General features: G+C 54.4%; 3 protein-coding genes across 10 annotated transcripts; 2 read left to right on the plus strand and 1 right to left on the minus strand.

Moving 5' to 3' along the window:
- Positions 1 to 21,632: 21,632 nt before the first annotated feature.
- On the plus strand, positions 21,633 to 78,606 carry WHRN (whirlin). 3 transcript variants are annotated; one of them, XM_074923504.1, is made up of 13 exons: positions 21,633 to 22,294; positions 40,123 to 40,338; positions 51,787 to 51,912; positions 63,447 to 63,649; positions 64,043 to 64,079; positions 65,369 to 65,581; positions 65,903 to 66,115; positions 67,959 to 67,991; positions 73,036 to 73,107; positions 73,514 to 74,111; positions 76,179 to 76,357; positions 77,000 to 77,122; positions 77,859 to 78,606. In XM_074923504.1, the coding sequence occupies exons 1-13, from the start codon at positions 21,695 to 21,697 to the stop codon at positions 78,039 to 78,041; spliced, it is 2,796 nt and encodes a 931-aa protein (XP_074779605.1). In that variant the 5' UTR covers positions 21,633 to 21,694; the 3' UTR covers positions 78,042 to 78,606. The 3 variants fall into 3 exon arrangements, with proteins under 3 accessions (XP_074779605.1, XP_074779606.1, XP_074779607.1); XM_074923505.1 differs by lacking the exon at positions 67,959 to 67,991 and having other exon boundaries at positions 63,447 to 63,681; positions 64,048 to 64,079; XM_074923506.1 differs by lacking the exon at positions 67,959 to 67,991.
- Positions 78,607 to 78,865: 259 nt separating this feature from the next.
- AKNA (AT-hook transcription factor) lies at positions 78,866 to 95,343 on the plus strand. 5 transcript variants are annotated; one of them, XM_074923970.1, is made up of 22 exons: positions 78,866 to 78,941; positions 84,347 to 84,607; positions 84,749 to 85,716; positions 86,218 to 86,292; positions 86,847 to 86,988; positions 87,155 to 87,312; positions 87,401 to 87,460; positions 87,575 to 87,675; positions 87,791 to 87,953; positions 88,071 to 88,189; positions 88,281 to 88,454; positions 88,650 to 88,857; positions 88,956 to 89,062; positions 89,280 to 89,512; positions 89,750 to 89,936; positions 90,335 to 90,511; positions 90,667 to 90,770; positions 90,980 to 91,084; positions 91,168 to 91,269; positions 92,457 to 92,582; positions 92,864 to 93,023; positions 93,346 to 95,343. In XM_074923970.1, the coding sequence occupies exons 2-22, from the start codon at positions 84,454 to 84,456 to the stop codon at positions 93,626 to 93,628; spliced, it is 3,906 nt and encodes a 1,301-aa protein (XP_074780071.1). In that variant the 5' UTR covers positions 78,866 to 78,941; positions 84,347 to 84,453; the 3' UTR covers positions 93,629 to 95,343. The 5 variants fall into 5 exon arrangements, with proteins under 5 accessions (XP_074780071.1, XP_074780072.1, XP_074780073.1 ...); XM_074923971.1 differs by lacking the exon at positions 78,866 to 78,941 and adding an exon at positions 79,168 to 79,346; XM_074923968.1 differs by lacking the exon at positions 78,866 to 78,941 and adding an exon at positions 83,443 to 83,529.
- Positions 95,344 to 96,796: 1,453 nt separating this feature from the next.
- LOC141968821 (syntaxin-binding protein 1) lies at positions 96,797 to 120,421 on the minus strand. Of its 2 annotated transcripts, XM_074923973.1 has the most exons (20): positions 120,218 to 120,421; positions 108,363 to 108,412; positions 108,114 to 108,195; positions 107,529 to 107,605; positions 107,202 to 107,280; positions 106,764 to 106,867; positions 105,783 to 105,931; positions 105,357 to 105,441; positions 105,028 to 105,158; positions 104,518 to 104,625; positions 104,345 to 104,405; positions 103,654 to 103,719; positions 103,389 to 103,469; positions 102,525 to 102,663; positions 102,204 to 102,313; positions 101,924 to 102,025; positions 100,373 to 100,458; positions 99,528 to 99,682; positions 98,426 to 98,549; positions 96,797 to 97,145 (listed from the first exon to the last, which is right to left on the minus strand). In XM_074923973.1, the coding sequence occupies exons 1-19, from the start codon at positions 120,252 to 120,254 to the stop codon at positions 98,440 to 98,442; spliced, it is 1,812 nt and encodes a 603-aa protein (XP_074780074.1). In that variant the 5' UTR covers positions 120,255 to 120,421; the 3' UTR covers positions 96,797 to 97,145; positions 98,426 to 98,439. The 2 variants fall into 2 exon arrangements, with proteins under 2 accessions (XP_074780074.1, XP_074780075.1); XM_074923974.1 differs by lacking the exon at positions 98,426 to 98,549 and having other exon boundaries at positions 120,218 to 120,420.
- Between the last annotated feature and the right edge of the window lie 1,475 nt (positions 120,422 to 121,896).

Here is a 121,896-nt window from a genome sequence, read left to right on the forward strand (position 1 = left end):
CTTTGAGAGATGTTTGAATAAATGATATGCTGCCGTATAAGACTCATTATCAATATTGCTTGGAAATATCAAAAAAGTCTGAGGACTCAGTTTAATTTTCATTCTTATCATAGGCTCTAGAGAAATGGAAAAAAATATGATAATAACAAAACAATGCAGCAGTGATGCCAACCAGCTTCAAGCAGTGGTGGAGAGCTGGTGTATTGCTAGGCCATGAGGGAAGATGATGTGAGTGATGGGGTATCCTTCCCAAACACTCGTTCAAACAAAAGTGATGCTGGAAAGCATCCAAGTGACACCATCCGGGGCTCTAGCAAATACCCTGCTTGCCTCTGGGGCTCAATGAGATGTATAACAAGAGTTGCTGATGTGCAGGTTCCTCACAGGACTGCTCACATCAGGCAGCTACAGGACTCCTGCCTGCTAAATGAAGCAGATTTTCTCCATAAAGAGTCAGTGGAGCGGTAGACCCTTTGCTGCAGAAGTTCAACCAAATGCTCCAAATTCCTCCAGGGTGGGGAACTGTCCTCACTCCCAGCTCAGCAGAGTTTGGAGCCTGAAGACAGACAACAAATAGCTCCTCAAGTAGGGTTTTTCAGAGGTATAAGCACCTATGCATGCAGATAGCTACCTAGTGGAACTAATTTGTTTACAACATTCATGGAAAAATCTTAATAACCAATTTCTATATTTAGTCTAAATGCCTTTGAAAATCTGAGCTCTATACCCCGGTGCTTACTGGACCCATCCACTCGTGTGGGGCTATGGGAAAAGGCCAGAAATAAACTGACAGCCATCACACCTTCCTGTGGTCCTGATGTTTCTGCCAAACAAGACCCAAAGGCTGCTGGTCTGCTTTGCCAGTACTGTATACCCATTTTTGACTCTCAATTATCAAAGGCACAGTTCACTGCAGAATCAAGTCTACCCTGTTTACCTGAATTACCCCCTTGTTCTCTTACTGCTCTTCCCTCCCCAGATCAAAACCCTGCGCCATCCCACTTTTTTTTCCATTGCAATTTGCCAGACAGCTCTTAGCTGCAGGGAAAAATAAAATCAATCTCTTTTTCCAGCACCTCATCCATCAGCTTCATGCTTCGCCCAACATCAAGCCTTCTGTTGCCAAGATGAGTTCTCCAGCAGCTGGCCACCACCGAACAAGCCCAAGGCCATTTGGTTTGCTGTGTTACAGAGCTGCTAGTGCAGAGGCTGCAGTCATCTGCCTGACTGCGCTATGGGCAGAGGCATGAGAGCCACGTTCAGCAGGTTTCAGGACATTAATAGAGTGATTAACCTGAAACAACCACGGTAACAAATTGATGATCAAGAACAATAAATTCTTACACATAAGGGTAGCCTGGGGTGGGGTTTTTTTGCATTAGAAAGCCGTGAGGCTGTCTACAGGACCATAACAACCTTCAGCACAGAGCAATGCCCAGGAAAAGGCCAAACAGCTCTTGATGAAGCTATTTTGGGAATGCAGAAGACAAAGGAGGAGAAGGCTTCTGGCTTTTACATCGTTTAAGATTTGGACACAATGTGACAGCTTTCATCCTCATTTCCTGCGCCTCCCGACCCCCATCTACTGGCCAGTCCTTTTCAGAAGACTTTAGAACTGACTTTACAGGGCCTGGAGCCAGAATATGCGGCTGCTCTGGGCACAAAGGACGTGGACAGGATTGTGGCTACTCCAGCACTGAGCAACCCAGAGCCTGCACGGAGCACCCGAGTGATGGGCTGGGACCCCAATGCATCCCAAAGCCCTGAGCTCGTTCATGTGGTTTTCCATACACAACCCATTGAATGCAGACTGTGGGCTATTGCTAAAGGCTCAACCCAGCAGGATCCAGCTGCTTTCCCACACGCAGTAACAGGGGTCCAGCAAGGCTCACTGTGCTGCAGTGTTTGGAGAACCTTAAAACATCAGATACCTAAATTCATTCAGTGTAAGCCACAGCTGGGAACTGAACTCTCATTTCCTTTGAGGCACAAGTGAATAACTCTTGCACATGGAACATAAGTCATCTGCTCACATCTCCTGATCCAGAAAGGAAACACTGAGTGAGCCCTGAGAAGGGCCCTGCTCACACACAGGAAGGATGAGTTATTGTCTTGCCTTGGTGATTGCACCTTTTGTCCAGAGAGGTTCATTAACCATCTGCTGTTGTATTGCAGTGCACATAGCCACATCCAAGGAGCTGGAGATGAGCGTGGCTAAGAGGGAGCAAGTATGTGCCTCTCAGCCTCTGTTGCAGGCTATTTATAACATCAGAGAACATTTCAGGTGACAATTTGCAAATGCTATCCACAGGCACAGAAAGAGCAGCAGAGAAATAGCTGTTCAGCTTGGGGTTAGCACCCAGAGTCCTCTGCAGCACCCAGTCACCATCTGCACGCAGGGAGGCATCAGCAGGGTTTACATTACACAAGTCCCAGGGCAGACCAGGGCTTGTTTCACTTCCATGTGTCTCCTGGGTGCACTCAAGTGTACTTCAACTGTAGCACCTCTGTAGGAGGGTGCTCAGGTATGGCTGTGGCTCAGAACCCCCTGTCTATGTCCCTTCTATCAACTCTGATCTGCACTCAGAAATCCAGATAACAGACCTCCCTTTGTAGCCCTTCTGCCCTGGCAGGCCCTGCGGTGCGTAAGGAGTTACACAGCTGCTCTGTGCTCCCTGTACCGAGGCTAAGAGTTGAGCAGGAGTCTTCATACAGACAGATGGGACAAGAAGTGCCGACTGCTGCTGTTAATAAGTCAAAGCAAGTTCAGCCATGCAATTCAAATTGCTGGGCCACAGCTCACTGCTTTAATTTGAGAATAATTTATAGCCAGTGACAAAAATTAGATCCAAGACAAGGAGATCACTAAGACATCCAGGGATTGAGCCAGAGTAAGTTGGTACCATGCTGTCTGTTGACCTGTGTTAATATTGGCACCAGAGGAAAGACAGCCTGTAACCTCTTTGGGATTTGAGACCCATTTGGAACTGCAGCAAGGCTCCCCTGCACCCTGTTCACTACCTCCTTCTTCCCAGAAGGAGACTTTTAGAGACGTTTCTGGGCCAGGAGGAATCCAGAAAGAGATTGGCAGACTGGGTATCTCAAAGCCTGTCACACACTGCAGTGGTGGTGGAGGCAGGACATGGAAAGACTGAGATGGTGAGTGGGAGGACTTGCCCTCTTCCAGCCTTGGCAGCAATGCTCCCAGAGAGGTGAAGCTCACCTCTGGAAGACGGACCAGTCACTTCTTCCCATAACATCTTCTAGCAGAATAGCTTCCAGCTCCTTAATGATTTGGCTCTGCTGCCATCCCCAGAACCACTGCAGCACTCTTCTCCTATTGAGGAACTTGCGGGTTAAATGGACAAAATGTCTTGCTGCTTGTTGGACATCTGTGATGTAAAGGCCATGGCCTTGGACCCAGTTTCCCCATCCCTTCCCGACAGACAGGGCTCCCTGCAGCCTCACTTACCTGCCAGGCACTGAGGATGGAGGTGGAGGAAGGAGTGATCCGTCATTTTGGTCTGCCAGTGATGAGACATGGGATCCCGAGAGAGACATTACAAATTCATCTTGCAGATAATAACATGATATATGAACACAGGTAATTACTTACAGAAGGATGCAATCTGTTAGAGCAACGCTGGGCCATTGACACGACAAGCAGAATCCTTGTAGCTGCGATGTAGCTCTGTATTCACCCTCAACCTGATCCAAGCCCTGACAGCATAGATCAACAAAACCTATTGATTTTGGGGGGTTTCATGGCAATCCTAGTGCCTGAGGCAGAACAATGCTCCTGTAAAGACTTATCTGCTTACCTAGGGCTTTAAACGCATCACCTGGGTTTTGCCAGTATGCGTGAGCTTGCTCTTTCCCCATGTAAGGCTCTTCTCTTGGACTGATTTTCTACTTCTTTTGCAATCAATACATCTAGGCTGAGAAAGAAGGTAGTGATGGAACTCAGTGGCTGGCTCTGATGGCAGTGCTGGGGTACTGCTCTTTAGTTTGTGAATGAGCACAGCCCAAGGGTTTGCATGGGTGGGAGTTTAAATGGCTTTAAGAGGGTCTCCCACTCAGCCAAAGGGATTCAGTAGTATTAGATGCGTTTGGTAATCCCACATTATCTTCACAAATAGATGCTGAAATATTCAAACAATGCAAGACCGGGCTTTTAAAAGCATTTGTGCATCTACAGGTGACGCTAAGTGTCACTTATTGAGCATCCCACTTCTGGGACTCTCAATAAATTTCCTAACTTCCAATCACAGACAAAAAGGTGAGAGCCTAAACCCCTTAGGCCTTGCCCATACACCAGAGCTGCTCAGACTTAACTGTGCCTAAATCAACACCCACTCTTACTGGTACAAATACGGCTGAGATTGCTCATTCTGCTCTAGATACTGCCACAGAGAAGGGAATCTCTAACAGTGGGGGCATCTTTATACAAGTAAAATTGCATTCACTCAGGAGTGGTACCTTCTATCAGCATCGCTAACCGGTCAGGACTATCCTCAGGTGATGGACACGGGAAATGAAGCCCGAGGTGCAGAACTGGAGCAATGCGCATCCCAGCAGCTGCCTACAAATCAGGAGGTTGTGCCTGGGCATCCAGAGGCAGGCATTAGCAAAAAAAAAAAAACCAACCCACCAAACAAACAGAAAACAAAACAAGGAAGTTCAGTTGATTCATCCAGGAATAAATTTGCCATCCCTGGTGTACAGATCCATCATTTTTAGACTTGCACTACACCTGCCCACCTATCTGCAGCGTTTTGAAATGGTGACAGCTTAGTTTGCCATGTGTTAATCCATGGTCTGAGTGACATCTGTATATGAGCAAAGCCCGAAACACCTACATTTTGTACCTTGCCAAAAATCAGCCTTTGCAGCCTTTTTACTTCTGTGCTTAGTAACCTCTGTGCCCCAGACACAGTACTGGTGCATTCCCAGTGTATTATTTATATTATTAGGCAAGGATAGATGGTTGAGTAATCCACAGCTGTTTTAGTGGGAGCTTCTAGCTGGTTTATGTAGCAAAACAGCACAATCAAGTCTAGGTCAAACACACATAAAAATAAAAATTCTTCCCAGATTGTTGCCATCTTAATTGCTTACATGAAGCATTAAATAAGACCCAATCCCCCACTAGGACCTTAGGGTGCTGCCAGAATTTTAACAACGTTATTTACTTCTGATACTTTGCTGCAACTTTTACATATTAATTCTCACAAGACTTCCATGGAATTATTTCTGTGTAGAAAGAAAATGCTTATTAGCATCTAGCACTGCTAGAATTGACACCCTTCTAGGTTTAACTCTGTGCAGACTGCACACGCTGCTTCCCTTCTGATTCCTGCAATGCACTACACATTCAGCTGTTCTACACAGCTGCCATCCTTCAATCCACTCTCATTTCTGGGGAGCAGCAGACATTAGACAACAGCAGACAAACCCCTGCTTTCTCAGGCCACACACTTTGTAATTCAGCAATTCAGCCTGGGTTCCTCACTGCCAGTTCTTCCTGGCAGAGCCATACCCCAGACCGAGGTCCAAGCAAGCCTTGAGTGGTGTAGGAGCCTTGAATTCCCTCCTAGTGATAAACAGAGGCAGAACCTATCAGTAGCCTGTGCTATACATCCTCTGCCTTCTTCATACCCAAATCACATTGATTTCATGACCCATCTTTTCATGTAGCCCAAAGTAGTCCCTCTGCAGCAGTATATATCAAGCCTACCTGGCACCGGCAGCACAGCTCCTGCTGTGCTACTTGCTAGGTTGGTTGTTCTGTCCAACATAAAACACAGTAAAGTGAATTTGGAATAAAAAAGAACAACATGAGGAGTTTCTCTTTGCAGTCTTATTCTGCTTGTGGGTAGGACTTCGGCAGAGTCCAAACTCCAGCTCCATTTCAGACAGCCCAGCAAGGGGGATTAGATCAAAGTTTTGTTTGTTCCTACCAGACACCCTGACCATAGCTCTAGGAAACATGGTCTTGCTACTGTTTAGTACTGAAAAATACATTTGCTGTGGGTAAAATCACCCCTTCAGTTCTGGCCCAAGGTTATTGGTATAGGAGGCCTAAATCCTGGGATTTTGCTCTAGAGAAATGCAGTTTGTCTGTCTACAGTGCTCCAGCAGATTCAAAGTGAGAGGTGTACACCTATCTGCTACCTCCACACCAGGATTTTTGTTTGATTAAACAAAACATTTGGACATACTGAACAACTTAAACTCCTCGGTGGCCCTCATTTCAGGTGGAGGCGATGTGCTGGCATTGAATGGGGGTTAGCTCCAATTGTGTTTGTTTTCTGTGTGATTTCCACCATTTTTAATAAATGCTTGTTATCAAACTCAAACATTTCATATATACATAGAATGTGTATATACACATACATTCCTTTCTTACTCTCCCTCTAATTTAGAGAGCATGTGTAATCTGGGCCTGACACTGAATGATTTTCATCTAGCTAAGCAAGGTAACTTATGCAGTCAGCTACTTAGTTCATTACAAAATGCTGAGACTTTCTTGTTTAAATTCCTTTCCCATGAATGATAACTGATATTTAAACAAGCACATAGTATTTTCTAAAGCATTTTATCCACTTTAATTAAAAACCAATATTTATAGAGCAAGGCAGATGTGTTATACACCAAAAGAAAATAACAGTCCCCCCTTCTGTATTGCTAGTGACTTTCTGCAGTAACTAGCATAAACCCACTGTTAAACCGGAATAAGTACTATTGATTGTTGTCTCTAACAGAGGATATTATTTTAAAGAACTTGCAGCACTGGACTGTTCAAGCTCACTGTATTTATTGATTGAGACGATGAAGACTGTAATCACATGTAAAAACACAAGGTTATTCATCATACCTTGGCTATTCAAGGGGACCATCCAACGCTGCCGAAATGAAATGTAAAAAGCACAGCTGCTGCTGTGGAAGGACTTTGTCACCATCCCATGACTGTGGACTGGAGTGGTGAAGAGCCCACATGCTGCTCCAGACATTAGCCACCAGCCAGCCACCTTCTGACCTCTTCTAGGAAAACAGGTCAGCAAAAGTGAAACCCCCTGCCTCACACAAAACACCCTGCCATGGAAACTGGAGGGGAGACAGCATCTGTCTTCCCCTGCCCGTAGAGACATGCAACGAAGCAACAGTCTCAGCTAACAGGTTGCTGGGTAACATTTTATCCAGTGTCAAAGACCCAGAGTTTCTTCTTCACAACTGAATCTGGCTGAGAATATGGACTTCACATATGGGAGCTATGTGTTCATTGTGAAGATAAGGAAGTTGTGGACCAACACCTCATTTTCTTAATGCTCTCTCTTATCTTGCCTCTTCTTGTAGTTACTACTGTTCCTCTGTCCAGCCTCCAGAGTCTTCCTCATGACAACACAGTTTATTGGTAATTACTCATTACCTTTTTTACCATATCATATTGCAGACATGACCACAGAAACTGGCTAAGAGCATCACAGCTGCTCAGAGTGTGAGGTTGCTGCTGTAGCTTTGGTAGCAGCTGCCAGGGGACAGCAAAAGGGGACTGTTGTGCAAGGGAAGGGGAACAGGGACCAAAGGGCAGCATTAGCTTGGCTAGCAATCCATTGATCTCCAGACAAGTCCATAGCCAAATGGTCAAGAAACCAAGGCACAAACCCATGCACACCATACATACAACTTGAGTAAAGGGCTGAGCTTAAATCCATCTCCTGAACCAACAGGTGAAAGATGGTGGGTGGAGACCCCAGATGGGGCTGCCCAGGGAAATCAGATCCAGAAAGATTCCCAGAGAGAGGGAGGACACTTCAGCTGCAGAGTCCTACCCTTTTGCTAGAGTAATTAAGGAGTTATTAAGCAAAATTAAAGGAACTCTATCCCTGTGCTCCTTGCAATCAGGAGTGTCAGTGATCTCTGGTCAGTGACTGTTACCATCTCTTCTCTCACCAGATCCTCTCTCTGTTTTCCTCCTTGTCTCTGTTTTCTTCAACTTCACTAAAAATTTTCCACCACAGTCTCATTACAGATGCTTTTACCAAAGAGCACCTACATGATTTAATGCCTTCCTAGTGCCTATTAAATCAAGCATCCTACTTGAAGAAGTACTAAATTAGCCTTTCATGTTCCTTGTCAGATCATTAGCCGTGTTGACTTTTGTGCTATTTTCCACTTAAATCTGGGCTTTAAGTGTTTTCTCTCTCAAATTTGTTCTAAAGCATTGTATGCTATATATCAAATAAAAGGTGTTCTTTGCTGTTCTTGTGCTACAGTCCCATGGTGCTAGGGATTTCCTCCTGCACTGTCCTGAAGTGAAAATTTAAGAGGTGAGAATCTGCTGTGGATTCCTGATTATAGCAACAGCAAGCACTCAGCCTATTGCAATTTTGGGCTTCCTGTCTGTGAGAAATAGGTATCTTTCTATCTTCCTATCAGGATAAAGAGGTGGTAAAAGTCTGGTGCTTGGGGGAAATGGAGGATCTATGGTACAGGAGGTTGGTAGTTAAGTGTGCAACACTACAGACAGTCCTTATTTTGGAGGAGGTGTCCCTGATACATATGACCTACATCAGGGAAATTATTTGGTTCTTGGAAGGCCAGAGGAAATTCAACAGTGTTTGCAATGATGGTTTTGACAAAAATAGTCCTCTACAACTTGCTGCTGGCTTGGAAGGGCATAGTCACCATGTTAGAACAAGACGCAGACAACTCTGACAATGTGAAAGATTTCATTTTGCCTTTATGTTTCTAGCATTTCTTCTTGTAATCTTCGCAAGGTCCCCTGTCTGCAGCGAAATAAATGGTAATTCAGAACTTCCAAGGTTAACAGTGCTAAAAGCCTCCTGGCCTACATATCTGCATTTTTATACTTATCCCAAATGGATCTAATTTACCACTTAAATGCTCTGGTTTGTACCAGGAAATAAAAGAAATGCTGCCTAGCTCAAACAGTAGGAAGTCTCTCCTAACACACAGGGCTCAAATGCTGTGGGACGGGGCTCATTCTGCAGGGGGCACAGGTCCTGGCACTGCAGGGTGCTGCATTACCCAGCCTGCGCGGGGGTACCAAAGCTGCAGCCTCAGCGACAGCACTGACCGCTCTCAGAGACAAATTGATTTAAACGGTAACTGCTTGTGCCAAAACTCAGCAACCTTTCTGTCACCGGGAAGCTTGTTGTTTGAAACTAATGCAGGGAAGCATATAGTGTCCCTTCCCCAAGGAAAGAAGGGCATGTCCTGCGCCAGCAAGGCCACGGACACTACAAGAATCAAGCAGGGTGGGTGGGAAGCCAGGGTGGCGTTGGGCACTCTACTTCTGTGTCCTTAACGGCACAGAAAGAGGCTCGCAAGCTGCAGATGGGAACCACCCTACCCGAGATGCCTCTGCAGCTCTGAGAGCTGCTTCTGAGCTAAATGAGCAAAGGGAACAGGAACTGTTGCCACGTCTAGCACAGGCCATGCAGCAATGGAGCAGCGGCCATCCAGCTTCACCAACAGCTCATTTACATGGAATATTTTGTTCAAAGAGTCAATAGCCCTCAAGACACAGCATCTCCCACAGTTATCCTATGAGGGAAAGCAAGAAGGAGCACAGGTAGTAGAAGACTTCAAACCCTGATGAGTGTTTGTTGGTAGAAGGAGAGCAGCTGGGAAAGACAAACTGGAGGTTTTAAGAGGGGAGGGCAGTAGGCAGCTACTCCTGGCAGAAGAGTAGGAGCTGCCTTGGCTTTTGTTGGCTGGAAGAGTTAGAGTTTTGTAGAGTAGTATCTTTTCAAAGTAGTGAGAAAATGTGGCTAGTGAAAATGCACTGTTACATTCTTAACTTTGCTGTTTTCTTGTCTGTACTGGCTTGTGCACAAGGTGTTGGAGTTGGGAAAAAGCAAACTCCTGAGTGACTGCAGAGCCTGAGGAGGTGAGCTGGGACTTGGGGCAGGCACCCCAAAGTCAGGCTGGAGAGAGCAGGAGCTAAGTGTTAATGTTGACTCTCTTGGGGCTGTGGGAAGCTTAAGGGAATGTGAATTCAGTTCACAAGGGCTGCTGGAGCCCCGGTGCAGCAGTGTGGTTGCTTTTACAACCCTCCTGCTTGTGCTCAATTGAAAGGAGGGTGTCAAGCGCTGTCTGTCTGTCTCCCTGCCTGTCAGTTGGCAGCTCTCCTCCTTTATCATCCTTGCAAGTTTTATTGCCAAGTTTTTATGCAAAATAGAAAAGCCTCATTAAGTGATGCTGAAAGTACTCTTCTGTTGATGTTAAAATGTGACAACCGTGTAAGTGAGCAAAATGTTCTGGCTGGGTTAACACTTTGTACAGGTACAAAAGGACTCGGTAAGGTGCAGAGTGAGGAGAAATCAGGCCTGGAAAGGAAGGTGATCTGACTGAGTTTTTGAACTGTGTCAGTCTCTAAGGTGGGAAGCAAGCCCAGCCATCCTCATTGTAAGTTTAATATCCAGCTACACATGCCAGATGTCCTGTGACTTGTCTTACAGAGCTCCAGAGAGCAAATCCAGAAGGACAGTTGTCCCCTCTGGTTTGCTGTGCTACATCAGCATTTTTTGCAGTCCATGGACACGTAGAACTTGGTTTCATGAGGCCTTTGGAGTTGCACTGTTGCCATCCTTTGGGGTCTGGTCTTCAGGCCAGATCATCAGCTGGTGTAAATCAGGCAGCTCTGTTGCAGCCAAAGGTTCTGTTGTGATTTATACCAGGTGAAAGTGCCCTACACTTCCTCATGGCTACAAGTCCCTTTGTCCATCATCTCCAGGAGCATCTGACCCATAAAACATCAGCTCAGGGTAAATCCTTGTGAAAGAGAGCTAGGAGTTATGTTCAGACATGGCTAACAACTGGAGCCACGCTAACTGTGGGCTGGGTACCCAGGTGATCTGAAGAGACCAAGGCACCTCTGGAAGGGATCTAAAGGGTCAGGGTGCTAAGGGCCTTTGCCTTAGAGCTGCTAAAGAAAACATTGAATGGAGACCACTCTTTGTGTGCCAGCTGCTGCCTCTCTATGGACTTCAGGACAGAGCTGGGATCCAGAGCAGGGGTTTAAGTTCGGGTGTTTTGATTTCTTTTCCAGAAGCAGTGCTCTGCTGATAGCGTGGTGGAAGCAGAGAGCTGAGGCAGCACGTGTGCACCTCTGGGGAGTTCTCTGCAACTGCTCTAGAGAGCAAGAGCATCACGAACAACTAGCAGCTTCTGTGGGGCAAGAATTTGCAAATTCTGATTTTTCAGGTCCAGATATTAAAAAAAAAAAAAAAAAAAAGCACTGAGATGGGGAATTACAAATTAAAGCCACATATGGCTCTGGGGCTTGCTTTTTTGGGGGGGAGGATGACCCGGAGCAGGGGTTGTAACCCCACTGTGCACAGAGAGCTCTGCATTCTGCTGCTGAGAGTCAGGACCCCTTCTGCTGCTTTGCCTGGGAGAATCTTCTCCTGGGCTGGTGCCTGAATGAATTCCCAGCGCCTCAGAGCAGCTGCTGCCCCAAAAAAGGGGTTGGACAAAGATTATATCTTCACTTTTTTGTAACAGAAATGGCACCTCTGCAGTTGAGTCATGCACTGGGAGCAAGGATTTGATTGCTTCGCTTCTACTTATACCATGTAAAAGTTGTTTTCATCTGCCTGCTGATGGGCTGCGGTGGAAAGCAGAGCACAGGATGTATAACTGCAGCATTTGTCAGATAAACCAGTGCTTCAAAATATTCCTCCTCACTGCATCCCATTACATCTTGTCTCCCTGTTGCTTGTCTTATTGGGATACTATTAACCCAAATGCTGCATCTCTGCTTAAAGCACAGCATTAAGTCAAAATAGAGCAACAGTTGCTTGAGATACAGCAAAATTCATCTTCACTTTCCACTCGCTGGAGGACATGGTCCCACACCAGGAATAAGGTAAAAAAGCATTTCATATAGGAAAGCTGGAAAATTAAATCTATTGTAACAAAGAGAAGGATTTAGGACACATGAGAATCTGTTTACTCCTGCAGTCCCTGCTGTCATTCCTGATTTCCAGCAAGGACAGGACGATGGGGGAGATGGTTTGGAGGAGGCATCCTTCATTCAACTGCCCAGGTGAGCAGCTATTCAAAACTTAGTATGAATTCAGTTATCTTAATATAGCTTAGTCTGAATGAAGATATTTTTATTCCAGGCTAAATGAGATGTTTTTAATGTCAGCTACTAAATTATCTCGTGTAATCTAGTTGCTGCCTCCTGCTGAAGCAATGACTGTCTGCGCTTGGGAGAGACAGAATAATTTCCCCTATGAATGTTTTCAGAGCAGCATGATAGTGACCTTACTCTGAGACTTGCTGCAGAGGTGCCACATAGCTAGCAGGAGCAGAAGTCTCTTCCCCAGCCCAAGATAGACTCCAAGAAGCAGAACAGCCCAGGTGAGGTACTGGGATGTTGGCCTGAGATCTGTTGCTGGCTCTGCTACTGAGCTGTGGAAGGATCATGTCCTCACTCACCCACTTTGCTTTTGTTTAGCTCTTACCAGCTCTTATTTAGATGGGAATCTCAATAATAGTATTTAGGGGCAGAAACTGAGCTCTAGCTCAGGTTTAGGCTGGTAATGCAGGAAATGGTCACTAACTGTGCTTCCACCTTCAGTGCGTTTGACTCTTGGCGGCAGAGGGAGTGACGGTGCTGTATTAGGAGCAAGCCTGAGGCTGAGCCTCCTTCTCTCCCCTTCCTGGAGGGCAGCATTTCCCTCAGAGCAAGTCACGGAGTCGTTCCCTGTGCAGTGTGGAACAGTGACTCCTGCAAGCCCTCCATCAACACGTGCCTCTGTGGGGCAAGTCCTCAGAATGGTCGTGCATCAGTGCTGCAAAAACCGTGGCTGCTTTTTTGTGCCTTCAGCTCCTATCACAGGGCTGTCCGTGTCCTCACAGAAAGCGGCTGGGATAAGGGGCTTGAGCTTGCCGTTGGGTTTGGCACATCTCCACCACACCTTGGGCTCTGCGGTGGAGCTGAAGTGTCCTGGCATGCCTGAGTGGCTGGTGCAGTAGGGCTGTGTTCAGGGTGGGTGGTTTATATCTGATGGATTCACCTTGTTAGGACCCTGTAGCAGCTTTGCTGCCTGTTAACACCACGTTAAATCGGGGAGGGACAGAGCCCATCTGACTCCCTTTGCTTCTACAGGGTAAGGTTGTCCTTCAGGTTAGACAAAGTCTGGCTGGCAAGTTGCTGATAAAACATGCTTTAGCCTTTGGAAGTGGCTATTGGAAAGTGGCTTGGGCCGAGCAAACCCAGGTACTCCAGCATCTCCAAAGAGATTCAGGCTGGAGTTATGCAAAGGGTGTTTAACATTCACAGCAGCGTGCTGGCTGCTGGGCTCGCTGCGCTTCGCGCGTTACTGCTGTTGGGAGCTCAGGCAGGGCCACAAAGCCAGCTCTTAGTAAAAGAATAACATCATTTGGTATAATAATCCTGGTGGCTTTACTCTTTGCATCTGAAATGATGCGATCGGGTGCCTTCTAGTGTAAACCCATTCTCTTAATGCAGATGTGACTCTATCCAGGTTTCTATTATTTCTTCCTTTCCCCACTTTGATATGCAAGATCTAGAATCCACAACTGCTGTAACAAAAGCAATTCAGCCCTTCCCCTGGGAGATCCTGCAGTAAAAGCCTCACCAAGCGCCTGCTGGTGCTGCCGGCAGTGCTAAAGTGAGGACAGCAGAAGTGCAGAGGTCTCAGACCTACCACACCACCTACTCCGCAGCCCAGCTGGGGAAACAAAGCAGGAGTGGGACTGGATGGATGTGCTGTGGGGTTGAATCTGCGGCTGGGGGCTAGTGGGCTACCTCTCGTGCTCCTTGCCAGGTCTCCTCCCTCTTTAGCTTCTGCAGAAGGGTTGTGGAAATAGCTGGCTCCTAGGGAGAGTAAACAGGCCCGATCCAGCCTGCATGGATCTCAGTAGGAGACATTCCCTCCCCTTGGAGAGGAGCCTGTGTCTAGTGCTGTAGTGCAGCATCTGCCCCAGGGTTTCAAAGCATGAAGACTTATTTCACATCCCTCCTCTCCCCTGCTGCTCTCTCAGGGGACATTGCTGCTGAGTAGCCACAGGGTCCTGGCTGGGCAGAGTTCCTGGGGTGTTATAACCCCTCCAACCTCCCTGTCAATAGGCTGTGAGTGCAGGAGGCTGAAACCACCCTCTGGGAACAAGGAGGGTTGGTATAAATACAGCTGGTACTGACTGGTGAAGGATGTGTCCATAAATATTTATTCTTTTCACTCCTGCTAGTTGGCTTACAAGAAAAATTGGCTTCTTGTGCCTGTGAAAGTGTTTTATGCTGTACTGGAGTGTGACTGTTCATACATCGAGGTGAACAGCCACATACTTGCATGTCCACTAGTGTGGTTCTCCCTCCTCATGCAAAGGTGACTAGAAAATATTCAGTTTAACTCTAGTCTGAGATGTAAAGTCATGTTGAAAATGAGGGAGGGATGAGCTGATGCCTTGAAAGCTTGTACCAGGGGAACTCTGCTTTCCTTAGGACGTGGGGAAGGGGAGGCCTGGGGATCAGTTCATCGCAGCCGTGTGGGGGAGCTTTGCTTGGAGCAGATCTGCTGGGTTCAGAGCTTCCAGGGCAAGCTCCTCAGGGGAGGAGAATAAATATTTAAAAACGTAATCAGAGGCACTGGGGAAATGTGACAGGATTTAAATGATGACATAACATGCTTGTCTTGTCTCTGTTGCCTGTGCTAATGAGCATGAATTGAGAGCATTAGAGATCTATCCACCGGCATTAGTGTGTGTGAGTCAGGGGATCACAGCCTTAATTAGTCTCATCCTCTACTGGCAGCCAAGCCACTTGCCTGTCCGGTGCAGTCAGAAACACCCTCGGAGGCTCTGGAGTTGCACAGCTTTGCCATAGTGCTGTGCTGCTGTCCATCACATCTCGAGGCTGGACCAGGCCGGTTTTAGGGGGTTCCTCTCATCTTTGTCTCCTTAAGAGGAATCTGAGCACTTCTTCCTCTCTTCTGGGGAGTTTCAGAAATGCGATGACAGCTCTGAGACTTTTTTTGGATCTGTTTTCTATTGGCTATTTTTCACTTTAGGAGAACTTTCAGCATTCAGAACAGTTTTTGTTTTTGCTAAAACCAATATTTGTTTGCCCAAATGCATACATTCTACAAGAAAATGGCTTTTGGGGGTGGAGGCAAACAAGTAAAATCCTGCAGAAGATTCAAGCTTGTCCTGGCTTCCCCTCCTATCCCTCTGTGCTCCTAATTTCTCACTGTGGCCTTTTCATTGAAACCTCATGGAGTCCCATCAGCAAGATTGGGCACAGTAGTGGTGTGGGTACTGATCTGTGGTGGGTGATGGGAGGGAATTCAGGCTGCAGCCATGCTCCTTGGGCTAGAGACTGGTCCTCTGGCATCTCTCAGCATTTCCCTGGTGGTATGAAATTAATTTTGAAAAAAATCAAATGGCTGATGTGATTGATTAGGTACCTTTGCCCTGCTACATTTAATTGATGTCAGTGGGTATTTATTGCATTATATATTACAAATCAATAGTGATTAGTACCTCATGAACCTTTTTTTTTTTTCTTTTTATTATCTTCTTGCAGCGTTGTAATAACAGAACACAGAGCATCCCTCTCCAGCCTGGCAGAGGGTTTGTAGGCTGGAGAAGATGAGGGCTGATGCTTTTCATGAGGAGTGTGACCCTGCAGCCCTGTTACTTCTCTGAGTAAGTGGAGGAAACACAGTGTAAATCAGCCTCACCAGGAGAGAGATGCTCATGGGAAGGTTCGCTCGCCTCTGCGCTCCCACGGCATAAGCTGGCAAACATCTCAACCCCGTAACTCTGTGGCAGTGGTTGAACAGGGAGCAAAATTCTCAGCAGTGCAAAACCTCTGGTGTGGTGAATATGCCTGAGGAAGAGAGAACTGCCTGGGGTGCCGTGGGCATTTTGGGGGTTGTCACAGCAGGAGTGAGCTGCTCCTCCATGACTTGTGTTGTACTTGCCCCTAGAACATAGGACAGTGTCTGCTGTGATAGATGCACAGAAAAGCAGAGAGCCTCAGTGGGCAGCTGTAAGGAGTAACCTCTCTTTTTTCCCAGATATATTTGTTCCTCCCCATCTGTTGAGTCAGACCTTGAAGCTGAGTTCTCCTGCTTGCTGGGCTGAGTTGTGCTCCTGATGCGAAGCTGTGTGGATAGTGTGTACCACTGCAGTCAGTCAGCTGGATTTCCACCACCGCTGAAAATGTGGTCAGGAGGTCGACTCGTAAATCCTGCAAGACTGACAGGCTTCCACAAATTGTAGACTTAGATAAATTTATTTGAATTGGGTAAATGTCTTCAAATTAGATAAATATCTTCAAATAAGATTAGCTCTGTGTGAGTTTGTCAATTCTCAGTGTGAGTGAAACCCCTGAATTTCCCACCTGCCAGGAGGCTGAACTTGTGCAAATGAGCTTTGCAATGCTTGGGCCTATTCTGAAATTGTTGGATTTATTAAGAGAGCTCTTCAGAAAGGGACTGTACTTCCCTGAAATTCATTCGGTACTCTCCAGCCACAGTGACTGCTCTAAGTAAGCATCACAGCTCGTGTGTGCAATGTGCTGCACGGGCTTGGGTGCCTCAACTGTAGCTCCTAGAGAAGTCAAGGCTCTGGTGTCCTTCAGTCCTTGCCTGAAGAGTGGAGAATATGAGGCCACTGGGCTGGGGAAGTGATGTACCCAGCAGGAGGAGAATTCAGGGTTGGAGGCGTAAATTTGTATCATGGCACCCACCATGTGCAAGGTAAACCCCAGGTTGTGCATAAAGGCAACACTGAGGGTAAGGAGTCTGTGCTCTCCCCTCTGTCAAAGCATCCTGCAACTTCTCATGCAAATCCACCTATCCTCCTCTGCCAAGCAGCTCATCTACGTGAGAATATTGGACTTGCTTGACAATTTCCACTGTTAATTAAATAAGCCCAGCGCTGGGGAGTGAGTTACTTGCACCCCTAAGGCTAGGTCCTTCTGCATGTGTTGCCCATGCCACCACACTGGGGACTTCACCTCTCACACCTAAGGACAGTCAGCCCTCGGGAGCAGGCTCCATGTCTTTTATACACCAGGAAGTTTAACAGCCAAAGTGCCCAAAGCAGAGACCAGGCAACGATAAAGACTGATCCTCAGCAAGTGTCTGCTTTGCCTGTCTGTGACATCCAGGTCCACCTTGTGACTTACAGATGATTTGTGCTCGGCGTTAAAAAAAAGCCGGTGACACAAGTGGCTTTTTCTTTCAGGCATTTCAAAAAGGACTGGAGAGAGCTTAAGTGCAAGAAATTGCTGGAGAGAGGAGGAGGATTGCAGCTTTAAAATCGCCTGACACTGTGATGCAGGGTTACGCTCAGCGGTGCTGGCACAGTGGAGAGATTACTGCAGGCAGATCTGGGTGAAACTTCTTTTAGTTGGGTTTTTTCACCAGAAAACATAGTTTTATCTAAAGCAAATGCTTCCCCAAAACCTGGCTTTGTTTTAATTTGAATTGCTTTACCTTTGTTTTTTAATAAGTCTCAAGGCACTGCAATGGCATTAAACCAAAATATTTCTGGTAATATAGGTGAAACTATTGCTCTCTGATTTGATTAAATTTTTAATCCAGGCAGTGTCTAAATGACTGATAACCTGTGATCCTGTGGTGTTCACCCTATGGTGTTCACCCTATGGAAACAGCACGTCTCAGTGGTTTGGAGCTAAAATTCTCCTCTTTGATCTTCTCTTGCACATGGGAAACAATGAATTCCCACCCAGTTGAACCTGTTTCAGGCTGGCTTTGCTCACTAACAGTCTCAGTGTGATACTGAGCAATATGAGCATAAAAAGATTTGTAGATATGCAGATACAGAAAGATTTAAGAAGTGTGAGTTCCCCACCTCCTCTTCCTGCCTGAGCCTTGCTCTTAAGCATCTACCCCTGACTGTTGGCTGGGACATGTCAAATTGAACTTGGTCTGATTAAGCGTGACAGTGCCCATAAATTGGAAACATTCCTGTTGCGAGTGGATTACATTTATGCTCATAAGTCAAAGCTTAGAAAATCCCCCTTGAAATGATGATTTCTCACTCCTCCTAGGGTTTTTCTTTAAATCAGACTTCTGCCCGTTATACCTGGAGTGACGAGATGGAGTGTGCGGCTCCGCTGGTTATGCGGCTCCCAGCACAGTAGGGAACTTATGTCTGAATTGTGCTGGATTCAGCTTTACCACAAGACAAATGGTGGGGTGGAGCTGGAACCCCCAGTACCCAGGACTTCTGTCAGAAAACCCTCCTGATGCTTTTTCCTCTGCATTGGCTATTTCTGTAGACCGTTTAACTGCAGCGCTCAGCTGATTCTCGGCCGTGCTGAGGAAAGCACATGTTCAAGCCGCACAAACGAGTCCAGCCGGCCAGGGACAGAGGATTGGGAGCCAATCTGCTAAACAGGGATTTAGCCAAGAGGCTGCCCTGAGCGCCAGCCACCTCCTAATACTCTCTTAAGGAGCATAGCAGCACAGGCAGCTGCTGCTTCCTCTCTGGCCCTCCTCGCACTTCAGCTCAGTCCTCCAACTCCGCAGCAAGGCATTTCCAACCAGAATTACGTTTCGTTGTCTTCTTGCTACAGTGCCTTTTAATTAGGAGCACAGCTGCTCTGGAAACATGGAGCTCACTTTTCAAAGGGTGCTCTGGAAAGTGATTACAGTGGATTAAAGCGGAAAGGTTAGGCAATTTATTCATCTGGCACTTAGCAAATGCATTGGATTACTTTGTGCTGCAAGGATGATTTAAAAAAGAAAATTAATAACATCTTTTTGGCTCCTACTAGCCTTCAGGCACTCTGCTGTGCAAGCTAGGTGTTGGATCTGCAATGATGTTTGAGAGTTGAGCCTACGCAGTGTCCAACTGCTCCAGCAGCTCCCAGCTGAGTGTGAGGGTGCTGGAGTCTCACTGCCGGTGTCTGTGTAGCCCCTCTGGTTAACCAAGGTCTAGTTCAGCCAGGACTTGCCCCAGCAGTGAATGGACTCACGGCATTCACTAATCTCAGCTCCAAAGGACCACTTACTTCTTGAGTGTTTGCAGAGTAATGCCGTTGGTACCTGGCATTGATTTTCCATCCTGAGCACTTGCTGCCAAGTCCCCAGCAGGCAGAGCTCCCTTTCTGAAAGGACTATTTTGATTTACAGTAGTGAGAATCTGTCCCACTGAGCCAAGCAGCCCTACACAGGTATGGCATGCTGCTGTGAGGCATTTGTTCAGCAGCGTTGCTTGTGTGAGAAAGCTTTGAGAGGTTTTACTCAGGTGTGGGAACTCTCCTGTGCCCAAGAGTTGGATGAACCCCCTCTTTCCCCTCTGGCCCAAGGCTCGCTCTCAGCTGTGTGCCTAAAGCAGTGCTTAAGGCAGTGGGAAGGATAAAGCTCCTAGCAATTAACCAGCTTTACTTCAAAGCTGAGGTTCTATGAGAAGATCTCAAACCCTTTCTTCTCCAAAGAAAAAGCAGTGGGGGTCCCTGGCTGGACAGTATATGATAAAGATCCAACTTGCACAATGTGTGAACAATCTCAATCTGTAAACCGTCAGGGGATTAAAACTTTGTATGTGTTCTGTGAGCAGAAACTGGAAGAGGCATCACATCCAGACATATCAGAGTTATCCCATGGCAAGTAGCAGCTGGATGGGGCAACCCAGGGTTGAACAGCCTTCCCTGGCAGGGCTATAGTAGCAGCAAGAAAACAGAATTATTTCTAAATGCAGCTACTTGTGTGGATGTTGTGCACATTTCTGTCAGGTAGCATTGGATTGATCTTTGTCTTAGGCTCGGGAAATAGGCCTTGTGATAGTTTCCCGCAGAGTGGTCAGAATATCAGGGATACAGCCACCGCTGGGCAGCCTTGGTGGCAGAACAGCCGTGGTGGCTGTGGCTCGGGCGCTGCTGTGCTCTGCTGAGGCAGATGTGCAGCTCCAGTCTGGAGCTAGCGCTGCGCAGGAGCAGCTCTTTCTGCCTCGGCTTGTGTTAACACACTTGGTGTCTTCTTGTAGGATAAAAACAAGTTGGAGATGCTCAGATACTGCGCTTGCAGGAATAGTAGTACTTTAAATAGAGGAGTCTGAGTGGGGTACTAAGCACTAAAATAGTCTTTGAGTGCAATTCAAAGGCATGCAGTACCTTGTTTGCCTTTCTCGTGTTTGGCTAATGTAGGTGTGTTTTTGTTTTTACTCACTTTTCTGTCCTAGATTGTCCCTTTTTTCCAGTAATGTTGACTGCTCCATCTGCTTATTTATCACCCACAGTTAGAAGCCGAATTTCAATTAGCATTCTACTTTGTTTAGTTTTGTTTTAAGCAAGGCATTGAATGCTCCAACAAAGCTTTAATACATAAAACTACTTGTAATGCAGCTGTTAAAGCTCTTCCATCATATACACGAACAAAATGAATTCTATCGCTATCAAGATGGATCTGATAAATTAGGTTTAATCCTCCTCTGCTGCAGCGGATAGAAGGCACTTCAGCAAAGACAGAAAGATTTTGAGTGACTGAGATGGAAAATGGTCTTTGCTCAGTGCTCCAGAGATGTAAAAGAAGCTAAAACCTCATGTAGTAAGAAATAATTCATCCAGCAACCAGAAAAGGAGTCCCTGGATTTCTGCACTGACTTCTAATCCTGATGCTTCACCTCTGGAGCCGAAGACCAAGTTAGAGCTTTGGAAGCAGAAGGGAGGGTGGCTGGGCGTGTGGCAGCATCCCAGGCAATCCTGTGCTGCCCCCAATCCCACCGCTCCAGGCGGCTGCCCGCAGCCCTGCCAGCTTCTCCATCACCAGGATCCCTCCTGGGAAGGGCTTCCCTGGGGCGGCTCCGATTGCTAAACGAAAGGGGATAATCGCAGGGAGTTTGGCTTTGACTCCAAGCCCGACATCAGAAATTGTTTCAGCACCCCGTCAGTAATTCACGTACCTAAATCCCATTGATTTGTGGTTAAAATGAAGCCGGTGCTGAAGTTCTCTACTGAATCATGGCTGGGCGGATGAATTGCCCGTACTACAACTTACCAAGTACAACTACCAGTACTACAACTTACCAGGTATAATTACTAGTACTACAACTTATCAACAGTCTGCCGCCTGGCACACTGGGCAACAGCCAGCCAGTGGCACAGGCCAAGCCGCAGGTGCCGTGTGCCCCGGGCGGGCTGTTCCGGGCTCTAAGCCGAGTCCCCTGCTCGCCACCGCGTCCTTCCGGGGCGGCAGGACCCCGGGGGGCTGCGGGGGGCTCCAGCGGGACAGACGGCCCCGGGGAAAGCGAACTGCCCCGCTCTGCGGGGGGAGGGAGCGCGGAGGGGCCTCACGTCGCCGCTGCCCATCCGTCCGTCCTCCAGCGCCGCGGGTCCCGGCCCGGGCCCGGCTCACCCCTGCGATGAGCTGCGCGCAGGCCTCAGCCCGGGCGGTGCCGGGGGCGGGGCTGACACCGCCCCGTCCAGCCGCTGCCCCCGGCGGCGAGGCGCGGTAATGAGCGGCCGCGCTAATTGCGGGTCCCGCGGGGGCGGGGCGCTGGGGCGGGGCGAGGGGGGTGTGGGGGGGCGCGGTCCCGCCGGCGGGGCCGCTCTGTATAACCCGTCTCCCGGCAACGGCGGGCACGTCACTTCCTGGGGAGCCGCCGCGAGGCGCCGGGCAGCGCGCGGGCAGGTGCCGGTGCCGGTGCCGGTCCCGTCGCGATGAGCGCGGAGCTGGACGGCGTGTCGGTGCACTCCTCCTCCTCCTCCTCGGGCTCCCTGGGCTCGGCGGCGGGGCCGGCGCCGCGGCCGCTGTCGGCCAACGTGCGGCGGCTGCACCAGGCGCTGACGGCGCTGCTGAGCGAGGCGGAACGGGAGCGCTTCATCCTCTGCCTCAACGCCTACCACGGCCGCCGCAACGTCTGCGACCTGGTGCGCTCCCTCCGCGCCCTCCTCGACGGGCCCCGCCGCCGGCAGCTCCTGCCGCTGCTCCGCCTCGTCCTGCCGCGCTCCGACCAGCTCCTCTTCGACCAGTACACGGCCGAGGGGCCCTACCTGCTGCCGCCCGGCCGCCCCCCGCCGGCCCCCGCCCCGCCGCCGGTGGTCCCCGGCGAGCTGCGGCAGGTGACCCTGCGGCGGAGCAAGGCCCACGAGGGCCTGGGCTTCAGCATCCGCGGCGGGGCCGAGCACGGCGTCGGGATCTACGTGTCCCTGGTAGAGCCGGGCTCGCTGGCCGAGCGGGAGGGGCTGCGCGTCGGCGACCAGATCCTGGGTGTCAACGGCAAGTCCTTGGACAGGGTGACGCACGCCGAGGCTGTCAAGGTAAGCCGGCTCCGGACGCTCTGCGCCCCGTGCCGGGCTCCGCTCCGTCCCCGCGGCACGCCCCGTCCCGCTGTGCCGCTCCGGTGCCGGCGGCAGTGCCTGTCCCGGCGCCCCCGCCGCGCTCCCCCCTTCCCCGGGTGTTGTCGCTGTGCGCCCCGTCCAGCCTCGCCTCCTCCGGCTCTGGCCGCTGCTCCGTCCCGCTCCAGCCGGTGGAACGGGAGCCCGCCTCCCCGGGTGCCCCCCGGCCGCGCTCTCCGGGACGCGGCGGTTGGAAGCCCGGTGGCGGAGCGGCTCCGGGATCGCCCCGTGCCGGGCAGAGCGGGCGCGTCCCGCCGGCGGTGCGGGAAGCGGCGCCGGGAAGTTGAGGGTGGAAATAGCGCCGGGGGCTGACAGCGCGGGCGGCGGGGAGCTGCCGGGGCTCCGCCGGGCGGCGGCGACGGCGACGGCTCTTGGTGCGGCAGGTTCGTCCCCTCGGGGCCGAGCGATACTTTTATATCCAAGGACTCTGTAAGGTAGCGGCGCTGCGGGTGCCGTCCGTTCAGCCCGGGAGGCTTGTGGAAGTTGGAAATGTGCTTGAGCCGGGTTTTAAGGCACGCGCTCTAGCCGCTAGACCGTGTTTTCTCCTCCTAAAGGTGGAGAAACTGAGGCACGGAGAAGCAGAACACCACCACCACACCCCCCACCCCCCCAGGACTGCACAGCGCCCAAAGCAGGAGCAGAGCCCGGATCCCTCCCGGCTCTCGCACAACTGAGGTGCCCCCGGCCCCTCCCGCAGCACAGCACGTTCCCCTCCGCCCCGCAGCCCTGTTGTAGTACGGAACAGCAGCGGTGCAATCGATATCAGCTTTCATATAAGGCTGGGGAGGGGGGAGCACCATAAACTGCGGGATTTTCACCTGAAGCTCAGTGTTTTGAGGCAAGCTCCGTGTTTGAGCGCCCCAGACCATTCACCCAGATCATCTTGTGGCCAGTGGGCTCAGCTCGGAGCGTTCCTGTGGCGCAGGAGTGCCAGGCACAAACCCACTGCGCTGGAGAAGCAACTTTTAGGGCAGCAATTATTTGTAGGCAGCGCGTGGAGAGCTGGGATCTGGGGTGACAAGGCTGTCTTGCAGCTGTTTGTGCTTTAATTATTCCATAATAAGCTGAAGTGCTTCTGTTCGCAGCCTGCTTCGTGTGGTGTGTTCCTCTGACAGTGCATTCATCTTGCACAGCTTTAAACAGCGTCTTCACAGCCAACCTCCACGTTCCCTGCCCCATCTTTAAATCTGTACCCCTGGCAAGGGTATGTCTTACAGGCTGGAAATGGAAAATGTGTCCCTGGCCATTTTGAGACCAGAGAAAAGATTTGTAGGAACTGTTTTATTTATTTTTTTTACTCTTAATAATAGGACAATGGTGTAAGCTTTTGGAAGTTAATCTGCAATTTTGCACTCTGAAGATTGAAAAAGAAAAAGTATTTTGAATATGGCGTTGGGATGGGTGGAAGCCAGGTGTCAGGAATGCTATGGTCTGTTGAATGACTTAATCTCTAATTCAATTCACTCTGCTGTGTAATTCACATCGCTTTCTGTTTGTTCTCTAATATAATGTACATGATGTCTTTTAGACACTATTAATATTGAGTGAAACTGAGTGCTTCCTGCACAGAAATAATTCCTGTAGAATACAGTTTGCCAGGGGGTTGCTCTGTGACAAGAGCTGTGTTAATGTGATCCTCATAGGAAAGAGAAGCTTAGAAATTATCTGTTCATGAGTCGAACTTCTTTAAACAACAGTTTCATCACAGACCCAGTTGTGCTGGCATCTTCTAGAGCTCCTGCACTGGTGTTACATCTGGGAAGGGCTTATGACCCATGTAGTGCTGGTAGAAACACTTTCCTTGGAAGAGTCGCAGAGTGATTTACAGTACAGCTGTAATAGTTCCTTTGGAGATTTTAAAACGAAGCAAGTGCTAATTTGTCCTTGCCTGCTGCATTTGGGGGGGGGGGTGGGGGGGGGGAATGAAGAGTAGATTGCATTCAGCGATGCTAAAGGGCAGTCTTGGGAGGATTTCCCTGGGGCTAAGCTATAAATACCTCCGTCTAATGTTTTGGACATCATCCAGGGTGTCAGAGCAGCAGGGACAAGGTGTGGTGATGTACAGGGTGGCTTGACCCCGTGTTCTCTGCTTTCCCTTGAAACCTGGGAACTCGGGCTCAGTCCTGACGTGTTAACAGCTCGGCAAAGGTGTCTGGCTGCGGCCGTCTCCTCGAGCAGAGCAAACCTCACTGATGTCTGTTGGTCTGCTCTGTAGTGGATCAATGGAGAGAGAAGTGTTGGATTAACAGCCTTGTACCACAGCTGGGTTTGGTCCTGGAATTTATGTGTACGCTGTACTTGGGATCAAATAGAGAGGGGAAAAGGTGAGCAGGGAGAGGCTTTCTTAATACAGAACCACAGCTGTGTGGCTCCATCTCCCAAACACTGTATGCCAGCTTTGGAGGAGTAAATGTGGTGAACTCTCTCCGTCAGGAGCTGTCTGCTTAAAGCACAGCTCCCGTTTCTGCCCGTGGAGTGATGGTCTGTCTCTCCATCTGTCTGAGAATAAGCACATTTCTGTGCTGCGCTTCCATCTTGACTGTCCTGCAGCAAGAAACTGTCTGTCTAGGACAGCGTTGTTATTCTTAATATTCAGAATGTGTTGTTATGAGAGATGTTTGTTGTTAAAGCTTGTTCTTGGGGGCACAAGACGATTGCAGAGATCAGGAAGGCTCTTCCACTGCTGGCCTGTCCTGCTCCCAGGCACATCACGCTCTCCGGGGTCTGCATGACAAACTCTCTTATTGAACCAGAAATCAACTTTCTGTCTGTCAGGGTGCTCGGAGATGCCCAGCTGTGATTATGGGCAGTGAGGCAGCCGTTCAGACGAAGCACTGAATAAATACGTAGCCTTAACTTGTTTGTGCAGTCTTGTGAGAGCATTCACACAGTGGTTATTCATTTTACAAGTCGTGATGGCTCAGTTGCCGCCTTCTCATGCATGTCTGGCCATGCAGGTGTACCCCAGCTGTTTCCCACATGCCTCTCTAGGAGAGAGACGTTGACTGTGCAGTAGGAGCAATTTGTGTCTTCTGCTGTGTATTTTCAGGCATTGCTCAGAGCCACGCTGTACCAAAAGAAGAATCACGGCACTGAATGAGAACTGCCACAATGCTGGGCAAAAAACAGCAAGTAATGAGCCATCCTAGCTGAAAAGTGACTGGTGGCCTGTGACCCGTGCACTGGGGTTTGTAGATATTTTAGTGTAAATTAGATAAAAAGCAGAATTCTGACTTAAATGACAAGGTTACCTAAGCACTCCAAATCAATTCACTTAATGACCAGCTTCTTAACCTTTATTTGAGTAGCGAAGTTTTATGCCTTGTCTGCTTCATGCTCGCTGTTTCATCCAAATCAAAATTAAATGACTCCATTACAATTATAGCTCTATCATTCCAGCATTCAAGAGTGCACTTTATCAAAAGATCACCCTACTCTGAATTATGGTGTAAGTGAAGAAGTTTGTATTGTCTGTCATATTTTTAGAGCTGGCTTGGCTGTCATCAGCCTTGCTGTATAGTACACGGTTGATACTGTAGCAGTCGTGCTGAAAGTTTCTATGGATAAGCTGTAATATTTCGTCCAGAGCAGTTAAAAGTTGAGATGCTTTTTAGACCATCAAAATGTTGTACAGAGAGGCATTTCCTCTCTACTCCGGGGCTTGCGTTAAGCTTAAACTCCCTTACTTCTGTTGCTTTGCAGTAGGTTTTTTATGCCCTTTAAATCATTTAGGGAGGAAGGGAATGAGAGAAAGTGTAAAGTATTGTGACTGACAGATCATTCCTGACTGAGGATTTGGCTTAATGAGCTACACCAGCCTCAGAAGAGCTGCACTGATTTCACCATTTGCCCTGCTGTGTCTTTCTAGTCATGCTGACAGCTGGGTAAATCTGGATGAGCTTGATCAAAATGGCCAGAAGTAGACTAATTTGTATGCTTTGGTCTTAGGGAGCGTGATTCTTTAGTCTTGGTGTAAATCTGTAGCAGCTTTGCCAAAGTCAGTGAACTCACATTGCGTTTATTCGGAAGAAACAAGAGTAGTTCAAGTCCACTGTCTTGGATTCTTCAGAGTGGCTCTGGAGAGAAGCTGTGGGTTGTGCTGGGGCCAGGGGAAGGCTTGTGATGGGGCAGGGCTGTTGGGCATGAGGCAGCGGTCTGGGAAGGCAGCACTGTGCTCTGCCAGCCTGCAGCTCTCCCTCCGGCTGCGGGTCGCTCCCTGCTGCAGCCCTGCCATGGGGGGGAATCGCACCCCCAGCCGCTGCTGCTCTCTCCTCAGGCAGAGGTTGTCACTCCATCCCAACCAGCCTCTCTGGCTCCTGCTCTGATAGTGTCAAGTGGGCATTTAAAAATAATTAAAGGAGATTAAAATTCTTTTTATGTTCTGTTCTATTCATTTGGACTTTCATGGTGGCAAACAAGGTGATCTCTCCAGAGACTGTAATACTTCATACGAGGTAGAAAGGGCTTCAGCTGTTTGTGCTCGGGGTGCTGTGGTATTGCTAAAAGACTGCTGAGAAATGATGGAAGAGACATGCTGCCCTGAGCCTTGGAAGCACATTTAGAGCAATTTTACTTTCCAGGCATCTTACAAGAAAGCAGATCTCATTTCATTGTTTCTTGTGATGCCCAATTAATTGGTTATCATTATCTGAGACTGCTTATGTGCTGTAGTCAGTAATCACCACTGTACTGCACAGACATCGTAACAGCTAATAGGAATGAATGCAGCTTGGTTTCTTTGGCTGGTTTTTAACACTTGTGTGTGGTTGTGGGCCGTCACACACAGTCATGGTTGGGATGAACGAAGAGTGAAAGCAATACCTTGATCCCCTGATTCTGTAAAGGTATCAGGCTTGTTCCTTTAAGTGCCTGCTTGCTTTTCTCTGTCTTTGTATTTTTAGAAGTCACTGACTGATCCAGTGGTGAGAAACCTCTCCCCTTCCCAAGGGATCTCAGGTAGCTGGAGCATGGAAAAGAAGGATGTGACTAGCATCTACCTCAATAGTAAAGAGTGGTAACCTATTCTTTGGTCTCTGGGTTTGCTTAGAAACAAAAAACACCAAGAACTGCACACAAAAAAGCACCTAGAGCTTAAAACACAGGTGCTGTGCAATGCCATAGGCTTCTGCTCTGCTTTTCTGTCCTGCAAAGAGTTTCCATTTTATCCCCTGTAGCCAGCTGAGCTCAGAGGGAGAGGGTGGAAAGTGTAAAGTCACCAGGATCTCCCTCTAGGAAAAAGGGGGAGGGGAAAAGGTCACTCTTGAACTTGGAGGCATCTGCATTTTAAATTCGTTTTAGTGCTCCTTAAAGGGAAGGACTCATGGCAGTGACAGCGATAGATCTGGCAAGTGATGCTCTTGGTTTCACAGGCAGATCTGATGACGTGCGGTGGAGCAGCCTCGAGCGCTGGACCTCTGCTGGTCCTGAGGGCCTGACGGCGGGGCGGAGAGGTGATGCTGCACTGTCGCTGTGAGCTAATCTGAGCTGATCAAATTAATATCACACGTAACTTGGGAGTAGGGTGAACTTGCACATACAGAGAGCATCTGGGGGAATGTTGGTTTAGCTGTTGCACTGGAGTTAGGAGTAGGTTATATTCTCTGCTCTGTCACTGATTTCCCTCAGTGGGCAAGTTACTTAGTCATCTGTTTCCCTTCATTACACCAGCAAATCACAATCAGCCCTAATGAAATCAAATGACATTATACTGATGCAAAAGATTAGAATGAGATCCTTAATCTCTCCTCTCCTCATAATGCAAAGATGATGGTACTTGGCATCAGTATAGGCTTGTTCATCAGGGTTTGTATTGTTAAGGGCATCCTTGAGTTCCTGGAACATTAATGTTTAGTGGGCTCCTTGTAAATAAACAGTTTTGCCACAGTGGAGAAATTTATAAGATAACCTGAAGGATAAAAGCTTCTTTCCTTCCAGTGTCCATTAGAAGAAAACAAAAGCGTTAGTGTGCAGCGTAACTGGTGAGTTAAAATATCTTTTACTCAGTTTCTCTGTCCTCAGGGAAGACGATGGATTTTTCCTGACACCTTGCTCAATGCCACGTCTGCTCGGAGAATTATTTGGCTCTAAATCCCCTCGCCTAAACTGACAATGCATCTGCTAAAATGATTTGGCTTTGTTTCCTTTGACTGGATGCTCTGTGAATTCTCCTGTCACGTACCACCAAGTGCTTGGTAAAGACAGGTGAAGCAGAGACCTGGGCAGCCCGGAGGAGCTCTGTTCCTGCCAGCTTCTTGTTGCTGGGCTCAGAACCTGCATCTGAGCCTCTCGGGGTGGGGTGTGCTGGCAGGGAAGGCTGGAGGGGCTTCTGCTTTGTGCAGGCACTCAGTGGGTATCCTTGGTGCTTATAGTAGTGTCTTGTTCATTCCCCCCTCGATTCTTTCCAAGTTAGCTTTTCCACTGATTAACTAACCATATCTAGACAATATAGGCTTGTTAGTGGTTCTCATGATACTTTTCAGCAGTTTGGTGTGGAGCAGAAAGAGAAGACAACAGGAAGCAGGGGGGAGTGCTTTGATCTGGATTTCCTTCATGCAACCCCCACCCCAGAAAGCACCCAAACAGCTTTCCAGGCTTGCATTAGAATAAAGCTTTTTGGAGTTTTCTGCTGTTCTTAAAATTGTGCTGGACTTGCCTGAGGGATACACTGGGCAGTGCCCAGCTTTGAGGGGGTGGCAGGTGACAGAGCTGTTGTCTTGGAGCAGGGATGGGGCGTGGCAGCCCTCAGAGGGGTTAGGGAGAAGGCCTTGGAGCTAAGATTTCATTTGACCTTTCCAGGTGAAAGGGACATGGGCTTCCTGATGCCTTGGGGCTAAATGTGTGCAATCACCATAATTATGCATCAATTTGCATTTATTTGCATAAGTGCCACTACTTGAAAGCCAAACTGCTGTCACCTTTGCCTTGGGAGAGTGGATGATGGGGAGAGGTTGGACTGTGCCTCCTGAAGTTCTCATTTGTCTCCCTGACAGGGAGGCCATTTCGCACCCTCCATCCCCTGTGCTGTCTTACCCACTTATTTTCTCCCTGGTTCCTCTCACTCAGCACTCCATCTGGAGTGCCTCCGCTTCCCTTTATCCCTCCTTCTATCTGTTTCTCTCTCCACCTGCCTCTGTGTCACCTCGTTCTTGTACCAGTTTTCTTCGCTCCTGCCTGCCCCAGCCGCGCGTCCTCCCCACGCAGGGACGAGCTGTTTGCATACGTCAGTGCAGACGAGCCTCCTGGTTCCTCTGCACAGAAACAGTTCCCTGAGCTTTGACAGGCAAGATGGGGAGGGCATACACTTGATCCAAAGCCTTTTATTTATAGCTACAGACCACAGTCTGGGCAGGGAACAATCTCTCCCTATGCATTTGTACAGCACCCAGCAAACTGGACCTTAACCGAGGGGTGTAGTGGGAGCTGTAATAGTCTCGTATTTGCCTTGCCTGCAGAGGATCCTTGGAGCAAGCCTTTGGGGGTAGGCAGGTAGTGTCTCTGCCTGCTGTCTCCTGCTCTGTCCTTTCCACTGGCAGAGGAACCTTTCAGCTGATACGGCTCAGTCAATCTCCCTGTAAAAGGTCTCGCAGTCCTGCCCCTGCAGCCCCCTCCCTGCCATAGAGACACGGGGTGCCTCATCATTCCCGCTGGCACTGAGATGGTTTTGCTCAGTCTAGCTGAGCCCACTAGCTTAAAACTACCTGAGTCCACCTGGGTCCAGCAGGAACACCCCGGGATAGCGCAGGAAATAGCGATTAGACAAACTTCTGCAAATTATTCCCTCCATGGTGCTGGAGCGTGCTGTAAAAGCTCCCTCTGCCTCCCTCCTGTGGTATCTCTGCATTTCTTTCTCCTTTTGCAGCTTTTTTTCAAGTCTTTGCCTTACTTTTTTGGGACTTAGCACAAAATTGCGTGGTGCTTCAATGATTGATAACCTCCCGCACTGACCTTTACAGCTTGCAAATGGAGCGAGTGCTTGGATGTCCATTATCTGAGCGGCCCAAGAAGCCAAACAGCTCTGGCGAGTCTATTACTGCCGGAAGAAAGCAGCTTGCGTCTGTAGCAAGGGGGAGGATGGCTCATAGTTAATGCTTCTTGTATCAAACTGTGATCTACCCACTAACGGAATGAATTGGAATAGATTGCTCATTTCATTAGCGGTGAAGGTAAGTGAGTGGGTTGTATCCGTACGAGACACATATTTTATTCAGGCTGCCAGAATACTGGTGATTAATTGCCATTGATTTTTGACATCTGTGTTCCTACTGGGGGAATATTTGAAGGCCTGGAAGATGCTTTTACACAGCCTTCAACCTTTCAGCGCCCTCGAAGTGGAAAGAATGAGAGTTTTCTGAAGGCAGGAGAGAAAAGCCTTCAGTAGCGCAAGATGTGCTGGGTAGAAGTGGCCTGGCACTGGTGGGTTTCAGGAGGGGTGGCAGCTGCCAGTCTTGATTTCAGGAAAGCACATGCTGCATTGTGTGTTGTTTTGGGTTTTGTTCTTTTTTTCAAGAGGAAATAACCGGCTACATGAGATGTGTGTTTCCTTTTTTTGACTATTTTAAGCAATCTACTTCACTCTCAAAGGACTTGATAGATAATTAGAGTGTTGTCAGGGGATCAGTGGCCTTCTGGAATCAATTTGCCCTTCTTTCTGGCACTTGCTGCTTCTAATAACATTTCTAGGCAATTGGTTACTGTTTCTCTGCTAAATGTTTTGGCGCTGATCCCCAGATTCAACTAAATTATTTCCTTAAGCTTGTCTTCTAGCAGGTGTGCTTGCACGCTGAGGTGCCAGTGTTAAACCTTTCATACCACAGTCTTCAAAAGCATTATAGGTGGGGGACAGTCAAATTTTATCCGAGTCTGGAGCAAAACACAGCAGCACTGAGCAACATGTAGCAAGTCCCTGAAATGGCTTGAGAAAGGAAATGGAGATGCAGTCTGCACTGTCTGATTCTGCAGAGGGGATTAAGGAGGTGGAATTATTTTATTTAATGGTCCACTGCAAATGGATTAGGTTCAGTATGCCCGTCAAATAACATGCTTTCCCAAAGAGCTTGCAGGATGAGTTATGCCATTGCTTTTGTGGTGGTACCTCTGCAGTCATTGGACACAAGACAACTTGCATGTCTGAGGAAGTTCTCCCTTGTAGTATTCCCATCCAGAGCCTATCCCTTCTCTCCATGGGCCCCATGCTTTTTATGTTAGGTGAAAACTCTGGCCTGAAAAGCTTTTCCTTTTGTCCCAAGGAGCTGGGGTGACCTGCTTCATGGGAAGTGTATTGTTCGTGTGGGCAGGTGCTGGCCTTCTCGCTTCTGTTGTTGCTTTATAAATAGGGCTGACAGCAAAATCGAGGTCAGTGGACTTGTGCCAGCTTGCTGGCACCGTGGCACGTCACTGGGAGTAGAGAAAGGCAAAGTGCTAAATGTCTGAGCGGTAGCTAGGCTGCTGGGCACAGGCACCAGCATCTGAAGGGCTACAAGGAAGGAGGGTACAATGGTGGAAACCTGCCATAAACACCCTTTCCACCGAGGGGCCAATGCAGCTGTCCAAAATCCCATGCTCAGGTGGGTGTTGGAAGCCTCTGCAAACACATTCCAGGAGACCAGGGTGGATGCACAGTATGGGAGAAGCCAATGTCATAGGGCTGAAAAATCATTACAGCTGATTGCCTGATGTTCAGGGAGAACAGCTGGAAAATGGCTTCTGCCCTCTGCCATAGATACGGTCCCTGATGGCCAAAGTGCCCTGTGTGGTGACAGGGAAAGATGTATTGAAGAAGCTGCCTGTGTAGTCCCTGATCTGTCAGTAATTAGCATCTCTGGTCCCCAGATTGTCAGTTAGCCCCTTCTCAGTAGCTCTGAGTGTGGTGGGTTGACCCTGGCTGGACGGCAGGTGCCCACCAAAGCAGCTCTATCACTCTCCTCCTCGGCTGGGCAGGGCAGAGAAAATATAACAAAAGGCTCGTGGGTTGAAATAAGGACAGGGAGATCACTCACCAATTACCATCATGGGCAAAACAGACTCCACTTGGGGAAATTAGTTTAATTTATTACCCATCAAATCAGAGTAAGATAATGAGAAATAAACCCAAATCTTAAAACCACCTTCCTTCCCATCCCTCTCTTCTTCCTGGGCTCAACTTCACTCCTGGTGTCTGTACCTTTCCACTCTCAGTGGCACAGGGGGATGGGGAATGGGGGTTGTGGTCAGTTCATCACACGTTGTTTTTTGCTGCTGCTTCCTCCTCAGGGGGAGGACTCTTCACACTCTTCCCCTGCTCCAGCGTGGGCTCCCTCCCACAGGAGACAGTCCTCCACGAACTCCATTGTGAGCCCTTCCCATGGGCTGCAGCTCTCCATGAACTGCTCCAGCATGGATCCCCCCTGGGGTCACCAGTCCTGCCAAGAACCTGCTCCAGCCTGGGCTCCTCTCTCCATGGGGCCACAGGCCCTGCCAGGAGCCTGCTCAGCATGGGCTTCCCACAGGGTCACAGCCTTCTTTGGGCGTCCCCCTGTTCCAGCATGGGGGGCTCCCTGGGCTGCAGGTGGGTCTCTGCTCCCCGGTGGAGCTCCCTGGGTGCCGGGCACAGCTGCCTCACCAGGGGCTGCTCCACGGGCTGCAGGGGAACCTCTGCTCTGGTGCCTGGAGCACCTCCTGCCCCTCCTGCTTCACTGACCTCCGTGTCTGCAGGGTTGTTTCTCTCTCACAGTCTCACTCTTCTCTCCTGCTGCACTTGCTGCTGTGCAGTAACTTTTTCCCCTTCTTAAATATGTTATCTCAGAGGTGCCACCACCATCACTGATAGGCTCAGCCTTGGCCAGTGGTGGCCCTATCTTGGAGCCAGTTGGCATTGGCTCTGTCAGACCCAGACAAAGCTTCTAGCAGCTTCTCACAGAAACCTCCCCTGTAGCCTCCCCCCCCTCCCCCTACTAAAATCTTGCCGTGCAAACACAATACACTGAGAAATTAAATTAAAATGAAACAGAGGAGAGGATATTTCTGCTTGCTGAGACAGCTAGGTAGAGATCAGGAGTCTTAGGGCTGGATCTGCCCTTGGATACTGGTCTGGATCTGCCCATTCAGGACTGGCTACGCCCATGGCCTGGGGCTCCCAGCTGGTTTAGCACCCAGTACCACCTGGGTGAGGGAAGTGAAGCCCATGGCAGTGCCGAGCTCCAGCCAGAGGCTGTATCTGGACCCTGTCCCTCAGCACGAAGTCTTCCTGAGCTGCTGGCTGCTCACAGGGGATGCCAGGACTCCTCTCCACACCCCATCCCTGGAGAACAAAGCTCCTACCGAGCAGGACTAAGATGAGTGGAGCTGGCTCCGGTGAGCAGCAGCGGCTGCTGTTGTGCTCTCTGATGCCCTGTTGTTGGCCACCTCCTCTCCCTGTGGTGAACAGCTTTGGTGCCGCATCCTTGGCTTGAAAACCTTCCATCCTGCTGAGCTGCTGAGTCGCCTGTTTGTAATGCAGTTCCCATCGTCCCGAGCACCTGTGTGTCCTCGGTCTTGCAGAGACACCCGTTGCCTCTCCAGCTCAGTCCATTAGCCTTTGCTCTTCCCTCCTTGGATGGCTATTAATGATTTCCATTTTTGCAGCACCTCTACACCGAAAGCACTTTCTTTTATTAGAGGCAAGACTTCCACCTCCATTCTCATTCTGAAGTTGTTTCCTTGGGTATTCTAGCACCAGCTACAGCTGCATACTGAATTGGAGAGCAGTGGTGCTGTATGAAGCACTCTGGCTTACCCAGGCCTAGCCTTGCCTTGGGTAAGATCCTGGCCCAGTGGTAGTGCAGCAGTAGGCAGCACCTCATTACCTTAGTGGGAGGCATAAATGGCCCCATTAAATCTACTCTGTATCCCACTGCTGTAGCAATAAAAGTTGCCAGGACCAAGATGGTGTTAAGAAATATATGGCAAATGCTCCACTCTGGTGGTCACTTGGATTCCTCATAGGAGTCAGTGTTGGGGCAGGAGCATCCTTCAGAGAGAGGCTTCTCCCAAAGCGCTTCATAATGACCTGAAGAACATCTGGCAGGAGAGGATCATTATCATGTGCTGCTAACTTTCCAAAGGTGTTGGATAATCATGCTCAGTGGATGAGAAAATTACCTGTGAACTTCTCTGGGATGTCAAATCAACCTTGTTTCCTCCAGAAAAAGGAGGAAGCTGAAAGCTGTGGAGAGCCTTGATGGAAATGTGTATTAGCAGAACTGAAGGAATGAAGTGGGGTGGAGCAGTGGAGGAGCAGCTGAGGGCACCTGTCTCGTATGCCACAAGCTTTGTGAGAAAGCTTTCCTGGGTCTGTCTTCTGTGCCTGGGTGGAAAATCCAGGTGAACCATCTTGGAGGGGACTGGCTGTTGGGGTTGCCTCAGGATTCTTTCCAAAAGTGGGTGATTTGTCAGCCTCAGTACAGGGAAACTGAGGCACTGAAAAATGGGAAGCTACTTACTATGACAGGAGTTAGTGGCAGGATCTGTAACGGCTGGAGGTTTTTTGGCTCACTCTCTAAAGGCCCCACCCTGTCAAAGCTCAGGGATGGTAAATAGGAAAGGCCAGTGGAGGCTGTTGGCTCTGCTGTCGTGGCAGCTGTGCTGGGGATGGCACTGGCTGGCTTGCAGGCTTCTGCGAGCCCCACAGATCAGTGTGGGGCTGATTTTGTATATTGGGTGGAACAGGTGAGTCGCAGACTGTGCAATGCAGACAGTCCTTTTCCAGGGGCTGCTGGCCCAGCACGTTGACAGAAGACCACTGCCCCGTTCCCAGGGAACAGCATTCACCCAGCAGGTCCTCTTCCAGATGTTTCTTCTATACCAATGGGACCATCGTTCTTCCTCTCTTTTCCCCAAGGGTAGCAGGCGACTTCTCCCCAGATACCAGGAGGGGCACTTTTACAAACCAGGAGATGAACAGATGCAACAGCCTCAGTAAAGCCAGAAGGAACCGAGGGGGAAGTGCAGTGTTTCTTCCTGTGCTGGGAAATGGATAGTAGCTCTGCTCACTTGGAGCTCACCAAAGCAGCTGATAGTGATTTCTGTCTCTGGACATACGATGGAAGCTTCTCTCATTTGGCTCACCGGATGCCTCATCACTTTGCAGCTCTGCATGCCAAGTGCTTTGTTAAAGTCTAGTTCAGTATGTGGATGTGCAAAGGTTTTATAGGTCTGTGCCAGATCTTGTTCCCATGCCTGCTGTGCTTCATTGTGGAGCACGTGCGGTGCTGTTATCTGAGGGATAACACTGATTCTCTTCTCATCTCCTGTCATAGCCGTGACAGCTTTAGTTTAAATACCTGGTGACTGCCTAATGACAAAAAGCTTCCTGGAAGCTCAAATGTTTGAACAAAACTGACGTTAGTGGTCACCTGGTTGATGAAGTGGTTTGTGCTGACCATCCTGTGATTTTTGGCAAGACTGTGGTGGCCAGAGGGAGGACGCAGTGGTGCTGAGCAAGCTTTGCGCTTCTCAACCCCCAGCTCTTGTGCTAGGCCTCTTCCTCAGACAGGAGCTGTACTTGGTTTACTGGAGCAGACATGCTTTGAGTGGAGGTTAAAAGCAGGGATTCCTCAGGCTGTTTGTGCTTGTGGTTGCAGAAGGATTTACCCTCTGAGCTGACACAAACCTAGGCTTATCCTAAAATTAATAAAAATTAAGAATCTATTCAAATTGATGCAAATTCCCAAGTCAAAACTCTATTCTTATAAATAGATTACAAATAGATTCAGTTTACAAATGGGCTTCACTGACTGAATTTCACATCTGTACTTAGGCATGATCTAGGCAGAAGCTTAAATGTTTGCTCATTTAAGCACATGCTTGAAGGCCATGCTGAATCAGGAGTGTGGGAGACCATCTTCTCTTAAATGGTCCCATAGTGTTGCTGTGTCCTGTTAAACAGCTCCTGCTTTTTACTGGAAGTGCCTGCAGTGTTGTTACACATCTGTGTACAGTACACACATCTGCCTGCCAGTATGTACATCCAAGCTCTGTGTGGTTTGGGGGTGGCCAACGGCCTGTAGCTGTTCTACCAGCTTCTAGTTGGGTGAAGGGTTTACTTGTGTCGTGGGTTATAAAGCTGAGGAAGAGTGAGTTGAACCAGTGAGGATGGCAGCTGTACAGAAGCTGCCTGTGATGGCAGGGGCTGTCTGCTGCGGGCAGGGTGGGAGCTGAGGTGTAGCCTGGCTTGGAGGAGGCAGCGCTGGAAAGCAGGTCAGAGTTGGAGTGGGAGGTGTGGAGACAGTCACATGCAGGGGCTGTGTCACCCAGCAGATGTGACACCATGCCGAGAGAGGGGCTCTCACCTACTTTCTCAGGGGGTTGTGGGTTCAGCTTGGACAAGGCGTCTCCTGCCTTGCCTCTCCCCTTTCTGCATGCTCTTTCTCACCTGTGTTTCTTGAGGCAAGCACTGTCCCTTTGAGTGTGTTTATCACCTAGCACAAGGGCAGGTGACTGGGCTGCCCAGCTGCTGGGGTTGCTATCGGTGGCTTACCCTCATTAAGCTGCATGGATGTCCCACTCTTCCTCACCATGGTAAGTCCTTTGTGGGTGTCACTGTCCTCCCCCACCTGTGGTCACCCAAAAGGTCTCCAAAAGATGCAGGTCACCTGCCAGCGTGGATGGCTAGTAGGCCAGCAGAGCTGTGTCCTGAAGGGCTCCTAAGCATAGGGAAGGCTACTGGGGGGGTACCCTTACAGTCCTGCACTACCTTTTCAATAGGCATTAGCAGTGGGGATGTGTTGGAGGAGAAACACTGTGCTGGGTAGGCAACTTCTTCACTCGGAACATAAGAGGCCTCAGCAGATGTATAAAGGACTACACAGAGTGTCACCAGCCTGCCTGCTGCAGCTCTGCCTTTTGCTGGGAGAGACTGACACCAGCAACATCCCGGTGGGCACCACCAGCTTCCGTTTGCTCCCTCCTCTCGTCTCCTCTAGATCTGATGCTGCCAGGCCCAGCCTGCTCCCTCCAGCCAGACGGCTGCTCCCTCCTCACCTCCTGGCTCTGCTGTCACCTTCATGCATAAAACATCTCCCTGTTGACTGACTTCCCATCTCCTGGTGGCCTTGTCAAGGGAACTGCAGGGAGACATAATGAGTCCCTTGTAAATCTCTGGCCTTTCATCCCTGGAAACTTTATTGTGCTTCCAGAGAGCAGCTCTGCTGCTGTTCCTGGTCTTTCAGGGGATGACATTTAGCCGAGGCAGGACACTAGCAGCCAGCACTCTGCCTGCTGCCAGCCTTCAGCAACCACCACTGCCCTGTGCTCAGGGCAGGCTGTGAATGCTCCCAGGTGTCCGGCGTGGAACCAGGGGCCCTGCCCATGTATCATCGCTTCTCCCACTCCTGGTGTGTCTCCTGTGGGGTAGAAACCCCAGAGGGTTATCTTTGGTCCCCCCTCCCCTGCCAGGATGAGGAAGGGAGGAGAGAGGATCCCTGCATCAGTCCCAAAGAGACTTGCATAGGAATGGAGCAGCAGTGAATGTGGGGAGAGCAGCTCGTGGAGGGCCCTGTGTGTGCTCCTGACCCGGCCTCAGCTTTGAGTTTTTTCTTTGCTCATTCCTTAAATTACAGTGATGTTCAGCACCTGGCTTTGAAGCACTGTATAAGCATACACAGGTGAGGAATGCCCAGGATCAGTGCAAATGGAGACCCTGCTTTTTCATTTAGAGGGGAAAGAAGGGTGGGAGTGCAAGCATCAGTTAGGACCACATGGCATTTCTGTGGCAAAGGGAGGACTGTAACCCTGTATAGTTGGACAGCACTGATTATCCTCATCACTTGCCTGTGCTTGATGAGGAGTTGCAGCCTCCTTCAACGATGGGACTTTGATGATGAGACTGTCAGTGCTGTTTGCTGTCTTGGTACCAAAGTAAACAATGTTACAGGCTTAAAAGAGGTTTTTGTAGAGATGGCTCTAGTTTGGATGAACAGGGAATGTTTTTGTGGGGGGCTGTACCCCATCTCATGGGCATCACTCTGCACTGGTAGCTCTAGGGAAGGTGAGAAGCCTCCCTGTCACCCCCAGCTCATTGCCGTGGAGTTCAGATCATGCTGAGCCTGTCCTCTTGTGAAAGGGCTCTGGGTTGGGAAGCTGAACTGTGCCCTGAAGCATGGATGGGCCCCTACACTGTGGTGCCTGTTTGAGAGCGGTACTCTGGGGTGGACAGTGGGCTCAGACATAGCTCCATCATCCCAGTGAGTCTTGGGGTTAATGCCAGCAAGAGTGGAGTGTGGTGAGCACCTCTGCCTGCCTGCCAGCCGGACCGGGCTCCGTGTGCTCGCAGGGAGAGAAGAGATGGTGGCGGGCGGTGTGTGTGAGGGACTGGCGGAGCTAAGGGGATGGGCTGGAGTTAGTGAGCAGCACAGGATGTTGACGTGCTCTGCGGTTGTTCTGATGGGGCTGTTGGGTGTCGCAATCCTTGTTTAAGCTCTCCAGGCACGTGATGACCTTGGGAACGTGTGACAAGTTTGCAGCCAAATTGCTCTATGTGATGGAGATGCTGAACTGGGAATTGGTTAGCTGGATTCTTTCTAGCTCTGGCAGGGAGGGACAGGAGTGTTGCCAGGTCAGAGCTGGGATCCAGCCAGCCCAGTAGTCCTGAGAATATTACTCTTTACTAAAGAGCTGCTGGTGTTAGTGCTTCCTGGTCACGAGCTTTGCTCCGCAGCTTCTCTGCTCAGTGGGGAAAGGAGACCTTGCAGGAGCAGCTCATCAAAAGGACATATATATGGAAAAAAAACCCAAAGCACCAACTTTGAGAGCAGGTCCAGAGTGTTGATGTTCCTGAGGCCTCAGAAGGGATCAGCACTTAACAGCTGTCCCCAGGGAGAACTCCTATATGTTAATTTAAGTTTACTGTAAAGCCTGTGTCACCTTCTCACAGTGGAAGCTGGAGGAGCAGAGGAGCAACTGCAGATCAATTTACGTGGGTCCCAAGGTTGTCTCTGTGTATGCTGTTTTAAATATATGGATATATTTAGTGATTACTGTACTCATTAATTGACTGCTTGTGCTGGGGAAGGCAGCTGGTAATGAAATGGCAACAGAGGCTGAATTTCTGGGATCATTGTCAATGTCCCTCAAGGCATCAGATTTTCCAATGTCAGAGTTTGGGGCAGAGCTCTGAGGACCAGCAGTGCTGCTCTTCTCCGGCACTGATCCTGTCCTGCTCTGACTCTTCTCCAAAGCTGCAGAAAAGGCTCAGTCATGGGTTTACAGAATCACAGAATCATCTCGGTTGCAAAAGCCCTTGAAGATCCTCCAGTCCCACCATGAGCCTCACCCTGACCGTTCCCAACTCCACCAGATCCCTCAGCACTGGGTCAGCCCGACTCTTCAATGCCTCCGGGGATGGGGACTCCCCCCCTGCCCTGGGCAGCCCATTCCGACGCCTGAAATCCCAATACGGGTTCAGCCCATACTGGGATTCCTCCTTACATGTCACTACCCACCTTGCCTCCCATTCTCTGCTTCACTCTGCTCTTTCTCTGGCTGATGGTGAGAGTATTTTCTCTATCAGCAGCAGCAGCTTTGCCTTAACATTGTTGCAGTTGAGGAGAGAATAGACAAAACCCAGCTTTTTCACTAGCTTTTTATGTGGCTCAATCATTCAGTCCGTGCTTGCAGAGTTGCTTGAGATAATTCAACTTCAAGGAAGAGCAAAGTCATGTCACCCTAGAGTCCTAAGACAGATTGTCCTTCCCCCTCCATAGGCATTAACTCCCTCCTCGCCTTGGCTTGTCTTCCAGGTGCTGAAAGGCTGCAAGAAGCTGAACCTGTCTGTACATTCGGTGGGCCGCATCCCCGGGGGCTATGTCACCAACCACATCTACACCTGGGTGGACCCGCAGGGCCGGAGTGTGTCCCCACCGACGGGCCTGCCACACCACCAGCACAGCTCCCTCCGCAAGGACGGCGAGAAGAGGAGCCACCTCCAGCTCCTGCAAGAGGGAGATGAGAAAAAGGTGAGAGAGGGGGGTCAGGCACAGCCCTGGGGGCCTGTCTGCGGTTACCTGTTCCCATGTAGGTGCCAACCTCCTTTGTTCCCCACATATTTTTCCTTCATGTGGTTCTGGCCTCCACTGGGACAGCCTGTCTCTCCTTTTAGGATACACTGGGTCCTGGTTTTCTCCCTCGGTCTGTAGGTTTTCTCTGTCTCCCCTGACGACTCCTGTAGTTCAGGATGGATTGGCTTTGTTCCCATTTGACACAAGTAGAACCTGAGCTGGAGACAAGGTGTTATCCAGATGCAGACTTGCCTGGCAGTGAGGGTCCTGCCAGGAGTAGCAGTCAAACCAGAAGTTTCTTTTCAGGCTTCTCCTGAGCAGGCTGCTGTGGTGGCTGGAGGCCTGCTGCCCACACGGTCACTCAGAGGCTGACATAGATGTTATGTTCAGGAGGGCTCATGGATTTGGGGGTCTAGATCTCAGAGTGCACTACTGCCCTCCTTCCTGTGCTTCAGATCTTTCCTCATGTTTTCATAAGGCTTTCTTGGGTCTCTTAGTGGTTTTGTCTAAGTAAAAAAACAAAACCAATTTTTCTCTTCCAAAAATGCTATAAAATAAATCAGATTATTTTCCTTTTCCATGTGGGGAGAGGCAGGCTGAGCCAGGAGGGGCCTGAGCAGTGCCTGTGTAAAAATCCCTGGCAAGTGAAAAAGGAGCAGGGAAGGGAATGGCTTTCATAAAGGTACCTGGGGAGCTGGTGGTGTCTGGCCAGTGCTGGCCACTCCAGCAGGGCCTGGATCTCACACCTTTGAAAAAAAGGGAAGGATATCAGCACATCTAATTCCCAGTCCTCATCTCTCACTGTGAGCCTGTACTCCCTTGAAATAGGCCTTATTATAAGTGAAGCCAGCAGAGGATATGTTCAAGCTACAATATCTGATCTCAGGGATTTAGTGTTTCTTCTCCCCCATGCTTCCTGTGCCCAAACAGACCTGGAGACTTGGAGATGCAGAGGAACAGTGCTCAGATGCCCTTGCAGTGAGGCATAGGCTGGAGGGACAGACTCTGCTTGCTCTGTCCGTGTTGATGGATAGGAAACCTGTTTGTCCCATACAAGCAGGACATGGTGTTGCCTCACCGGCATTCATGGGATATCAACGTACTGTCATATGAGTGAGCAGGACACTTGCTTCCTAGAGGCACAGAATTGCTTGAAGCTGTGACATATTTCCATCCTATTATCCTGAGATTGCTCTGGCTGTCCTCAGCGCTTTGATTGTACGCCCAAAATGTCCTCAGCTCTGCCTGGAAAGGCTGTGTAGGGATCTGTAAGCTGGAGCCTCTCGTCTCAGCCAGAGGGGGGAAAAATACCTAATGCAGGATGAGGCAGTTTGCTGATAGAATACTCATGTGGGCCACAAGGGAGAAGGGCCCATTATTTTTACTTTAAGGAGAAAAGCAGCTGCTGCTGGTTTGCTGGTGTCCCCCACCCCCTACCACTCCTTGATATAGCAAGCAGCGACTCTTTGAAGCTGTAGGTAGGAAGAGTTTCTCTGCACGGTGTTACTTTAGTCCTTGCTCTGGATCGACGTGAGTTGCTGCGAAGCCTGCAGCTGTACACACGCATCCCTGGCCCGTGCCTGAGCCTCGCGTGGCCCCAGACAGCCCCTTCCCTCAGTCCCGAGGGGATGGGATTGCGGGTGCCCCGGCTGTCTCGGGGCAGCACAGCTGCTGCCTGGGCCAGTCATCAGAGCAAAGCACCCTCCTCCGTGCTGCTCCTGTCCCGAGCTCATCGGAGCTGGTTCCCATGGGGTGCACAGGAAAATGAATCCAGCCGAACTTTGCAAGTTAAAAGAACTTTAATTACCACAGTTTAACTTGCTTTGGAAGGGAATGAAGCCAAGTTGAATGAAGGCTGCATTAAACTTCAACAAGCATCTGTGCTGGGCTTGGCTGCTCACTCCCAAGGTGTGAGGGGGGGGGCCCAGCTCCAAGTCACCCACTGTGGCACTGTTCTGACTGAGCCAGGCTGTGTGGCACCGTTCTAGCTGAACCTTGGCTCACAGAAGCAGCTGCCCTTGTTCTGAGATGTTTCTCTGGTGCCGTTGCTGTGATGTCTCTTTGCAGCAGCGCTGCAATTGCAGAGCACTGGGAAAATCTGCCAGCTTTGGGTGGGATGCCAGGTCGTCGTGGTGGTACCAGCTCATGGCTTGCTGGCTTCAGGACGTTTTGCCCAGGTGTAAAGGTGGTGAAAAGCCTCGCACTCTACCTGGATCTTCCAGAATCTGATCTTGTTCTTCTAGTCCTTGGTGCTGCTTCACAGAGTCAGACAGCCCTTGCACTTCTTGTAGCGGAGAATCGTGCATTGACCCCAGGGCTGAGCAGTGAAGGCCCTTCTATTATCCTGGGAAGAGTCAGTGACAATTGCAGGAAATACTTGAAACTTGCAGAAATCAGTGTGCAAAGATCTGAAACATGAGGGCACTACTCCGTGGCACGTCCGCAGTGACACCAGTTGCTCTGCTGTCCCCATCCAGCCCCTTCTGGTGCCACGCTGGCCATGTACCACACTTGTAACAGAAGCTGCCAACTGTGTTTTAAGTTTCAATCCCCGGATCCCCACACAGCTCTGCTGGTGGTCCATGGCTCTCTGGGCTACTTCAGATTTAGCTCTTGTGTCAGTCTCCAGTGTGCCTTCAGCTCTTGGCGCCTTGCTGATGGGGAGCATGGTGCACCTTCCTCCCTAGCCTGCTCCTCAGGAGTGCTGTCAGCGGTGGCTGGTAGCTCTGGTGGGACCTGAGGTCGCTCAGAACAGTGTCCTGACCCCTCCACTCCTTGCACTGCCTTGAGCGTGCTTCCAAACCCAGCTTCTCCTCGCAAGCGTGCTCACTGACTGGTGTTGATGTACAAGGCTTGGTATGCATGTTGCATAACCTCCGCTCCTGAAGTCCCAGCTGTAAGACGAGCAAAAGAAAATTACTGGATGCTGCAACTTAAATGATCACTTCTGTATCCAGAGGGGCCTTGCTTTGCCAGCTGACAGGGAAAGAAAGCCCCACCATGATCAAAGGCTGTCTGGCAGTGAGGGCAGCCTGGCCTGGCTGATGGATTTGAGAGGGGTTATTTGGTGTGACTGCCTGTGACGTTTTCCTGAACACATGCTTCAGGGTATGGATTAGCTGAGTTGCTTTGTCCTGACTTACTGTGGGCCATCAAGAGGTGAAAACACGTCCCAGAACATGGGAACAGCCTGCCTCTAGTTTTTTCTCTCTTTATTTGTATGTGTAGAGAGCGCTATATATATTTAGCTGCTGAAAGGGGGTTATTCTGTTCACAAATACCATGCAAATAAATGCAACATACCCTGGTTAATTCAAGTCCAGTCAACCAGCGTTGACAGGTACCCCCTGAGGGCTATTTGATTTCTGTATGTTTTTACATTCTGAGGAAAGAGCTGGGGATTAGTTGGTTATTTTTTTCCTCCCCTCTCTTTCCTATTTCTAATCGATCTGAACGTCCTGGAATACATATGCAAAAGCTTTCAAACAGGCACCTTTTGGGAAAGTACAGCAGAGATCAGACTTCAAGCCCTACAGCAGGAGGGTGAAGTGATGTAAACCAGCAAGTTTGTTAATGCAGTGCTACAGTTCAATAAGCCTGCAACGCTGTAGTAGTTAAGGTGGTATTTCCAGCTTTTGCAAGGTTAAATTCAAGGTTGGTGGAGGCATCCTACATTCATCAGGCAACAGAGATATCCTTGTCTGGCTACCTTTCCCTCCAGCACATCTCTTCTGTATGCCTGAAAGGATGGGTTTTGTAGCATAGTTTAACAAGTTTGCTTATCTGTAGGCAGAAGCATTCATTATCAAAAGGCTTGAAATGGAAACCGCTGCCTTTGGCGTGTGTGCGATAGTGTAACCGATCCGTCTGGTGGAGGGGGGATCTGGCACATGGCTGTGTCCCTTCCCAGGGCAGGCACCGGGACGGAGGTGTGGAGCCGGCGGGCTGCTGTGCAGCCAGGGTGGTTGGGCTTTCTGCTGATGGGTCAGCCTGACCTCCTCGGGTGGCTTTGCTGCAGCAGGGATTGGGTGCACAAGGCAGCCAGCATTGCTGGCCTGTTTCTTGCCACGGCTTTACATTGCATTTTTGTGTGGATACTGGGATTCCTTCACTGTCAGCTGTGGAGGAAGCTGTTAGGGGCATTTGGGAAGGTGCTGGTGGACTGTCAGCTGCACACTGGCTTTGCTTTCAATGCCTTGTTCCAGTCAGTGGTTCTGAGCCAAAATTGAGCTTGCACCAAGCTTGGGTCAGAGGCTATTCTGTGTGGATGAGCAGGAGGTCAGGGCTAAGATCTGGGCCAGTTACTCAGTGTAGATCCAACCTAACCTATCATGAATGATATCTTGAGAAGGCACAAGAAGGGATGCAAGAATTAAAAGGAATGGGGGGATGAAGGAGGCACTAGTGTGTATGTACTTGTGGTTGTGAAAGTTGATGCAAATCTTCATGCCTTCCACATTTGTGTTGTCTGTGGCAGGTTGGAGAGATGGCCATATTTCCCAAGTTGTGTTACTAGTTTTCTGCAGAAAGGACCGCCTTTCTTGTAGTCATAATCAGTGGAGCCACTGTCTCATCAGAGCCCTGTGCCCATCTTCCCTGCAGGTGAAGCAGCCAGTGATGGTGGTCAGCAGTAAGTGTGAAATGAAGGACAGAGTTCTGGTGAAGTGTTGCAGCCACCTGTCTCCAGGACAGACACAGCAGCAGGTCACAGTCCCCCAGCACCATCCCAAGAGAGGATGGAGCTGCATGCTGGAAAGATGTGGTCACCTTGTGCTTTAAAGCAGTTTGGTTTCTGTGATCTGTCCGGGGTTAGGTCTTCAGGATTGTTCACAACAGCAAGGACCATTTATGCTTTGAATTGTCATTGATGTACTTCTGGGATCAACAGCTTATTTCATTAAAAGCACTTTGGAAACCATCAGCCAGCAAAAACTCGTGGGTGCTGCTGAGCTGGGACGAAGAACTGTGCACAATGCTCTGCAAGTGTTGGACTGCTGATTCTTTGAGAAACGCCATTTCATCAGCTGAATTGGTGCTCTAATGTGCTTACTGCCAGGGGAGCTGCTTATTCCTTTAAGCTTTTGGTGCAGCAGAAGAAAGAAAATAGATGTAAAGAAGAGAGTGCGAACATCTCCTTGCCTTCAGGCAGTTCTGTATCCAAAAGTATCTGTAATTATTATAAAAAAAACAAAAAAGAAAAACTATATCTGTGATAACATTGCGTGGCTTGAATGTTTGAGACGCTAATGGTGACTACTTAAGCATGAAGGATAAGAGATGCGGGAGAGATAAGGAAGGATTTCTTTCTATTAGATTGTAATGACATTTTTAGTGAGAAGTGATACAGCTCCCTGCGTCTCTCACTGTTTGCTTGCTCTGACCTTGCTGGAGTTTGCTTTGGTTTAAGCTAGAAGCATATTCAGGCTACTCGGGTATGTGGTTAGTTCCCTGTGGTGACTGGAGTATGTGACATGAGCCACTGGTCCCCCAGTTCCCTGGGGATTGAAGGTGTCCCTCTGCCTTGGGCAGCCGGTAGCCCTGTCCCAGCAGACTGACCCCACAATGTCCCTTGAATCAGACCTCACCTCACCTCATGCTGGTGGGCAGCAGTGCCATCTCTTCATTATTTCAGGCACTTTAAGCAGAAAAAGCACCCGAAAGTGCTAATTGTGGTGCATGAGTCAAGCAGTACCCCGTGGGGAGCAGGCGTTGGGCTCAGCTGAGAGCTGGGCAGCACTGCTGGGCTGAGGCTTGAGGTCGGGCCCCGTGGCAGACGACTTGCTTTAGAGACTGTCCTGCACTGCTTCTGTTGTTGCCTGTCCCTCTGCTCTGAGTGTCACCTCTCAGCCATGGGAGATTCCTGCCCCAGCACACACCCTCCTGCAAGAACCTGTTTGCAAATCAGTGCCCACATGTGCCTGTTGCGTAGCCAGAGGCAGCACTGTAACTGCCCTAACATTAACACACTTGGAGGCAGCTGCCAGTGCAGCTGTGGCAGGAAGGTCCCTGGCATGGCCTTACAAAGCCTGCCCTGGAAGGGGGGTTGATGCTGAGCAGTTCTGATGGATCCAGCACCTCTAGCAGCTGTGACTCTGCTGCTCCCAGTACCTCAGTCAATGGGTTGGGAGCTGGCTCTGTGTTCTGTGAGCTGTGCTCGCATGTTTGCAGGATGCCTAGACATAAGCCAGTGGGGCTTCCTTGGGAAGCAGGAGGAGGATGAGCCCTGTGAGCCTCCTTAAGTGTTGTTTTTGTCGTATGGTAGCAATAATGGTATGGAAATAGCTGTCAGCATGGGTGAAACCTTCTCAGCCACTCATGCAGCTGTGTGTTGAATCGTACTGATGCAGAGTAATTCTTGTCTGAAAGTGCTTTTTCTAATGGTAAAATTGAATCTGTCAACAGGTAATTTTATAAACCCAGAGAAAAGAAATCCCATGCAAGAATCAAGTCAGAGCAAATGCCTTACTGGTGATGACTTTTTTTTTTCCCTTCATTTCCTGCTACAGGAGGCAGCAGATGTTTCAGCATTGAAATTGAAGTTAAAATTGTGACCTTGATCTTCCAAATGCTTCTGTGTTTTACACGCAGGAGTAGCCTGAGGCTGGACACAGCCTTGGTACAGCATAAGGGAGGAGGGTGGGTCTGTTCAGGCTCTGCGCTACCGTGAGCCTGGGAGTACGGGGCCCTTCTCAGCAAGGTGCGGGGGGTTACCTTGCCTGGATGTCCTCAGTTTCCCCCTGCAGAATAGCTGCCTTTCTGCACAGCCTTGCTTGCTGCCTCTGTTTTAGGATGGTGTTAAAGACAGCTGTTTGTTTAGCAGCTTGGAGTGATCCCAGCTCTCACTGGTATCAGCCTCTGAGGTACGTTACAGCTTCTCACTCTGAGCTTCAGCCTGGCAGCAGAACAGGGGGAGAGCAGAGGAGGGAGAAAACATTAAGTGGAAATGTAACCAAAATGCCCTTTTCTGGGACAAGACTTGCACAGAAGTGTTAATCATACATGTACAAAGCTGCTTACCCAAGTGAAAAAGCCCAAGCAGAAGGGCTTGGTCCAGGGAACAGCATGTCTGGGGTCTGTTCCCAGTGGGGCCCAGGATCAGTGCTTCCCATCAGGGCAGGATCAAGTCCCAGTGGTGAGAACCACTGGAAACAACAGCCTGGTCACAGTGGATGTGTTTAGCTTCCTCCTTGGACAGTGCAGCTTGGCTTGTGCTTCGCTGTCATCCTGCAGTCTCTCTCCCACCCCACAGCCGCGTTGGAGCTTACAGCGTGGGAGAGGTGTCCCCAGTGGGATGGCAGCAGGTCCGGGCGATGCTGTGCTTGGGGCTGCCAGCACGATGGTGCCAACCCCACCTAACACCATCTCTGCTGGGTGCCCTGTCCCTGGAGACAGCCCCTCAGAGACAGGAGGCCCTTGGGAAATAATGTGCAAAATAGTCTCCCCTCTTATCCCTAAGCCCTTAACATGGAATGACTCAGCCTTTGCTTCATCCTGGCAAGCAGCTTATCAATCTGTTTGGCTCCTGAACGCTTTCTCTCCACTCCTCCTTCCTGCCTCCTTCATTGCTCCCCAGTCTGATCAACTGAGCCCCCTGCCTGGGAGCATTCACTTTATTTCTCAGCTATTCCCTAAATCTGCAGTTTGTCAATAAGCCCAGTGCTCCAAGAGTGGTTATTTCTTTGGCGCCTGCTGCTGCCACACTTTTCCCAGCTACCTGAGTTTCTATTGTGATTTCCGCGGGGTTTATTCGCAGAGGCGTAGCTATTAGTTGATTAAGAAATGCAATTAAGCCCTCAACAACCCAGCTTTCTGGGATTGCCAGCAGCAACATATTTTTAAGTAGTGCTTAGGTTTTTTCACTCCGCTTGGGTTTGCAAGAAGGTCTTTCAGATCTTTATTGCTCAGGGCTGTATTCATTGCTTTCTGCTTCTTGAAGACGAGGTTTGCTTGGTACGTGTGTAAACAAACCGGCTCACACAGCAGCACCTCAGGTTTATAGGGAGAGGGAGTATCTCTTACTCGATCTGATGATATCGGGGTGGGGAGAGCAGGTTCTCAGCTTACCAGGCCGTGGGGATAGCATTAAAGGGAAATGTAGATGTCTTGATAGGAAGCTACCCCTCCTTGTTGCTCACTCCACTGGAGTGCTGGCACATATATTTGTTGTTTAGGGACCTGGATGGAAGGATTGTTGCCATTACTAGACTGTTTTGAGCCTGATCTGTGATTACATGCACTGCGTTGCATTTCTGCTACTCGTATTTTTCCAAAAATTGGGGAATTTTTGAAAGATAGGGACACGGTGTGGTGAAGAGGTTACAGTAGAAGGGAAATCCTGAATGTCATTAGACAAATGGGGAGAAAAGAAAAGGACTTTGGAGCAGTTTAATATTTTTTTTGGTTTTAATAATACCCAGTGAAATGTTCTATGTCCAGAGCAATGCTTTCATGTAAAGAGAAAGTTAAACTGCCCTTGATTTGGACAGGCTGGGTGGGTACAATGCCCACTCTCCAGCCTGAAGCGTGAAGGTCTCTTTCCTTCATAATGCTTCAATCCTAAAATTGTTTCCAACGCTCCGTGAGCTTTAAAGCAGGGGAGGGACTAACCCAGGGAACATCAGTTTTTGTGCAGCCCTAGACAAGGGTGCTGATAGAGGTAGTTAACGTCTTGGAGTTCTTGCTCTCCAGCTTTCCCCGGTGCGGGGAGCAGAGGGCAGCGGCGCCGTGCTGGGAGCTGCCTTGGTCGGGGGATCACCCCAGCTTCAGCTCACAGATCCCTACCACACGTGCAGCTGATGAGGCATTAATGCAGTTGCCAGCCAGCCGTGATACCGGTATAGAAAAGTGGGAGCTGCTTTGGCATCCATTTCTTAAAGTGCAGAATTTTGCAGTGTGTTGTCCTGAGGTAGATTTATGCCCTGCTGCTGATTTCTGTCTTGCTGCTGCACCACCACCAAGATAGAAAATGGGTTTTCAATACCAGCCTCTCTAAGGCTGGGCTGAACTCCTTGCGTGATGCTGTGTCCTCTAGAAAGGCAGCGTAATTAGTGACTTGAAGCTGGAAATGACTTTTCCATCAAGGTAAATGTTCACGCTTTTGATTTGACTGCGATGAAGAGTTTTAAATACAAAAGCTATTCACAAACAGTCTGTTTCTGGTTGTTTCTATCAGTGTGAAACACATTTTGGCTTTTCTCATTTGTTTTTATTCCTGCTGTCTGCTTTTCTCCAGAATTGACTTAGAACTTGGGACAAAAGCAAAAAAATCCTGCAGTTACTAATTTAGAAAATGTCGTGCAGCAAGTGAACAAAGGCCATTTTAAATAGAGAGTCCTCAAGGGAGCTAAACACAGGCTTGCTCATTCACTCTAAATTCTCACCTGACCTTTCATATATCATCAGGCCCTGTGAGTAGGAGAGGTTGGAAGAAGGCAGATGGGAAGCTGGCTAATAGCTTTGGCGTACCTTGCAAAATCAGCCCTGCGGCCAGCATCTGGTGGGGAAAACAGCTGCCCAGGTGCTGTGTGGTACTTCAGCCTGTCAGAGGTTTGTGGAAAATATTAAACATCTCTTGCAGTGTGTGCTGGCTTTTCTGGGCAGGATAGATGGGAAATCTATCCTAGCCCTGTTAATTAGAGATAATGAGGCACATGCCTGTGTGGAGGAGTCCTGAGTACCTTCTGTGCCTAGTGGACTGCCTGGCTGGGGTGTCCTGTGAAGCACAGAGGAGGGACTGTTGGAGGGGCGATGCCTGGGCTGGTGGAGGTGTGTGAGGACCTGCCTGGGCTGTGCCAGGGCCTTTCCCCACTGCAGCCTGTGCCTCTGTGTTGCTTGTCTTGTTGCTTGTTCTCTGTACCCTCTCCTGAGGGGGGAGTGCGTGGAGTGGCCCCTCGCAGCCACTGCTACTTAAAAGAAGGGCAGAGAAGTGGAACTGGGCTGTTTCCCAGTCTGGGTGGATGTGGGGAGTTGCTGTGTAATCACAGGTTTGCAGAGGGGAAGTGCACAGCCAGCACGTCAGTGGTGCTTCGGGGATTTCTCTCAGTTAAGTACATAGCTCAGAGACACACCTATACCAGGAGAGCACTGAAAACTGCTGTGGGTCAACTTTTCCTCTGGTTTATGGTTGTAATCCTCCCAGCTCATGTTTGCTGCCCTTCACGTAGCTGAACCTTCTCATTTCTCCAGAGCTGGCATTTCCTTCTCATATTCCCCACTGTCTGCCCTGTCCCACAGGAGCTCCCTGGTCCGGCCAGGGGACACGGCGGGGGTACAGCTACCCTGGGTATCACGCCTCTCCCTTTGCCTGCACCGTTTCCATCTTGTGTTTCTGAGGATTGCAGAACAGGAGCGGAAAGGCCCCTTTGGTGCTGCTTTGTCATCCTGTGTCCTGTGACACCTGGGACTGGTGTCGGGAGATGGGGTGGGCTTCAGCCAAAGAGCTTCTTAACAGCAGCTCCGTCTGGACCCTCAGAGTGTTTGACAGAAACTGGACTGAAACCTGTAGCTTGCTTTTTCAGTTGATGTTTTTAGTTGCTAGTACTGGAGGCTGGGTTTCTGTAGGACAGACGGGAGGAGAAGGACAGTATCCAGCAGAGCTCTGGCAGCCCCTTGTCTGGCTGACACCTTAGCTGGACTCCAGCTTGCAGAATGGTCTCTTAGCCCTTGCCTAAGCTGTGTCTCCTTTCCCGAGGCCCAGACCCCTCCTGAAATAACACTACTTGCTCCACTTGAAGCGTTAACCTCCTTCCACAACAGTGCTTTACTTCTGGATTTGTCACCTAGGTCCTGCATGTCGTTCCATCATTTCTCTCTTTTTCCAAGTTCTCCTTAGGAAAAGCCAGACTTCCACACCTTCTCAACGTGATCTGCCCTCTCACTCCTGAGCATCTAAATTATTGAAAAACAGGGAAGGACAAAACAAACCCAAATCTTGGACATTGCGTGTTCATTGTAAAATACCCCCCGTGGTAGAATTGCCCCGTCTGTCCGCCCCGTGCCTGTGGTTAGCTCTCTGGGGATGCTTGGGCATTGCCCACGCTGCAGTTCATGTACCTCTGAAGCATCCTTTGAGCCGCAGCCTGGACCCCATGTCCAGGCACGGGGAGATGGACGAGCCTAGGGAGCTGCAGGAGCAGCTAAAACCTGCTGTCCTCCCTCAGCACTGCTACCTGAGCCAGCCACAGCAGGGAGGGGATATCGCTGGTTTAGAGCTCGGTCTGGGGCTGCGGTTTTCTGGAGGCATCTAGAGAAGGGGCTGTGTCCCAGGGTGTGCGCTGCGCTCCAGGGAACCGCCAGGAGAGCCGCTGGCAGCAGCGGGGACCTGGCTGATACCAGAAGCGTGGGGCTGGCACTGCTTTTGTGCAGCATTCAGACCCCACATAAATGGCTGTTCCTGTTCCTCTGCAGGTGAATCTGGTCCTGAATGAAGGGAAATCCCTGGGCCTCATGATCCGAGGAGGGGCAGAATATTCCCTGGGCATCTACATCACGGGTGTAGATAAAGGCTCCGAAGCAGAGAGCACTGGCTTAAAGGTAAGAGTGACCCCAGAGTGGGCTGGGGCGGGAGGTAGAGCTTCACCAGCTGTGGCTGCAGGGCTGTTTCAGGACATAACTGCTGCTGCTCCTGCCCTTCTGCCTCCAACCAAGCAAGGCTCTCGGTGTAGAGGTGAGTGTTGCATTTCTGGGGATGGCTTTTCAAGGCAGGTTCTTTGGACATTTTGGATACTAAGCCTAGAGGGAGCAAGGTGGTTGTGCAGAGAGAGATGCAGCCTTACAATTTCTGGAGTAGATCATGCCCCCACACCTGATTTCCCCCCTTTGAGATAGCCAAGGGGTGTTTTTGGTGTAGATATCTAAGAGTCCAGCCCCGACCTAGTAGGTGAAGAAAGTCATTCTCACCTTCCTGAGCTGGCAGGAAAGAGTTTTCTATTAAAGATCCTGGTCCTGTGCCCTCTTGCCACATCTCGCATCCAAACCCATTATGTTTGGAGCTAGTGTTTTGCACAAGGTGCTCTTAGCTTGCCTCCAGGGAATGTGTTTAGTTGCTGTGATGAGAGGAGGCCAGGCTTGCTGCGGTGGGAGCAGGTGCATGCTAATTTCCTTCAGCAGCATTGGTAATCATAAGGATCGTGTCTTAACAAGCAGAAACAAGATCACCCTCGGGGCTAGAGCAGAGCTGATCTATCAGCAGCCTAACTTGGTGTGACCTCCAGATACATCAGGCTCTCTCATGGTCAAACAGGTTCCTAAAGGATGCTCTGTGGTTTGGCTGGACCCCTCTGAGGCTGCACTGGTCCAGAGTTGGCTACAGTTTTGCTGCAGACCTCATGTAAAGTGAGGTCCCCTCCATCTCTTCATCCCACCGTGTACACATGCACACGTATCGCCTCCGAGTTCCTCCAGCCTTCCCACTCTACCAGGTCTCAGAACAGGATGGGACATCCTGGGACCTCAGCTGTTCCTGGTAGGGGCATTTGGGGTTAAAATTTTATATGTTTCAGGATGTTCACCAGTAAAATAAGTTGAAAAGGGAGTCGCTGGACTTTAGGTTTATCTCTGTGCTGTTCATGAATGGAGAATGTTGGAAACTAAAATTCCTCAGGCTGTAGTGTTTTACTTCATCACTTGCTTTCTTTCCTGGTGTGTTTTTTCTCTCTAAATGACCCAACTCTCTGCAATCACATTGTGCCCTTTTTACTTCCTCCAGTGCAACCCCATGTGCTCTGAGAGACAGTTCTTTCATGCTCATTGTGCCAGTCAAGACCCAATGGATATTAAACTCCCTAACATTCTCTGAGCCCCTTGAAATGATGCTGGACTGCAGAGGATAGAGCAGTAATCCACTCTGATTCCCTCTCTATATTGTGAAGTGATGCATTTCTCCCTTGATCAGCCCTGGAGAGTTTAGGGCTAAGCCTTCAGCTTTGCTCCAGTGGCCCCATAAAGTCACTTAAACCTGTCAACGCTGGTAGCATGAAGTGGGCAGACAGTCTGTTGGAGGGGGCTGTGATTTGGGCTGGGACAGATACATCATCCCATCGCTCGAGCTGATCTGGCACAGACCCCTGGGCCCATCTAACTGGGCACTGGGGTCACCAGGGCTCCCTTTGTAGACAAAGGAGAAAGAGAGAGACTTTGTCTATTGCAGCCTCCTGTTTCTCTCTGCTGGCTCTTTTTGACACAGGATGAAAATGCTGAACTTGGAGGCTTGGGTCAATCAGAGCCTTAATCTCTCTCTTGATCCCTATCAGGGAAGGGGGGTGTTGGGCCCAGCCATGTGAGAGAGTGGCTTGGGCACTAAGAGTGAGGAGCTGTGGCAGCATCCTAGGGAGATGGCTGAGTGTTTCTCAGGGCAGCGAGAAGTGAAAGCTGCTGCTGGAAACTCGCTGCGGACCATCCTTGTCTCCTAGAGCATACGTTACTCCTCTGGGCTGGCCCCCGGTAGGCGCTCTGCACGCACACCCGCCCGGGGCACACAGCTGTCTGCCAGGGCTGTCAGCGCCTGCTTGTGCATCAGCGCAAGGTCGTGGTGAGAGGCAACAGGAACAGTGCTCTGGGATGGGAGGATTTCAAGACAGAGATGATAATGATAAGGGGCACAGGATAATTTCTTTCAGCCTAATAGAGCCGAAAAGAGAGGGACTGGCTTGACCTGCCCTGGGTGACATGCGGGTGACTTTGCAGAGTCAGGGGACCCACCATCTGAAGCGTGTTTGTCCCCAGCACCTGCTGACCCTGTGCCAGTGTCACGCTCCATCCCATAAACACCAGAAGCCTGAAAGATTAAAAGCAGAAAAATAAAAAGAAGTTACATGATTTTCCTAAGGTTCTTCCTGTTTGTTTAATGTTCGGTGCTTCCATTCTACTCCAAATCCCTCTCTTTGCTGCACGGGAGAAACTGCTGCTTTTCTTGGTTCAGTCCTGCCAGTGAGCTCAGCACAGTTAATGTCACACTGCAAACTGACACACGCAGAAAAAGTCATAGCAGCGTAACACCAGCTTTATCCTTCCACCTCTCATTTCCTGCCTGCTAAGAAGGCAAGAAAATAATCACACGCATGCTGTAGTCAAAGCACGTGGAGTGGTGCGTGCTACTCCCCTCCATCCCTGCCAAGCAAGCTCCCCGTGCTGTGGCAATTGTTTGCACACCAGAGCCTCTGCTTATTGATTCTTTATATCTCTCTCCTTGCTGTTCTGTTTTCTAGTAACTGATTTGTGCATGCCAGCAGGCCAGTGCTTTTCTGAATGTCAGGCTTTATGTGATTTCAGATACACACAGACACTTCCCACCCTGATTTGTGTATGCTGCAGGCCGTAAATTCAGAACTGCTTGGAGGTTTGGAGATAAAGGCCTTTTATGTTCTGCTGTTAGACACGGTCAGGTGTAGACTGCATCCACATGCTCCCTACACTGCTCCGGGTGGTGGTGGAAGGATGTGATACCACGAGGAGGGAAGAACTGATGGGTAAATGTGATTTCCAGATAAGTTGTTGCTCGCTCAAATAGAAAAATTGTGGGATTGTTCAGTGTAGGCTCAACCCAACCTTGCTGGGTCAGTGGGAAGGTTCCTACTGACTTCCCAGGCAGTGAATATCCTGTGGGCTTTGCTGCTTCCACTGAGTTTGTTAACAGAATTGAGTTGTTTCCGCCAGGTTTTCCATTTGAGGGAAAACCTTCTCAGGTCAATGGCACCAAATCAGAATTCTTGAATGTTTTAATAACATATTTTACATTTCCTTTAAATTTTGATTAAAGGGCAAATAACATGGTATTGAAAGCCAGTCAGAACCAAGGAGGTTTCTCTTGGGCCCAAAGGCTAAGCTGGCTTTTGTCCGCTACAGAAACAGGGCCCGTGGTCGTGAGAAGGGGGTCCCAGAGCAGGTCTAGCCCTGCTGATGCCAATTTGGGTACTGCTGCTCCTCTCCCTCCAGCTTCACGGCCACGAGGCAGAGTGCTCTGCAGGTGCCGGCAGAAAACAAGCTGGATCGCTACAGTCAGTCAATAATTAAATATTCATACTCTTGGCCTTGGCCTTCTTTGTGTTTATTCATTCATGAAACTTCTGGCAATGTGTTCTTTGGGCATGTTTTAAAATATGCTGCCTCAGTGTAAGTTCTCAGAGTGAAAAAGTGCAGGTTAACAGAAGACTGCAAAGGAGGAGCGTGAGCCAGTCTTGTTTGGTTTCGGCTTCTGTCCTTCCTGCCTCCTTTGTGACGTTTGCAGTGATGCCGTACAGGAGCTGAGCTTGTTGTGCTCGTGTTCGTGGCTCTGCTCATCCTGATTTCTTCCTCGATCATTTTTTTTGTCAAGATTTTTTTTTTAAGCTTTTTTTTTTTTTTTTTCTCGACCTTTAAATCAGAAATAGCAGATTTCAGGTAGCTTTCTTTGAACAAACAACTCAATATTAAGTTCCCAGCACAAAGGCTGTGGTAAAAAGAGGCTACCATGATCCATGTATATCCACATACAAGAGAAGGAGAGAAAAAGACTGTAATACGCAGAAGTGAATAATTTTACATCATCAGGGGCAGTCATGAAGCTGCCTCTTGAAAACTGGCTTGTATTTTTAGGTCTGCACATAGACAAAGGTACTGAAAAAAAGAAGATAATAAAAGAGCCGTGTGGCTGCTCGGAGTCTGGGGAATAAGCTGTATTGTGAGAAATTCAGTGAGGAGATGCGTGGTTGTGGTATGCAAGATGTCAGCTTTCCACTGTAGACAGTGTGGAGTGGTCCTTCAAATTATGTCACCTTTATGGGGACAGACATAGCTTAAACTGCTCCTCTTCTGGGAAGCTACCAGAAACCTCCCCGCAGCAGTGCCGAAACCACTGCCTGCCCCGAGAGACACTCTTCTTTCCTTGGATGCTTTCATTTACAGTCTGTGTTTGCTTTGTTCCTCCTATTTGTATTGCAAGGTGTTTGGGGGAAAATAACATGTTATCAGACAGCACTTGACACTCGCTCTTCCCTTGCCTTCCCCCCAGATCTGTCTCTCATCCTTCCAATAGGCTGTGCTGGCCTTGCTAGATGTGGATCATCTGCCCGGACCTGTTTCCCTCCTGGGGAAGCTGAGCACCTCCTTATTTTTCCTCCAAGTCTTAATTTGACCATTTCCAAATCGATTCGTACTTTCTCCTGCCTGTATCTTTAATTTCTTAAGGTCTGCTTTTGGTAATTATTTGTGCTAGAGGGAGACTCCTTCTACTTTAGTGATATCTGCAAGTGTAATTTAACCTCTCTTCTAGCACATTAGTGGTGTTAAATAAGACTAGTGCCAAACCATTTGGCATCCTATTAGCCCTGTTATTCCCAGCCCAATTTGGTGTCATTTAACATTAATTCATGTTTAAAGTCTCTCACCTATTTTTCTGTTTGACTGAATTTCTCCCAGAGCCAATTTTGATTATTTTTAAGAGACTTTAGGTGCTCAGAACCCTTGTCTTAAGCCCATTAAGTTTCTCTTGACTGCATCTCCCTTTCCTATGTTATTCTCTCTGTCTCCAGAAAGAGAAGGAGCCAAGCCTGTCATCGAGGTGTGTTATTTCTGAACTCTGCTTCTTGTCTGTGGTTTGTGACCTTTTGCACATTATGTACAGCCCCTGGATTTTAGGGTAGATTTTTTTTTTTTTTTCTAGGAAATGAAAATAATCCCATTTTCAGAAGTGGTCAGGCACTCATCCAGTCCTGTTGTGTCCACCCACCATTAGCTGAGCACAACTGAAAACTTGTTCCTGAAAAATCCAGGCAGTGGTTTTTTTCTGTGTTTTATTATGACTTTTTTGTGTCTTATTATTACTTCTTTTATTCTGTGCTTGTTTGGAACTGTGCATACAACAAATAATTTGCCAGGGCCAACATTTGTTTTAATAGATGGTTCTTTTGCATCTCTGCAGTCTTTTGTTACCTTCCCAGTTGTCCTTGACTTTGGGGGGAAAAAAATTATCTGTGTTAATTAGCAAAAAAAATCCTTTCCAGCTCTAATAGGACTTTGTCATCAAGATAGGCTGATTTGCAGGCATTTGGGCTGTCCAGTGATTCCCTTATCTGCCCTTCACCAGCAATTATTTTTGCAAGGTCTTTTTTTCCCCCTGCACGAGGTACTCAAACATATCCAAGTATTTTGTGTCTGGTTGTTCTCACACGGTGTTAATATTCTGGCAGCACCAAGTAGAGGGGGGTCTTGTGCTGGGCAAAATATTGAGGGAGAACAAGTGGCCAGAGAGCCATGAAGGACTTTGGATACATGTTGAGGCAGTGATGAAGGACAGACATGGATAGATGAAGTAGCTTGTCCAGGCCCCTCTGGTCTCCCTGATACGGCGAGGGCTTGCCAGATTCCTTTTGATCCACTCTTGAAAGGAGAAACTGAAGAGAGGTTATTAAATTTGTGTAACTGTCTTGAACAAAAAATGATTAAAGTTTAATCCTGGATGTGGAAAACTATTAAAGATTCATAATTACAATAAAACTATCTAATCAAATTTGGATTTTCATTGTTTCGGTGCTGCAATGAGACCAGTGTTCCTTATTTTAGCAGCAAAATCCACTCCAGTGAATTAGAAAAACCTGAGAGATGATACTCATTACACCTGAATGTGTGTTTCTCTTGGCAGTTTAGGCACTTGCATAATTTTCCTTCCCTGTTATGTTGGTGGTCATCAATTTTCTGATTGTTGGTTTAAAGGTGACAGAGCTTGAAGGGAACCTTTTGAGGTATCTGTGAAGTCTGATGGTGGGGAATGTGGTCATTTGTGTCATTTGCCTGCCTTTGGGCTCCCTCCCTCCCTTCCTTCCCATTTCCTGGTCTCCGTGGATCAGCTCAGGTGGAGTTGGTTGCCTCTGGCTGTCTTTCTGCAGCTGGTTCACAGAGGTGAGGTTGGTTCCATTCTGTCTTCTTTCAAACCAGGGAAGTTTCACATCCCTAGCATATGATTTTGGCAACTGGTCTGTGCTCTGCAGTCTCCTGGGGTAGGTGTGAGTATCCCACCCTGACACTGCTCTGCTCTGTCCTCTCTCCCCTCCAGCCAGCCAGTGCAAAGGGACACCATCCTCAGGCCATGACCTGCCAAGTCCGAGCTGTGCCCAACGCTGCTCTCGTCCTTCCACAGGGAAAGTCAGAGGTGGGGAAGGCCAGCCAAGAGCAGGCGGCTCTGTTTGCAGGACCTGCTGCTTTGAGTGCTTTACTGGAGCCAAAGCAGAAGATGGGGAAGCAGGACCTGGCCTGTGCCAACACCAAGGCCTTGCAGTGGCTGTTGCAATGCCTCTGTCATGCTCCCTCTTCCCTTCAAGCTGCAGGCTTGCATCAGCCCAGCTTGAAGGTGTTGGTTCCCTTCTTGGCTGGCCATAGGGCTGTGGGCTTATGTCTCACCTACACCATCTCTTTTGTCTTAATAGCTCTGCCCCTGCCCCATTAACAGTGGTTATGAAGACAGCAAGGAGAGGGCATCGGGTGACCCACGTGAGGACAAAACTCAGGGGCCCTGACATTGGTGGTGTTAGGGACTGGGGTCTCCTGTGCTGCCACAGCCCTTGCTATCAATCAGCCCCTCTGTGTGTCACAGGGGAAGGAACTGTCCCCAGAAGAATGAGGCAAATCTGCTCGAGGTCACTGGACAGAGCTGAATGTAGAACCGAGTTCTGCTGTATCCAGACTGCATCTGGACTTGATGATATTAAAGGTCTTTCCAACCTAAATGATTCTATGATTCTGTGGTGCTCTTGCTCCAGATCCTTTTCTACTGTCAATACCACTCAGAGCGTCCTTCCAGCCTCACTGAGCATCCTGTGTCCTTTCATCAGAGGGAAGAATAGACAGGACCCCTTCTCTGGCTTCTCATTATTATAGCTCTATCAAGCTCCCCACACATTATCTCCTCTCTAAATTTAACAAGCCTAATCTTTTTGATCTGTCCCTTCACGGGCATCTTCATCTGCCATTAATCATTTCTGTTTCCCTTCTCTAGAACTTTTCTCTCTGTCTCCTTGCTGGGCAGACAGAGATATACCCAGGGAATGCACTCACAGCAAGGACACACATTCATTTGGATATTGCCATTACACTACTTTGAGCTATTCTTGATATATTTCTTACCATGGTTTCCCATCACATGTTTTTGTTGCAGGCTTCCTTGATCATGCTCAAATCACAGCTGCACCCTGAGCAAAGTGGTCCATTGGCTATTGGTTATAGTCTTTACCTGCATCCTCTCTGGAGACATCAGTCACATCTTGGCCAGCTGCAAAGCCCTGCCTGGTTCTTCAAAGCACCTTTACCAGCCCCTTCTGACACCCCTAGTTGGAACTAACCCAAATAGTTCAGTGGGGGTGGTATGTCTTGACCCCCTCCTGGTCTCACTTGCACTGCTGCTGCAGGCATTATAGGATTTTTTTCCCCACCTTCTGGATGTTCAGTAATTCTCAGGTTCTCCCATTCCTTTGCATCTCTTTATTGCTTCTCAGGGAGATCCTGTGCCATCTCTCCCTCTGCATCTCTTTTTGCAAGGCCAGAGGAGCACGAGGATCTCCACATACAACCCTCCATGGCCCTGCAGTGGCTGGGGAGGGAAGCAGCTGTGCCTGCTTGGTACTCAGAAACTCTGCCTCTGTAATCCCTTAAATGTCCTGAGCAATACCTATTTGCACAAGTGCCACACAGTGAGTTGGGGTGATTTCTGCTGCCCTCCCCTGGAAAGCAGGCTGGAGTGAAGTGCTGCTCTGAGGCCATGCCACCTCCCTGCTGTCATGGTGGCCACTCACCAGTCCGGGACAGTCCTGGGGCTTCCTGCCACACAATCACAGAATTGTCTAGGTTGGAAAACACCTTGAAGCTCCTCCAGTCCAACCACCAACCTCACACTGACAGTTCCCAACTACACCAGGTCTCTCAGCGCTGGGTCAACCCGACTCTTCAACCCCTCCAGGGATGGGGACTCCCCCCCTGCCCTGGGCAGCCCATTCCAACGCCCAACAACCCCTTCTGGAAAGAAATGCTTCCTAATATCTAGTCTAAACCTTCTCTGGCACAACTTGAGGCCATTCCCTCTTGTCCTATCACTTGTTCCTTGGCTCAAGAGACTCATCCCCCCTCTCTGCACCCTCCTTTCAGGGAGCTGTAGAGGGCCAGGAGGTCTCCCCTCAGCCTCCTCTTCTCCAGACTGAACCCCCCCAGTTCCCTCAGCCACTCCTCGTATGACATGTGCTCCAGACCCTGCACCACCCCACAGCAGCTGCCTGATCCTGTAGCCGTGTGGGGAGTCAGATGAGAGAGCTGAACCAGCTGAAAGCCAACCCTGCAAGAAGCACCCGTGACTGCGTCAGGTCCATTAACTGAGCCAAGTCACTGCTGTGGGACAAGTGATGGGAGGGGTGCTTGTGAGTGCTGAGCTGGATGGGAAGAGCTAGGCTGTCCCTGGAAACAGCCTTGTGTTGATCAGTTTGACAGTCTCCACCTGCACGAAAGGAAGTCCCCAGTGCTTCTGTGCCCTCTGCATGGATCATGGGTCCAAGAGTTTCTCCAGACTCCTGTGTTCTGGCTTGGTTTTGCAGTTGTGCAGTGGTGCCTGGCACCACTTAAGAGAGAGCAGGCCCAGGGCCCCTGTAAAAGGCACCTGGAATTTTCTTTAAGACTCATTTTAAAACAAAATATAATAATAATTAAACTGCTGCAGCCTCCTCTTGAGGGCTGCTAGGAGAAGTTTAATTCAAGGTAATGGTGGTTTTCTTTGCTATTGAGCCAAGTTTGCTCTACAGGAGGCTGTCCAGGAGTTGCCCCGCTGCCCCAGAAATATAAAAAAACCTGGCAGAAATGGGATGCTGTGACCACAGCACTGAAGAGTATGAGAGAGGCCCATGGGCCTGGTCTGACGCCTCTGCTTTGACTCCCAGGCTAAAACCCTCTGTCAGTCATGGTCCTGTTGAGACTGGCTTATGCTCCCAGTTGCCCCCTGCACCCTTGTCTGGTTACACTGCAGCTGGGACAGCCTCTCACCAGTGGGTAGCTGCCCCTGAATGTGGCTGCTGAAGGGTCAGACCCTGCTCACAGAATATTTTCACCCCAGCAAGACTCTCAGGACTGGGATTTGCATCAGTTTCAGACAGCCCAGGGTGGGTCAGTGGCTCAGCACAGAGTCAGGATCCTGCTGCCCCATCACCTCTGACAGAGCCCTGCTAAGTCATGTTCATTGCTGCCACCCAGGGGCTCTCCACCAGCTCGCTCTTCTATCTCCTTGATTTCTTACCAAGATCACCTTTTGGCTGGTGTGAATGCTGTCTGTCACACCACAGACCTCAACACAGCCAGAGCTGGGATCAGGGGTCTATTCTGACCCAAGCAGCAGGGTTTCTTTCTGTCTTTTCTTCCCCATTCTTGTGCTCTCTCTGCTGAGGACATCCTCATGGGAATGCCTGGAGAAGCCATAGCTGGGTTTTATCAGCACTGTATCTGACACTGTGGCATGGCCCCTCTGCCCTCGGTTCCCACCAGCCCTTCACTGGATGCACTAATGGAAGGGAAGTGTCCCAGGAAGACAGAGAGCAGTGGGTGCCTTGACAGGGGTCCTGTTACCCTTGAAACATCAGTGGTTGTTGGATCAACCATCTGGATGCCACAGGCTAGCAGAAATTGAGAGGGAGAGTGTGCACAAGTGAGCAGGTTGCCCATATGTGCCAGTCCTGCTGCCATGGTCCCCGGCCCTCTTCCATCTCAGCTGGCAGTGCTGTGCCTGGAGAGGAGCTGATGCAAGCTCTGGCCCTGTGCTCTTGTGAGCTTCAGTGTGGCTGTAGCATAAAACAGAGGCCATGTCCAAGTGTGGGGGCTGTAAGGTGGTTTCTGGGCCAGCTGCTTTCTGGGACCAACAACTGGCTTCCCTTCCTTGCTGGAGCGGCTGACGGATCTCTCGTGCTTTATGCTGAGCTGAGCTTTGCTGGTGGTAGTCCCAGTGTCCACTGTTTCATCCCAGCAAAGTTCAGGGTAGCACTGGTGATAACCTGGGTGACAGCAGAGTCACAGCCCAGCACATAGACTTGGAAGTAGCTAATCGTGGCTTCTCACTGGAGTAAGAGTCTGGAGAATTAATCCGAGTTCCCTGAGGCTTCCTTAACCCAATGACAGAATGAGGTGGACTGAACTAAAAAGATTATACTGACTCTTCACGTTATTATCTTAGACTTGGAATTTCTCCCTCCTCCCTCTTTTCTCCTTTTCTCCTCCAAGATGAAGGTGAGCTATTTAAAGGAATGTCTTGTTCTGCTTGCATTGCCAGCTTAAAGAAAATAAGACTGTGTTTTTACAGAGCTGAACCAGAAGCCTATGGTTAAGCAAAGATATGAAGGAGCAGTTTCAAAGAGGTGGCTTATCAGAAACAGGGTGGATTTTGATACAGGAGTGAGAAGGAATGGCATTGAATGTCCTAGAAGCAAAGAGAAAGAGGACCTGGGATGAAGGGGGAAATGCCATATGAGTGCTGTGTCTTGAACATGGCCAGGCTGTGAAGGAAGCTCCTGATAACAGCAAAGGCCCTGGCCACAAAATGAAAGCTCTCAGGAGCAGCTGGGGAGGAAGTAGGAGGAGAGGAGAGATGAAACCCAGCTGTCTCAGGTCCTACAGTTTACAGTGTTGGAGACTGTGGTGAGACACTTGAGTTGAACCCTTCCTGCTGCATGCAGAGATCTGAGGTTTGGGGCTTCCACAGATGGTTCCTGGCCTCTCAGATCAGCAGGAGAGATTGGGGCTGGAGGTCTTGATATTCTTTGGGGGCTGTTTTAACCATGTTGGTCTGCCTATCTAGTTAATGGAGGAGACTGGGCAAATTGGTCCAACTTGGGATCCTAAACAGGCTCCTCCAGGCTTCACAGCCTGGTCCTTCACTGGCTGCAAGCTTGAGTGTTTGGTCTCCAGCCACCAGCACTTGGCCCCTCTCCCTCATTTTACTTGGTCCTTCCATTTGCTGTGTCCCTAGGTTGGTGGTGGGTTAGACTTAGTAGCTCCTCCCTGGTGGGAAAGGACAGCATATTCCTAACAGGAAAACCCCCAGGGCCTGCCAGGCTCACCCCCTCCTGACTCCCCAGGTAGGAGACCAGATCCTGGAGGTGAACGGCAGGAGCTTCCTCAGCATCCCCCATGACGAGGCAGTGAAGCTGCTCAAGTCCTCCCGCCACCTCATCATGACGGTGAAGGACATCGGGAGGCTGCCCCACGCCCGCACCACTGTGGACGAGACCAGGTGGATAGCAAGCTCTCAGATCGGCGAGACCCTCGTCAACTCCGCAGGGTATGTGCTTGGTACACCCCTGCGGGCTTGGGGTGTAGCTCGGTCGAGTCAGAGCTCCTGTAGGTTGCACACAGTCACCCAGGGTGGGTGTGGAGCCCTGGCCCGTGATATGGCGGCAGCGTGATGTCACGCGGTGTGCGTGGACAGCCCGTCAACGGCAGCACCCCCCTGCTCCGGCATGCAGCCCCCATATCTGGTGCTTAGAAGACAGCATGTCTGGCCTGTAAGGGGGGTCAGCTCTGGACAATGTGCTGCTGTGCCCCTTCCCTTTCTCTCAGGCTTTTAGCTTACAGGCCCGAAGAGGAGAGTACATAACAGCTCTGTGCCAGGGCTCAGGGGGTGAGTGACGCACTCATGGCGCTCAGTGCTAACTGATCTTCTCCCTCCTCGCAGGGCAGTGGGCGACCATGCTGCAGAGGCGACAGCCAGGGTAAGAGATATCAGGTCTTCCTGATGCCTTGTGAAAAAATCACCATTATTGTCTCTTTATTTTCCCTGGGAGGGAGGGCTTTGTGCCCCTGGTTATAGAAGGGATGCTAGTTTTGTGAGGACCGCTGGGTTTTAACTTTCTCCTCCTCACCTCATGTGTCCAGCTGTGTTTCTACAATGGGTACCCCCTCTCCTGTGCTGCCGGTGGACCAGTTCTGCAGCACATCTGGTGCCTCCCAAGCCTTACTGGGCAAGGGGCAATGATCACACCCAGGCAAGGACTGTGGGGACTCCCGCCACCCTGCAGAGGTGACCATGACACATGGTGGCTGTCTCTGATCCCTGACAGCTCCTGGGATCTTTCCCACCCTGAAACAGCTCTGAGCCAGCCCTCTCCAGCACACCAGCCAGTGGCAGGGACCTACCCAGTGCTGTGGCTGCAGCTCTGTGCTGCAGGTCTTCTCCAAAGACCTCTTTGCAAAGCACATTTTTTTTAAATAGAAATGAAGCAGAGAGGTTTCACAGGTGGCCCTCACTGATAATGGCTCATGCTCTTTGCTGGCAAAACATGCTTCCCAGCCTCAACTCAACTCCATAGTGTCTCCAGGGTAGTCAGGGTCTTGTCTGGCTCCATATCCCTATGCTGACTGTGCCAGCACTGCCTGGGAGGAGAACAGCAAGGACCTCTGCTTAGAAATCCCTCTCAAAGGAAAAAGCCTTTCATCTGCAGCCAGACATGGCTTTCCCTGGGACTCCTTTGGTTGCCAGTGGCTCGCTCTTCACCAGGTCTGCTTTGAGCTTGCAGCGGGGACAAGTGTGCTTTTACACAAGATGGGAAGCTTGCGTCTCCTCATGGCCCCAGTTCCCCCAGCTCTGTCAGGAAGGAGTACAGCCTGCTGTTAAATCAATAGTTAGTCAAGGGAGTGTCCACACTTGCTGAACAGAGCAGGCGAGCTGATTTGCTTATTCAACTGATGCTGCATAAACTCATGGCTCTGGAGTTACTCAGACAAGTAGTGACACTAAGCGAGCAGCTGCACTGGTGTCTCCTTGGGGGTGCCTGCCTCTGGTCATTCTTGGTGTCTCTCTTCCAGTCTCACTTCCCAGCTTCAGCTGGGTGAGAGCAGCAGTCTGAAACAGAGGCAGCTTAGGCTGGTGGGCAGAGCCCAGAGCAAGGGGGCAGCTCTCGGTCCCGCCTGTGCTGCCCAGGTGTCTCAGCAGAGAGCTGCCCTCCTTTCAGCAGCTGATTCCTTGGCATCCCAGGCCAAAGCCCATCTCCTTTCTCTGCAGCCGGTGTTTTACCGGGGCCTGGCCGGCTCCCAGGTGATGCTGAGCAGCATGGTGAACCAGACCCGAGTCATGCTGGAGGAACAGGCACGGCACCTTCTGAATGAACAGGAGCGGGCGACCATGGGATACTACCTTGATGAGTATAAGGAAGGCAACATCTCCGTGGATGCTCTGGTCATGGCACTCTTCGAGCTACTCAACACACATGCTAAGGTGAGGCCCACACCAAGGTCAGGGACAGTTTCTTGGATCTGGTGGACTGAGCAGAGCTGTTGTCACAGTGTGGCTCAGTGCCTCCAAAGTTATCTGCTCAGGATCAAGGGCAGTGTCCAGATACAGGACATTATGGGAGATACAGGCTGGTGTTTGGTGGCAGAGGAGCTTCTGGTAAAGTTTAGGACCAAACCTCCTCCTGCATGACCTGCCAGTGCATCTCATTACCACTGCTGAACAGTATGGGAGGGTGGGTCTTCCCCTGCCCAGGAATGTGGTCATGCTCCAACCTCTCTTTGGTTGTCTGTCTGCCTGGCCCAGTTCTCACTGCTTTCAGAGGTGCGGGGTGTGATCTCCCCGCAAGACCTCGACCGCTTCGACAACCTGGTGCTGAAGAGGGAGATCGAGTCCATGAAGGCTCGGCAGCTCTCCGGGCCCAGCATTGGCGCCGACTCCTACTCTATGATGTCCTACAGTGACACCGTCTCTTCCTCCAGCAGCCACTTCACCGCCACAACCGTCAGCTCAGCCCGGGTAAGTCCCTTCTGGCTGTTCCTTTCTCTTTCAACATCTGCTCCTGGCACCCCTACAACAAACTCACTTCCCTGGAGTGCTGTAAACGCCTCTCACCCCACAGGCACGCCTGTTTGGGCTGCTTCCCCGATGGATTTCCCCAAGGCTTTTTGGGTTTTTTTGCCCTGCAGGCTGGGTGCAATAGCGTGATTTGTAGGTGTAATAAGGTGATGCCGTGACATGGGCTTGGTACCTCTGTGCCCCTAAGACTGATGCTACAGTCCTCTGCTTGGGCACTGGGCCTGGTGCGAAGTGTCACTCCGTGCCCAGCAAGGGAGGAAGTCTGCCTCCCTTCCAGGCCCTCCACTGTGCAGTGTGGGCTGCATCCACACAGAAATCTCAGCGGCTTGTTGCTGCCACGCTGTGCCTGCCACTGTTCACCAGCTCTGGCTGTCGCTTTTAAATCCCCCCCTTAGAGATGCTGGCTGCCTGCTCCCCATCCCAGCGGGGACGGCAACAGCAAGGCCGGCTGCATCCTCTCCCAGCCCCTGCCCACTCTCCAGCAGTAAGCAGCAGCACTCCCACGTCTCTCTGCCAGGCCCTCATTGCACGCACCGTCTAATTAAGTTATCGTAATCACCTCAGAGTGTGCAGGCACACAGCCCCAAAATTAATTTCCTAGCCATAAAATGCCTTTCATCATAAATGCATTAGCAACCTTGGAAATTAAAACCTTCATGAAAAGAACGGATGACAATGAGCTTTCTGCTAGTTCGACAGCAAAAGCAAACCACCCCCCAGCTCGGCGAGTGGGGCTGTGCTGTAGAGGGCCCAGGCACCACAGCCAGCAAGGCGGAGAGGCAGAGGCTTTCCTCGGGCTGTGCCTGCCTCCACAGTTTGGTCCAGCCTCCAGAGAGGCCTCGGGGAGTTTCAGAGCATGAGAGCTGTATTTTTGTCCCATTAACTTCACAAATACCCATGGGAAATCCATCTGCTTTGTTCAGGATGGATTACAGTGAGATCCTTTCTGGATCAGGATAAACAGAGTGAGTTTTGTGCTGCTCTCTGAAGGCCTGCTGGAAAAATCTTTCCAAAGTATCCAAAGGCTAACACAGGTCTGCCAGGACTCATGTCCTGAGCGTAGCCCCCTGTTCTCATGCTATCCCTGTGCCAGGGGCTGTACCACGGGCATGCCATGCTCTCCCTCCGGCACCGTGACACTGTGTGCCAAGGGTGGCTGCTTGGCCTGGTACGTGAGCGATGGCCCAGCCCCACCTGGCACAGGAGCCCAGAGGTCAGGGAGGGAGACCAGGGTGCTGTTGTGGCACAGAGAAGGGAGTGTTTTAAAACCACTGTTTTAAGAGCTTCCTTCAAGAACATGTGTCCCTCAGTCACAGTGCAGGTCCTCCCAGGCAGTGTGGCACCTCTTTCCACAGGTGTGCGAGCATACACCCCTCTGAGCTCTGCCTTGGGTGTGGGGGACACTAACACTTGAGATGCTTGTCCCCACTGCTTGCTGAAACAACTGCCAAGCAAAGAGCATCAGCTCATGCTGGATGGGTGCTCATCTCAGCTAGGGGGAGGGAGAGAAGAGGGGCAGAGCTCCCAAATCATTTGCCCTGCCCTGAGCCCCTGCTGCTGTCACCACCCGCTCCAGCACCTCGCACAGGAGGGGCTCGTTTCAGCCTTTGCATTCAGCTCCGGGTGCAGCTGGATGTGGATTCTGCAGGGTGGGTTTTGGGGGAGGGGGGATGCATTGTGCCAGGGTTTGCTTGTCTCATTCATTTGTTCTGCATCCTCCCTGATGTGATGTTTTCACTTTTTACGCTTCTTTTAATCTGCTTTCCCCCTCGCACGTCCCCAGGAGCGGCTCTTGTGGCTAATAGACCTGATGGAGGTAGGGGCTGTCAGCGAGACGGGAGCTCGAGTGCTGCGGTTGCCATAGTAGATGGGTTGAGAGTGCGTGTGAATGTGCGTCGGGCGGGAGGCGGGTACGGGCCGTCTAGGGGCCAGCATGCGACTCAGCCACGTGAACAGCTGCCTCGTTTCACCCATCTCTGCCTTTTCTGAATGCTGAGCCATTCCAGAGTCCCTTTCCCCAGCTCGGCAGCGTGGCTGCAGGCCTTGGTGCCGCAGTGCAGACCAGACTCGGCCTGGAACCAAACCCAGCCCGTGCCGCCGTCCTGCTTGCGCTAGAGCCCCGAGTGCCACCAGCAGCTCAGGGCTGGGGTTTTAGAAGGACCAGCAGCGTTGATGCCTGTCGGACCCCAGGCTGCCTTTCTGCCTTGCTGCCTGCTCTGCCTGCTGCTGTGCTGTCTTTGCTGTATGGGCACCCTGGCTAAATACCAGTAGGCGGTCACATCTGTCCTCAGGGATTGGAGACAATTTTCCTTATAAGCCTTGGGTCTGCAAAAATCTGTGTGCCAGTGCAGGAGGAGTCAGTTTACTCACATTGTGCCCGTTCAGGCTTGGAGAAATCCTCATGCAGACTTTAGAGAGGATGGATGTGGGAAGAGCCTCAGAAATCCCTCGGTCCTAACAAAGCTCTTGGTTGGCAGGAGGCTGAGAAGAGCTGCAGGCTTGTGCCATGTGGAGTGCATCCTCTCCTCCTTGTCTGGGAGGAAATCACAGGGCTCACACAGCGAGTGGTAGAGCTGAGAGCTGCAGTACTGCTTCAGGAGAGAGGTCCTCTGGTAGGCGGGAAGCTGTCCCAAAAGCCACATCCTTCTAGGGATGGCGCTTATCTAGAAGAGGAGGGTAGCTGTACTGTTCCCAGACTGAGATTATTGCAGGCAGCCTGAACCATGGGACACAGATTTCTTGGCTTCATGACCAAAAGCGGTGACACTAGACCAGGCCCACTGTCCCATTCGTGGGTGGGTGGGTGAACTTCTGCCAAAAACAACCAGTGTGAGGCTGATCAGGACCTGCCATGCAAACGGTGGTTCCGTTATTGGATGCTTGAAGGTTACTTGGAGATGAGGCAGAGCCATGTTTGACGGTGCCACCCACAGATGCTGTGTGTTTGTCTGCCTAAGTGTCACCATCATGGCTTATAAAACTTGGATCTCAAGATGAGTTCTTCAAAGCAGAGGTTAATTGTAGACTGCAATAATCAGATGCAACTTGTCTGATCAGAGCAGTATGAATTTCTAATTGCTTACAAGAAGGCAGTCTGGCATTTCCTTCGCCCTTGCCTCCTGCCTCAGCCCTCATTGTTCAGATTAAGGAATTGAAATCCCCGTTGATTTAATTTTTCTTCCTCACTGCCTCCTAGCAAAGATGCTGCCAGCCAAAGGTGCCTTTTCCTCCCAGGGCCTGATTCCACAGACACCGACTTGCTACCAGCTCCCTACAGGATTGGGCCCAGTGCAGTAACCCAGTTGAGTTGCTAGCCCCTCTCTGTCTTTGGTCTCTGTTTCACAAGAAGTAAGGAGAGGATGGCACTGGGCTGTTCCTCTCTCTGTAAAGTGAATCTCAAGCACAAGAGCCCGTAGCCTCTTCGGAGCTGGCAGATGACCTCTGTGTCCTCAGAGGAAGAGCAGAACAAGAGCAGGGGCATCTTCCTTGCCTGTGTCCCCCATTACAGAGCTGATCCAGCTCCCAGATGTCCTCTGGCCCCCTCCAGGACAGGCACAGACATCCCATGTGCTTGGCACAATCCTCTCAGGCAATGAGGATAGAGACAGTGAAGTCACCGCATGGGTGTCATTGCATCACCCCCAGAGCCCCCAGTTCAGAGAGGCCTGTGCTCAGGCTGGGGCAGGACCAAGGGCTCTGGGGCTCCTCAGCCCCGTGGATTTGTTCTGAGGTGGGAGAACGAAGGAGAGAGAGGAGGAAAGCTGGGTCTATTCTCAGACCGGCACAGTTGTTCAAAATTTAAACCCTGCGGGAGCCAGGCTGAGTAGCTCTGCAAAGCTCTCGTTAGCAGTAACTGGAAAATAAGGGACTTATTTGGAGCTGTGAGGTTAATTAAAGGTTGGGTTGTATTCCCTAAGGAGGTGGCAGTTTCTCTACCACTTAATCTGCAAATGGAAACAGGCTGCCTGTCTGAAAGATGCTCTCCAGCTCCATTGCTCCTGCTGTGGACTCTGCAAGAGGGGAAGGACAAAAGTTTTCTAGCTGCACCCTGCTGAGGGGCTGGAAGGGCCTTGCCTGGCCTCCAATATCTATTAAGTAACTATGAAATAGATGGGGTAAAGGAGCAGAGAGTCAGTAGGAAGGAGCAGCCTGCTCAATAAATACTCATTTTTCAGAGCAGTGGCACGTGGCTTTGATGGGTCTTTCAAGGGAAATCCAGGAAAGCACAGTCTTAAAATAGCCAATTCCTGAAAGCAAATGTGCTCAGCTTAAAAGCCATTACATTTTATAGCCCAGAGCAATTTCTATTTAATTGCTTTTGCCCCCAAAGTACTAAGCTTGGGGAAAGGCAAATCTCCTGCTTGCACACTTCAGCAGAAAAAAGGTGCCCTGAAGAAGAAGAACAGTATTAGTGTCCCTGGCTGTTCAGGGAGAGCAGGGCCAGGGCAGCAGGACTGGGGCTGTCTCTCTGGGCTGGTGGGGAGGGCGTGGTGTGCAGCGAGCTGTGCCCACTCTCTGTTTGCCAGGAGAATTTGAGTCTCGGTGCAGACTGGTCCTAGCTGTGAGGCCAGGGCTGAGACACGGCACATGATGCACTCTGGGATGGACTTGATGTCATGGGGATGGGCACAGAGTTCAGTGGCAGGGCTGAGGGAGGTGGCACTAGCAGGTTTTAGGGGGGCATAAGGCAGACTCTCCTCCTTTTAGTAGCAGTGTGACTATGACTATTTGATGGCAGGCTGCTCCCGGTCATATCGCAGGAGTCTAGTCCTCACACATTTACCAACAGCTCAGTGAACTCTTGGAGGCAGGTTGAGGCTGGCAGAGGCAGGGCCAGAGAGGGAAGAGTCAGACACACAGCTGGGGTCCTCCCAAAGACGGCCAGGCTGGTGCTGAAATGCTGCTGTCTCCGCCTGGGCTGCTTTCCTTGTGCATGCAGGCATTTGACTGGGTTAAAGGCTCTGAGCAGCATCTGGAGGTGGGCTGGTGCAGGGGGAGGGTGGTACTTGGGCAGCTTTCTGTGGAACAGCTTTCTCGTGTGAGGAAATCATGGCAAAAGGAGGGAGCTCTGTGGCGAGCACTCTCGTGCAGTTCAGTGAGGTTTCCCCAGCGGTGTTTTATCCAGCTGAGCCTCTCTGCTCCTTGGCGTCACACAGGGACATGATGGCATTCCAGCTTTTAAACTCATTGGCACTTCAATCAAATCTGAAGACCTACTGCTAATGCGTGCACAGCCCGGAGAAGTTCATGTTCATTTTAATCAATATGAAGGCAGGTCGCTTTTGAAATAGCCCTGTCTGCCGCCTCCTCCAGCCTCAGACACGTGGTATCGCCCCATCCTTCATGCCAGCACTTGGATTTGCACAGTCCTGTGGTGCATTGGGTCTGGCTGAAGCCTGATCTGTGTTGCTGCTGCCATGTATTTCAGCCAAACCTGTCTTCTGCCCTGGCTTGCTGCACGGTCAGTAACCCAAGAAGGAACAGGGGATGTTTCTCTTTCAAAAGCCACCTGCCTTTACATTGGATTAACTGATGATGAAATCCACCTTCGTCAGAGCAAGGAGTGATTTCCCAAGCTAATACTTTTCCTATCACTCTCTGAACAAGCCACTTATTTTAGTTCTCATTCTTCAGGCTTCCTTCTGAAGCCACAGAGATAAAAGCACTTTCCATCAATGTTTTTGCTGCTTCTCTAATGCTCTTAATTGTCTCCCATGTCTATTTTGGGATGCTAGCATCTTATAGGCACAGCAGCAGCTTCCAGCAGATGGGGGAAATGCAGATGCACCAGCATTTCAACTAATCAGTTGTTTACCCTGCAATAAATAACGCACAGTTAAACACAAACTGTACCCTGCCCATTCCAGCACAAGTGAACAAACATCCCTATGAACGTGACAGAACTGAAGTACACCCTTTCGGAGCAGCAGCAGCACCTCTCCAGATCAGGAGTTACAGTGGGAGGGGAGTGCCAGGTCTGGGATTGCTCTTACAGGGCCTTGTAGGGGAACCCGGCAGAGCTGGGGCTGTGCAGCACTGGCAGAGCATCCCCCAGCGAGTGCCTGGGGCCTGCCGGGGGCAAAGCCAGCAGCAGAGCCACAGCTCTGGGCTAGACTCGGGTCCAGCTGGGTTCAGGCCCATCTAGTGCCCGGCCAGGCGTGGCTTACCAGGGCAGAGCTGCGTACCCCCAGTTCTGCCCTCCCTGCTGTTGCTCAGCCAGGGTGCCTGTTTGCTCTGCTTGGCTGTGTCCACGTCCTCTCCTTGGGTCCATCCTGATGGACAGCTGCCCCTGTGCAGACAGGGTGACAGATTCACAAAGCCCTTGATTTCTGGAGCTGTGATGTGTTCAGAGCTGAGCTGTGACATTTTCTAATGATATTTGGACTCAAAGGGGAGGCAGTGGCAGCGGCTTCTGTTTCCATCTGAGACCAGCTGCTCTGGTTTGCAAGGGAGGGAAGTTTTAAACTCTTTTGTTGCCATTCTCCCAGGAAAGATGCAGGTTCTGTCCTCAGAGCTGGTTCCTCCCCTCCCTCCAAATTAAACACAAGGAGCTGAGATTTGACTTAAGAGGAGCATGCTCCTCTGCTACAGAGGAAATTGCCCTGGTAGGTCACATTCACAGCATGCTTTGAGCACGCTTCTTAGCTTGGGAGAGTCTGTTTCCCAGCCAAGTTGCTTTGCTCCATACATGTGTCTAGGGAACCTCCCAGGAAACCAAAACCTTTGGGTGAAAGACTGGCCTTGCGTGGGGGGGTTGGGCAATGCCCTGCATCACTCTGCATGTTCCCTGATAGCTGGCGCTGTGGTGGTTGCTTCTTGCTGCTGTGACCTGGTTTTCTCTTCCTCCTTTGCCCTCTCAGAACACGTCAGAATTGGAGGGAGGTGGAGACGGCCACCAAAGCAGCATCAACACCCTGCCAGACATCTCTCTGGTAAGACACTGCACCATGCTGCTGCACCTCGGGTGGGAGCTGGATGCAAATTGATGATACTGAGTTTTGCCTCAGCTTCTGTAGCTCTTTGCTATGTCACCTGCCCATGGATGTCACTGTAGTCACTGAAGCAAATTAATCAGACCATTTAGGAAGAAGGATTCTGACTGTCCGAATAGGAGTAGCACCTGTGCAAACCAGAGCAAAAGTTGCTTAGTTTGTCCTCTAATTGTCCTCGTTTGTGAGTCATGTTCTTATTGCCAATAAGATCAGAAAGACGTTTCTATGGAAATCAGCTCATTTTGCCACGGTCACTGTGAGAAGGCAGATGCAGGTGACACTGAGCCTGGAGAAATTCTTGCAGCTAAGAATGGTGTCCTAAAGGCTTCTGTTCTTGGTCTGGCAGGATGATCTCTCCTCCTTCCCTGATGAACCACCCAACTTCAAGCCTCCGCCTCCTCCTTCGGCCCCTCAGATGCTGGACCCCTCCGCTGCCCTGCACAGGAACCTAGAGAAAGACAAGCCCAAGCGCCCTTCCTCTGAGTCCTCCCAGTCAGGCCTCTTCTTTGTGGCCCCCCGAAACCCCACACCCCCTCCTAGCCACCCCGAGAAGGACACGGTTAGCATGACCTCCACTGCTACCACATCCACCGAGGAGTCTGCCCCGAGCGCTATCTATGCCACCATTTCCCCGGCCTTGCACAGCTCCAGGAGGCAAATGGATGCTCAGCTCTCCTTGGTCAGCCAACACCCCATCGGGCCCTTCCCCAGGGTCCAGTCCCCAACAAGGTTGAAGAGCCCACCCCCAGACGGCCCTGCAGCTGGTGGGCTTCAGAGACCCCCGTCCCCATCCCCTCCTCCCCCCCCGCCCCACCCGGCCCCCCCTCCACCGGACAAGGGCAGCCCCCAGGCCGTGGCCAACCAGCATTTCATCATGGTGGAGGTGCACCAGCCCAACAGCGAGCCCGACGTCAATGAAGTGAGGCCCTTGCCCCAGGCCAGAGGTGGGTGTCACGTTATCAGCTGCTGGGTGAAAAACACCTTCTCTAGAGTGTTGTGTGAGAGAAATGGGTGAAGAGCCAGACATCAAGGGTGGGGACTGGGGGAGCTGGAAGAGGGAGAGCTGCAGCAGGCTTGGTTGTAGGGTTTCCCCCTTCCTGGGAGGGGGACGCGGGGTGGCAGCACCTGCCAGGGAGGGGCTGCAAGGGTAAACGTCGTGATTTCAGTTCAAAATCCAGGTCAGTAGGGTAGGGTCAAAGCCACAGAGCCTGGATCAGGGCACCTCAATACTAGAGAGATCTCGAGGGGCTGGAGCAAGTGCAGAGGAGGGCAACGAAGCTAGTGAAGGACCTGGAGAATAAACCCTGTGAGGAGAGATTGAAGGAGCTGGGACTGTTCAGTGTGAGGAAGAGAAGGCTGAGGGGAGACCTCATCACTCTCCACAGCTCCCTGAAAGGACATTGCAGAGAGGTTGGTGCTGGTCTCTTCTCACAGGGGATTGGCGACAGAACAAGAGGGAATGGCTTTAAACTGCAACAGGGGAGGGTCAGACTGGACATTAGGAAAAAATTTTTCACAGAAAGAGTGGTCAGAGAGTGGAACAGGCTGCCCAGGGAGGGGGTGGAGTCCCCATCCCTGGGTGTGTTTAAGGGTCGTTTAGATGAGCTGTTGGGGGATGTGGGGTAGGGGAGAACTTTTTAGAGTTGGGCTGATGGTTGGACTTGATGATCCCAAGGGGCTTTTCCAACCTGAATGATTCTGTGATTCTCATTTGAGATGAATTTTCAATTGCAGAAAACAGTTTAACAGCATCATAGCAAAAAAAGTGAAACTCTAAGAAACACATAAAGCCCTCCACAGTGTTAACAGCAGTAGTGGTGTTAATCTCTGAGACAAAGCCTTCAGCCCTGGGTTTTGGAAAACCTGGGAGGCCCAGGGCCAGGGCAGCCAGCTCCCCATCAGCATTCAGCACACTCTTCAAAGCCTCCCTGGGTTTCCAGTGCAATACAGGCTGACCTTTGCTTAAAGACCAAGCTCTGTTAGGCCATTGATTGCAACTTGTCTCTTGTGCGGGCTTTGCTGTGTTAGTTAATAAAATCTACTTCCAGTGGAGTTTTAAAAGAAAAACAAAAAAAAAGGAGCAATTCTGGGATTTTCTCATTAACTCCAGATTTTGGAAAAAAAAAGGTCTAACTGTGCCCACATTGAGCTTGGGAGTCTGATTTACACTGAACGTATCCTGGGAAAAAGGAGTGGAAGTGAGGGAGAAGCATGCTGAGCTCTGCAGGTCCCTCGGCAAATGGCTCTGGGCTAGTGGGAGTGGGAAGGGTGGTCCTGGCGCCCTGGGGGTGCCCACAGCCTCCCCGAGCCCCTGTGAGCCCCCCTCCAAGTGCCCCATTTGTGTCCGGGCTCCGTGGGACCCGATGCGAGTGGCACTGTCGCCCTCCTGTGGCACCGTCCTCCCCCTGCAATGGGTTCATTAACCTCGGGTAGTGGCTGAGGGGCTGGAGCGCCGTGGAGGCCGGACCCTGCCCGAGGGGGGTCAGCACTGAGACCCCAACTCCTCCAAGGCCCAGAGCCCATCTCCCAGACTTCCAGCCCTCTCTGCAGGTGCTGTCATACCGTTGTTCCTGATGCTCGTTTCCAGAGACAGAGTCTCGATCTGCACTCGGTCTTCACCCTTGATGGGGAGGAGGCTCCTACCTGGCAGCTCCTCTTTGCTTGGGTCTCTCCCCATCTCCTCCCAGACCCTGGTGCTGAGCATGGACTGGTTCAAACTGGCCTCCAGCAGGATCCCTGAACTCGTCACCCCCTCCCTCCACCCCACTTTGGGAGCTGGGTTGGATCTTGGACTTGGGTTTGAGGCCACTTGTTCCTTGATGCTCCCTGGGCACAGCTCTGCACTTCAGGAGCTTGGGAACCCTGCTCTGAAGTCCAGGTCTAAATCCCAGGGAACCTGCCCAGCCCTGGGAGCAGGTGAGATGTCCTCCCTCCAGTACGTGGCCCTGTGGGTGCTCGGCTGGCCGCAGAGCCGCGCTGCCTGACCTCTGACAGCCCTCGTCTCTCCCCAGCCTCCACGCTCTCCCAGCTGTCGGACAGCGGGCAGACCCTCAGCGAGGACAGCGGGGTGGACATCGGGGAGGTCGAGATGAGCGGCAAGGACAAGAGCCGGCAGCTGGTCCCTGGGAAAAGCCGAAGCCTCAAGGAGGCCACGAGGAGCGAGGGGGCAGCAGAAGGGGCCTCCAAGCCGGTGAGGCTGGGTGCCCAGGGGCCTCAGGGTGCTGCCAGTGGTGGGAGGTGGGCCCCCGGGGCTGCCAGGGGGCAGTGCTGCTCCCCACTGCCTTGTCCCTCTGCTTGCAGGCAGCATCCCTTTTTCTTTGATGGGATAAATAACCGTTTGATGGGTTATTTATCCTCTTCTTTAACGAGCTGAGTGGGCTCGCTGGTGCGCTGGGCTGTGGGGAAGGGGGCGAGGAGCGGCTATGGGGCACTGTATGGCTGATTCACTCCATCCTGGGTAAATTTAGTCCCTCCCAGTTCCAACAAGCAGCAGCTTGGGACGTGGCGGAGTTCCTGGCTCTGAGGGGACATCCATAGGGCACAGTGAGTGAAGTCACCTGGATGGGAAGGTGGTATCAGCAATAAATTGGAGGGTTTCTGATGGCGGCAAGGATGAGGGATGTGGGAGAGCTGCTCTGCTCCTCCCCAAGCCCTTCCATACCTGCCCACAGTTGGGATCTTGGCTGTCAGGAGTCAGAGAGCGACTGCAGGCAGTGTGTCTGTCCCTCTCCTGTGGAAGCCTGCCGTGGGGTCAGCCTGCCTGCCACAGGGCCCCAGCTGAGGGCAGACAGTGCCTGGCCTCCCTCGGCAGCGCTGCCGTCTCTCCCCACAGCCGGGGCTCCTGGAGCCCACGTCGTGTCTGATCCGAGTGTCCAAGAGCGCACCAACCCTGGGGATTGCCATTGAGGGTGGAGCAAACACGCGGCAGCCACTGCCCCGCATCGTCACCATCCAGGTAGGGCAGGCTGAGAATAGGAAGAACTCGATGCATGTCCCATCCCCCTCCCTCCCTGGACAGGCTCAGCCCTTCGGCCACGGCCAGAGTGCAGTGGCAGCCCTGCCCCAGGGGGCATTTTGGAGGTGTGCTTTCCCCCTCCTGTAGCCCTGCATCTCCCCAGACATCAGAGGAATCGTTCCACTGCGGGGGGGTTGCTGAGGATTGCATTCATGTCCTCTGGATGATCCCATACCCTGAGGCACGTCCTGGGAGCCAAGGATTTGCTGCAGACATTTTGGAGGGGGTCTGGACAGCCCTGGAAGCTTGGCTGGTGTCTCCAGATGTCTGGAAACTCCTTTTTTCAGAGGACTGAGGAGGGGGAATGGTGGATGATAGCTGGGGACCTCAGCTCTTGGGAGCCGTCTCCCTTTACCATTTCCTCTGCTGTTTACTTGGGGCAAAATTCAAGTTATTTACAGCAAAAGAAAAGCAGAGCTGACTGTGCCTTGCTTATTCTTGGCCATCCCAGCTGGTGCTGCACTCTAGGAACAAGCAGGAGGGAAGCCAAATTCATCCCCTCTTTTCGAAATGTGAAATATTTCATTTCCATCACTCTCCCCCCAGCCCAGCAAACCATCAGGGTGAACAGGGTGGAGATGAAATATTCCCCATTTTCCCAGCACCACCTGTATTTCGTCCCTGGGTTGAGGCAGGGGGGCGGTGGGAGTGTGAGCTGACCACCTCTCTCCTGCAGCGCGGGGGCTCGGCGCACAACTGCGGGAAGCTGAAGGTGGGCCACGTCATTTTGGAGGTGAACGGCACGGGGCTACAGGGCAAAGAGCATCGGGAAGCCGCCCGTATCATCGCTGAAGCCTTTAAGCTGAAGGAAAAGGACTACATTGATTTCTTGGTCACAGAATTCAACGTCGCCCTTTAGGACCCCGAATGGGTTTTGGGAGCGTGGTTTGGGACGGGGAGCACCCGAACAGGGATGAAAGGCAGCGCCGAGGTGTGAAAGCAGCATCCCACACAGAGCCCTCGCCCGCTGCACCACCCTGCACGCACAGACACCCTCAGCTTGTCCCTAAAAGCCCCCTCACCCGCCGCAGACTCTCACCGCCTGGGCAGGGCAGGCTGAGACCGGGCAGAAATCAGTGCACATCCCTTACAGTTGCCATCCCTGTCCGCTCTGGGGTGGGGGAGCTGCCCTTCGGGAACACCCTCTCCCCCTCGACCAGGCCAGGGACGAGGCAGAACAGCAGAGGTCCGGGTGTCCCCACTGTCACTCGAGTGCCACACACAGAGCAAGGGGGGGCCCGTGCCTCAAGGCTGGAGGGATTTTCGGGGGGTCGCTGGGGTGCTCGCCCCATGCCCAGGGACGTGGGACAGGCCATAGGTGGGGATGCGGAGAGAGCAACCGGAGGCCTTGTGCATCGCTGGCAGCATCGTCGTATGTACATACACAGAGCTTGTGCGTTTAATTTTTCAATAAATCTGTCGGGATAGAGAAAGACTGGGCCTGGCAGGACAGCGGCACGGGGAGGGGCCTGCGGGGCGCCCGGCCCCGCCCCGGGGCGGGGCGATGCATAAATTACGCCAATGCGCTCCATCGGCCGCGGTTGTGATTGGCCGCCCGCCACGGGCGATGCAAAGCCGGGGGGGCGGGGTCTATGCTAACGACGCCCCGTGTGCCGCGCGCGGATTGGCGGGAAGGCGCAGGGATGCTAATGAGGGCGCAGGCCCCGCCCCCGCCGCCCGCGGGCCGCGCTATTGTCCGGCGGGGCCGGGCCGGGGCCTCCGTGCGGAACCGCCCAGCGCCGGGCGGGCCCCTCCGCAGGTGAGCGGCCGCGGTACGGGCGGGGCGGGGGGCGCCCCCCCGGCGGTGCCCCCCCACCGGCGGTGCCTCCCCAGCTGTGCCCCGGGGCCGGCTCGGGGCGGGGGGGGGCCGGCGCGGCGGCTCGCTGCGGCGGGAGGGAGAGAGAGGGGGAGAGGGCCTGGGGGCACGGCTGGGCGCCCGCCGGGCTGCCTCCATCCCGGGGGCCGCCTCCATCCCGGGGGCCACATCAGCGCCTCTGCGGAGCCCCGCTCTGGCGGGGCTGGCTCGCCGCTGGGAGCCGGTCGGCGGAGGTGGGGGAGCCCCCAGCCCCGCCGGGGTCCCGGTGGCCGCGGGGATGCGGCGGGAGGATGCGCTGCCCGCGCTGCCCCCCCCCGCCAGCGAGACTGCGTGGCCGCGGGGAAACTTGTAAGTTTTCTGATTCGGGTGCTTCCTCCCAACCCGGGGCTAGATCTGCCGCCCTGTTTCTGCACGGCCGGAGGATTTCGGGGGGGTTTCATCAGGCTGGCGGGGCCGCGGCCGCCGAGGGCGCACGAACCCAAGGCGGAGGTTGCGGGACACGAGGCCGTGCCGCTGCCTGCGGCTCCTCCGAGGAAGTTGCGAGGGCTGCCTTCGCCTTCAGTTCCTTGTTTTACTTAAAGGGCAGCTGTGTTCCTTATCGGCGGCCAGTGTCGCGGGTTTCCCTCGCCCTGCAGCACCCTCTCGCAGCGGTCCAGGCAGGGGTGGTTAAAGGTCCAGGCAGTCGCTGCGCTCTTTACCCAAATCCAGACTGTTGCTGCTTAACCCCAGCACATGCTCCCCGCCGTGTCCCCCGCCGTGTCCCCCCCCGCCTCCGCCTACCCCTGCTAATACGGGATCTCCGCGCCACCGGCTGTGCCGCGGCGGCCGCTCTCTCCAGACTGGGATTAAGGCCGCTCTTCACAGGCGTTACAGCCACCGGCAGCCCCGGCTCGCCCCCGCGCCCGCAGGTACATCGGTCAGCCCCAGCGTGTACCCCCGCGGCTTTCCAGGACGGGCCCTGGGGGTGACGCAGCCCCCGAGGAGGACAGGGCCCTGCGGTGGGGACAGGAGCGTTCCTGCGCTGGGGAGGAGGTGGGAAAGCGGCCGCGGGAGCAGCTCCCTGTCCCGCCGTGGGGCTTCGCTTCGGCGCAAGTGATGGAGAGATGCCGCATCCGCAGGGTTTCGGTGCCTCTGCGTGGGGATGTGCCGGTGCGGGGGAGCTGGGGGGGGACATGGCCCCTCCAGGCAGAGGAACTGGGGGGACACGTGGGCTTTAGAGCGATGGGGTAGTAAGAGGCGTGTGTGCTTTCAGAGGACGAGGAGGATTTGTCAGGCTCTTCCTGTGATGGTTTCTCCCTTGTTTCAATGGGAAATAGTGCAAGCTAAGAAAGCAGCATTTCCGCTTCTCTGCCCTCTTTCATGCTCATAAAACAGGACTCTGTGGGCTTAAAAAAAAAAAAAAAAAAAAAGGTTTATAAACCAGGAATTCCTCCCTCCTGGAGTGCAGACGCCCCTTGCCAAGTTTCAGCCTGAGGCTGTTCTTCTGGCCTCCTTCAAACCCCCAGAAGAGAGGCTTTGGATGGCAGCACTGATGTGCCGCCCCTGCTAGGAACCCGGACAAAACGGCGAGTGAGCTGGGGAGGGGAAGGGGAGCGTGGGGAGGCTGCAAGAGACCCAAAACCAGCCCCCCAAGCCCTCCCCTGCAGGTCGCTGGGACCAGATATCAACCCCTGCTTGCTTCTAACCTCTCTTTTTAGACACTCAAACAGAAAAATGTACATTTTTGTGTAGCGTGTGCATGGGCAGCACCCACCCTGCAGAGCCCTGGACTGCAGAGCTTTATAGCCAAAAAACCTGCGGTCGGAGGTCCCTGGCTGCAGCGGGCACTGCCAGCTTGTCCTCTTGGGGTGCAGATCCCCAGGGGATGTGGGTGCTTGGCACCTCTGGCAGACTGGGTGCTCTTTGGGGCCGAGTTTGGGTTTGGAGCTGGTGGTTTAGGAAAATAAAATATCCATCCCTTTACTTGGGAGGGGGTTAACGCCCCCTCTGCATCCCAGCATGTGCCCATGGACGTGCCCAGCTGGGAGGCAGGGGGTGTTTGACCCCCCTCCTGGGCAAGGGATGGATATTTTATTTTGGGGCACAGAGAGGGTTATTCCCCATCTCTCGGGGGCCGTTGCCTTTGCCCCACAGGGATGGAGGTGTGGGGGGTTAGAGCCCCCCCCAGCCCACCTGCTCTGCCCAGAGTTGACAGGGCTGCAAAGGCAGAGTGACAGCAGCGCTGTCCCCCCTCCCTGTCACCGAGCGAGCCCTGGGGCGGGGGATGTGGTGTCTCCTCCGCTGTCACCCCTGATAAACCCGGGAGCGGCGATGGGGCCACGCGCTGCTTCATGTCAGCCTTGACTGTGCTGCTGTCCCTCTGCCTCACACGTGCAGTGAGTTGGGCGGTCTCAGCCTCGCACCTCTGACCCACGGGGGTCTGCAGGACAGGGACAGGATGGCTGTGGTGGAGGGTGAAGCTGCCTGCGGAGGGGATCAGAGATTAGGAGCTGAGGGCAGGGACAGACAGAGGCAACTCTTCATGTTTGCTGGTTGGGCAGAGACCTGGCAGCACTCATCCCTGCGCTGAGCCTCCCCTCCTTTGTCCGAGCACCTCCACCCCCGAGGCACAATTCAGGACAGCCCTGGCCCAGAGGAAGAGGGCAGGAGCAGGGTTGAGGGTCTCATGCAGAGCACAGTTCAGGGGTACAAGATATTTTCTAGCTAAGGCTTTTAAATTTCTTTTTAGCTTTCTCTGATTACTCTGTTGCAAAATCCTGGCTTTCAAAGAGCAAGATTAAAAAAAAAATATATATATATATACACACACACACACACCCCATTGGTATTGTTTGCATTTTCTTTGTGGTTCCTGAGTATGTAGCCGTAACATTTCCCAAGCTTTTCTGTGCTACCATAACAGCAAGTAACTCGCTTAAAGGGGAAAAAAATCCAAGATTTTTCTCTCTTACCACCATGACCATCGTTGGAGGGACTTTCTGGGAACACGATAAATGTGGCTGGATTTGCAGGCAGATCCTGCAGACTGTGGCTGCTGCGGGCAGTGCAGCCCAGGGGGCCGCTGCCTAGAAACGGGGTGATGGTGGATGGCGTATGGACTAGGCAGGATCCGGGCATCAGCTTGCCAGAACCGGGTGGGAAATATTTTAACCCTCTGTTCCCCAAGACAACAGGACCTACAGGCTCCTTTCACCCACCGCCTACCTGAGGGGACCCCCCCAGGCCTGGTGTTTGGGGCTCCTTGTCACTCGGGGATGCTGCGGGGATTGAGGCGGGTCAGGGAGGCACTTTGGTGTGCTGCTTCTCTGGGCAGGGTGTGGGTAAGGGCTTGAGGCTGGAAACATGCCACCTTGGAGAGGGACTAAAGCCAAAATCACTCTTTTTCTGCGTTGAGAAGCTGCAGAGCCTGAAGCATCCCACGGCAACCCCATCATCCCTAGTGGCAGCACCCCAGGGACAGGAGAGGCTGTGGAGCATCTCCAGGTGCAGCAAGTGGAGTTGCCCGACCAGTGTACAGGGAAAAATCTCCTGCAAAATATCTGGGAGGTTTGCAAAGCCCTAAGGGATGCATCGGGGTTTGCTCCCTGCCTGTAAAGCCCCAAGGATGCTGGCAGGACTGGGAGCACGCTGCTGGTGCAGGAATGATGCCTGAGGAGCTTGATGCTAGGTGTCCTCAGAAAATAACCCCCAAAACCCCACTAACAGCAGGATTTAAGCCAGGGAATTTGCAGATCTGAGACTGGAGTGGATGAGAGGACTTTTCCCAGAGCATGTGGGTGTCGTAGGTTTGCTGCTCATCACCATGATCCCCGAGGCAGCAGCACCTGAACTCACTACAGCACCCTCCAGCTAAATACAGCCACCCCAGGGACCTTGCTGTGGTTTCATTAGCAGCCAGGAGCTTGCGCAAGCCCTCCTCCTCGTGCCACTAATTACACAGTAACAAGCCGGATTAATTGTCTCGTGCAAATATGTCAGGACGCACCAGGGTGCCTGGTTACGGCCACAGTGTTCCTGGGGCTACGGGCAGCATCTTGGGGCAGGGGCCAGGCAGCCTATCCCCTTGGAAATCCCAGTTTCCGCATGGACAAAGCCCATATTCCAGATTTCCAAGGGGAGGTTCCATCTGGCTGAATTTTGGGACCATCTGGCTGAATTTTGGGGCTGCTTAGCCTTCTGGAAGACCCTTATCCTGATGTCTTTTAGAGGCTGCAGCTACTGATGGTCCAAGGGATCCCCCCCCACCCCAATTTGTTTCATCATTTTGCTCCAAACTGAATTTAAAAATAAAGGCTTTGATGAAAAGCGGCACAGGAGGAGGGTTCGGCCGCTGCTGTGCAGGGCCTGATGGGGTTAAAAGATTTGCGGCCGCCTGCAAACTTGCAGGAAACACCCGAGCATCGTTTCCTCCTTCTGAAAGCCCAGCTGCCCTGCAGGCACAGGAAGGTTTTGGGGTGCTCGGAAGGATGCGGCTTTGGGGACCCCCAGGGGGGTGACGGTGATGGGGACGTCACAGGGATGCTGGTACGGGGTGAGTGTACCCCCCACGGGGCCGGTGGCTCCTCCACACTCAGTGTTGGGTTGGGGATGCTGCGGGGTGGCCGTGGGTGATGTTGACGCGCTGCTTAGTACCAGCCACCAGCACGTGGGCAGCTGCTGCCTCCAGCACCCCACGGCCAAAACTGGGTGGTGGAGGGCTCAAATCTAGCTGAGGGGATGTTGCCGGGAAAACCCCGTGGCCTTTCCTGCTACCGGCCTCGTGGTTGGGTGTTCAGCATCCGGCACCTCTTGAGCTGCTGCTGTGGCTCTGGGAACCCCAGCACAGCAAGGGGAGGGAGGGTGGGTGAGCTCTGTGTTTAGGTTATCAGTGGAGTGAGTGTGCTGGGCCTCCGCTGTGATCCCTTTCGCTGTCAGCTCCCCAGAGCTGTAGGGGCCTCGGGGTGCTCCTGCCTCCCCCAGCGCTGCCCTGCACCATGATGTCACCACTGACAGTCCCCAGGCTGTGACTGCCTGGGTGGGGTGACATCCAGAGGGTGACAGCATGGGCTGGGTGTCCCCCAGTGCCCACGCTGGTGAGGTAAAAGCCTTTTGGGGTGGCCCTGGGGGGCTCCTTTGCCACAGGGACCTCTGGGGACCATCGTGGCCATGGGAGATGTGGCAGCTCCGGCTTCACAGTGGGATGCAGGGTGGGGGGAGCTGGCCTGAGAATGTCCCTCCACATCATGGGGGGCTGCTCTTGCCCACAGGGTGTGGGGGACAGGGGAAGCCCCAGCAGTGAGGGGGGACACCTTGAACAGAGCCCACTCTGTCCCACTGAGCATCCCCCCCGTCTCCCTTGCCCCCGTCAGGACGCAACAGCGATGGTGTGACCTACATTTGTGACAAGGAGGTCCCCAGCCTGCCGCCACTGGGCCATGAAGCGGCACAAGTGACGGGCAGGCCGTGCCCGCGGGCCATGGCCAGCCCGGCACCATGGCTGCGCTGGACACAAACAGAGCTGACGCGCTGGGAGGGAGAGGAGGAGGAGGAGGAGGAAGACGACTTTGAAAGGCAGATGGATGAGGATGGGGTCATCGGTCTGGGGGAAGATGCCGGGAGCCCACCATGGGGTGAGTCGTCACCTCCCTGCTGCCCAAAACCCCTCGTGGGGGGTCCCGGGTGTCCCAGGAGCTGCTGGAGCTGAGGGGGCTGTGAGGGGCCGGGGGATGCTGCCTGGCTGGCAGCAGCCCCGTGGTGCTGGTGTTTTGCAGGCGATGGCGAGGACGCGGAGGAGGGGTCTGCGGCGGAGGAGGGTGGCTGGCACCCGCCTCGGCAACTGGAAGAGGAGGATGAGGAGCGGGGCAGCTCTGGGGGGGATGAGGGGCCCTGGGAGGCAGAGAGCGACGGGGACCCCTACCCTGAGCTCTCTTACGAGGGCCAGTGGGGCTCGGGGTCCAGCCCCGAGGCGTTGGGGGACAGCCAGGCTCTCTGCCAGCCCCACGGCTGCAGCACGGACGGTGCTGACACCTCAGGGCTGTCGGACACCAGCCCTGGCCCCACCACCCCATCCTGCCGGCGCCGGGGCTGGAGCACAGCCAGGGACACCGGCAAGGGGCACGGGCAGGGCTGGACCCCGAGCCGGAGCCTCCTGCTGCCCCTCTCCACTGACGACCTCCGCGATGCCACCAGCATTGAGCCCATCCCCACAGCCCAGCTGAGTGGGATGGGGCTGCCTGAGCCTGGCACCGCTGGCCTGGCACCCACCGGGGAGCCCTGGGGTGCTGGGACCCCCCCTGCACCCCAGCTGCACAACAGGGTGCCCAAGAGAGGGGTGCCCACAGTGCTGCCCCCCAAACGCGGCCGGCAGTCGCGATCCCTGAGCCCCCGGCGACGGCACAAAGGGGTCAAGGAGGCGACGGCTCCCTCGGGAACGGGCACCGGCGCGGCCGACAGCACCCAGTACGGCCGCGGGCGGCTCAACCACCCCCTGCCCGACCTCTCCAAGGTGGAGGCGCGGGTGAAGTTTGACCAGAGCTACCAGCCACCACGGAGCCGAGCCCTGCCCGCCCGCCCCAGTGCCCTGGGTGGCCCCATCGGCTTCAAGTCCCCGGCTGAAATCGTCCGGGAGGTGCTGCTGAGCAGCGGGGAGGGGGTCCCCCCACAGCCCCCCACCACTGCTGGGCTGCCGCAGGAGTTCAGGTCCCCCAGGCAAGCCACCCAGCTGGTGCAGCAGCTCCAGGTAACGCCCAGCTCTCCCAGTTCAACCAGAGGGGCCTTGCTGGGAGGGTCTCCAGGGTGGGGGTGAAATGGAGATGTCACCAGCCCCATGAGCTGGCCCTGTGTCACTGACGGGTGCTGGTCACCTCTCCCCAGTCCTGCGTGGGGGCTGGCGCGGAGGGAAGAGCAGGGGTGTGGGCAGCACTTGGAGCTGGAGGCAGGGATGCTTGTGTGCCCCCCAGGATGCTTGTGCACCCCCCCAGCCATGCTCATCGTCCCCTGGGGTGCCCTCCTGTCCCCTGGGAGGAGAGGGAGGCTCTCCCCCACACCGAGAGATGGGGGCCACATCTGCACCAGATGGGCCAGGTGCTTTGGGGGGTGGGTTTCTGCATGTCCCCCACCCATGGGACTCCCCGTGCCCACACAGGGATGCCTCCCTCTGTGCCACCCACCCCTCGGGCACCCTCCGAGCCCCCCTCCCCACGCCGGGTGCTGTCACCGACTATGTGTCCCCTCCCCACAGGACGACTACCACAAGCTGCTGACGAAGTACGCTGAGGCGGAAAACACCATCGACCAGCTACGCCTGGGCGCCAGGGTGGGTGCCAGCGGGCCAGGATGGCTGCGGGGGGGGTCCTCGCTCTGCTTCCCCCTCCCCGGGTTTATCTCGAGGTGTCTTCCTCCCCCGGTCCTCCTTGCTCTTCCTCCTCCCCAGGAGCTGCGGTTGAACAAGCTCAGCCCAGGAGGGGGGGGCGGGGTGAGGCCACCGCAGAACCCACAGCAAAACCGGGGGCCGCTGTGCCCCCCCCGCCTGCCAGGCTCCCCTCCACACCAGGAAGGTGACTGAGCCGAAACGGCCCTGAAATGGCGGGGGTGGCTGCAGGGCACGTCACTGAAATGGCAGGGCAGCGGGCGGAAGCACGTCCCCGTGTCACCCTCGCTGCCTCCCACCCTGCACCACGGTGCAGGCGGGGAAACTGAGGCAGGGCTGTTGTCTGGCTGTGCCCCCCACCCAGGCTGTGCCCCCCACCTTTCACCCTGGTGTCCCCATGGGGGTGGGTGCTTCGGCAGGGGTGCTTCGGCAGGGCTGGGTGAGCAGTGCCGGGATTGGAGTGTGGGGTGGGTCCCTGAATCCCCTCTCCCTGCCCCCAGGTGAGCCTGTACACCGACCCGCCACAGCCCAGCCGCAGCCTCGCCATGGGCACTGTGGGCACCGGCTGCCGTGTGATGGCCATCAGCATCCCGCAGGCCCGGATGGCGACTTTCAGCACAGCCACGGCCCCGCCGAGCGGAGGTGGGTTGAACTGTGTTTCCCTGTCTGGCTCATAGCCCTCCCCCTCCAGTTTTGGGGGTGACATTCAGCCAAGACCCTGTACCCACAGCTTCCCCATGGGATGGGGGGACTGGTGCTGCGGGGGTGTGGGTCCCCAACATCACCTCGCCCTTGTGTTTTCTTGCAGCTCCAGCACCGGGACCATCAGAGCAAGGGGGATCACCCCAGGCTTCTTCCCCCCCTGCACCCGGGGGGGGCTGCCCCACCTGCCCAGGGCCGTGCCGCTGCCCAGGGACCCAGGTGACACGGGTGCTGGCAGGACAGACCCACAAGCTGCAGGTGCAGGCAAGTCCCGTGTGGAGGGAAAACGGGGTGGGGGGCTGCAGCAGGGGGCTGCAGCAGGGCTGGGCTCAGCCCTTGCTCCTCCGGCCAGGTGGAGTCTTTCGAAGGCTGGATCCAGGCAGGGAACCCCACACCACAGGAGCAGCTCCAGGTGCGTCAGCCCCTTCCCAACACCCCGCGCTGGGGGGGCGCGGTGGGACTGGGGGGGCCGTGGGGATCAGGGGCCCAGCCGGCAGGCTCGGACGTCACCGCCGTTGTGCTGCAGAGGTTTAGGAAGCTGAAGGATGCGCAGGATGCGCTGGAGCGGGCGTACCTGCGAGCCCGGCAGCAGCACCCGGGGACCTCGGGGGAGTTTGATCCTGACCGGTAAGTGCTTGACCCCCAACCGCCCCCTCCCCACCGGCAGAGCCTCTGGTGCTGCCAGCCCCCACGCCACAGGGTTTGGTGTCTCCCCCCATCTCTGACGGTCACTGTCTTGCAGCGCCGTGGAAGGGGAGATTTTCCACTTGGGGCTGCGCCTGGAGGAGCTGAAGGAGCGGCTGGAGCCGGGGGCCCGGCGGCAGCTCCCCTCACAGCGCCTGGCGCAGCCTCACTCCCCTCCAGCCCCTTCCTCACCCTCGGACACCCATTCACCGCACCCCGAGGTGAGCTGGGCACGGTTGGATGGGGCTGGGGGGTGCAAAGATGCTGGGGCGGAGGCACCCTGCTGCACCTGGGGGGGTGGTTGTGCTTCTCCAACCCCCTTTTGTTGTGCCCTGAAGAACCCTGTGCTGGTGGAGGGTCCCCAGGAGACAGCGGAAGACAGCAAGGGGGGGTTGCCCCGGCCCCTCTGGCACAAGCAGCTCCAAGTGGAGGAAGATTTCGGTGATCTGTTGGAGCAGTGAGTGCCCTTGCGGCAGGGCGGTGGGGGAGGACACAGGCAGAGAGCGGCTCCTCAAAACCACCAACTCCTGCCTGTGGGTCCCCGCCAGGTACAAGCACTTCAAGTCCTTGCCGGAGTCGCTGAGCCTGGAGCAGCTGAGCCTGGCAGAGAGCGAGTCCCAGGAGGAGGCGGATGGACCTGCAGCAGGGTTCGGTGGCCCCAGCAAGGTCTCCTGCAGGACACGGTCACTGGAGGAGGGGACCGACCTCGAGACCTCCCCCTTGTAAGTGTCGTGGGAGGACAAGACTCCCAGGCAGAGGGGAGCAGGAGATTTTATGTTAGGTCTCAGGTTTTACATCGCTGTCATTGATAGGCTTCAGAGTTAACAGCCTCCACGGGAGATCTGACTGCATCAGGGCATTTCCCCACGTTTGGGGTTGCTCTGCCCCATCGCTCATGCTCCGTCCTTTCCCCGCAGGCACCCCCCGCAGTGGACAGCCACACCACTGCCCACCAGGGAGCCCCCATGGCCAGAGGGGACACAGGTCCACCTGTCCCCTGCCACTGCTGAGGAGCCACCGGCCACAGCCAAGCCCCTCCCAGGGCTCCACGAGCCACCGCGGGGGCCCCAGTCCCGCCGCAGCAGCGGGACAGGCAGTGCTGCTGCCCAGCCCCAGCCCTGCAAGGTGAGTCCCCTGGGGCTGCGGGTCCCCAGCTACCAGCACCCCTAGTCCCTGCCAGGGGGTGCTCGGCACCAATCCTGCTCTCCCTAATGGATCTGCAGGAGCAGCGCATTGTGTCACCGGAGACGGACAGCGGCTTCGTGGGCTCAGAGGCCAGCAGGGTGTCACCCCCTGTGCACACCCCCGAGCACCGGCCGCCCGGCACTGGGTACAGCTCAGGGCCCCTGCCCACGCCCTGGGCCGGGGTTCAGGGACATGGGTTGGAGGTTCTGTCTGGGAGGATTTGGGGAAGTAAAGGGGAGCAGGGATGGGGGGAGAGATGGTGAAGATATGGGGAGCAGGGTGGGGGGTTCGAGATGTGCAGGGTGGCCCATGGCCAGGGGACAAGCCGTGGGGGCTGTCCGCATGACCTGTCCCGTTTCCAGGACCCCCGGCTCACTGGGACTCTCCATCCCCGTCCCCACTACCCTCCGTCCTCTGAGGAAAAGAGAGGCAACCACACTGCCCTCTGAGACAGCGCTGATGGGCATCTACCCTGCGGGCAGGCAGGGTGGCACGGGGGGACCCTGCCCGCCCCCCAGCACCCCCTCACAGAGCAGCTCCCCCCACCGATGGGCTGAGAGTGCAGGCAGCGAGGCGGGACCCCACGGTGACGGCAGTGAGTAGGCAGCGTTTCGGGGAGGGACGGTCCCCAGGGAGAGGGATTTGAGGGGGCCCTGGCTCTGCGGGTGGAAGAGGCTCTGATTTATGGTGTTCCCCCAAACCCCCTTGGGGTGCTGACCTGGTGGTGCCTCCTACCTGCTGGCTCTGCTCTCCCAACTCTTTTCCGGGGGGGACACACCCCGACGTCCCACACCACTGACCTCGGCTCACTGTGCCCCCCTCTCCTCCCCAGCTCACACAGACTCAGAGGTGGAAGGCAGGAGTTGTGCCAGCGCCGGCGGCCACCTCCCCACCATGGCCAGGGGCCCAGCCAGCCCCCCACCGTCTCCTGAAACACTGTCCCCCACCCCGCTGTCCCCCAACCCATCATCTCTCCAGCCGGCTCGCTGCGACCTGCTGGGCTCCCGTCTGGAGCGTGAGTGAGTGTCTATGTACCCCTCATAAAACCGGGACAAACCCCCCCTGGGTGACACAGGGACCCCGCCAAGCAGAGTCCCCAAAAGCACCAGTATCTCCTGCTGGGCAGCAGCAGGTTTTCTCTTCTCGGAGAGCCAGGACCTGGCTGGGGCTGAGTCCTTCAAACTCGTGACACATGTGGGCTGGCTGAGACCAGACCCCAGCCCAGAGAAACCCCAGGCTTGGTTCTGGGGAGCATCACAGCATGAGCTCCTGAGTCCTGGCTGGTGGGGATGGGGGCAGGCACAGGGTCCGGGGAGGACGGGACTGCTCCCTGCTCGGGGCACCCAGTGGCAGCCAGCACCATTGGGAGCCTCGCTGGCTGCTGGTGCCCCTCACCGTGGCCTCTGTCCCGCGGCAGCCAGGCCATCCGGGCGCTGCGGGACGAGGTGTGGCGGCTGCGGCGGAGGCTGGAGGAGAGCCTGCGCCGCTCCCGCAGCTACCCCGAGGGAAAAGCCCCCGCCCCGCGTGTCGCCCCGGCGGGGAGGCAGCCGGTGGCCAACGGACCATCGTCCCCCAAGGACACAGTGCCCTCGGGGTGAGTGGCTGGGGGGACCTGGGGAGGAGGGGGGTGGCAGGAGCCACTCTCGCTCAGGACAGGGGGGGGACCAGCCGGGGTGGTGGGTCGGGGGGGGATGCCCAAGGGGACGCTGAGGGATCTGGGTGGTGATGGCAGCTCTGTCCCCTCCGTAGGGAGCCGAGCCCCCCGGTGCAGGGCAGGACAGCCCCCGGGGTCGCACCCACGAGGAGGGGCAGGTCGGCGTCGCTGCCACGGGACAGGCCGGAGCTGGACATCAGTAAGCAGGACCCCACCGGGATGGGGACAAAGGGGACATGCTTCTCCCTGCATGCTGCTTCACCCTCCCCAAACAGCGGAGTGCTGGGGGGGCTGCGGGGCCACAGGGACCCTGGCACCCAGCAACGCTCAGCGCAGGGACAGATCCTGCAGCTCTGGGACTCGGACTCACTGGATCTCACCCCGCTCCCCCCCTCTCCTCTGCCGCAGCCTCCGAGTCAGACCCCTCACCTGCTGGGCCCCCCGCCACCCCCTCCCCGCAGAAGAGCCCTGGGAGACCCCCGGGTGCGGTGACATTTCAGGGGCAGTACACAGGTGGGTGTCTGCAGTGGTCAGCGCTGGGGGCCAAGGGCAGCCACCCCCGTGTTGGGGTCCCCGCTCACGCTGAGTCTTGGCAGGGACACGGTACCAGGCGGGGACACCACGCACCACCCCAGCACCCCAAGGAGAGCCAGGCACCACGGGGTGTCCCCGGTGTCGCAGGAGCAGGACGCCGTCGGGTGAGTGGCTTCGGGAGGAGCCCACAGCCCCTTCTGCCCTTCCCTGATGCCTGCTAATAGAGCTGCTAATGACTTAAATTCATTAACTACAGAGGCTTGGGGAGGGGGGAGATACGAGCCTACGGGTCTCACCACTGCCCCTTGGCCAGTCCCCCCCTGCCCTGGGGCACCTGCCCTGCTCCGTGCTGCAGCCACTGAGGTCACCGGAGCAGTGGGGACCCGTCCCCAGGCCTGTCCTTTAGCCGAAGGATAACCCAGGCTGCTCCCGGGTGACAGCACAGAGCCGGGCTCAGCTGTGCTTCAGCCATAGCGTGGCCAGCAGGGACAGGGAAGGGATCTGAGCCCTGGGCTCAGCACTGGTGAGGCCGTCCGTCGATTCCTGTGTTCAGTTTTGGACCCCTCACCCCAAAAAGGCCATTGAATGACTCGAGCGTGGCCAGAGAAGGGCAACGGAGCTGGGGCAGGGTCTGGAGCACAGGTCTGCTGGGGAGCGGCTGGGGGAACTGGGGGGGGTCAGTCTGGAGAAGAGGAGGCTGAGGGGAGACCTCCTGGCCCTCTGCAACTCCCTGCCAGGAGGGGGCAGAGAGGGGGGATGAGTCTCTGGAGCCAAGGCCCCAGCGCCAGGCCCCGAGGGAATGGCCTCAAGCTGCCCAGGGCAGGGTCAGGCTGGCTCTGAGGAAGGATTTCTGTGCAGAAGGGGCTGTTGGGCGTTGGAATGGGCTGCCCAGGGCAGGGGGGGAGTCCCCATCCCTGGAGGGGTTGAAGAGTCGGGCTGAGCCAGCGCTGAGGGATCTGGGGGAGTTGGGAACGGTCAGGGTGAGGTTCATGGTTGGACTGGAGGAGCTGCAAGGGCTTTTCCAACCTGGATGACTCTGGGATTCTGTGACCCCTGGCTGCCTGGAACTGAGCTGGATGCATGCAAAGTGCTTTGCAGACCCCCCATTTTGAAGACACCCCCCATCCTTTGTAGACTCCTCCCCTGCCTTTTGCAGACCCCCACTTTTTGCAGACCCACCTCTTCAGACCCCCCCATTTTGCAGACCATCCTTTTCAGACCTCCCTTTTTGCAGCCCCCCCCTTTGCAGCCCTTGCAGGGAAGGGCCTCCACCTCCTGTCCCAGCTGCTCCCCCAAACCACTCAGCTCTTCTCAGGGCCAATCCCGGACACACTCTCTCCTCTCTCCGTAGGTGGCTCCTGGGTAGGCGATGCCACAAGCCCACCCCAGCACAGCACCCCGAGGAGGACGCGCTGCCCCACTTGCCAGGCACCCATGGGTGCCCCCACACCTGGCAGCGGGGATGGAGCCACACATGGTGGGTGACAGTGGGTGACACGTGCTTAGCACGGTTCATCCCTGCGTGAGGGCTGGGGGGGCGAGGGGGGGACAGGGAACAACCCTCGGGCCCCTGGCACAGCACTGGCACACTGCTTGGGGATAGAAGGGACAGCCAGCGGTGTCACCCATGGGCATGGGTGTTCCCACCCCGCAGTGGCAGCCCTGAATGGCACTGGGGACTCACCTTAGTGCCACTCGCTGCACCCTCCGGGGACATCTAACCCCCCCGGGGACATCTAACCACCTTCCTCCTCCCAGCAGAGCCTGGCCCCGGTGGCACGTCCCCCCCAGGCTCCAGCATTGTTTCCCAGAAGCCGGAGCCACCCAGACTTTGGTACTTGGCGGGCAGCCCCGGTGCCACCACTGCCATCGGCTGCCTCGCGCCCGTCCCCCTCGTGCCTTACGTCCCCTCGGTGCTGTAAGGATGCTCTGCGGTGGTGGCGGGGGGGCTGTGGGGAGGGCAGCAACTCCTGGAAAAGGGGAAAGAACTCGGGAGGGGCTGTGGCCACTCCGGGGACCTGCTGGTTTGCCCGTGGAGCCCAGGCAACTGGCTGCAAGCTTGGTCACACAGCCCCCAGCTCTTTTGTGGGGGGGGGTCTGCATGGGGGTGAGCACAGGGGGATGGGGATGGATAAGGCGGGGGAGAGGGTTGAAAGACAAGGCAGAGTGGAGGCACAGAACCCTGAGGGGGCCACGGCCCACGGAGCAAAGACGAGCCCCTGTCCCCTTCTCCTTCCCAGCTACTGCTCCCCAGCGGTACCTACCTCAGCCCCAGCTGTGGCTGGAGTCTCCCTCCGCCACACCGCGGGGCACCGGCGGGCCAAGCACCCCCCCCGGCCGCACGCCACTGGCCACCACCGCGGCCTGACCCTGGACCTGGAGGAGTTGGAGGAGCTGAACCGGTCGCTGAGCCGGGCCATGGAGGCTGCCCAGAGCGTGAGGTTCACCACCACCCGCGTGAGCCGGGCGCTGGCTGCCGAGCTGAGCCGAGCGCGGGACCTGCGGGGCTCCTGCCTCTTCTGAGGGTCCCGCCAGCACCTGCCAAACCCTCCCGGCCCTCGCAGGGGGCAGGAGGAGGAGGATGGTCCCCCCACCAGCATCCCTGCACTGGATGTTCCCTGCCAGATCTGGGAGCACCAGGGCTGGGGGCATTTCCACAGGGTCCTGCACCAGCTCCCATCCCCATCCCGCTTGCCCTGGACAGCCTGTATGTCTGTCTGTCCAGTTTCAGCACCCCCCCAAGCCGCGGGAGAGGGCCCAAGACATAGGCAGAGGTCTCCCCAGGGTGCAAGCACAGCCCTGGCAGGAGGGCACCATCCCCTGGCACCAGTGGGGTGGTCCCGTGGCCCCCAAGGCTGACGCCACACCGAGATGAGCACTTCTGGGGATGCTCTGGCTCTGTGTAGGTCCTGCTGCAACACTGGTCGGGCCTCCACTGGCAGCTGTGTTTACCTCCACACCTGCATGGGCAGAAATACCCGCGATTCCCTATTTGAGCCCTTTCCCAACCTTTAGGCACCCTCTGGGGGCTCAGTGCTGGGGCTTGACCTGTGTACCCCCCTCCGCCCTCTGCTCTGCCCTCAGACGATCTGAGCCCAGTCCTCCCTGCGAAAGCTCTTTTGGGGGTTTTATGTGAATTTTTTTTCTCAAATATAGCTAGTAAGTAGCTAAATCACTCTTTTAGGGTTGATCGATGATATAAAATCTGTGCATGTATATGTATGTATCTACAGATAGATACATATGTATGTTCTGTTTTTAATTTCCAGCATAATCCTTAGGGCATTTGTGGGGTTTTTTGGCCACCCCTGCATGTAGCTGCCTATGGTATCATCCTGGCAGAAAAAAAGGATTTGGGGGTTTCCTTGGGATTCCCAGGGGATCTGAGCTCTTAGAGGGAAAATCACCCCATAAGATCAAGGCAGGGGCAGGATCTGGCCCTGAGTGGGTCTGCAGAGCCCCCAGCCAGGTTTTGTTAATGAATTAATGCTTATTTTTTAGCGAAAGGGATGTGGTCAGAGCAGCCCTTGGAGAGGGCGCAGCACCTCGGAGGCGGGTGCTCTGCACCCCACAAGCCCCGGGGGGACCCTCCAGCTGCACCCACCAGCACCCACGTGGAACCTGCACCCCGGGATGGATCCGGCCAAATCCCCTGCTCCATCCACGAGCATCTCAGCCTGCAGTGCTCCTGGCTGTGTTTGTGTAGGACCTGCCTGAAGTGCCCATGTCAAATCCATGTCAAATTTATTTATTTTTTACTTTTGTTGTACGAAGACCCACATTTTGAAGGGGGAGGAATCACTAATGCCCCTGGCGAGTTACTCAGGTCTAGAGCTTCCCCAAGCACTTGCAAAGCCACTGAGCCCGGATCCTGAAAGGAGCCCGGGGGGGACTGGCAACAGGCCTGCCCCTGCCACTGCCCTTTTTGGGGAAGAGGGGTGGATTTTAAAGAGGATTTCTGTGTCTGGCTGCATCTGCTCATACCATGTCCCAAGCGAGCTGACAGGCCAGGTCGCAGCCGCACTGGAAGCTGTGACCCCCCTCCAGCCCAGCTGGGGTGTGTGCAGGCAGTGTGCAGCCCTATTTATCCCAAATGCAATAGCCAGGAGCAAAGATGACTTTTTTTCCGTATCTCCTATTTTGTAATGACCAGCAGAGCCATTTGGATGGTATTTTGTACTAAGATAATTTCTTATTTTTGAACAAAATAAATGCAGTTGGTTGGCTTGTGGGTTTTTCTTCCTTTTCGTAGCCATTTCTTGGGCGAGTTTTGGCATCGCCACACCAGGATCTCTCCCTTGGAGGCATCTGAGGTTTGGTGAGAGTATCTCCCCAACACCTTCCCTTGCCTGCCCGGCCCCCGAGCGAGCGGCACGGCACAGCCCCAGTTGCACTAGGGATGGAGATCGCTTTTATTTAGTCACTCGAGTGCTTTAGTACAGAAGAACAGATATACAGAGATGATACATGTTTGTGCTTCAACACTTTCAAACATTTAGATTCCAGTAATTTCAAGGTAAACAAGTTCCAAGACAGACTAGATTATTTTTTTTTAAGTTTTCCTTTTTGATAAATTATTTTTTATATAAATAACTGTAACAGAAAAAAAATAATAATGTCCAACATACAAGATCCTGAAGCATTTGCATTGCTAAACCGAGAAGGAACTCAAATGGGGTGGGTGGACCAAGGAGGAACCAACAAATATCAGTGCAATGATACAGCCTTTGCCCTAAAAATATATATTTAACTTTATGGGCAAGGAACAGACGGGGAGGGAAGGGGAGGGAGGCTAACCACCAACGAGGCAAGAAAGAGATTTGGGGGAAGGAAAAGGGGGTCACAGCCTTCAGGGGGCGAGAACAAAACAATGGACCCCAAAATATTGCAGTGCATCTAATGGCAGGGGAGGGTGGAGGCAATCCTTGGGTGTCAAATAAAAAAAAAAAACAAAACCAAACCAAACAATTAAAATCAGAGGTTTGTTTAAATCACTATACACCAAGCTTGTAAGAACGTCACAAGACACAGTCATTAATATACACAGAGTCCGGATGGGGGGGCCCGGAGGGTGGGGGGCCTCGGGGCGACGGCACGCTCAGAAACGCTTCACCACGGGACGACACGAGCAAAGCCGGGCACGGGGGCACCGAGCTTCCGTGGGGATGGGTGCAGACGTGTATATATATATATATATATAAAAAATATTAAAATTTTATTTTTCATATATATATATGCATTTTAAGGGGTACCCAAAGAAGAGGGAGGCTAGGCTGCAGCAGGGCAGAGGAGCAGCTGTGCAAGCAAATGGGCCCCATCTCCAGGTTTTAACCATTTTGGTCCCTTTTCACATGGGAATTGCTGCAGTGTGAAGCATCCCGGGTGCACACACACCCTTCCCACACCCCCCTCTCCAAACCCCATGCCAGATGTTGGCGTGCACATCTGGCAGGAGCACCCACCACTCTGAAAAGACAAGGGACAGGAGATGGCGGCCGGGACCCCCCTGGCCGAGAGTGAGAAGAGGCTGGAGCAATGGTCGGTGCGTCCGTCCCTCCGTCCATCCACACAGGACCCCAACGAGGAGCAAAACTTTGGGAAAAAGAGGGTTTTTTTCTGTTGTTTTTTGTCATAACCATTCGCTAGCAATGAGCAGATGGATTACTCAGCAATGAGCTCCTAGGTGCTTCGGATAGCTGCAGCTACAAATATATAGATTTTTTTTTTCTTTTCCTCTTTTAAACACAATGCATTGGTTTTCTTAATACATTTTTTTCGGCTGTTGTCCCCTCCCTGTGGATAAAATGAGATGGGGAAGGCGGCGGGAGGGGAGGGGGGTTCAACACAAGAACAAGAGAGAAGCTGGGCCGGGCCAGGGCTGGGTGCAGGATCGCACCCCGGGCCGGGCGCCCGGCGGGAAGGTGAATTCGGCATCGAGTCGGTGGCGGCGTTTCCTTTTAACTGCTGCTTTCTTCCTCTGTTTTATTGAGTTTCTTCAGCGTGTCCAGCAGTTTCTGTGGGGTGAGGATGTGTGTGGACCCTGTGGGGGCAGAGGAAAAGCAGGGAGGGGGGGAGGAGCATCAGCGACGGCTTCGGGACCCCCCCATTGCACCCCGGCCGCCGGCCCCGCTGTCCCCGGCCCCCCCCGGCGAGGCCTTACCTGGCGGCGACAGCCCCGCGCGCCGGTGGAAATGCTTGCGCGGAAATGTACGTCCATGGACGGGGCGGGGGGAAGGTTGCGGGGGCGCGGATAACGGGAAAGGAACAGAAAAGGGGAAATGAAGGAGATGTATGGAGCTGGGTGGGATGAAGCGGGGGCCGGGAGGTGCAGCAGGGTCACTCCTGACCCCTTTTGGGGATGCAGGAGGCACTGGCCAAAAGGCCACTGGGTTGCACGGGGTGGGAAGTGCGGGCAGGCAGCAGGCAGGGACCTTCCGCAAGTCCCCAGGCTTTTCCCCTGCCTGTACGGAGTGTGGCTGGGTCAAAGGGGTGGGTGGGAGCAGAGGGGGGAAAGGGCTCTCGCCTTCTGCTGCCCCTTGCTCGGCGGTTCCCGGCGCGGTGCCAGCAGCAGCTCCCCGCCGTGCTGCCCGCAGCGCGGCCCCTGCCCCCCCTGCTGCCAGGCCCTGCGTGGCCCAACACCCAGCAGCAGCGGCTCAGGGGGACACCGTGACGGGTCCCACCGGCAAAACCACCGGCAGCTAAACCCCCGCACAGGGTTTGGGGCTCTGCGACGTCTGGGGGCTCCTGTCCATCCGAGGGCACCAAGTGCCGCAAGAGCAAATCTGAGCTTCCCCATCAACTCAGGATTTCAGCCCCATCATACCCTGGAGCTGGGGGGGGTCACGGCAGCACCCAGCCTTTGCCGTGGGAGATGAGAAGGGCCGGAGCCAGGACAAGCGCTGGGGTCTGCACCGTGTGCCTGCCGCTGCCTGCTCTTCCCCAGGCACCAAACCCCCAGCCCCGCTCCAGCTGCCCTCTGTGGGCAGCACCCCGGGGTGCTCCGGCCCCCTGCCCGGACCCGGGATGTCTCTGCCGGGCAGGCAGGACCCTGACACACCATCCCTGGCCCCTCTGGCCCTGGCGAGGGGGAACTCATGGCATGAAGGGCCAGGCACGTCTGGCCGAGAGACATGGCAGAGGGATGATGGAAGCGGCGCTGGATGCTTTTCCACCTGGTAGGAGGAACTGCAAGCATTTTCTTATCAGAGAACCAAACGGAAATTAAACCCAAAATAATAATTAAAGAAAGGAGGAACGGAAGAATCAAAGAAAACCCTTCAGGGAGGAAGAGTTTCTTTTTCATTAGTAAGCTGCCTTTACTTGGTTTCTTTGGCTCACTCCATTGCTGGAGCCTGATCCTCAAATGATACCCTAGTAGAGTCCCTGAAGTCGGGGTGCCTCAGGTCCATGAGAAATTTGGTGGGAGTGAGAATGTGAGTAGAACCTGTGGGAGAACAGAGCGGGGCTGACGGCTGCGCCAAGAACCCCCCACCCCCATTTTTTTGGGGCGAGGAAGGACGCGGTTGCCACCCGGAGCATTGTAGGCGCATGCAGGGGACAGGCCCCGGATGAGATGGGCAAGAGGCAGGATGGAGCTGGGCGGTGGTGGTGGCTCTGTGGCGGGGGGACACGGCCGGGGGCTGTGGGAGGTGATGGAGAGGGGCCTGCTGCTCCCAGTGAAATACAAGGAGCAGATGAGATGCTGAGAAGAGGCTCTATCAGGCACTCCAGGCAAGAATCCAGGGACCAGATGAGACAATGAGGGGCTCCTGCCCCTGCCCTACAAGGTGTGTATCCAGCTGTGCTTCCTCAGAATTTTAGGGGACCTAAAAGCTCCTTGCTAACATCTGGCAAACTTCCACTGTGTCCTCCAGGCCTGCCCCACGGCTCCTCCGGGAGCACAGCCGGGGTGTGCTGAGGCTGAACGTGCAATGTGCGTCCTGTCACACAAATGCAAAGCAGGAAAATGCACCTCCTGGTGCGCTGCACGTGCAACAGGACACGCAGCACCGGCACAACAGGAAAACGTGTCTCCTGTTGCATGCACAGCACGCACCGTGGTTGGCGTGCGGCGTGGCACACTTCTTTACTCTGTTTTTACTCCCTGTAATGACCCCGAGGATGTGTGTGCAACAGCAGCGATTCAAGCTGCAAAACTCCCTTCCTCTTCACCCAGCTCTGCTTGAACAAAACCAGCCAGAGAGAGGAAAACTGGAGGCAAAACCAGGGATGGGTTGAAGGACGTATCCTGCCCCTGGGGAGGGGGGGACACAACGGGGACAGCGGGCAGCAGGAGAAGACCTTTCGCAGAGCTCCTGCTCCCGCAGGCATCTGGAGCCGGGAATTTGCGGGGTGGTGGAGGGAGCGTGGGATGAGCAGCCAGCGCGACGGGGCGCAGGGTCCGGCCCCGGCTCCCACTCACCTATTAGCACTTCCCACTTGCCGCTGGCTTGCGTCACCTCATAGGCGCAGCGCATCTCGTTCATGCTGACGCCACCCAGGATGAAGATGATGAGGCGGGGGCCACTTCGGTACTCGCCAGGGGCCTTGTTCTTGTGCCAGTGGCCGTAGCGGGCACTAGAGAGAGGAAGAGGAGAATGAAGGATGGGCACGAGGCAACGCTGAGTTCACATCTTATCTAAATCACATATTAATTAGCTCCCAAATTCCTGCTAGAGCAAGTAAAGTCCATCTTTCCAGCCACGAGTGCTGCTCGCTGTTACAGGTAGGAAAACGAGGCACGGGATGCCTGAATGACGGCAGAGCAGCTCACAGACCTGCTGATGGATTCAGCCCCTGTGGGCAGGTGAGAGATGGATGCTAACAGCGATATACACAGAATCACAGAATCATCCAGGTTGGAAAAGACCCTTGGGATCATCAAGTCCAACCATCAGCCCGACTCTACAAAGTTCTCCCCTACCCCACATCCCCCAACAGCTCATCTAAACGACCCTTAAACACACCCAGGGATGGGGACTCCACCCCCTCCCTGGGCAGCCCGTTCCACTCTCTGACCACTCTTTCTGTGAAAAAAATTTTCCTAATGTCCACCCTGACCCTCCCCTGTTGCAGTTTAAAGCCATTTCCTCTTGTTCTGTCGCCAATCCCCTGTGAGGAGAGACCAGCACCAACCTCTCTGCAATTTCCTTTCAGGGAGCTGTGGAGAGTGATGAGGTCTCCCCTCAGCCTTCTCTTCCTCAGACTGAACAGTCCCAGCTCCTTCGTGCCAACGTATAGGGGAGGGTGGGAGCGCGGGGCACTCACCTGACGGCAGTGGTGCTGAAGGAGGCGGAGGAGCGGGTGGAGATGTACGGGTAGTGCTTGGTGTCCAGCTTGTCATCGATGGCGTCCTGCGGGCAGAGAGCATGGGGGGGTCAGCAAGGATCCAGGCACAGCCCCCGGCCCTACAACCCCTCTGTAGGGCTGCGCCCAGGAGGACTGGCCTAACTTTGTCAGGATTTATCTGCATATATTTGCATAGCCTTACTTTTTGGAACAATTTGGCTGTGTTCCTGTAATAGGGTGCGCTTAGGGGGAGGAGGATGCTTGGTGGCGCAGGGAGGCTGCAGCACAGAGGTACAGCGTGAGGGGTACAGGGGGTGTCTGTGAGGTAGAGTATCACAGAATCACAGAATCATCTCGGTTGGAAAAGCCCTTGAAGCTCCTCCAGTCCAACCATGAACCTCACCCTGACCGTTCCCAACTCCACCAGATCCCTCAGCGCTGGGTCAGCCCGACTCTTCAACCCCTCCAGGGATGGGGACTCCCCCCTGCCCTGGGCAGCCCATTCCAACGCCCAACAGCCCCTTCTGCAAAGAAATACTTGCTAAGAGCCAGTCTTTGGGTAAGGGTGGGGCCAAGGCAGGGTCCTCTCCTGGAAAGCTCAGGGGGATGAGCTGAGCTGGAGGCTTCACGCTTACGATCCACCCCTGGGGTATGGGACCTGGTCTTGCTTCCATCAGCTGTGGAGGGTTGTTGCCCTTTATGCTGCCCTGTGCAGTCCCCTCTCATCCTGGGGATGAGGTTTAGGGGTACCCTGGGCATGAAGCCACCCCAAAAGGGTTTGCATGGACTGTGGTAGAGGAAGGCAAGAGCTGTGTGCTTCTGGAAATCGAGGGAGCTGCAGCTCTGCTTGTCCTTGGTGCCTGGGAGCAGAGGTGGCACTGAACTGCAGTGATCCCCTCCCCAAAATGTGGCTCCAGGGTCTGTCTGAGCAGGTGGGAAATGTCTGTGCTGGGGAGCAGGTTTGGTGCCCAGGACCCCTGACTCTCGGCAAACCCCAGCAGCTTGCTCTGATTCGAGGGGTGGTCACGGAGGGAACGGATCAGGAGGAGGGCACTGCCTAGAAAAAAAATCACTTTTTGGTTCTGCCCAGTGCTAGCCAAGCACGGAGTTTACGGGGCAGCTCCCATGGGTACAGGCAGGGCTGTCCCTGTGGGCAGGAGTGAACTGTGTCCCCTGGCTCAGCCGGGACATGAGCAATGCTGTGACAAGGCCACCCAGCTGTGCCTGCTGTGGCACATGGTGCAGAACAAGGAGCAACCTGTTTGTTACCACGTTTTATATTGTGGGGATGTCACGTGAGCCAGGCCAGGGCTGTGCATCCCACCCGGGGCCAGCATTCAGGTGGGGGCCAGGAAAACCTCCCATAACTTCCCAACTTTGTTTGCAACTGCAGGCAGCAAGCAGCCTGGAGGGCTCGTCCTGGGGAGAGGCGTCCGGGTTTGGGCTGGGAGCACCCAGCTCTCCACAGGTCCCTTCCTGGGTGATCTGAGGTCCCTGCTCTCTCCCCTGTCCCTGTCCTTGCTGGCTCACCTCCATGATGTCCTTAATTACGGGGGTCCATCGGGAGAGCTGGTAGGTCTGCTCACTGATCCGCTCCTTCCGCTCCGGCTTGCTCCGGCGGCGCAGGGTGGACTGGGCAGAAAGAGCACAGGGACACCCTGAGACGAGGGGGCTCCGGTGGTGGGATCAGGGCCACCCCAGAGGGGTGCTGAGGTCACCCCCGGGGGTACACAGTTCCCACAGCAGAGTGGGTGCCATGGCCCTTCCGAGGGGCGAGGAGGGCGGCGGGGAGCGGGCGGTGGACACTCACGTCTGTGATGATGGGCACCCCGAGGTGGGCCATGTTGGTGATTATCTCGCTGTCCTCTGCCGGGATCTGAGCGTGCTGGATCAGCTTGTTCAGGTTCTCCTCGGTGATACCTGGAAACGCAACAGTGAGATGGTGTCCTGAGAAATGCCTCCTGGTGAGGACACTGCCCCTCCACTGTCCCCTTAGGACACCTGGCCTGGTGGTGGTCAGAGAGACAGAGCTGAGCTTTTCCATCTGGCTTATCTCGGCTGAACCGTGAGCTGTTTGCCACCCAGAGCTGCCTGCACGTCTTGCCCAACCCTGCCCAGGTGCCCTCCTCACCGTTCTTCAGGAAGATGTAGAGCAGGATGATGCGGATCTTGTCATAGGTGCTGACATTCCCATCCAGCAGGATGGGGACGATGGCCCTCATGGGGTCCTTGATCTTCTCACCTTCAGCATCAGTGCCCATGGCCAGGTCCTGCAGAGAACACACATGCTCACCACCCCTCAAAGAATCAGAGAATCATCTCAGTTGGAAAAGCCCTTGAAGCTCCTCCAGTCCAACCACGAACCTCACACTGACCGTTCCCAACTCCCCCAGATCCCTCAGCGCTGGGTCAGCCCGACTCTTCAACCCCTCCAGGGATGGGGACTCCCCCCCTGCCCTGGGCAGCCCATTCCAACGCCCAACAGCCCCTTCTGCACAGAAATCCTTCCTCAGAGCCAGCCTGACCCTGCCCTGCGCAGCTTGAGGCCATTCCCTCTTGTCCCATCGCTGATTCCTTGGTTCAAGAGACTCATCCCCCCTCTCTGCACCCTCCTGTCAGGGAGCTGTAGAGGGCCAGGAGGTCTCCCCTCAGCCTCCTCTTCTCCAGACTGAACCCCCCCAGTTCCCCCAGCCGCTCCCCAGCAGACCTGTGCTCCAGACCCTGCCCCAGCTCTGTTGCCCTTCTCTGGACACGCTCGAGTCATTCAATGGCCTTTTTGGGGTGAGGGGTCCAAAACTGAACACAGGAATCGACGGACGGCCTCACCAGTGCTGAGCACAGGGCTCAGATCCCTTCCCTGTCCCTGCTGGCCACGCCAGTGCTGATACACCCTCAACCCGTGGCTCAGTGCAGAGCTGTGGGGCAGGAGCTGTTGGCCCCAGCTGTCCCCACGGGGATGCTGGGGGTGGGATATTGGGCTGGGGGGAGCAGGTACCTGTTCGACTCTGCAGAGCTTGTCCACTGTGCCCTGGTAGTGCTTCATGCAGTCCTCAGCCAAGTGCAGGTGGGTTGAGTACTGGGGAGACAGAAGCAGCGCAGCCACCCTTGTGGTGCTGGCAGCAGCCAAAGGTCCCCGTGCCACCACCCCGGCCCCAGCCCCTGCTTGCGGCCGGGCCCCCTCTGGGGAGAGCTGCTGTCACCCGCTCCCTGGGGGGGCCCAGCACCAGCGCTCTGCACAGACATCGCCCCCCTCCTCGCACCTTGCTGAGCTCCTTCTGGTACTGCGGCATCTTCTTCAGCATCTGGGACAGGTCTCTCATGGTGGTCTGCAAGGGAAAGGGACATGGTCACTCACCTTCAGGGACTTAGGGACCATGACCAGAGGGGACATGACCCTCCCAAGGACTTCTGTCCCCATGCCAGCCCCTCGCAGGGGTCTGGTGACGCCTGCCATGGCATTGTTGGGTCTCATCTGCTGCGGCCGAGGGCAGGGAGAGTGTCTGCAGCTCTGTACTGCAGCAGGGAGAGTGTCTGCAGCTGGAATGCCAGGGTGAGAAATCCCCCGAGGACCCTCCTGCAGGACCCTCGTGAGCTTGGCTGAGGCTGAGATGGTGCTTTCAGCTTCTGACCACTTTTACATCCTATCTTCATTGGTGGCCCCTCACTGCCACCAACTCAGGGGCTTGGGAAGGTAATTGGCTGGGGACAGAGGCAGCTGCTGCAGGGTGGGCAGGGACCCCGTGCTGGGGGCAAACTAATCCCCATGGCGCGGTGCCCTCCCAAGGCATCCCATGTCCCCAGGGCTGGGCGTAGGGCCAGCACCCCAAAGCCATCTCCCCCAGAGCACCCTTGGCCCTTTGCAGAGTGTCCCCAGGACACTCCACTGTGTGCCAGCTCACAGTTGAGCCCCCAAGGTGCCCGTCCCCGGCTTGGCAGATGCAGTTGGGTCACCTTATCGCCTGTGTTCATCCTCTTGCTCGAAGAGAACTCCTTCAGGGACCGGGTCACCTCCCTGGTGAGAGGAGAAGGGCGCAGCCGTCAGCGGGGAGGGGACCCCAGCAGCAGGATGGGTGGCAATGCCAGCCCAGCGTCCCACCCAGCAAACCGCCCGCAGGGATACTCACTGGGACACCTCGGCAATGTGTTTGTGGCGCAAGGTGACCCACAGGTCATCGTCCTCATCCAGGAGAACCTCCTTAATCCGGGCTTCCCCAATGCCGCTTGTCTCATACCTGAGAAGAAGGCAGGGAGCGTCACAGTTGGGATGGAGCTGGGGGGGGTACGCAGTCCCCTCGCTGCTGGGGAGGATGTGTGGCTCTAGGGAGATGTGGGGAGATGGGGGGACATAGGGGCTCTTCTTGGCTTTTATTTCAAGCTGGTTTTGCATCTCGCCTTCTTGTGCCCCTTCAGCTGCTAAATGGTGGGAAGGGATAGGCTACAAAAGCTGCTTTTGCATCAGTCCTGCCCATCACGCTTGTCAGACTGCAGGCAGGAATGATTTCTCCCAACCAGTGACTCGTGATGGATGGAGAGATGCTGAGGCTCAGACCCCATGGTTGAGCTTCCAATTCCCGCTTGAGGGCTGGACTCGTTTGTGGGGGCCGTGGTCGTGGGGCCAGCAGTGCTGCACTCACTTGTAGACATCGTTCTCGATGGGCAGCAGGTCGTAGCTCATTGCCTGGAAGGTCAGCTCGTGCAGCACCGGGGAAGCAGGGTCGAAGCCGCGGTCCAGGATAAGGAGCTGGGATCGAGCCTTGTCCGGACCCTGCAGAGCCAGGGGGAGGTGTCAGCAGCGGGGCCGGGGGCTCCTCCAGCCCCACAGGCAGTCGAAGGAAGCTGGTGCCATTTCGGGTTCCCCATTTGGGGTCTCCAACTGCCGCGTGGCAGAGCTCAAGCAGGATTTTAGGAGTGAAGCATCACTCGAGCATCCACCCCCAGGGCTGCCAGCACCGTCCCTGCTCACCTCACCCATGGTAGGGTCATCAGCCTTGTAGGCGTCCAGCTTGTCCTGGATGAGCTGCGCCAGCATGGCGTTGTCCTTGTAATCCCTGGAGGAGGCAGGAGAAGAGGTCAGCTCCTCGGGGCGGGCAGCTCTTGCCGTGGGATGGGGAGGAGCTGCTGGTTTCCCTGTGCAATGTCCTTGGCTCGTGGGAGAGGAGAGCCCTGCGCTGGTTTTGTTGCCCTTTTCCACCTCTCCTCGTGGTGCCCTGCTTTGCCTTGGTCTATCCTACATGAGATGCCACTTGGATTTTTGGCTCCCACCCCCACCCCACTCTTGAGAGCATCAAGTCTGAGCCTGTTTTTACACTGAGCACGGATGTCTGTCCATCCCACCATCGCTGCTGGGGGGGAGACGGGTCCCGGGGGGTGCCGACTGCGCTGCCCTTACCCCCTGTACCGCACAGCTGGGTACTCCTTCAGCGTGGCACACAGCGTGGCGATCTGCTCAGCCAGGCGCTCCAGGATCGGGTTCTTCATCTGGGCCTTGTGGGGGCTGTAAAAGCTTTGGAAGGAGTCAGCCGAATCCAGGGAGTAAACCTGGGAGGTGCAGCAGGAGAGAGGTTAGAGAGGATGTGCTGCAGGGGATGTCCGGAGGACAGCAGCCCCCCAGGACACCCCAGAGGGTTTGGAAACCAGATTTAACCCCAGATGAAGTCCCCAGCTGAGCCTGGAACCAGAGAGCCGGAGCTCAGTGATGCTCGGGGGCATCCCTTGGGCTTTCAGATGCCAGCTCTGGACCCTGACCCCTTCTCCACCTCCAGCTCTGCAGCACGGTCCTGACCCATGTGTAGTCCCCCAGGGTGAGCAGGGGAGGCAGGAGACCCCCTGCCCACCACAGTCACCTGCTCCCAGACAGGCAATCAGAGACCCAGGGAGAAGTGGGGACAGGCTGCTCCCTGGCCATGCCACCAATAAAGACCAGAAGCCAATTTAGCTGCACGTGAGGATGCCAAGAGGTCATCTTCTGCCTGTCTGTCTCCCTAGAAATGCTGAGGCTTGAGGGGTTAACAGCACCAAGTGGGTCTGGCACTACCTGTCCCTCCCTGTCCCCCTCGTCCCCATGTCCCCAGCACAGGCAGATGGCCTGGGCCAGCTCCCCAGTGCCCTTGGCTGGGGGCCGTGCCAGCGGGGGCACAGAGCTGGCCAATGCAGCTGCCGGCACGGGGCCAAGGCACCACACCTGCTAAATCCCCCGCACGGATCAGCCCGAGAAGTAATCGAAAGGGACAGGGAGGAAGAGCCGAGCAGGGGGCGAGGAGCCAGCCAGGGGAGAGGCTGTTACACAAACCCTGATGGGCTGGAGAAGGACCCAGCGCATTCCCTGGCTGTCCCACCACCCCAGCAGGGACAGTCCCCAGCCTGGTCTCACCTGGGACTCAGAGGGGAGGAAGGCAATGTTGATCTCCGTCAGGGTTTTGATGACCTTGGCAGCACGGGATTTCACCAGCTCGTTGAAGAGGGCGTCAGGACAGGCTGCAAGGGGAGGAGGAGGAGGGTAGTGCTCAGCATCCCTCCATCCCTGCTTGCTTGCATGTGTTCCAATGACAGGGCCTCTCCCTCCCTTGTTTCCTTCTTGGAGAAGGGCTGGCTGCCTGTAGCACCTGCCCTGGGGCGCAGGAATCCGGCCATCCCTTTGATGGAAACCACCTGTCTGCACCCGCAGCCACCCCAGGCCATGGGCAGGATGGGGCTGTCACCCCATCGTCTGCTCTTTCTCCTTCTCTCTTGCCCAGGAGGTGCCAGTGGGGAGCTGGGGGTCCAGGGTGCCCAGGCTATGGCGTGGGAGCTGCGACCCCCGGGTACTCACAGTCAGTGAAGAAGACATGGGCAGCTCTGTACTTGGAGGTGGGGGGATCCTTGAAGTCGTTGATGAGGGAGTGGATGGACTGCAAGAGAGAAGGGTCCAGCTGGGCTGGGCAGGGTGGCACTGCCAGCACCTCAAGAGGGTCACCCAGGGTGCTCCCTCCTGGCACAGGGGAGCTCTGCCCCTCTGCTCCACCACCCCAGCAGCTCCGTTGGCCTCGCTGGAGCCAAGGTGCTTCCCACGGGCACGGCTGCCCGTCCCAGCATGGGCACTCCCCCAAACGTCCCACAGCCCACAGCCATGCCCCCACGCCCCACACTGTGTATTCACCTTCTCCGAAGGGGTGATAAGATAAACGGCCTCCAGGCTGGGCAGCGGCTCCCGGCGCTTGTTGATGTCTTCCACAACTGGGTGGGGGGGAAACAGAAGCCATGGCAGGGAGGGGTGTGGGCAGGGGCGCTCGGCTACACGGGGTTGCTGGATATCCCACGGCAGCACAGGACCAAACCCCCCAAACCCCTCCGTGTCCAGAACGTCCCTAACCACTGGCCCCTGCCCACGCAGGAGCTGGGCTTCCTTCTCCTTTCCAAGGGCTGCAGGAGCTATTTACAGAGCTGACAGAAAATAACGCCTGGTCTGCTCCTAGGACTGAGGTGCTGCCAGGAGATAAGGTGTTTGGGCTCCTCCAACCCCAGGAGCCAAGGAGAAAAGCTGTGAAACATCAGCCTGGCAACAGCATAGTTGGCCAAGAGCGATGGGAGGTAGTGTGTCTCCATCCCAAATGGGATGGGGCTGGGTGGGGGCCATGCCACCACCTCAACTGGTTCCTGCCAGCCTGGAGATGCCTTTGTGGGTCTCCTGGTACAGAGGGAGGTTTTGCCCTTCCTACAGAGAGGTTTGCGACCCGGTACTCACTTGTTATTCCCTCTGTCATGATGTCGGTCATCTTGCAGCAGGAGGAGAGCATGCGCATGCTGAGCTGGTCCACCACCAGCACCTGGGGAGAGGGGCTGTGAGCTGGGGGCACAGCAGGCAGCTGGGGAGCTGCCCTTCCCCACCCCTCCACCACCCCTGGGGGCTCCCTGCCTGCACCTACCCCCTTCACTGCTTCCTCCTCTCCACCCTACTCCCCTGACCCCCGCCCCCCCGGTGTTTGGCACTCACCTTCCATTCGCCCTTCTTCTTCACTTTCCGGATCACATCGTGCATAATCTCTGAAAGAGAGGGAGCGCAGAGGGCTGTGAGCACCCTAAGACCCACCCTGCAGCACCCTGGGGCCCGTTGGCAGCAGTGGGGTCTCTGCCAGGGGCACTGAAACCCCCACCCATGTGTGGGACCATGGCCAGCCTGACCCCCCAGTGCCTTTCCTGGGGACATGGTGAGGAGATGGGGGGTGGTTTTGGGGTGCTCAGGGAGGGGTGGTCACCCCCCAGCCCTGTTTTTCCCTTGTGCTTGGCACTAACAGAGAGAGCCCACATTGGTGGGGAGCCACAGGTTGTTGGAGGGTCAGGGGGTCCCTCTGGGGAGCCTGGGGGCCACCCCACATTGTCTCGTCCCTAATCCGAAGCACTGGGAAAACAACAGTGGCTTAAGAGCTCCTTTTAGAAACAAGAATCAAGCAGCCTGAGCCTGTTCCTTGTAATCCCCTACAATCTCATTTCGCCTCCCGCAGATGCTGGGCTTACACAACAGTCAGGACAGCAGCACCTGTGGGTTCCCCCCCACCCCAGGGACACCTTGGGGCTGTGACCACCTCGCACCCATATTCCAATAGGTACTGGCACTCCTGCCAGACACACGTGCTTCCTCAACATCTGTGCTAGGGACCATGAGGTGCCCCTGTGACCTTGAAGGTCCCCTTTTTACGCCGGTGAATGAACCACCACTCCTCACAGAGCAGGGACACACCAGGGAACTGCCTGGCTGAGCCCGAGGGAAAGAGTCTGTGTCCGTGAGCAGCTGTGCCACGTCCTCCGCGTGGTGCTTCTCCCTGCTCAGACCCTCTGGTCCCAGGGACAGGGATGGAAATGCCCAATTAAAACCCAGTTAAGAAATGTTTCTAAATTAGAAAACACATGAGGTGTGGGGAGCCCATTGTTGAGGGAGTCACCCTGCCAGCCTCAGCCTTGGGACCCTTCCCCTGTGGGACTGACTCCAAGGGTGCTGGTCCCCCAGGTAAAGCTCAATTTGGGTTTATATGGGGCAGTTTGGGGCCTAAATTTGTCCCTTTTTTAGAATAAGGCTTGAGGGAGGTATGCAGAAGGCCTGCCCTGGGAGCACCCAGCCCTAAAGTCTCCTGCTTTTGGTTGATGCTGAATTTGGGCAAAACACCTCATCTTCCCAGTTGCCATCCCCTCTGGGGATCTGCATGGGAACAAGGGGCTCAGGGCCGACTGGGACCTTGCAGCAGCCCTGTGCCATATGGAGCATCCTCACCAGGAGAGCAGAGGGGCCCTGCCAGGCTCGGCTCAGCCCCAGCATCCTGAGGTGATGCTCCCTGGGGCTCCCCGACTCCACTGGGCTCATTCACTGAGCTACTGTCCGAACACTCCCGCAGGATTTCACAGGCTGAGCGAGGCTGTAACACCCCCTGGGCTGCCTGCAGGGCTCAGAGCTGAAGCACTGGGGTGGGGACTGGTGCCAGAAGGGATAAAATGGGGGCCTGTGAGCATTGCTGGTCTGTCTAACCCGATGTAAAACCTGGAGGCAGCTGTTCCTACCACTGAACATCCATCTCCTCCCCAGCAATATCCACCTCGGGGAAGCCCCAGAAGGATCCTGGCCACAAATTCTGGGTCCTGCCTGCCCTTGGCCACATCCTTTAGCCTATCCATCAATAAAGGGGGTGCAGGGCACCTCCAGGCCAGGGAAGTGGGGATGGAAGGTAACTGGGTACAGATGGTTTGTACCACTGAGCCCCTGAGCTGGACACTGCTGGGGGCCAAAAGCTGCTGCCTGCACCCATGCATGCTGCCCACAGGAATCAAGGTCACCTACGCAGCAAAAAAGTGAACGGGGAATTATCCTTGGTCTTAGGCAGGAGCTGGCAGCGAGGGCTGCCTGCACATCCCCGGTCCTGCTCTCTGGTCCCTCACTGCTGGAGTGGGGCTGGGAAGGAGGGATGCCAGCGCATCCCTCCCCTTCCTTTCATTACTCACGTTTGGCTCCTTCCCAGGCTCAAGGATCCAGGAATAACAGTGCTGTTTACGAGGCAGCACGCACGCGCCCTCCATCCCACACCAACAACCTCCGTCACAACCGACGGGGAGTAAAGCCCAGCAGGGCCGTGCCGGGGCACCACGTGCCGGGCAGCGATACCCGCCGGGAAGGGGTCAGGGTCCGGCTGCGAATAGCCAGGAAGAAATCCTGCCCCTAGGATGAAAATACCACTTTGCTCCAAGGCCGGGAGGGGAAGGAAGGAAGGAAGGAGACTGGGAACGAGCGTCCCAGGGGGCCAGGGGAGGTTGCCGGCAGTGCAGCGATTCCTGCGGTGCTCCCAGCACCCCCCCTCTGCTGCAGCAAGTGTGGGATGGGGATCCGGGGCAGGGGAGCCCGAAAAGGGCTCCCTGAGGAGCTGCCTCGGCCAGCCCCGAGCTGCTCCTCACCAGGGCAGCCACAGCAGGGGACATTTTGTCCTCAGAGCCTGGCTTTGTGGGGACTCTCCATTCTGCACAGGGGCGGGCTGAGATGGATGCGTGCGATGGGGGGAGCGTCTGCCCAGCTGTGCACCTCCCGGTGCCAAGAGTGCTGTCATGTCCCCTGGCCTGATCCAGGCAGCCCAAGGGGCCTCCCAGAGCAGAAACTGGGCACTCTAAGGGTGATTGCTCTGAGCTTTGTGGTTTTAGGGTGTCCATCCCCTGGTCAGAGATGGGCCCCCACTGGCACCAGGGGCCAGCCCTGCTCCCAGCCTGCTGCAGAGCTCAGCTGTGCCTTGCAGCCAGGCACAGCCCTTCCCTAAACCAATCTCCTCTCTTGCCTTGACCACGGGTCAGATCTGGTTGCAAAGTTAAGCAGCCTCCAGATCTGCTCTTCCACCGACTGCCAGAGTCAGTTCAGAGCCCAGGCAGGGTGGGGAATGAGGCAGATCCACAGAGCTGAACATGAGCCAGCAGTGTGTCCCCAGGTGGCCAAGAAGGCCAATGGCATCCTGGCTTGTGTCAGCAATAGCGTGGCCAGGGGAGGGAATCTGACCCCTGTGCTCAGCACTGGTGAGGCTGCACCTCGATGATTGCATTCAGTTTTGGACCCCTCACCCCAAAAAGGCCATTGAATGACTCGAGCGTGGCCAGAGAAGGGCAACGGAGCTGGGGCAGGGTCTGGTGCACAGGTCTGCTGGGGAGCGGCTGGGGGAACTGGGGGGGTTCAGTCTGGAGCAGAGGAGGCTGAGGGGAGACCTCCTGGCCCTCTGCAACTCCCTGACAGGAGGGTGCAGAGAGGGAGGATGAGTCTCTGGAGCCAAGGGCCCAGCGCCAGGCCCCGAGGGAATGGCCTCAAGCTGCCCAGGGCAGGGTCAGGCTGGCTCTGAGGAAGGATTTCTGTGCAGAAGGGGCTGTTGGGCGTTGGAATGGGCTGCCCAGGGCAGGGGGGGAGTCCCCATCCCTGGAGGGGTTGAAGAGTCGGGTTGACCCAGCGCTGAGGGATCTGGGGGAGTTGGGAACGGTCAGTGTGAGGTTCGTGGTTGGACTGGAGGAGCTTCAAGGGCTTTTCCAACCTGGATGACTCTGGGATTCTGTGAGAGCATTCTCTGAAGAGAGGCCCTGGCAAAGCATGGGAGGGCACAAGACATAAACCCGACCAAAAGCTTGTGATTACAGGGTGCTGCTTGGAGGAGATGTGCCCATGACCTGCACCTCCCAGGTGTCCTTGCAGCAGCCATTAAACCCCCAGCTTAAGGAAGAGTGGTCAGTTAACGCTTGGGTGGGCCAAGAAGGCAACGCTAAATGCTGCGGGTGACCAGGTCTGGCATGGAAAGGGGCAAGCTGTGGGAATTCTGAGGTCAAAACGTACAGTCAACAGGGTACAGCTGCTCCCTGGAGCTGTTCTGGCTAATGTGGCTGCTAGCAGTGGAGCTGAGGCTGTAAAACCAAAGTTTTGGCTAAGGCCAGAACTGAGAAGGCACCCGGACCTGTCGTCAGAGCAGGGCAATTTCTCGGCAGACTCTCTGGCAAGGGCATGTCTAATCAGGAGAAGGGATGCCAGCACATATGCTATCCAGGATGAGCAATACCAGGGAAGGCATCCTTGAGCCAATTCCGCACTCAGTTATAGGATCAGCAAGAGACTCTCAGGGAAAATGTCAGCTCCTCTGCTCCCCGAGGCCCCCAAGTCAAGCCTGGACACCTCCCGGGAAGCAGTGGTCTCACATCCCCGCATTAGCCAGTCAGATGTTGCCGCCCGTGTCCCCAAACGGTCTGGTCAGCCAGAGCTTTCGAGCTCTAACGTCAGTCAGTGACGCTCATAGTCAAGCTTTTCATCTTGGAGATAAACCAGGTTTCGGAGGAAAAAATGCGTATGCATATCTCACCCAGTGCCTTCAACACTTGGCTTGTCTGGACCTACCACATTGCATCTGTTTCCTTCAGGCTGGAAGAATTTTAATTACAATTTTTACTGAGAACAGACAATACAGACAGCTCTGGACTTATTCTCCAATGTGGAGACAACATCAGTGCCTACGGACAAGGAAGCACATCTCACCCACAAACGGAGGAGCTCCAGCGCTCTTGAGTAATATGGTCCTAAAAGTGCAATCATGCAGATGACACGCTTGAGAGCAATCACCTCCCTCAGCTCACCACCTGCAGTTAGGCTTGTTCTCAGGGTGAAGTGTGGCACAAAAATGACCCACTGCAACGTTTTCAAGCAGGGTCAGAAGCTGGTGACACGGTGGCCTACTAGGACTCAAGCCCATACGTCACTCCAAGAGGCTTAGACCGTGTTATTTACAGCAAGCTGTCCAGGCAGCCTTTCTCCAAGCCTGCCTTGCCTCACTTGCTCATGGCAAAAGCAACCAGCCCCATGTCTCCAAGTGGTTCTGGGGGAAGAGGGACCAACCCTGCCATTGCTTGTGCCCACACCAACAAAACTGTGACCAAGTGCAACCTGTACCGAGACAAACTCATTTTGCGATGCCCCACGCCTGTTATCCTGCTACAGAAAGAGCCTGAAACCTGATGAGCAGCCCTGACCTCCACCGGTCAGTGGAAGCAGTAAAGCCTTGTCCTGGTCACCAACCCATCCCAGAGCACCAGGACGGGTGAGGGATGCTGCAGCCTGAGGATATTTCTGCTCTAGTGCTGACCCTTGGCCTGTGCCAGCAGTGATGGCCAAGCCCTTCCCTCCTGGAGCAATGCAAGAGGCCAAACTCTTGCTGCTCAGAAATGCTCCTTTGCTGCCACATCCCAGGACCTCACAGCCTGCACACCTTGGCCTGACGTGGTAAGGGAACAGCGAGTTGCGTTACGGATGGGCAACAGGCTGTAGAAACCACCTAAGGTCCTACAGGAGATGAGTGATCTTGGCCGTGGGCTTTTCCCTGTCACAGGCAGGGCTCAGTCCTTTCGCTCTCCTCACATGTCCTCCATTTTGGGATCTAAAATCCTGGAGCAGCTCTGGAGAGCCAGATCGAGAAATTCACACTGAGGTTTGCTCGGGACCCACTTCTCAAAAGTTGTCATGCTGCATCTCCAAGAAACATGTTTGGCTTGGGTTGGCTTGGCAACTGCTTTTTTGCTGATTCATTAACTAATTGCTTAAGACAGTGTGAATGTTACATAGATACAACCACGTGTGAACGTAGTGCAGCACAGATTTACCCCTGAACATCCTCAGTGGGGATCTCTAAGGTGCCAGTGTACCACCCCCAATAAAACAGGCTCCATGGACCAGAGGATGGCAGGAAGGCCAACAACCCCACTCAGGACATAGAGAATAACTCAATTTACAGGAGGCAAAGCCTAACTGATGTCCTTCAGTGTGGCTAAGAGTCACCTCAGGGATGATTTGAGTCTGGAGACCACTGTGTCCATAAACCAAGTCTCAAACATCTCCCCTCCAGCAGTCCGTGTCCTTAACACCTATTTTTCTCACTGGATTATTTCTGGTGTCCACCTGGAAGACCTCAGCCTTTCTGGAGGACACGTTCCTTGCGTAGGAACCTGCTGGTGGTGCAGCCCAGGTGCCATCCAGCTGCAGTAAGTCCTGCATGGGCAGAATTGCCCAGGCTCAGCTTCATCCCTTCCTAACCCAACCCTGGATGAGGTGAACATTGATATTTTCACATCCAGAACAGCACCGCACATCTCCCTCAGGGCCACTGGTGAAACACGCCACACGTCGAAGCCACACCGAGCAGTATTTGTGCTACTCCAGGGAGCCACGCAGCACTGTGTTGCTGCTGGGGCTCTAGCTTCAAGGATTAGTCACGGTAATCATAGTACCCTGTGATTAATTCCTCCTTTTCCTATTTGCACTGCCCTCATGAAGGGTGTATGTATTTATACCTGCCGGCCAAACCCACGGGAAACCTGCATAGCCTAAAGAGAAGGAGGACAGAGACCCAGAGATCCTGAACTCCTTAGACATTTTATAACGCACCCAAAAGGAAATAAGGGAAATGAAATACATGATCACACCCACAAACCACCCTCATTAACTGCACCAGAGAAACAGGGTTAAAAATCACAGGGATTTCCACTGTGGGGATGACTCCTGGCACGGTTTCCTCAGGTCTGCACAAGGATCTGGTGAGCAAAGCTTCTTCACCTGGCAGAGTCAATGGGTCACAGACCACGTCAGGTCCCTTTTGAAGGTGTCACCCTTCACTAAAGCTTGCCCTCCTCCACCACGTTTCCATCCCCAGTGGAGATATTGTAGGTGTTGTCACTGTGGCCAGCGTTGGTGCTTCAGTGCCAAGAACAGTCAAGAGCTTGCTGCAGGATGGCACACAGGGGGTGTCACAGCATCCCAGAGGGGAGGTGACACTCTCCATGGGGTAAGTCGCTTTCTCCTACACGTGTGGCTGTGACTTTCTGAGCTGGTTCTTCTCTGCCTTGAACCAAGAGGGAGCAAATCACCAACAAACTGGGGCTCTTCAGGCTCAGCTCAGTGAGAATCCAGGCCCAGGTGGATGCTGGGGGTGGGATGGAGGACAGCTGACGTGCAGCTGAACTGGTCCAACTCTGGGTGGTCTTTGCTGCTCTCTTAGTGGCACAAGGTCAAACCATCTGATGGGCTCCATAAATGACCCTACAGCACGCATGTTGACATATGTGTGTACACACCCATGTGTTTGTGTGTGTACATGGCCAGTGTGGAAGCTCACAAACTAATGCACCTTCAGCCTGATGTATTTTTGCACTCTCCAAAACACAAGAGCCAAATTCCTTCCCGCACCGTGAGTTGGTGGACACAGCATCTGCTTCTCAGCGTGCAACTAAAAGCCATGTGACGATGATTCTCTTTTTAAATGTGTTGATTTTGTGGGAAGGGACGGAATCTCTCCTGGGACATTTTTCTGAGAGGTGCAAGGCACTCAGACCCAGACCTTACTTTTGTTTTTTTTTTAAGGGGGAAAGAGTCTCAGTCCTTTATGCCGATGGCTTTTTCAACCTTCCTGAACATGCCGACACCGGTGGGTGGATGTAGATCTGCCAAAGTGAGGTCTGTCGTTCTTGGTAACCTTCCATGGTCATGTACAGGCAAGTACTTCTCAGCCCCTGGTGTAGACTGTGGTTTGGAGACTCAAATTACTCTGCAATGCGTGTGAAGGTGAGCCCTGAATTTTGCATATATTTTTTCAAGCTTTTTCAACTCAGAGCTGACGGAGGCGAGACAGACCCTGGTGCCAGGGCTAAAGTCTCCAGCAGAAGCTTTGCCAGATGCCCATTCCTGTACCCACACATCGGGCAGGAGGCACTGTGCTGCCCTCAGGACTGCCCGGAGTTGGGGATCGGGAGGGTGGGCTGCCCAGGAAGCAACTGACGTCGGGGTGTGCTCCCACCCATCGGGGACAGGCTGCAGGGACCTGCTCCTCCTCACCCATCCTCTTCACCACCATCTTGAGATCACGGCAGGGCTGGAGGCTCTGCCCCTCTACAGGCAGGAGGATGCCATGTGCATCCCTGCAACAGGAGCAGCCAGCCCTGTGCCCTTTGCTGCCTCCTCTTCCTCTGCATGGCAGAGACCTTGCCAGACTCAGCTCTGGAGCAGCACACAAGCCTTGCACCCTGGGCCCTGAGATGGGCTCAGAGCATCCTCAACAAGCAGTGTCTGGCCCTGGAAGTCTCCCTGTGCCCTCAGCAAAGGGGTGGTGGGATGTGTGAGGTGCCCCAAGCAGCCTGGGCGAGTCATGCACCAGCAACTCAGCAGCAGGTCCCCTGGCTGTGCCCCAAGGCTGGCAGTGGGCCGGCAGCCCTGCCTGTGCCTCCTCCCTGTCCCCAAAGGTGCAGCACGGGCAGCTCAGCATGAGCCTAGGTCCCCGAGTCATCACATCCTGGCATGGGCCAGGCTGGGGTGGACCCTCGAGAAGTACAGGTGGGGATGCTGAGTGACACGGTACAGCAGCGAGTGCTGTACATGGGTACTGAGGGCCCATCAGACCTCATCAAGGCAGGATTTAATCGTGGGGCTCCTTGGTGTGGCTCTGGCAGGCAGGCACCTGGGCACGGGTCAGCTCTGCGGGGGGCTGTGCAGGCAAGGATGCTCCGTGGGAGGATCGGCTGGTGTCTTAGGGGGGAAAGAGGTTTTCTTGCTGTCCCTGGAAGGGAGCAGGGTGCTCCCTTATCCTGGGGCTGGTCTGCTTCTCCCATCTGGCTGTGACAGCAACATGAGCAAAAGGAAGCCCTCGGGGACGTTTCTCTCCTTGCACAGGTGAAGGGTCCGGGGGTCTCCTCACGCTCCGGCTGCGTGTCCTGCCCCAGCCCGCTGTGCTGGCAGGAGCTGCACAGGTGTCACCCCTGCAGCACGGCCCGTCTTGCCTTGCTGGTGATGGTTCAATGAAGTAAACCCAGCCTCCTCCTCCTCCTCCCCACTGTAGGGTGCTGCAGGTGAGCGGGGACCTGGCTGGGCAGGGGAGGCTGGGGGCAGGTTGCCCTGAGAAGATCAAAGGAGGCCCTGGGACAAGAGAAGATGGGAGGAATGTCCACCTGGTGGGGAGTTAGATGAAGATTTTGGGGATGGCACCAGCTCTCACGCATGGGTGAGATTTTTCTAACCAGCACCAGAGCAAAGTGACTGGTTCTCCAGATGGCCACAAACACACCAGGAGAACCTGGTCCTCGGCCATCACCTCCAGGGCCCAGCGCACTCTGCTCCAAACCCGGCCAGATGAAGGCGAGTCCTGGAGGGACGCAGCCATCGCTGCTGGATACTGCAGGGAGGTGCAGGGTCAGCCCACCCAGCATGCACCCCGAGCCTCTGGGGGGTGACAATCTGGTCCTGTCCATCTCCTACAACACTCACCCACCTCACTCCCCCTGCCCACGTCCTCCCACCAATCCGGAGGCCTCCAAAACCCATCTTGTTATGGCACCAGCTGGTCAGAAGAATAATCCGGGTCTGGAGGGAAGCCAGGGCAGAATGCAGCTCTGGAGGGGGGGCCTGGCAGAGTGAGCCCTGGCAACACAGCAGCATCCTTCCCTCCCTCCTCAGGAGGGAGCCCAGCAGAGATACCCTGCCCCGGCGCCAGCCCTGGGCTTGGACCTCCTGCTCCTTATGAGCAAACATCTTCTCCTGCAGGTAAACCTTCAGGGAATCCCTGCCCGAGAGGAGGCTGGCGCAGTGAGGGAGAGCCGGGGAAATCCTGTGCTAGCCGCATTGGTGCCCAGCGAAGGGGGAGGGCTGGTACCCTGCAGACTGGTCTGACCTCTGGGGGAGCAGGTCCAGCTGAAAACAGCACCTCATGGCAGAAACCGACCGACCCACCAAGACCAGGCGCTTCCCCTGGCAGCCTGAGGAGCACCCCGAGCCCCGGCGAGCTGGACCCCGCAGGGTGCTCCTCCGAGGGCCCCGTCCCTCGCTCCTATGCAGCATTCCGCCGGCACAAACCCTGCTCTCTCCTCCCAGACACCCACGCTTCCCCGATAGCCCCGCTACAGCACCGCTGCCCAGCTCCCAGTTATTATTTTCAGTCTGGAATGATATTTTTCAGGGAAGAACAGAGCAGTTTGTCACTAAACCCTGAAGGGAAGGATTGAGCCAGATTTCCGTGATGCTGCCTTGAACCTCTGTGTGTGTGTGTGTTCTCTCTCCCAGCCTATTTCAGCGCAGAGACAATGAATGAAAATAAGGGACATGCAGTGGCGCTGGTCCCTGTCCCCTCTTAGCGAGGGCGCTGGATGAGCTGGATGCGGCCCTGCCTGGGGGTGTGTGGGTGGCTGGTCCAGCTTCCCCCCCCCTCCGCCTGTTTGGGCTGGGGGATGCCTCTCTCCCCACCCCGGCGGCGAGAGGGCCACCCCCCCAAAAAGAAAGCCCAAGAGCCAACCTCCCCAAAGCTGATCCTGCAGCAGAGAAACAACAGGGCATTTCCCCGCCTCTTCCCTTTCGTTTTGCAGCTGGCCGGGCTCTAACCCCCAATGCAGCACCCCAGGGTGCCGAGCGGGGAAGGGGGGGGGCACAGGGATGGCGCAGCCACCCCCCGCACCCCGGGGGTAGGTAACGACTTGGAATAAAGCAGGGGCAACCATCCAGGGGGATCCCCCCCCCATATCACCACCCACCCGATCACACCACCAGCCCCGGCCGCACCATCCGCAGCCTGCGCGGGAGGGTTTCGCTGCACAACGCGGCGGCGGCCGGAGCCACCCCACCCGCGGGGATTTCACCCACGTACACACTCCCCCCACACCCCCCCAACCTCCCAGCAGATTACACACCAGCCGCCCCCCCGCTGCAAAAAAAAAAAAAAAAAAAAAAAAAAAAAAAAAGCCGGCCCCGGCTGGCCACGATGCCACGGAAATAAATCATGCGGGAGGCGCGGGGAGGGACGAGAACGGCTTTTCATGGCTGCGGGGAGCCCGGGGGAAGTTTCCACCGTTTCTGCTCCTGCTTTAGTTATTTTATTTTTTTAATGCGGAGTTTTTCGGTTTAATTTTGCTACGGGGAAGGGAACTGCCACCAGCACCCCCCCTCCAGCCTCCGGCGTTTTGGAGAACACCCCCCACCCCACCCCCCCCCCCCGCCATCAAGGCGTTGAAAATATCATCTTGCAACAGCCGGGGGAAGGAGGAAGCAAACCCGGGGCCGCTCCGTGCCCCCGCCCGCCCCTCCCCAGCCCGCAGCTCGGCCGCCAAAAATAACCCGGCGGATCGGGACCCCGAAGGGGGCCCAAATGCCCGGGGAGGGGGTGTTTATGGAGGGGAGGGGGGGTCATGGTCACCCCGGCATCAGGGAAGCGAAGTCACGTCCGGGAAAATGAAAAAAAAATAAAAGAATCACCATTAAAGCGGGATTTGCTGCAGACAAAGCCGAGAGGCGCCCGGCCTGTCACCGCGGCGGCGCCGGGGGGGACATTTCTGCACAGCCGGACCCCCTGTGCACACCCCCCCGGGCTCAGACCCCCCCGGGGGGCGATTGGGCTTTCCTGGTTATGCTCTGATGGGGCGATCGCCCCGTGGCCATTCAGGAGCCAGAGGCGTTGGGGGGGAGACTCGAGCGCCTGTCGCTCCCGTCTTTCCCCCCCCTCCTTTTTTCACCGCCCCCCCTTTTCCTCCCCTCCCCTCACCACTGCAGAAAAATCCCAACAGTCTCAACAGCCCCCCCACAGAAAACCCCACAAAATACCCCAAGAAACAGCAAGCCCCGACACCCCCCCCCCCAGCGCACGGGGCCGGCTTGTCCCCACGTCCTGCCAACTGCCCCACGGGGGAGTCCCGTCGCCGTCCCCCCCCGCCAGGCGCTGATGCCGCCCCCAGGGTCCGTATTGCGCACCCGCAGCATCCCCCCACCCGCGGAAAAGGGCAGCCGGAGCCCCCCCCCCCATGGCGAGGCGCGCAAGTAGCGCGGCCGCTCGCGGATCTTACTTTCTCCCACCACAGCCTTGAGTCCGATGGGGGCCATGTCTCCGTGCCGGGGGGTCCGCAGCGGCTGGGGGAGGATATTTGGGGAGGGGGGGAGGGGGGGCACCCGCACGCACACACACAGCCGGGCGAGGCTGCGGGTGGCGGGCGCTGCGCCGGGCGGCGCAAGGATGCGGAGGGAGGGCCGGGGGGGGCCGGGAGCGGGCGGCGGGGGGCGGGGGGCCGCGGGCTCCGGCGGCCGCGGCGGGCTCAGCTGACTGCGCGGAGGGACGGGCCGGGGGGGACGGGCCGCGCGTCACTGCGCCCCGCCCCCGCCCCGCCCCGCGCCGCAGCGCAGCGCCCGCCCGCCGCCAGCACCCCCCCGCACCCGGCATCGCCCCCCCCCCCCAGGAACCCCGCACCCAGGAACCCCCCACCTCGCACACAGCATCCTACCACCCTCCCCCAGCATCCTGGCACCCGGCATCGCCCCCCCCCCGCACCCAGCATCGCCCGCCAAGCAGCCAGCATCCCCCCGCGCCTCACCCAGCATCGGGCCCCCCCCCAGGAACTCCGCACCCCGCACCCAGCATCCCCCCACCCCCCCCAGCATCCTCGCACCCAGCATCACCCCCCAAGCAGCCAGCATCCCCCCTCACCCAGCACCACCCCCCCAGCATCTCCCCTCAGGCAGCCAGCATCCCCCCCACCCCCCCCAGAACCCCCTACCGGCACCCAGCAAACCCCCACCTCGCACCCAGCACCCCTCCCCAGCATTCCCCCCGCACCCAGGGCTCAGCTCTGCACTTCCAGGTTTATTTTGCCAGAGCTGAAGAAAAGCGCTCCCGCCCCCCCCCGCCATGGTGCTGTAGGAAACTTGCCCCCCCCGCGCCCCAAGAGCTGCAGCATCTACTCAGGGGGAGAGGCCCTGCCCGGGGCAGCCAAGAGGGCAGTGGGGAGGGGTCCCTATGGTGTCTCAGTCTTACCTTCCATCAAAACACCTTCCCCCCACCGTGCAGGGGATGCAGACACCCCCACACGACGGGCCCCCCCTGACCTGGGGGCAAAGGCTGCACGCTCACCTGGCACCTGGGTGCCACTGGAGGGGGGGTGGGCTGACAGCCTGTCCCCCAGGCCGGGGTGCAGGCTCCTGTCCCCCAGCTGCTGCAGCTGGGCCCGAGCTGGCTCCCAGGGCTGTGCCGAGGGGGTCGGAGTGTTTCTGTGCTCCCCCTTCCACGCCTGGGCAGGCCGTGATGGGGCGAAGAGGGAAAAATGGGAAAGGAGGTGGGAAACGGGCGGATGGTAGCACAGAGCTGGCAGCAGAGCGCTCCGGAGGCAGCCTGTGCCTCCAGGTATAGAGACACAGATGTATACGTGTGGCCACAGAAATACCCCATCACTTAGAGGTGAGTCAGGACAGGGGTGCCTGGGGACACAGGGCAGCAAAGGACAGTCTGGGGGGACGGTGGGGGGACAGGAATGTGCTGCAGCCCGGCCGCGGAGGGTCCCAGCAGCCCCAGGTCAGGCAGACGTGTGCGTCTCAATCCTTTGCTTTAAAACCTGTTCTCTTCAATGCTTCCTTAAAAATAAACTGGAGTTGAGTTTGTCAGAGCCGCCGGACTCTCTGCCAACCACAGGCTATAAATACCAGCAGGCTATTTAAGAGCGAGGTATTTATATTGATTTACCATCTCCCTGTCAAT

The sequence above is a fragment of the Athene noctua genome, chromosome 20 (assembly GCF_965140245.1).
Source record: "Athene noctua chromosome 20, bAthNoc1.hap1.1, whole genome shotgun sequence".
In the NCBI taxonomy this organism is placed as follows: Eukaryota; Metazoa; Chordata; class Aves; order Strigiformes; family Strigidae; genus Athene; species Athene noctua.

Excerpts from the sequence above, each read along its gene's own strand:
- WHRN (XM_074923504.1), top strand. The coding sequence starts at position 21,695 with ATGAGCGCGGAGCTGGACGGCGTGTCGGTGCACTCCTCCTCCTCCTCC. Across the intron at positions 51,913-63,446 it reads CAGAGAGCACTGGCTTAAAG|GTAGGAGACCAGATCCTGGA; the intron begins GTAAGAGTGACC and ends CTGACTCCCCAG. Across the intron at positions 63,650-64,042 it reads ACCCTCGTCAACTCCGCAGG|GGCAGTGGGCGACCATGCTG; the intron begins GTATGTGCTTGG and ends CCCTCCTCGCAG.
- AKNA (XM_074923968.1), top strand. Across the intron at positions 85,717-86,217 it reads AGCTGGTGCAGCAGCTCCAG|GACGACTACCACAAGCTGCT; the intron begins GTAACGCCCAGC and ends CCCTCCCCACAG. Across the intron at positions 89,937-90,334 it reads GGCTCCCGTCTGGAGCGTGA|CCAGGCCATCCGGGCGCTGC; the intron begins GTGAGTGTCTAT and ends GTCCCGCGGCAG.
- LOC141968821 (XM_074923973.1), bottom strand. The coding sequence starts at position 120,254 with ATGGCCCCCATCGGACTCAAGGCTGTGGTGGGAGAAA. Across the intron at positions 105,932-106,763 it reads TCCTCCCCTCTGAGTCCCAG|GTTTACTCCCTGGATTCGGC; the intron begins GTGAGACCAGGC and ends TGCACCTCCCAG. Across the intron at positions 98,550-99,527 it reads CAAGTGGGAAGTGCTAATAG|GTTCTACTCACATTCTCACT; the intron begins GTGAGTGGGAGC and ends GTTCTCCCACAG.